Source organism: Ptiloglossa arizonensis, chromosome 4, assembly GCF_051014685.1.
Source record: "Ptiloglossa arizonensis isolate GNS036 chromosome 4, iyPtiAriz1_principal, whole genome shotgun sequence".
NCBI classification, from domain to species: domain Eukaryota; kingdom Metazoa; phylum Arthropoda; class Insecta; order Hymenoptera; family Colletidae; genus Ptiloglossa; species Ptiloglossa arizonensis.
This window is the reverse complement of record NC_135051.1, coordinates 1,494,305-1,638,483: the sequence shown is the minus strand read 5'-3', so window position 1 is coordinate 1,638,483 and position 144,179 is coordinate 1,494,305. Positions and strand designations below refer to the sequence as shown.

Sequence of the window (144,179 nt, the reverse complement as noted above, 5' to 3'; positions counted from 1 at the left end):
TCACTCGTGGACTCCATTGCACAAAGCGATCTTGTTATCGTGGCTCGTGATCGATCTGACGCCTTTCTTCTGGCACTCGAGGATCGAATAAATCGGCAATTTTAATTGCTCACCTCGAGTCACGGGACATTGATTTTTACAGACTGAATCAGAGAGCTACGAAGAATTTTCCGTTGAACACTGAAAAGTAATTTCTTTCACACGGACAGCAAAATGAAACTAAGGCAGAATCTGTTAGGAAAGAAGAAACGATCGAACATGTAAAAAATAAATTGTATACAACTTAAGAAACCAAGAATATATTAAAAAAAAAAATTATTTGGTACAAGGGGGGAATATTGTACGATACAAATCATTTTTCCATCCCCTTTTATTACAAATAATGTATTACAAATAATGTTCTCTCGACTATTGATTGTTCGTGAGATATTTCATCGCGTAGAGATAAAAGACACCCTGTGGAATGGAGGGATACCCTTCTTCCAGATAATACACGAAAGAAATTATTTATGTGTCAATACTCGTACAATAGTAAACGAATTAAACTTTTCGCATCGTTGCAGTTTCTTGACAAAGAATTTAGTCGACGACTCTTAAGAATTTATCAACTTCGAGAGGATGACTCCAGAACTTGGAATGTGTGGTTAGATTCCATTGAACACGAAGCTCTAGACACCGTTGCGCCTCTGAAGTAAACCATCGAGCGGTTTAATATCGCCATGTTCACCCTACGGTCCAGAGAATCATACAAAATTACACGTTTACGCGTAAACGATAAAATCGAAACGACCACGGAATCGCGTAAAGCCACATTCGCACTTGTGATAATATCCCTGTGACTAACGAAAAGACACTATATGTGATTTATGCCCAAATGATAAAATTTCCTGAAACTTTCGTGAAATTTAATTAATAGGATCTCGTTACACAATGAAACATCCTTGCAATCTGATCAATAGTGTTCGTAATAATATACTCGATTGGACCCAAAACGACCACGGAACCGCCTAAAGCCACATTCACACTTATAATAACGTCCCTGTGACTAACGAAGAGACACTATATGTGATCGATGCCCAAATGATAAAACTCCCCGAGACTTTCGTGGAATTTAATATCATCTTATTACGCAATAAAACTTCCTTGCAATTTGATTCCTTATTTGATCCCAATTGTTCGTAATAATATATTTCATTGGACCCATGATATTAGAACAAAGAGATCACGAACCGAGTGATGGATTCGCAATCGGTTGTAACTTGTGCGCGACTGAAAGAGATCCGTAGCTCGACACACGCGCTTTTAAACAATGCGTAAACATTTGATAAAATATACTTAAATGTACACGCTCCGCGAAACACAATTTCCGAAAAGCTACCGTACTCTCAAGCCCTGGTAAACTGGCACAATCGCCCAGCCACGTTCTCTGGTTCCGTTGCTCCCATAAACTATACTGTTGGGTATCGTCGTGTTACTTTGTGAAATATACATTCCGCGCACGTTGATGCATACGTTTTCCATATTAGCCCGCGCTGTAAATATGTACATAAAATCCGCGGTTTAAGTAATCGCATATTCCGCGCGAAACGTTTCTTCGTCCATTTTCGTGAACGTTGCTCCACCGTTTCTTAAAGCGGCTGAGGAGAAAAAAAGAAAAAAGAGAAAAACGAAAAAAAGAGAAGAAAAAAAAACAGAAAAACATTACCAATACGACGGAGCTTCTTAAGCCGATCGCCGGAAGAACGGTTTTATGGTTCGCAGGCTGACAGCTTTCGGGAACGGGTTCCCGTGGTCCCGTCGACGACTTCTTGGTCTCGAAAGAGGGAGACTGGGGGGGAGGTGGGTTGCTCGCTATGAAGTGCCAAGAGTTGCACTTACATCGTTCGACGTGGATGCATCTGCCTCCGTTCGCACGAGCCATCATTTTATCCGCTCAACTTAACGCAACGCCCGTTTACGCTCAAGTTACGAGCGTTCTCTCTCTCTCTCTCTCTCTCTCTCTCTCTCTCTCTCGCGCTCGTCTCGTTCTCGTCTATCTTAAGGGTACGTTTTATGAACTGTACTTTATGAATTTGTCGAAGAGCGCCTCGAGATGGTATCGTTAACGCGCCTCGGGCATCGGAGGAGAACCTGGAAGAAACCATGAGAGGGCACGAGGTACCGAGAAAGGATTTCTTATTTCCCTCCGCGAGAACACGACCAATACGAGTCGATCGATGTTCGATCGTCGACGAATGCTCGAAACGAGTCCACGAAACGAATCCTCGACGTTGATGATCCTTTAACGGAAAAAATTCCCTTCCACGTTCTCCACTAACAGAATCCTCGCAATTGCTCGATTTTATTTTTCACAAGGTACGATGAAACTTCCTTGCAATCTGATCAATAGTGTTCGTAATAATATACTTCGTTCGACCCAAAACGACCACGGAACCGCCTAAAGCCACATTCGCACTTGCGATAAGGTCCCTGCGAATAACGAAGAGACACTATACGCGATTTATGCCCAAATGATAAAATTTCCTGAAACTTTCGTGGAATTTAATTAATAGGACCTCGTTATACAATGAAACTTCCTTGCAATCTGGTTAATAGTGTTCGTAATAATATATTTCATTGGACCCGAAACGACCACGGAATCCATTTTCCAAATTTCTCTATCGACGATCCCAAGTGACTCCTTTCACTCTCCGGAGCCCTCCTTTCGCCGTCTGGTGGGCGAAAATGTGTACCAAAGGAATCCAATAAAATTCTCCAAAGATATCGCACGAAAGGCGGGCCCACGGGTCTCGTAGGAAATTTAATTGCCTCGAGGAACCGGGTGGAACACGGTGTTCCACGAGACGGGAATTTCGTTTCTGCCGTGTTTTTCCCCGGTTCGGTCGAAATCAAAGGTCTCCCCTCTCGCTCTCCCGGTGGATCGCGTGTCCTCGTTCGGTTAGTAACGTTAAATGTTTCGACAACGGGCGTGTTCGAGATAACGGCCGTGGTCCCACCGCGGCGAGAAGAGACGAGAGCGACCAGATGCGCGGTGAGAAGACTAAAACTCGATCGCGAGCGTGGCCCACGGTGAAAATAAGGCGGCAGATAAGGGCCACGTTTAAAAGAGTGTCGCGCGACACGACCGCTCGATTTATGTACCCGAAAATCTGCTACGTATTAACGGAAAGCGCGTGCCATCTGCCTTTTTCTTTTTTTTTTTTCTCTTTTTTTCTTCCTCGAGGAGAGAAAGATTTCTTCGGGAATCGTGCGTACTTTTATCGACCGCGCGAGTGTGTTATTCGATCTCGAGGAAGAAATTATTTTACGATCGTGAAACGTTTGCGAATCGATGAATTCGATCGTTTGCGAATCGAATTAAAAAACTAAGCGGTGATCGTTTTTCGACATCGTGACTCTGCAAGTAGTTCCTCTTCGAAAAGAGGATCGAGGAATACACGGAAAGATGAATGAATTTTTAAAATTGATGATCACTCGAGGCGATCGATACGTTGCACCGAATTCCATATCCGCGTGGAATTTTCCTTTTATTTCACGGAAGCTGAGTTCCGTGCCATCGCGTGGTACGCGGTGTTATTTTTCCATTATTCGCCATTATTAACCGCCATTACTCCACCATCGTCTCTCTCTTTGTCGCGTTCCTTCTACTTACCGGGCCGATGTTTTCTTTATTGGCTTTAATGTTATCTGCAAAACTCACCACCTGGCTCGCGATACAAATGGTGTATCGCTTTCACAGGGCACGCTACGAAGGGTCCCAAGGAACCCTTCTTGGAATAATATTTTCACAACACCGAGACGTTGTTTACAGTGTCAACGACGAACCAGAGGATTATTCGAGCCGGGTGGTAGCCTCGCGTTCGCGAATGTTGCTCCCAATGCGCCATTAGAGGTCTCGAGTCACTGCTTATGGTTATCGACGTGGCAAAAATTCGTAATCGCTTCGTTCGGTTTTGAAAAGTCCTTCAAACGAGCCCTTCCTCGATGAAAACTCGAGGAACATACAACAGTAACTGAACTCTACTCCGGACCTAAATGGATTACCCTAATTTTGTACCAGCCCCTTAGTTTACGAGTGAATCCCTTTTCTTCGTGTTGTAAAAATTACTCTTAACGCTTCACAAAAGAATTAACAACGGAAGCTTTCTCGTAAGAAAATAAAGCGCCATTGCGAACGTTACAACGTTAATCTTTATTTCAATAAAGATTCCCATATTTATCGAAAAAGTGCTTCTGATTTATTTCTCGAAAGTGTCACAATTTATGGAAACTTGGAAAACTTGGTTACGTTGTACAATGTTACAATTTAGGTAACATCGTCCTACAAACTCGGTCTCGGATGAAAAACCTTCACAAGAATGACAATCCTTGAAAAGAAATGATACCTACCCGGGACGTGAATGCTCAGCTTCCCCCTTCGAAGAACAATTCCAATCTGGTATTGAATTTCTCGCATAAGAGTGCAATGTTTCGTCTTTGTTTCTGTTTGTTGAACTTCACGAGTCCCGAAACGCTCGGAAAAACAGCCGTTTCCATGCCCGACTCGTTAAAACCGCGTTTCCAAATATACACAAGGTGGAGGTAAACTCGAGACGACGTCTCTATAGATCACTGCCTACCGAACCAGACCTCCTAATGAGCCGTTCGATCGGGCCCTGGTTAATTAAATTTCATCGTTTTCGGAATTTCCACGATCGTTCGTCACCCACTGCACCCGTAGGAAATCGTGGCTCCGTGGAAACGAGAGAACACGAGGGGAGGAAAGAAAAAAAGAAAAAAGAAAAAAGAAAAAATGAAAAGGAAAGAAAAGAACGGTAGGAAGAAGAAAATCGGCCGGAATAAGGAAAGAAGTTTCCGCGACGTTGGAAAAGGAGAGGGAGACTCGGGACGAGAGGAAGAGGGAGAGAAAAGATCAATTCCAGACAATATGTAGAACGATTTCTCTCCGCTCGTGGATATCCGTCGTCTGGAGGGGCGAGTAACGAGAATTCACATAGCAAACGGCACTGCTCCCACTGCTCGCCTACCCGCGTGTATTCTTTATTCCGACGATTTATCCCCTGTCATTTTCCCGAGGTACGCCGAGAGGGGACGAAGAAGGAAGTACGCGAGTCGGAGGGAAAAGGCAGGGCCATCTTCTCGCTCGAAAGAAGGTTTTATTGGGCTTTTTATGGAGCGAATAAACGGCCCCGTTACGCGGATTTGCATGGAACTTGCTCCGTGATTCACCGACGCTCGTTTCGCTTCCGTTTCACCCGTCCGGGTGCTGCGACTGCAAAGAGACAGTTGGAAGGATACAAGGAGAAAGGTGGGAGAAGGTGATAAGAAAGGAGTTCCGCCGCAAGTATTGGCCGCTCGAGGTCACTGAGCGGCTTCCCCCACCATACGGACTGAATTGCTCCGCTGCTGTGTCGCGTGATCACTTTAACACTCTTAACATGTTCTTCGCCACGTCACCCAGATCTGGGTATGCTTCCTCTTATTCAAATTAATAAGATTTTCAGTTGGATGTTTAAAAGAAATTTAATGGAACGAGCACTGAAATATATTAGGTCATCCCATAACTACTGTCGTCTCTTATCGTACTTTAAATGAACACTTGAATCGCATCTCGGCGATGTGTTTATAGAAACTTTTTTCTACGTAGCTTAAAGAGTGCTCTCTCGACAGTCTATCGGTTGCGTTCGATGCAGTTCGATCGACGTTTTCCACTTGAAAAAAAATTTTTAAACGAGCCTGTGCGAACTTCATTTGCGGCATTCTATGCTATATGAATTTAAAAAAGGTAGTACGACTACGGATACAGTTAAAATCATTTGCGAAGTATATGGTAAAGGTGTTTTGAATTTGAAAAAGTGTCAAAGATGGTTTTCCAAATTTCGAAAAGGTGATTTTGACCTTTCCGACGAACCGAGATCCTGTCGACCAACAGCGTTCAATCCTGAACCATTGAAAGCTTTGATCGAGTTAGAACCGCAATTAACTCCCGATCAAATTGTTGAGAGATTAGCAGCAGTAGCAGCAGCACTGTCCATAGACATTTAATTCAATTGGGAAATGTATCGAAACTAGGAAAATGGGTACCGCGTGAACTCACGGTCTCTAACCGTATCCAGCGCATGAACATTTGTGCTTCCCTGCGAGATCGACAAAATAATCGTCCGTTTCTCGATCAGATTATTACTGGTGACGTAAAGTGGGTCTTGGTGACGTAAACGTTTGCAAAGGCTATCACTTGGTCGATCATCTTTACAGTGGCCAAAACTAGGGCTTCGTCCCCGGAAAATTTTGTCGCGCGTGTGCTGGGATATTAGAAGAATTATTCATTTTGAGCTTTTCAAGCAAAATCAAGCAAAATCTCGTCTTCGAGCAGCGTTAGTGGAAAAAGGACCATCGTTACCGAATCGTAAAGGTGTTCTATTCCATCACGATAGCGCTGGGCCACACACAGCAAGGATAACGCTAAAAAAAATTAAAAATTGCAATTGGGAACTTCTACCACACCCACCATACTTTCCGAATCTTGTCCCAAGCGATTAACATCTATTCCGGTCGATGCAACATTTTTTAAGTGGAAAAAATTTCAACAACAGCGAGGATGTAAAATCACCACTAAATGAGTATTTGAATTCAAAATCCCAGAAGTTTTTCGAAAATGGAATAAGAAAGTTGACCGATAGATGGGAAAAGGTCATCGAAACTGATGGTCAATATATCGATGATTAAAAATAAATGTAAGTGTTAATTTTTTTCACCGAAAGTCACCGTCAAGAAACGACGTTAGTTATGGAATAACCTAATACATATAGGATATATAACAACATAAAAATACTAAAAATATAAACTTTTTACTCATTTATATTTCGGATAACATATTACATTATATTATGTCGCATGGCAAAATACTAAAAATATAAACCTTTTACTAATTTATATATTACATTACACCATGCTGCATGGTGTTCATCGAAACATTCTAAACACATTTAAGGTGATTTTGAACAATTGGAACAATAGGTTGTATTTTTTTTTACATTTTTCCTGGCTTCTTGGCGTTCAGAATTTTGCCTCTTCTTCTGGTAACATAGGACACACATCCTTCTTATAGACTTGCCCTGCTGATTCTTACGAATCTCTAAATTATGGGACACCTTTCTTCTTTTATTTCTATTATTGTCGAGCGTATCATTTTCCGAGGACAATCATTCGGCAACGAGAAGTTTCCGAAATTTTTTATATTTCTATTTGTTTATTTATTGGGTTGTTTGGAAAGACATTTCGTTTTCCAAAATGGAGAATATATAATTTGATAAAATGTTTATACACTCTAAAACAATCGTGCTCCATTTTCACCAAAAAAAACCAAATGACTTTCCGAACAACCCAATACAATATCTTTTTACGTAATGAGAACAAAGTAATGCGCGGAATAGCCACGGAAACGAGCCAACCACTGTGTCTAGAGCTTTCAAGTGTTTTGCATACGACACCGAGATGTTTCTAAACAATGTTAATCCTTCTTTACCGCTGCGTTGTAAAAATATAGCGTTGCACAAATCTCTGGAAAGCTATCACTTGTTAGTGTACTGCAATTTTGCGAGTGTAGCTACAATGTACTAATTGCTGAGATTTATGCAAAGTTTGCGATAATTTTCTGTCGCAAATAAGATTGAAACTTTTTAGGAAAGATCTTTTTTATTACCTTTACCCGATATAAATATAATTCATTTCTACAATATTTTATAAACAAATTCAAACATTACGAAATAATAGAGGATTTTTCAATTTCTGTTTACTCGAGAAATCAACCTTGAAAAAAATGACCACGTTTTCTTTAATTCCCTCTATAGTGTATTTTCAGATTGAAGTTAATAACAGCTGATAAGTGTTTCAAGTTAATAAGAGCATCTATCTGTGCCTCTATTCATTCACGCGGCACCCTCGGGCGATAAGAATGTATTATTATTATTCTTATTATTATTACTATATCAGTAACAACGTCAGTCGTCGCCGCCTACTTTTAGGTTATGTTGCTAACGACGCGATAACGGCGGTAAATATTGTCCCGAAGAACAAATCGTCTCATCGGAATACCAATTGGTCGTTATCACGGCCACCTTCGTTGCAATGTTTACTTCTCTTCACGTTTGTTCGCAACGAAGAATTTGTTATTACCGTCACGAGCCTCGTGTCGAGTAAAAATGACCCGAGAATGAGGAAGAGGGGAAGCGTGTAAGAAACGAAGGGGGGGAAAAAAGAAGATGGAAAGGAAGAAACAGGGGCCGCTATCGGGCCTAGGGTAGCTGATGTAATTATGATGAAACGTTGCGGAATGGCGTATTAGATTATCGCTCGTTCCGGTTCACGGCCAGCGGGCGGCGGTTCTTAATTAATTTGTTAACGGTTCGGACGACTCAAATTACCTAATTAACGTCGCCCACGTACGTAGCTCGCGACACGGGGGGAGTTCTGGCTTCGACCAATCGGACCCATCCGATATATAACCTCTCTTAAGATCGTTCTCGTCGCCGTTCAGGCGAATTTCGCAACGAAACAAAGTGTGTTCCTTTCGTATCGGTAATGTACAGATACCGTTAAAAAAAAAAAAAAAGAAAAAGAAACCCGTTAAAGATCATCGTCAACGAACACGTATTACGGTAATTGTAACTCGAGAACTGTGTACACTACTATGGGTATCGTTGTACTTTAAGGGCAACAATTTTATTACGTATAATACGGTTATACGTTACGAAACTGTGCAACGATATTTCCCAATATATTCGACACGGTGCATTTACAATTCGAAACCGCTCCGATGGAAACTATTAATTAGCGAAACCCGACCGAAAACCACGCCCACATCCAGGTTCGAGAGAGGGGGAGGAGGTAATTTTCAAGCCCCCCCCCCCGTTTTACCCTCCATCACGAAGGTGGAAAGAAAATCGAATCCGAAACAAGTCGAATCCGGACCTCGAATGGCGCGAAGAAGCGGAATTAATTAGCATTTGCTCGTAGTCGAAGGACCCGGAGTAATATTCGTCAATGGCACCACGGCCCCCGGGGGCCAAGACAGAGGAGTCGAGGGACTGTGTTAAAACGTATTCTAATGCGTGAATGCGTGCGTGCTAGGCCGCGTGAGCGTGTGCACGATGGTTTAACAAGGGTCTGACAGCCTCGTTGCCGTTGTTATTTATCGGTTATGTCGGCGCATCTCCCATCTCGACGAGAGAGACCTCTCTCCTTTCTCATCCTTCCCACTTCCTCCGTTCTCGTCTCGCTCGCGCGATCGAACGTCCCGTATCGTTCTCTCTCGCTCTACTCTTCGCACGTGTAGCACTTCTGCGGGCCGTGGTCGGACACCAGTAGCGTAAACAGGCCTCCGTAATCGAGGAAACGCGCAGCGAAAAATGGCGGGAAAATTCCTACAATATCCGACATTAAGCTCTCGGTGTCTCGTCGACGCGGAAAATAATCATTCATCGTATTCTCGCCGTTACGTGCTTTCGGACATTTCAACATTTACAGAATTTCCGAAAAATTTTACAAACGTTTCTCTCCGACACCGAACGGAAGGGGTGTGTAATAAACAAATTGGATCCGTCTAGGCGCATTCAGACTTTTCAAAATTTTTACAGGATTTCCGAAAGCTTCGAAAAATGTGTTCTTTTCTGACATCTGAGCGTGCGAAAGGGGTATCTAATAAACAAATTAGATCCGTCTTACTCTAGGTCCGTAAATTAAGGGAAAGTTCTTTCATTCGGAGGGACCGTGCACGAATTTTTCAAATTAGAATCGTCCTACCGTATCCCTTCTAACCACCCTCCCTCTCACTGTTTCTCAAAATTGTAACACGAATCTTCTCACGTGCAATATTCCATTGCAAGTAACGCGTCGCTGAAAGCAACGTTGAAGAGCACGATGGAAGTAATATTACGCACCGCGAGGTCCTATTCTTATCGAGGGAATCGCGAAGGCTACGCCATTGTGCACGACGTGGCTTATGGAGATGGCGATGCCGTACTTGCGCGTTCTCCCGTGGTTTATACCGCGGCGTTCAGGGCAGGGGAGGACAGAGAGGTGGAGGGTGGTGAACTGTTAGGCGCAAGCACGTGTTAAAAACATAACCACTTACTTCAATGGGCTTACGGTTTATTTATCGCGCGTTTCCACCCCCGCACAATTCGCCGGGGTAATACGGTCCGTGTTGCCACGACCGAATCGGCCTCGGGACCGCGATGGGGGAAACGAAACCCCGTGAAAACGTTCTCACCGTGCCCGTTGAGTGATTCCGACGCCGGTAGGCGTCCTAGACGATGACGGAGTTACGCGGTACGCGCCGCGTTCTCGTGAAGCAAAAATAATTAACATAAACGGTCTCGCGCGAACGGAACGCGTAGAGTGGCCGTTTTCGTCGCGGGGCGTTTAATCGCCGGCCATTAGCGTGTCGATATCTTAATGTCGCCGCGAAAAGGTCTGGGTTAAGTTTCCGTTCGAGATCGTTGCATTACGCATCGTCGATCTCTCGCTCTCGACTCGTAAAGTCGAGCAACGAAGAAAAGAACTTTGCATCGGAGAATCGTGGAGAAACGTGCTGGAAAGAACGCGGATACTATCGGAGAGGGACTTTTTGTCACTCGTTTCCTTCTTTTTCGTATCTTTCGCACCCTTATTTGGGCAGTGTTCAATGTCAAGCTCGGTAAAATAGGAAAATCGGATTCTTTCCAAATACTTCAGACTTCTCGTCCCAGAAACGAAGAACGATTTTACACAGTCGTTGCACAATGATCGATCTAAGCGACACTTTAGTTACCTAAAGAAGACACACGAGATTTATATTTCCTCTCTTTCACCAAGGTGACAAACCTTCTCTCTCCTTCTGGTCTATCTTCTCAGCGCTCTGAGTCAAAAGCATGTCATCTGGTAAAGCAAAAATTAATGCACCGAATGCATCTATTCTTCATTTTCTCCGCAACGAGGAATCTTTTCCGTGTTTCGGGGTAGGAAGCATCGAATCTGAACGAAAACGACTCGATTGGATACGTGTACTCGTTTCGTCCGCGGTAAGCAAGCTTGTTCGTCGTTGGGTGAACCTACAGAACCTATGGAGAAGCTGGAAACGATGGTGAAGGGCGTTACGACGATCAGGGAGCCGCGCAAACGAGTCGAGATATCTCGGTTGCTCGCCCTCGGAAATCAGAGTTAACATCAGTCGGACAGATTTATCAGAGCGGCGCTCTCGCGGGAGACGTCGCGGCGCTCGTTGACTGAGCACCCCCGTGGGACGGTGACCGCTCATACATGCGAATCGGGAAAATTTTCCCGCGCTGAAATCGCCAGGCCGCGCTTATAACAACAGCCATCAGCGGTGGAATAGAGGTGGACGGGGATCGGGACGACGCACTCGTTACGGTTTTAATCGTTTCATCAACTTGTTGTTATCGCGCCGAATGTGCGGCCATTTTGCGGACGATTGGACCGCGGAACGGGACGGCTTGTTTTGTCCCTGGCGAGTTTTCGCGGCGATTTGCGGCGGAATAGCCGCGGAAACGAGCCAACCGTTGTGTCTGGAGCTCTCGAACCTTTTCCAAACGACGACATCGTGATGTTTCTAAATAATCTTAAACCTTCTTTACCGCCGCGTTGTAAAAAATATAGGGTTCTACGAATCCCTGGGTAGCTATCACTCGTGATTGCACTACAATTTCGCGAGTGTAGCTACAATGTACTGATCGCTGAGATTTATATTTACGATGATTTTCGGTCGAAAATAAGATCGAAACTTTTTGAGAAAGATCTTTTTTATTACCTTCCCCCGATGTAAATATAATTCGTTTCTATTGGGTTTTTCGGGAAGTCATTTCGTTTTCCAAAATGGAGAATATATAATTTAGTAAAATGTTTATACAGTCTAAAACAATCGTGCTCCATTTTTACCAAAAAAAAAACGATTGACTTTCCGAATAACCCAATACAATATATTTTTAAGTAATGAGAACAAAGTATTGCTCGGAATAGCCACGGAAACGAGCCAACCACTGTGTCTAAAGCTTTCAAGCGTTTTGCATACGACGACACCGTCTCTAAATAATGTTAACCCTTCTTTACCGCCGCGTTGTAAAAATATAGCATTGCACAAATCCCTGGAAAGCTATCACTTGTGATTGTACTGCAAATTTTGCGAGTGTAGCTACAATGTACTAATTGCTGAGATTTATGCAAAGTTTGTGATAATTTTCTGTATTAAATAAGATCGAGAGAATGAGAAAGATCTTTTTTATTACCTTTCCTCGATATAAATATAATTCATTTCTACAATATCTTTTTACATTCATTTCTCAATATCTTTAATCAGAACAAAGTATTAGATCATCCCATAAGTAACATCGGTTTTTGATGGTAACTTTCGGTGAAACAAATTAATACTTACATTTATTTTCAATCATCGATATACTGACCATCAGTTTCGTTGACCTTTTCCTACCTATCGGTCATCTTTCTTATTCCATTTTCGAAAAACCTCTCGGATTTTGAATCGAAATACTCATTTAGTGCTGATTTTACATCCTCGCAATTGTTGAAATTTTTTCCACTTAAAAAATGTTGCATCGACCGGAATAGATGGTAATCGATTGGAGCAAGATCCGGAGAGTATGGTGGGTGTGGCAGAAGTTCCCAATTGAAATTTTTAATTTTTCCTACCGTTATCCTTGCTGTGTGTGGCCTAACGTTATCGTGGTGAAATAGAACACCTTTGAAATTCGCTAACGATGGTCGTTTTTCCACTAACGCTGCTCGCAGACGTTCAAGTCGTTGGCAGTAAATCTCAACCGTTACGATCTGATTTTGCTTGAAAAGCTCAAAATGAATAATTCCTCTAATATCCCAGTACACGCGCGACAAAACTTTCCGGGGACGAAGCAGCCCTGGTTGTGGCCACTGCAAAGATGATCGACCATATGATAGCCACTGCAAAGGTTTTCGTTTGGGATTGCGGTATTAGACTCACTTTTCGTCACCAATAATAATCTGATCGAGAAACGAACGATTATTTTATCGATCTCGCAGGGAAGTAGAAATGTTCATGCGCTGGATACGGTTAGAAACCGTCGGTTCACGCGGTACCCTTTTTCCCAGTTTCGATACTTTTCTCAATTGTATTAAATGTCTACGGACGATACTGCTGCTACCGCTTAATCTCTCAGCGATTTCATCGCTAGTTAATTGTGGTTCAAACTCGATCAAAGCTTTCAATGGCTCAGGATTGAACGCTGTTGGTCGACCGGATCTCGGTTCGTCGGAAAGGTCAAAATCACCTTTTCGAAATTTGGAAAACCATCTTTGAAACTTTTTCAAATTCAAAGCACGTTCACTGTACACTTTGCAAATGTTTTTAACCGTATCCGTAGTTGTACTACCTTTTTTAAATTCATATAGCATAGAATGCCGCAAATGAAGTTCGCACACGCCCGTTTAAAAATTTTTTTTTCAAGTAAAAAACGTCGATCAAACTGCATCGAACGCAACCGATGAACTCTCGAGAGAGCACTCTTTAAGCTACATAGAAAAAAGTTTCTGCAAACACATCGCCGAGATGCGATTCAAGTGTTCATTTAAAGTACGATAAGAGACGACATTAGTTATGGGATGACCTAATACAATAGGTTTGGAAACGAAACCTCTGTTGGCCCTTACTTCTTCACATGTTTCTTTTTCTCGTATCTTTGTACCTTTTACGACATTACAAATGTCCTCCGGACTTTGTGCAACGAAGGCGTTAAATAAATGGATAAAAATAAAAAATATAATATACGCGTACTCTGAAAAGAAAGTACGTACTATGGAAAGTTCCGTGTAACTCGTGCATTCGATGAAAATAATACATTATTATTATTATTATTATTATTATTATTAAGGAGATTCTCTAGTTTTCGTTGAACACGTTTATCGAGTAACTAAAAAGAAAGTAGGGAATTACGTATAATTGAAATCACAGTCCGTTAGATTCCCTGGAATCAACGACGAAATCGCGAATATTGTAACGGTGAATTGGGTAATTAGATAACTACTGGAAGCCTGGAGTTTGGTGTCGGTAATCGATTAGGAAAGGAGGCAATGCGCAGAAAGTTACCGATACCGAAGCAAATTGTAATTTCAGCCCAGAGTGCAATCACCCAGAAACCTAATTCGCTTCTCCACAATTTACGCGCGATTAAAATTCTTAATAAATGGTCACAGTAAGAAACATCATCGTAACGAGAACGCAGAAGAAGATTGAAATTACACTTAATTACATTGCCAGCTGTTTATCAGGAGCGCCGAGATTGAAAAAAAATCTTAATAACCAACAAGTAGAATAATAATAATAAGAATAATAATAGTAATAATAATAATATTAGTAGTAGTAGTAATAATAGTAATAATATTAATAATGGTAGTATTAATAATAATAACAACTCGGCTGATTATAGACCTCGGCGAGTCGTTAAAATTACCAAGCCTCGAATATTTGAATAACAGGAAAATCGTATAATTGTGAAAGTACGTAACATTCGTGGTGTGTTAAACGGTTGTTAGAATTATTCAGACCATAAACGCCTTAATGGTCGCTAAATGGAATGAACACAAAAGTGGATAATATTGGCCGTTAAAGTAGCGAATGTCTACGACCCGACAACTCGCTAACAGAAATTACAAAATATTTCATAACAAAACTGGCTTCTGAAGTCCCGCGGGCAATTGAATACTCGGCTAATAACGGAATTGCACAATACCGGCGATTCTCGAGGCCCATTAACATTCCTAGCCTTCGAACTCTTTATTCTCCAACACCGTAATAACGTCAAACAACCCCGGACGTGCTATTAAAATCCTTTAGACGTTTCTCCGCTTTCTAAGCAACAAAAAGAACTCTGATTAATCAACATCCGCGATAAAGTCTGGACACGTCGAAAGGAAAGCTCATTTTTCCACTCGATAATTTCAATGGGAGGGTTTTTTCATGGAAATATTGCCTTTACGAGACCACTCAAACTGGATCATACAACAGAAAACAAAGTGCGTCACTACTTTCGGATCTATAATTAGTCCGTAGTAGTCTAATTTATACTTTAATGCAGATATCTCGAACAGTACTTTGCTATAGAATAAAATTATCCAAGCTCTATCAAGCCCTAGTGATATACTGAACCACTCAAACTATATTATACAATGTAAAACCATATGTTTAGTACCATTACCACCAGTGTACACTCAATCCATACTTGATCCAGATCTCCTCAATTATTGCCACGCAACGTAGCAACGTTATCCACATCGTACGAAACCAAACACACCGCATCAAACTGAATCATATAACAGAAAACAGTGTATCATCACTTTCGGATCTATAATTAGTCCGTAGTAGCCTAATTTATACTTTAATGCAGATATCTCGAACAGTACTTCGCTATAGAATAAAATTATCCAAGCTCTATCCAGCCCTAGTGATATACTAAATCACTCAAACTACATCATACAACGTAAAACCATGTGTTCGGTACCATTACCACCAGTGTATACTTAATCCATACTTGATCCAGATCTCCTCAATTATTGCCACGCAACGTAGCAACGTTATCCACATCGTACGAAACCAAACACACCTCATCATACGATACAAAACATCGTACAAGCGAGTGACCACGATACCGAGCACGAGAACCGTATATCCACGACAAGATCGCCCAACATCCCCAAGGTCCTCGAGCCCCTATTAAAATTCCTCCGACACCGTAATAACGCTAAACAATTCCAAACCCGCTATTAAGATTTCCTACCAGGTTCCACCACTCTCCAAACAATAGCACGGAACCACGATTAATCAAAATCCTCCAGACACGAAGGATGGACACCACCATTGGGAAGGAAAATGTCCCCGAAGCGATAGGATCGGTATATTTTTCGTGGAAACGGGCCCCGGAGAGTAACAGGACCGACGTTCTCGGTCCCGGAGAACTCGCCTAATTTCGCCCTGTTATCCCCGCGGTGCATCTCCCCGTGTACCCTTCGTTACTCTCATCGTTTGCCCACACCCCACCCCCTCCCCGCTCCCTCTGGTCCGTGGAATCCCGGTTCGTGGAGGCACGAAAAGCTAACGGTGCTCGCGAAAAAGGACAAGGATTTACGGTGCCCTAGCTACCAGAATCTCGTGCGCACGCGCACCAACCGAGGCGAGGGAATCCGTGGGATCGCGTTCGGTGATCTAAACGCATAGATCGCGAACGTGCCCGGTCCGTGATCGTGAGTAACGATGATCGCGATCGGGGAAACACGGAACGGTACGCGTTTCGTTTTTCCCCTCGAGGCGGGTTCCAACCCCGAGGTTTCGTCCACGGGGGCACCATGGTACACCTGCAGATGCACGTGAAACCGTTATGGTCATCGGACAGAGATTCCGCCTAATAAAGACATAATTCTAGCCGATAGAATCTACACCGGGTTCGCGCGTACCCGGCATCTTTACGAGCGACTGCCTCCGCCTGCGTCTAATTCGAAAACGGATCGAATGTCGATGGAGTGGGGGGAGGGGGGGGGGGGCGAGAGGAGACCTCGGGGCCCGAGGTTTCACGATCTTTTCCCGGAAAAAGGTACGCTTTCCGGCGATTTACGGCCTCGTTAAGGTGTCCATGCCAGTTGTATATCGGCTACGTACCGGTTTAATCGAAATTGTTTATTAAATCCACACGTAGGTGAAGGATGTAACCACGAGGATCCGGTGCGCGCGAACCATGCCGATTTCCGTGTGTTACGTGTGGGTGGATGGGACACCCGAGGATACGTTGCTTGAAATAATTAGAGAATGACGTTGCACGTACGGTTGAACCTCCGTTATGGGAACACCCGTTACGTGAACGTATCATTCGATGAAGATTCGGGGAACGTTCTGTTACGGAGACACCCGTTGTGTAAACGTTCTATTGCACGAACACGAATACATTCTGTAAATGTTCTATTACATTATACCCTCTACTATATCTGTTTTATTTTATTATACGAACGAAGAAATGTTTAAGATACGTAGATACAATTTCTTTCATTTCTTTAAAAAGAAGACTCAAAGTATACTGTTTCTCTTTAATTTTATATTCCATTAAACGCGCAAGATTCGCGAATCGTAAGGGTTGTTTAACTTTTTTGAATATTCTGTTTTCAAAACGGTAGAAGACAGTCCCGAACACGATTCGATGAGAAACGAAAAACCGTGACGATCGAAAGAAAGGTAAGAAGAATCATCGAGTCTTTTCGGAGCGTTTATTCCTATTTGTAATTCCACGCGATGGATGTATCTCCAGGTTGAAAAAAAATTTAAAAAATCCGAGACTGGTTCGTTCGAGCAAGCTCGGTTGGAAAACCCGGACCAGGTTCGACGTTTCCACGGACCTATCGGGAATATACGGACGTTCTGGTTTCCCGCCGCGATACTTGACAAACGATGCCCCATAATGTCCCGAATAACAGGGCACCATTGACTCGCACCATTGTCGTACGGGACAGCGTCGAGCACCGGCCACCAGGAGGTCCCTACCCGGCCACTTACTTATTTTCCCCCATTGTTCTCACCCCCGTGGCTGCCCTTTTCCCTCGTTCCAACCAGTTTTCACGCTCGCAGTTTACGACGCTCCGTGAAACCGTGTCACGTTCAGTTTCCTTTTGTCGAACCGAGCCTATTAACCGGTCGGGAACTTTTCTTTCCAGCTGGTAACGAGACCATCGTTGGTTACGACTTCGTTGCACGAAATTCGCCAAAAATAACGAGAGAACGTTTCACTCGTCGAAAAACAAGCGAAACGAGACTTTAATTTTCGGTTTTATTCTTCCGGAACACGAGAAATAAAAAAGAAAGAGAAATATATGAGAATTCATATAACGAGATTCTTTAAGGGTCTCGATTCTTAAAACCAATCGATTTATCTCTTTACCGAAATATAGACGAAATTGGGTAAATAGTAAAGTAAGGGAAAGAAAAGTGCAAGGATGCGGTGCGAGCAAAGTACTGTTATACAACTTGAGAGAGTATTACTTAAAACTAACAAGTGGAAAGTAATTAAGGTTAAGTATCGAGAAACTGTCATCGAGAATTCATGGAGAATTCTAACTGATTTTCGTTGCTTGGGGAAAATTATCGACTCGAAAGATGGCAGTGAGGAAACGTAACTCTAAAATTCGCGACTAGCGCGATAAATCTAACCTCTTCATGAATTACTTGATTCGAACAGGTTGAGAAACCAGTCGATTCCACGATTTACTCTCATAACTTCGTCAAACTTACCGAAATACTAGAGTTCATCTCAAACCAATGACACTATTACTTGACGAACATTGTTCGATAAATAAGCGGAGAAGTAGCAAAGATTTAACGAAAAAAAGATACGCGAAATAGGTTAGGTCTGGGTTAGGTCTGATATAGGTTAGAAAATTTGAAATGTTATCTGGCACGTGTCGTGTCTCCTTGTTTCCGATCGCTCGCGAATAGAATCGAAACGAACGAACCAATCGAGATCGAGTGCGGAGAACTGGAAGTGGAGATCGCGCGACGATGAAAAATTAACGCGAGAAAGAAGAATGGAGAGCGTGTTTCTTGATATTCTCGATAATCGGTTGCTACGCCATTGTGTTCGGGGCAATCGAAACGCCATTAGTACCCGGTGGCATTAAACGAGCATGTTCTCGAAGCGGGTAGCCATCTTTCTCGGCGGCTTCCACGGAAATTAACTACTCGCGGTGGTTCGATTCGAAATTCATTAATTTTCCAGCGGGACGCGGGTGCACACACGCCGACCGGACCGATCACCCGCGGTGTCCGCTCGCTATTAATGCGCGGCTCGCCGCGTTTCGAAATCGAATTACACGTCGATGGAATTAGCTTCCGTCAACGAGCCGCGTCGTTGCTCTTTATTAAACACGCGCACCTGCCCGACCGTCCTCGCTGCGATCGCGATCCCTCGATCGCGTGATTCTCTCCAGCGACCAATATTCCAATAAAGGATCCCCGATCGAACCTTTGCAAACCGATCGGAAGAACTCGAAAAATCGCTACACTCTGCGAAGAAAATGTTTCGTTACGAGCGAAGCAAACTGCACGAGAACACTCGAAACGGAAAAATTATCGATAAGTTTGTGGTTAGAAATCAAAAGTGACTGGTCGAAGAGAACAGATTGAATCATTTAATCGAACCGTTGACTTCCACTCTTACCGAACGCGCTGTTTCGTTCTATGTATTCGAATCTGTAAAAATTGTCGCCTTTAGATACGTATGTTTGTTCATTGACTGGTATACTTTGTTTAAATTTTTTATAAATACCTTTACGCAAGTGTTGCAGTACCGAGATAGTGCATAGGTACGTACACGTGTGTAGATACGTACGTAAATGTATACAAAGATGGTGAGATGCTGTTGCGTAAACTTAACCTCAATGATCGACTCGTACGCGTGTAATATCATAGTTTACGTTCTTCCTGGAAAGAACATCCGTCGTGTAGTATATATGTATATTAATACTCAAACCCAATACACGATACTTACCACCACTTGACCGCCACCTATGCCGGTAAATTTCGTAACAAATCTCATTCCTCTTAAATCGCGTACCCGAAGACGGTCAACTCTTGATGTTACGTTGTCCGTGCCTTTCGTCCATTTTTTCTACGAAAAGCACCGACGATCATCGTGGACACTACGCGACACCCGCCCCCGCGCACACTCGTTGGAATTCCACCCCCGCCAGGTCGCAATAATATTATTCATAAACCGGTCTATTCCCGGGCTAATCGAAATCACGAGCGCCATTAAATCGCCGGGGGGCCGCGCCCCTTAATCGCCGCTTGACAACGTTACGGGCCCGATTTGTCATCCACGAAATTGAGTCGCATCTGCACCGGTCCCGGACACGTCCGGGCCGTTCTGCTTCCGAGCACAAAGCGGAACCGGAGTGTGCGCGCCACGAACTACCGTCGGTGTGACACACGCTCACCGAAGCGATGTCGCGATACACAGTGTCCACCAGGACAACATAATGGCAGCCAGAGCGAATATATACGGGCACGGACCATTAATATATGGCCACAGGGGCCATTGTTGCGAATTAGGTACCATTGAGCGACCTATTGTCGATGACGACAGGGGAGCTTGGGGCTACGCACCCCGCCAACTGCGTTTTGATGAACTCTGCCGGATGATTCTCAAACTCTCTTTGTCCCTGGTTCGTCGACGGCGATTAATTTTCTTCGACTCGATTCTTATCTCAATCCTTTCATCGAGATGAATTTAGACAAAACACGCCGCGAGATGGATAATAATTAATTAGAGACGGGATTAGAAAATGCACGTACTATAAGGTGTTTTGTTTGTTTGTTCGAATTTCCGTAAGGTTATGAAAGAACTCGCGGGAAAGAAATAATTTGTTACCTTGTAACACGTGAGTGTTATGAGTGCTGATTTCGTTCGGAACGATTATTTTTATTATCTTTAGTTTTCCGATCGTAATGGTATACGCATGTTTGTTATCGTACCATCTTAATTAAGAAAATCACGAATTCACGAATCAGCTGTTCTTCGATAAAACGTCAAAGCAAAATTTAAGGGTTGCGATGGTAAAGGTTGAGTTCTAACTGTAGCGAAATAGTTTTCGAAGGGAACTACTAGCGACACATATGGGTGCAATCATGAGTCATAAATACAAGCAACGCTTTTTCAGAGTAGAAATCTTGTTTACCAACAGTCAGTATGTTTGCAGAGTGATCTGAAAACTATAATCAATTGATTCACTAAAGTCGGTAAAAATAATGAACGTAGAAACTCGTCTCTATCCATCGTTTACAGTTCTATCAAAACAATCGGTTTTATAAAATATTGTAACAATAATTAAACAAAATTACAACTTTCCAAACAGCTTACTAAAATTATTCAAGATCCGTTTATTCTTAAACCTTAATCTACAGTATCTTGTACACTAAAAGAGTGAGTTTTCTTTAGCTTCAAAATGGCCACTCTTTACACATCATAGTGCTCTAGTTCTATATAATGTATGTTCAATGCAAAAGCTGAACTGCATAAAAGAAATACATAAAATTCTAACCTAACGTATTAGGTTAGAATATTATTAACAAAACAACCACATTTTAAATAAATGTATGTTATAAACGAAACATTAAAGTAATATGGAAAAACATACAGAACTTATTGTTTGTGTGCCAGGTAATAAAATGCAAACTTCAATGAAGCAATATTAAAATTAAAATAAATAATACAGTACATTTCTTTCAATAGGCCAAAGATTATGCATCTCTGATAAAGTTAACCTCCCCGGGCCTGGAACTTACGAACAACAAGGTTATATTTATTCGAAACTTGCAGGTGTAGTTAAATTAATACAACAAGAAAATGTAAAAACAAAGTTTATTTATCATAAATATGATATATCTTTTAATAATATAATTTAATTATTTCAGTACTCTTTTGTATTTTAGACTCGCACTATAGAAGTACATGGAATAACGGAACAAAGTATTGTCCCTGCACCTGGTGATATTGTAACGGCAATGGTGACACTTGTAAATCAAAGATTCTGTAAATGTAGTATAAAATGTGTTGGTGACATTGTGTTAACAAGACCTTACAGGGGAATTCTAAGAAAAGAAGATGTGCGGGCAATAGACAAAGATAACATCCAAATGTACAAGTGTTTTAGACCTGGCGATATTATTCTTGCCAGAGTTGTATCCTTCCTCTATTTACATCAAATAAATTGCCAATTATAGAAATGAAAATTTTATATAATTTCTTATACAGTTGCTAGCTACCAATGACAGAAGCACATATTTATCAACTAAGTACGGCAGAAAATGAATTAGGTGTCGTTATAGCACAAAGTGAAGAAGGTGAGACATTAAAAATAAAATATGTTTCTGTTATTAATAAGTATTATGTTACAGGTGTAGCTATGATACCTATAAGTTGGACGCAGATGCAATGTCCGAAAACATTACATAAAGAGTTCCGGAAAGTAGCAAAGGTAGTTCCAGAGCATATTGTAGAATAGTAATTTTCTATCGGTAATTTAGTTCTCCTTAAGAAATAAAATTAACAACGTAAGTTATATGTATTATAATAACTTGGTGGAAATTAGTACTGCAATATCTTAATCGCAAGCCTTTATCAATTTAAGGGGATATTCTTATCTGGAATATGATTATATCGGCTTTATTTGGAATTTAAAAACTGTTGGTAATATAACCGTTTTGGGTATGGATTATGGCACACATATTTACTAACATTTAAAATATAAAATTATTTTTCTAAACCAAAAATAATCAAAATTACACGAACTGCATTTGCCTGAAAAAAGTAGTGTAAACAAAAAATGTTTCGCTCGTGTATAAGATTTCGACCGTTCCTTCAATCTGAGACAAACAAACAAAATGACATCTTGTTTTGATAATTAAAGAAATGGCGACACTTTGAATTTTAAATATCATTTATTTTGTTCTATTTGTGTCTATAACACGTTAAAAAGGTATGAAAGTATAAACACTTTTTAAAAAGCGTGGTTTATGCCATAACGGTCTGGTTTATAACCTTCTGCCAAAGGTTCTGTGCAAATTTGAAATTAATCGGTGCAGTATAACTCGAGATATCGTTCGTCGCGGATAGAACCGAGCTAATTGACTGCGAGTGTAGATTAGTTAGTTAATGTGTAAGAATAAATTGAACATTATAACGCAGAAAATTTTCTAACGCGCATTAAGGTCTGAATATTTTTGTGAGACGTAAGAATATGAATGTAAATCTAATACATTTCAATAAATTTGTTACGTACAATATGAGAGCTTCTATTTTCCTGCTTTGCTTCCATTCCCTCTATATGATCCTAAATTATAAGTCAAAGGAACATGCGTAAATATTAACAACAATCGAATTTCGAAATAAAAATTCATTGAAATCGTCGAACTTAACATACTTTGCAATATCTTGATGTTTATTTATCATAATTATTAACAATCGTCATAGAACAATAGTTTAAATAATTATTAACAATACCCTAGTATAAATGATGGCTTAAAATATAATTTTGTTGAAACATTCTGTGTTTACGAAGTAATTTTTCAGTTAAATTGAACAAGTACAATCGAACTGGAAATTTTGTAACAGTATCAATGTATCACATTCTCCACTTCAGATCCGAAGCTTAGATATTTTAGATATCCCTTCCTCCGTCGGTTATTCAGAAAGCTAACCGAACTCATAATCTGTCCTACCGACCTCAAAAGGTATCAGTGATTTGTAGCACACTCTCTGTTCACAAATGTGTTCTAGACCCAACATATACATCAGATACTACAGTAAGTGCTTTTTCACGAAGCTCTGGCGTTCTCTTATCATTTTGTCGCCATACTTATCGTTTTCGATTCAGAAAGAAATCAAATTTGAACGATAAGAATTAAAACTACGTATGCTGATTATTACTTATTCGAAAATAAAGTAATAATGAATTTGGCGGGTATTTTAAAAATCCATATCAGACTTTGCACAAAACCTATGCACATACAAGTAGCGTAAATTGATAAAATGAATAAAACGTAGCCTACACTGCGTACCCAACAGTCGAGTTCATCTTACAATAAACTACACAAGAATGATAGCAGTCTCTTTGTTCATATTATTTTCTATGTAATTAATAATTGTACCGCGATGTTACTCGTAATGCGATGATTAATTACATAATAAATAATATCGATTGCCAAGGTCTCATCACATGGAGGTTGCTGCTTTTGAAGACCCGCCCTAACCACGTACCAACTTCCCAACATTCCTACAAAAATTTTATCCATTTACATTTGCTGAACATACAAATGAAAAACGAATGAAACATTATTTTTTTGTACGAGCAAAAGATTGTAGATTTTTATTAATCGTAGTTATTAATAATAATCATCGCATGATTGTTGAAGTCATTATTAACAATATCTTCGTGTACATAGTGATATAAAATACTAGGTTGTTCAATAAGTTTTGTCGTTCGATAAAACTGATCGAACAACCTATTATCACACTGCTGAAATATTCTTTGTTCATAAAGAAATTTTTTGATGAGATCTAATAGAAATTCTCAAGGACAACTCGTATCGATTATCGACTCACGTTTGCTTTACATTATGTATTATAAATGATTGATCTATCGATAGAAAATAATTGTGATCGAAAATTGAGAAACATATCAATGCCAATCTTTTACTTTGTTTTTCAATCATAATTAATTTCTGTAAACTAATCAATGATTTATGTTCCATAAATAAGATGTGTATTGTAAACATAATATTCAGAACATACGCAAATGTTAATAAAAGTCACGTAGAGGAACAATCACCTAAACCGTTCGCCTTCATAAATTTCACAATTTGATGTCGCATTCACCGCGGGATAGTTAATTTTAAGTTTAGACTAAGTTAGTTTAAGGCCACTATATACGAACGTCTATACTCTGCCAAGCAATTATACAATTTTTAGCTAATTCTTCTCGCTTCCCCGTTCCTCAACCCGATCACCACTGCTTTTTGTACAAGCAAGTAACCGGCCATATAACTGGTCCGAACGATCTGTGGCGGTGCTACCCACGCTGGCCACCAGAGGGAGACTGACCACCGACCGTTTCCCGCAAGTTCCTGTACCTGCTCCGATCGGTATATATACGATCTCTTATCGATCTTCCAATGTTCCGGCGTATAAGGCCAGGGCCTGCTAGGTTTGCCTTACTGATGAAGACTACTATAGCAGGCCCGAAAAATGCTCTCCCTTCTCCTTTTTTCTTTCCCACCTTCGACACTTACTTAAGATTGCCAAAGATCGATCGCCGTCTCTTCCGGTGCGTCCACTTCCAGAGGAAGGTGTTGCTGCAAACATAGAGACAAAAAAAGAGAGGTAACGCAACACACCTGCAACTGACGCGGGCTTGTAAAGACGTAAGCGACAAAGACAATAAAAGACCGCGTGCCGAGGGCATCAAAAACGATAAGCTTAGTTTATATACACAGTCGATCTATCTTTAGTGAAAAGCGAAACTAATTGCCAATACCACGTCTAATACTAATAACCCTGTAACTTATAATATACTTAGTATACTTAAATATACACCAACACACCGCACGAGTAACAACAACAATTATTTGGGGGCTCGTACGGGGATTTTGGACGCTCGTCTGTGATCAAACAACAATATTTCAACCTTGAAAGTATAATTTGGGTGGGAGCTACTTAGGGCAGGAATGGATATTAAGGAAATACGCTGCGTCAGTGGATCTCAGTTGACCCACAAGTCTTCAAGATATTGAGAGCGCACGCAGGTCCCTCAAAAACAGAAAAGTGGACAGATGGAGGCAGCTCGCCTCCCAAGGCCAGAACATTAGGTTCTTTGGTGACAAAACGGGGGGTAATGTCTGGCTATACAGGGATGGGGGGGGGGGTCCATATAGCTAGACGTGCTAAAATTACGAACAAATACGTTTGGCACTAGAGTAGCTCTTAACCTATTTGCATTGTGACGAATTCCCCGATATCTAATTTCTACGATTGGCTTCGTCACCTCGGACCACCCGTAACAGTGCATCCCGATCCCCAAGCTCGAATTCGACGAACGTCCTCCCGATAAGAGTTTGCCCGAAAACCAACCATGTGAAACTTTTCGGCCTGTACTATTCTTTCAGATAGCAACTGTATATAAACCCACCAAGCTCTCGAATAATGCAGGGTCTATATTCTGAAGTCAACCGGTCGCCACGTCGCTACGCTATCCGTTTCAAACCATTATTTCTCCCGTCCGAATAATTTTCAAGTAAAGTTCTTAGTTTGGATCAGGTGATTCGTCGCGACTCTCACCAATCCTCGCTAAATTTACTTTGACGAATCAGGATTCGAGTGCGACTCTAATCCTTCACTAAAAAGTGACAGTTTGAAATTTTTCCCATCACAATCGCCATGCCCCGGCGCATGACTGTATTATCTTCTACTATTTAAATAAACGTTCGATTTACTTTTTTCTTGTGTTCAACAATTCCATTATTCCACAATAAATATTAATTTACTTTGATTCATAAATCAGTAACTACAACTCGGTGTCTCGATCGATCCAAACGACATCGACGAGACAGAAACATAACAACTCTGCTCTAATTCGTTTCAATGTCGAGAAGAAAAATGGAAAACTTATTTCATAGCGAGACAAATAGTAGTGAAAAATAAAAAGCTGTTGCTAGGCTTACACAAATTCAGAGAGTAGCGATGAAGAAGAAATCACATTTCCTAGAAATAGAAATAGAAATATAATTCAATCGTCTGATTCTGATTCGGATTTTGATAAGTGCAGTGTTATCGAGTGTCATGAAAATACTATTGACGAAATGTTACAAAAATTGATCATCGAGGAAGAAAGAAGAGCTGACGATGAACACCGAGGAAACTATAATTAAATTTGTTGAATGGAGTGAATTTAGTGATCGCTAGAAGTCATTTTCTTTTTCCGAGACAGGCGGTCTCATTGGACAATTACTTGGCGAGATCAATCCCACCGATGTGTTTCATCTGTTCGTTGATGACGAAATTATAGACTTGCTTGTATCAGAAAGAAATAGATACGCCCAACAAAAATTAGATACATCTGAGTTAACACCATGACCACGGATGCATAAGTGGAAACCAACTAATCCCGAAGAAGTAAAAAAAAATTCTTGGGGCTGATTTTATATACGGGACTTGTAAAAGTAGAACCAATGGCTAATTATTGGTTGAAGAGCTCATTGTATAATACAATTTTCAATTACCGCGTACCATTATGTCACGAAGCAGATTCGAGTTACTACTGAGTAACTTTCATTTTGCAGATAATATGTCCATTACCTGTAACGATCGACTTATACCAAATAAAGCATACAAATATGGGATCAAATTATTCAAATTATGCTCGCGCGAGGGATATACACGGGCAATGAAAATTTACTCTAGTAGATCAGCTGATGGTATTAGAGAAACAGAATTAGCGCACAATGTATGTTTACAGCTCGCCGAGAAACAATTCTACCAAGGACGAACATTATATATTAATAATTTTTACAGGAGTTATGTATTAACGTTATCATGTCTAAACTACAAAACCCATGTAGTTGGAACACTTAGGAATAACAAAAAATTCCTCCCAAAAAAAAAAATGATTCGGGAAGAAGCATTAGGCGCGCATGCAAACAATGTTATGCAAATAAAAGACGTCGAACGGACCGATCAAAAGCTCGAGACAATTTAAAGAACAAGATATTGTCCAAATTGTCCTGACCAACCTCAACTTTGTATAGAATGCTTTCAAGTTTTACATTCTAAATAATTTTCCTAAAAAACCAATTTTCATATTATTTTTTTAACGATTCAATAGTTTTATTACATTCTGTGGAATATCTTTTCAAATACCAATGACGATCCTTTGTAAGCAGCCAAATAAGCGTCACCCGAATATGGGGTGATAAGCACTCCGATAAGACCGACACATAAACCAAATACCAGGATCACCGATAATCAAAAACCATGTATACAAGCCACCGTCCGTCGTATAAAGATTCATTCATTGTGCCACTTTACTCGAGTCTAAATCGCTGTGTCGTCACCCGTTGCGTACTCTTACCTGTAATTACGTTGGTATGTTCTCCACGGAGATATTCGGTAAATGGTAACTCTCTACGGAGACTTTCGTTAAAACGGTAACTCTTTACAGAGACGTTCGCTAAATAATAACTTTTAGTGATTATCTCCTATTTCTACGGAGTAGAAAATAAATCAAATGACTATTATCTTAATATTTGCTTTCGCGAATCGTGAGTTAAAGTGCACGGGTGAAACAACTTTAAACCTATAATATTTTTGTTCCGTGATCCGATACGGTCCCGTGACAAAGGCGTCGCGCATTTCCTCTGCAATCGGGCCCACTAAGAGGAAACGGGATCGAGCTATTAGGACCAACTCCACGGTTTGCGTCGCGTTCTTCCCAATTTTGCCTCGTTTTGCTCGACAATATAATTTCTAGACAGGACTGAACGAGGAGATCGAACGAACTTCCTTCCATCTTCTCGATTCAGTAACTTTGTTTGTATTGCGTATCAATGGTACTTCGATTCCATCTATCTTCCTCAGGGTCTCCACTCGCAGCAACCGCTCGTGGTGAGATTTGGTAATCGGTATTACTCACGACGAACGCTAATTCTTCGTCGCGGGTACTACCGAGCTATTAGGTAATCCCATAACTAATGTCGTCTCTTACCGTACTTTAAATGAACACTTGAATCGTATCTCGGCGATGTGTTTATAGAAACTTCTTTCTTTTTAGTTACTCGATAAACGTGTTCAACGAAGACTAGAGAATCTCCTTAATAATAATAATAATGTATTATTTTCATCGAATGCTCGAGTTACACGAAACTTTCCATAGTACGTACTTTCTTTCCAGAGTACGCGTATATTATATTTTTTATTTCTATTCATTTATTTATCGCCTTCGTTGCACCAAGTCCGGAGGACATTCGTAATATCGTGAAAGATACAAAGATACGAGAAAAAGAAACGCGCAAAGAAGTAAGGACCAACAGAGGTTTCGTTTCCAAACTTATTGTATTAGGTCATCCCATAACTAACGTTGTCTCTTACCGTACTTTAAATAAACACTTGAATCGCATCTCGGCGATGTGTTTGCAGAAACTTTTTTCCATGTAGCTTAAAGAGTGCTCTCTCGACAGTCCATCGGTTGCGTTCGATGCAGTTTGATCGACGTTTTTTACTTGAAAAAAAAATTTTTAAACGAGCGTGTACGAACTTCATTTGCGGCATTCTATGCTATATGAGTTTAAAAAAGGTAGTACAACTACGGATACGGTTAAAAACATTTGCAAAGTGTACGGTGAACGTGCTTTGAATTTGAAAAAAGTGTCAAAGATGGTTTTCCAAATTTTGAAAAGGTGATTTTGATCTTTCCGACGAACCGAGATCCGGTCGACCAACAGCGTTGAATCCTGAGGCATTGAAAGCTTTGATCGAGTTTGAACCACAATTAACTAGCGATGAAATCGCTGAGAGATTAAGTAGTAGCAGCAGTATCATCCATAGACATTTAATACAATTGGGAAAAGTATCGAAACTGGGAAAATGGGTACCGCGTGAACTGACGGTTTCTAATTTTATCCCAGTCTCGCTTAAGCAGTCGAACTGTTCAGACGTGTTTACAGCAAGCGATTTCCGTAGTGTGTTGTTGTGTTCCCACTGTGTCTAACAAGGAGCGCGAGTCCGCGAGTGAGTGTAATCTGTTAAATTTGCCGACAGGCAAGTTTAACAAGTTAAATGGCTCATGTTGGAATGAATGCAACAATGATCTTAAGGGTGCCAGATGTCGATGTCAGTTTTAAGAACTGTCTCCGTATTGGCGCGGAAGGGTCGTCCGCCACACGTCAATGGTTTGGCCGTTTTCCTTTTGGTTTTTCTTTTTAGTCGAGTTCCAAGTCCAGAGTCAGAAAGGCCACACGACACTGTCGTCGTTCACATCAAGACATATCACTGTATACGCATTTGTTCAAACTTTATATTCTTATATATACAATAACTATATTACTAGATACGCGAGATCCTTGCATATTATAATAAACTAGATATTATAATCTGAACTTTACAACAGCTCAATCAGATAAAATCCAACTCAAAATCATCAAAAATTGTGGCAAATGTACTGTATGCAGAAACGAATCAAACGACGCACATAACAATAAAGAGGACGACGACAATCACTTAAGTGAGGAGCGGGTAACCAACAATAGTAAAAGCAGCAAAAAAAGGAAAATAATACCATACAACGTATCTGAATATAACTTAGAAACACAACAAAACAAATGGTTAACAGACATACCCCTTCCCAACTCTTTTGAAGTGCTAACGCAAGACGAAATGGCAGAACCCATGGATATAAATGTACCAAAGACTGGTACACCTAAACCTCCTCCTATTCACATCGAAGCTCAAATTATTGAACCCCTACGAGAACTACTTAAACAAACAGCAGATGATAATTACACAAGAAAACAACTAAAAGATAACCACATCAAAGTTCAAGCAAATACTACCGGATTATATAGAAAGATTGTGGCAGCCCTGAAGGAAAAGAACGCGAACTTCTATATCTACCAGCTGAAGAAGGACAGAAGCTATAAAGCGGTATTGCGAGGTATACACCCAAAAACAAATATCAATGATATTATCGGTGAGCTGACAGACCTCGGACACCAGGTAAGACAGATCAACAATATTGTTAAATACGACCAAGCAACCGCTACCGCTATTTTTCATCGAATTAGAGCCCAACGATAAGAATAAAAAAATATGTAAAATTAACAAACTCCTTAATACCATCATAACATTTGAACCGCCGAAAACCAAAAGAGACATACCACAATGCATACGTTTGTTGTCAAGCTTACGGTCACTCTAAAAACTACTGCTTTAGAAATCCTGCATGTGTAAAATGTGCCGGGAAACATCTCACCTCAAACTGTCCAACATCTGGCAAAGTTAATGAAGTCAAATGCTACAATTGCAAGGGAAATCACCCCGATAGTTACAAGGGTTGCATAATCAGAAAACAACTACAACAAAAACTATACCCTACACTTAGAGCCAAAAAAATCCCAGACACTGTCACTCCACCAGCTCCACCAGCTCCACCAGCTAATAATACCATTAACAATACTCTAAGCCACTCTATCCCACGAACACTATCTTATGCTGACGTAACAAGAAACAAAACCCAAACTCTTACAGAACATGACAAAACAATATCAGAAACTTCTGAAATTAAAAAATTACTGCTACTAACTGCAAAAGACACTGAAACCATCTCTAACATGATACTCGAACAATCACAACTGTTAAAAGAACAATCAAAAGAAATCAACTTATTGATAGAACTACTTACGAAAGTGCTCGCAAATAAATTAAAATAACATTGGACAATAAATTAAAAATCGCCATTTGGAACGCGAACGGGCTACAGCGAAGAGTACCAGAATTAAAAACCTTTCTAAGCATCCATAAAATCGATATAATGCTTGTAGCGGAAACTCATCTAACAGATAAAAACTACGTGAAAATACCATTATACAATATATACGCGACTAATCATCCATCTGGTAGGGCTCGTGGTGGATCAGCCGTAATCATAAAAAATGACATCAAACACTTCCTTCAAAATACAATAGCACACATGTACATACAAGCTACTTCAGTAACAATCAACACAACGCACTATAAACTTACGTTGGCTGCAGTCTACTGCCCCCCAAAGCAGAAAATCTCTTCACAGCAATTCTCATACTTCTTTCAAAGTCTGGGAAATAAATTCATTGCTGGTGGTGATTACAACGCCGAACACGCTGTATGGGGTTCTAAAACAAACTCGCCCAGAGGTAAAACATTAGAACAAACCATACAAACATTATCCCTTGAAACACTAACATCCAATGAACCAACCTATTGGCCCGCTGATAATGACAAATCACCAGATTTACTAGATTTCGGAATAATCAATGGGTTAAATAAAGCACACTTCAAAGTACATTCCTGCTTCGATCTCAGTTCGGATCACTCACCAATTATAATTGATTATCTACATCAACCCGTACTCACTCAAGCTACGACAACATTATGCAACAATAGCACAAACTGGGCACACTTTAAAAACTACTTAGAAGACAACATAAACTGCAACATACCATTAAAAACCCCCGAACAAATAGAATTAGCTGTGATTAATTTTACTAATATTATTCAAGAGGCAGGGTGGACATCTACTGAACCAGCAAAATATAAACGTCAATTTAACTCTTATCCAGAATACATCATTCAAAAAATCAAGCTCAAACGTAAGCTAAAATACAAGTGGCAAAAACTAAAAACCCCTTTTAATAAATAAAAAAATGAACGCAATCACCAAAGAAGTGAAGCAGCTAATACTGCAGCATTGCAACGATGAGTTTCACTCATACATCCAAAATCTTTCCCCCAATGAAGATACGAACTATTCGTTATAAAAAGCCACCAAACGGTTCAAAAGACCCATCACACCGTTTCACGCAATTAAGAGACCTGACGGTAGTTGGGCAAAAGATGCCCTCGAGAAAGCCACAATTTTTGCCGAACACTTATCCAACACCTTGCAACCTAACGACAACCGAGTCAGCATATAGTAAGTACTACAGTCCCAAAAAATACGGACCACAGTTGTTGCGCCTTGGACGACGGGAGTTGTCGATGGTTGTAGATTCTCGTCGTCCGCGCTTCTCGACAGCTCGTTAGAGGTCTCGAGATGGTTGGTGATTAAAAATGCACTATTGTCGATGTGGTTCAACAATAATATATTTTGTACAATGATGGTGAAGAATGTTGTTCGAACTTGCTGGCACAGTTGTATTTCAAGTTTCGACTTGTGTAAGCGAAGTGTAAGAATGTTTCAAGTGTGACTTCTGGCAAATATGTAAGTCAGTGACTTCGTGTGTAAGTTGTAAGTGATAGACTAGTGGCAAACTTGTAAGTCTTGCAAGTGATGGTGACTCGTGGCAAACTTGTAAGAGTCTTGTCACTTGTGACAGTGTAATGGTGTAATGACGTAGTGACTGTAACGTGTAATGACGTAGTAATGGCATTTTTCGCGTCTCTACCCTCCGCTTTATACACTCGGCTCAGGATGTGATTGGTCGAGGAAAGTTGGAGGTGGACAGCGGAGTTGCAGGAGAGGGATCCCAGGAGTGGGATTGTTAGTTTAAAACGTGGGTTCTTGGAAGTCAAAGTTACTAAAAATCATAAAACGGCGAAAGTCGCCTTAATTACTTGCAGCTGCTTAGCAGCCTTCCAAGAACCCAGGCAGGGTAGTTAGTTGACGGGGGGTAGCACGTGCGCCGATGACATGCTCGGCACCCGTACTAATCCCGCCATAAAACGTAGGGCTCGACGGACTGCGCCGATTTTTGCGTGCCGCAACATACCGCCCCCCTTGAGCGGTTACGGTCAACAGATCCGGAGGTTTACAGGTGTAGAGGTTTGATTACTTCGTCTTATGATTATATACATTTCTTAGATTATCGGGCACGGAGCTTACACATTACATAATAATACATATGTACATATAACCTTAATCTAAGGGCAACGGAGATAGTTTCTTGACGCTGCGTTTGTATTCGTCGAGAGTATTTACGGTGATAAAGCGTGTAACGCTATCATCCTCAGGATGCAGAGCGACGATCCTGCCCAGGGCCCAGTAAAGCGGGGGGACGTTGTCTTCGTGCACGATGACCAGCGTGCCCTCCTTGACTTCCTGTGGTGCTTGGGTGTGCCGCGTTCTACGAACTGTCAGTTCGTGCGTGTAGTCCTTATGCCATCGTCAGCCTGTTGGCTGGAATTTCGGCTCCGCTCGACTCATGGACACTTGTGATCAAGTCCGATCCGAGATGGCCACGTATAAGGGCCGTGAGGTCGTTAGGGTCGGAGGGCAAGGGAAGGAGTGGACGGGAGTCTAGAACGGCTTTGACTTCGGCAAGATACGTTATCATGGCTGTAACTTGTTAATAACGTCCTGCCGTAAGCGCGAATTAAATGTCGTGTTAACGCCGTGACGGCCGCCCCCCATAATCCCCCGAAGTTAGCTGCGCGCTTGGAAGACTGTGGTCTTCAGCGTATCGCAGCCATTGAGGACCGCAACTATGAATTAACGGGGTTGAATTCGCGAGGTTCTACCCCCTGTGATAGGCAGTCGGCTGGGTTGTTTAGGGTTGGCACGTGGCGTCATTGTGCTTCGTGCACTGACTTTACGTCGCTTACTTGGTTCGCGACGAAAGCCTTCAACGCGTGCGGCGGAGTCCTCATCCAATGCAGGACGATCATTGCGTCGTTTCCGAATATCTTTCGCGCCGGCGGCGATTTGATTGACTTTATTGTGGCGTTGAAGAGTTTGATTAGCAGAACTGCCGCGCACGGTTCTGTTTTGACTGGCGCTTTCGCCGACTACGAGTCACCCTAATAACGTTTTCCTGAGCATGACGGTCTGATTTGCCCTACGCTCAAAAGGTTCCAGAAAAGTTGTGCCCCTAATAAACCGTCGATTTCCGACGGCTTGTGGAATTCCGGGTCGGCTAACGGTACATTCTTAGGCAGCTGCAACTTGCCACGATTAATTTGGACATCTGGAAGCGGCGCGGCAATTTCCTCGACCAATAAGAATGTCACGTCGGCGGCGAAGTTGGTGACGCGCGACTGGATGCGAGCCCTTGTGTAATGTCTAATCTGTGATTTCATCCGGTTCATTCCGGTTACCGGAATTTGCGTTTCGTCAAGTTGCAAATTTAAGTGTCTCGCGAACCGACGGGTGAGGAAGTGCGATTGCGCGCACGAGTCCAACATTATTCGGCACGGTCGTGATTCCCCGTTCTTATTAACGACGTTGATGATCGCGGTGGACAATATGGCGCGGTTCTCCGTGTTGCTGCTCAAGCAAGTAACGTTCACGCGACTGCTTGAGGGGCGTAAGTCCTCAGGCGCGTCCGTGTGCAACAACGTGTGATGCTTTTTGTTGCACACCCGACAGTTGCACACAGTGCACGCGTTTGCAACGTGTCCTCGCTTTAAGCAGTTCCGGCAGAGTCGCGCCTCCGCTACCACCTCCGCGCGTTGAGCTACGGTAGCCTCCTTGAAGTTGTCGCACGAGTATATAGAATGGGGTGCCCGGCACATGGGGCAGGAAATCTGTACTGTTGTATGGACTCGCGTTTTATGAATCTTAGGCTGCAGGGGTCGCGCGGGTCGCGGCGTGGGAAGACTAGGCGGAGCGCGGTTGCGAACATCTGCGCGGTGCGCGGCGAATGCGGTGTTCGACGGCTCCAAATCGTGACAGCGATCGCGAAGGAATTTGCACAATTCGTCCAAACTCGGGAACGTGTTTTCGCGAGTGTGCTCCCGCCACTTTAAGTTTGTCTCCTGGTCGAGTCGCGAAAGGCATAAAAAGATCAGGAGCGTATCAGCTGATGGCTGTTGAATTGTTTTTAAGGCGCGATAATGGGATTCTAGCGTCGTCAAGAACGGTCGCAGGTTGTTGTGCGTAACCTTGGCCATACTTGGCAGCTCGAACAGGGCGCGCACGTGGTTGTTCACGATTACCGCAGGCCTATTATAATGTTCCTCTAAGAGATTCCACGCCGGAGTGTAATTCGCGGCCGAAATTTCCAACGACTCGATCAGACTGGACGCTTCACCGCGCAAACACGATCGCAGATACATCAGCTTGCGGCAATCGCCCAAACGCACGCTGTCGTGAACCGCGGACCTGAATTGGTCGGCGAAACCTGGCCATTCCTCGTACCGTCCGCTGAATTGCGGCAGGTTGAGTTTAGGCAGATTTATATCGCCTTCAAGGACCTCTGCGCTGGTGGGTGTCGTATTCGCGAAGCGTTCGCGTTGCGGTTGTTGCGCGGTAACGGTTTCTACTGATTTTAGTAGCCTGCGCGCGAAGGCGAGGCACGAAAAATACGAATTCTTAATGTCGATTCGATCCCTACATGAGTCTCCCGTTTCGTCTGTTGAGTCGAGATCGGCTTGGGACTTTCCGAATGACGCGAATTCGTTTGTCAAATCGGCCAAGCGTATTTCAATTTCGTCTTCTTGGACGGTGGGGTCGCAGCCGTCAAGAAATTGTTTAAAGGCGGCTACCTCATTTTTGAAGGCAGTGCGTTGTGAGTTTAAAGCACGATTACGCGATTCTACGGACGGAGCCATAATAACGTATTTACGTCGAAAAAGAGGAAAACGGAGAAGGACGGAATGAACTTGATCGAAGTGCCTGAGTGTACGTTACCGTTCCGCCGTCTTCGAGGTTGGTTTCTGGACTTCTGCAACTTCTGGGTCGCTGCTTATCCAGTGAGCTGCTTGGTACCGCTGTCCGGCTGCTGTTGCGTCCGTTTAGCTCTTTGGTATCCTGTTGTCGCAGCTCAGCTCCTTCAGCTCAGCTCCTTCAGCTCAGCTCCTTGGTTTCGAAGTTACTGGACTCGTTGGCTGTCGGTGTGACGACGTCGAGTGACAGGAATGACGACTCTCGTCCGTTGTTCCGTGGTGTAGGTTGGATTCAGGATGGAATGTTTTTCCAACGCTGATATCCGGCTCGAAGGACCAAAATGTGGTGCCTTGGACGACGGGAGGTGTTGTTGGTTGTAGATTCTCGTCGTCCGCGCTTCTCGACAGCTCGTTAGAGGTCTCGAGATGGTTGGTGATTAAAAATGCACTATTGTCGATGTGGTTCAACAATAATATATTTTGTACAATGATGGTGAAGATTGTTGCTCTCACTTGTTGGCACAGTTGCAGTTCAAGTTTGAGTTGTGTAAGCGAAGTGTAAGAATGTTTCAAGTGTGACTTCTGGCAAATATGTAAGTCAGTGACTTCGTGTGTAAGTTGTAAGTGATAGACTAGTGGCAAACTTGTAAGTCTTGCAAGTGATGGTGACTCGTGGCAAACTTGTAAGAGTCTTGTCACTTGTAACAGTGTAATGGTGTAATGACGTAGTGACTGTAACGTGTAATGACGTAGTAATGGCATTTTTCGCGTCTCTACCCTCCGCTTTATACACTCGGCTCAGGATGTGATTGGTCGAGGAAAGTTGGAGGTGGACAGCGGAGTTGCAGGAGAGGGATCCCAGGAGTGGGATTGTTAGTTTAAAACGTGGGTTCTTGGAAGTCAAAGTTACTAAAAATCATAAAACGGCGAAAGTCGCCTTAATTATTTGCAGCTGCTTAGCAGCCTTCCAAGAACCCAGGCAGGGTAGTTAGTTGACGGGGGGGTAGCACGTGCGCCGATGACATGCTCGGCACCCGTACTAATCCCGCCATAAAACGTAGGGCTCGACGGACTGCGCCGATTTTTGCGTGCCGCAACAACAGTCAAGGAATTCCATGAACCACCCTTAAGGAAGTTAAAAATCTTATCGCTGACATCTCAGTTAAAAAAATTCTTGGCTACGACTTAATTAATGGAAAAATCATCAAAGAACTTCCACCTAAAGCTGTCAGAATGTTAACCATAATATTTAATGCCATATTAAGAACTCAATACTTCCCCATTAATTGGAAAATAGCACAGATTATCATGCTACATAAACCCAATAAAAATCTACACCTGCCATCCTCCTATAGACCTATCTCTCTGCTATCCATACTATCGAAAATACTCGAAAAAATAATATTAACGAGAATGAGAAAAATAAGTACAGAGCAAAACCTAATACCGTCACATCAATTCGGATTCAGAAACAAACACGCAACAATAGAACAGATACACAGACTTATAAATAAGATTACGAATGCTCTCGAACACAAGCTATACTGCACGGCTCTCTTTCTAGACATAGAAAAAGCATTTGTCAAAGTGTGGCACGAGGGTCTTCTACACAAAATTGAACAAAGATTCCCTAGGTCATACTATAAACTCATCGAATCCTACCTAAAGCAAAGGACCTTTTTCGTCAAATATCAAGAAGAGTATTCCGAAATTCACGACATAGAAGCAGGCGTACCACAGGGTAGTGTTTTGGGCCCTTTCTTGTATACACTATATATATTAGATATTCCAACCACCAGTGAAACCGATACATTTACATTCGCAGACGATACAGCTATATTATCCGCCCATAATGACCCAACGGCAGCATCCAATATTTTACAACAACGTATCTCAAAACTTGAAGAATGGCTGCACCGATGGAAAATAACAGTAAACACAGACAAGTGTAAACACATTACCTTCACCCTAACGAAAGGTACGGTTCCTGAAATAAAACTTAACAATACTCCTGTTCCTTAAACCAAATCAGTTTAATAACTGGGACTTCACTTGGACTCAAAATTAACCTGGAAACATCACATACGCTCTAAAACCGATCAAATTCGCATTAAAAGGAGAAACATGTACTGGCTCACGTGCAGAAAATCTAAACTAAGTCTGGACAATAAACTTTTAATATACAAAATAATTATAAAGCCCATTTGGACATACGGCATCGAGATGTGGGGCATTGCCGCCAAAAGCCATATTTCTAAGCTTGAGTCCATATGAACTACAGTTCATAATCCTTAGAACAATAACTAATGCCCCCTGGTATGTTCGAAATAACGAAATCCGGAAGGACCTCCAAGTGAAAACAGTTACCGACGAAATCAACAGTCGCTGCAAGAGTTACAAGAAAAGAATAGACAATCACCCCAACGAACTACCAAAAAAGCTATACGAAACCAGTCTACCCCGCAGACTGAATAGAAAACATCCTAAGGATTTACTATCCTAAAGGCACCTTACCTATACAGATGTTCTCCATAGGGATAATATCCACGTGTTAATCAACCTCACCCGACAACACAATTTACCGAATGTTCTTGCTGAACAAATTGTAAAGACACCTGGGAATTTATAAAAAAAAAAAAAAAATTGTATCCAGCGCATGAACATTTGTGCTTCCCTGCGAGATCGACAAAATAATCGTTCGTTTCTCGATCAGATTATTCCTGGAGACGAAAAGTGGGTCTTATGCCGCAATCCCAAACGAAACGTTTGCAAAGGCTATCACCTGGTCGATCATCTTTACAGTGGCCAAAACCAGGGCTTCGTCTACGGAAAGTTTTGTCGTGCGTGTGCTGGGATATTAGAGGAATTATTCATTTTAAGCTTTTCAAGCAAAATCAGACCGTAACGGCTGAGATTTACAGCCCACAACTTAAACGTCTTCGAGCAGCGTTAATGGAAAAACGACCTTCGTTAGCGAATTTCAAAGGTGTTCTATTTCACCACGATAACGCTGGGCCACACACAGCAAGGATAACGGTAGAAAAAATTAAAAATTTCATTTGGGAACTTCTGCCACACCCACCATACTTTCCGAATCTTGTCCCAAGCGATTACCATCTATTCCGGTCGATGCAACATTTTTTAAGTGGAAAAAATTTCAACAACAGCGAGGATGTAAAATCAGCACTAAATGAGTATTTGAATTCAAAATCCGAGAAGTTTTTCGAAAATGGAATAAGAAAGTTGACCGATAGATGTGAAAAAGTCGTCGAAACTGATGGTCAATATATCGATGATTGAAAATAAATGTAAGTATTAATTTTTTTCATCGAAAGTCACCGTCAAAAAACGACGTTACTTATGGGATGACCTAATAATGTTGTTTCGTTCTCTCCTCTTATCACTTGGATCTCTGGAGGAGAGATTCTTTTGAATGATTTATCCCCGTACGAGCCCCCAAATAACTATTGCTCTGATGTGGTATATTAAAGTATATTTAATAATATTATATATTACAATGATGGTAGTGTTAGATGTAGTGTCAGTGGTTAGTTTCGCTGGATACGTCTTTTAGTTGTCTCGTCTTATCGTCTTTTTAGTCATACCGTCCGCGACACACTCTTCGGACATACTCTCGTCGTCATACTTTGTCATACTATGTCATACTGTGTTCCTACGTTCTTCTCGCGCTCTATATAGTCATTCCCATTCATTCTCTTTCATTCCAATCCTCAGTCTCTCTCACTTCAGACATTCGGCCACGCTCAGCCATCCCAATCACCCGTCTTTTCTAAACACTCTTCACTTTCTCCGAACCACATGTATTTCCTTTCATCCCCATGCATTCTCACGCTCGGTCGTCGCACAAGACCCTTTGTAAAGGATACTCGTGCCTTCCAGGAAAGCTAGCGAGCCGATCGGCGCTAAATGTTTACTTCAACTCGAGTCCAACCGCGCACGTTATCTTGTTTAGGCCTACGCTCGAAGCAAGCCTAAGCGGACGCCGAAAATCCGATACTACAATAATTGGTTACGAATTTAGAACAGTTATTTAAGATATACGAACAAGTAGAATACTTTAAAAAACAATATTTTTGTAATGCGTATGAATATTGGAATATGATAATGAAACGAAAGAATGCGATTGTATCTCCGATGTGTTGATATACTTCAATAAATTCATTTCAAAGAACAACAGAAGCTTTCTTTTAACTCGATCCTATCTCACTGCTAAATCTCTCGCGCTTGTACTTACAATCGTGACGTTATAAACAAAAGTATCCCGCGAAAATTATCTCATTTGCACAGTTATGATATTCTACTGATACTAAGTTCGAAAATCGGTAAAATTATATTTGGAACTCCAGCCAAATTTCATTTCGCGAAATATCTCGGAAATGACGTCATTTCAAAGTATTATATCTGCGACAAATGAATACTTCCCCAAATTTCGTGTTTTTCTGATACCCAGTCTTAAAATCGAAAATTTTCTAAAATTTTTGCCCGATTTTTAGACTTTTCCATGCTCTGAGCAATATATGACTACCTCGACTTTTTACAGGCCAAAGGCCACCTTAGACACTGACCACTTATAGAATTTGACCGCCCCCTATTCAAGTGGCGATTTCGTTACTTGTTTGTCGACCACAATAAAATAAGCTCCGAAGTGAAAGAAGTAAAAGATTTAAGCTACAATTTCACTATTCTTCCAATAATCTTCGTTCAGTATTAACAAAGCTGTGGCTATCTGAATTTTAATTATAAGAAAAGGCGAGACTGAAAATGCCGGGGGTTTCGTAAAATGGCTATACCTTTGTCAAAAATCATCCGATTCTAATGCAGTTATGATTGTCCTAAAGGGAAATAATTACGCTTTTCCACGCATATAGCAATATATTAGTACCTCGACTTTTTATAGGCCAAACACCAGCTCGAAATCTGGCAAAATTTGGAATTTGACAGCTTCGTATTCAAGTGGGTTGTAATCAGTTTGGGCTATAATTTTTGTGTCTAGAAAAGGAATAAATAATAGTTTTGCTTATGCAGAGAAATAATGTTTTATTCGATAATCGAAGAATTAAAAAAAATTTTAAAAGAAAGCTATAAACGTTCAGAATTAAAGCTAAGTTTACCGTTAATTACATCATTAAAAATGATCGAAATTTGAATCCGTATCAGGACTTCGCCCAGGGGCCAAGCAAATAATGGAATATTTTCTTTGAATACAACAAATAAAATATTTTTAAAGTTTTATAAATATTAGCCGCAACAGGCTGAATGGAACATTGGCTAGCCTAAATATACTGGTGCATCCTAGAATTAAACTACATTTGTGGTTAATTCTATGAGAAAGACCACAGCTATTCGCTCATATTATTTTCTATGCAATTAATTATTACATCACGATGTTACTCGAAATGAGATGATTAATTACATAAAAAACAATATCGATTGCCCATGTCTCACCACGTAGAGGTTGCTGCTTTTGGAGACCCACCCTAACCTTACCCAACCACCCTCCATTTACACAGAATTTTACGATTCAGCAATGATCCTGTTTGGATCGTTGTTCGAAGAACCAACAAACATTAGAGTTTTCAGAAGAATCTGCCTCGAAAAGGCTAACTATTACACAAGTCGATGCGAAATAGAGCACAAGAACGAAACTAAAATGCACAATTGTCCATATGAAACCTACCTACGTAAATTCTAATTATTCCTACCTAAACGAACGATTGCACTTAGTGATATCCTCCCTACATAAAAGCTAATGTTAAATTATCAGAGGAGCCTACCAAACTAAACATCTAATTTCATTCACATCTTACCTAATAGAAATATCTAGAAAAATACAAGAAAACATTATATGTTTCCTTTTTGTTTTGATGAGATCCGTGCTACAAAGATTGCCCTGAAACAAAAACTAAAAAATATTAGTCACAATGTCATCAATTTCAGCACTTTTTTCTCTTGGTTATATTAAGTTCCATTTTGAACTTTTCACATTCCATTTGCGATTCTTTTACGTTTGTCATCTATTCTTTACAGCTTCTCTATAGTTTCAATACAAAATATGCACACACATATACCCTAAAACAAAAACTAATTTCATGGATTTGTAGATATAGAATATAATAAAAAATTAATAGCTGAAAATACAATTTGTAAGTAGGCAGAATCAAAAATTATGCACAGTCAATGTCATATTTTATTTTCATTCGATCAATTTCATTTTATATATTATTTAACGAGAATATATCGAATTAAAAATATTTTTAAAGTCATTGATATTGGAATAATCCTACATTACTGGATTTAATCTGAATTATTTTTGCATCCAGAAGTAAGCGATAACCACGCGATTATATAGATTCTACTTGAAAATTTATTATCAATAGAAACTACCGAATTCGAATATTTATAAAATAAATACACTACTTTGTTCCACCAATTTTTCTGTAAATCAACTGCGTTTGCAAATATGATATATTCCGTGACAAATCTAATAACGAATACCCTTTTGGGGATGGTACGTACGGTAGGTAGGTATTAAATAATTGACACAAAGCGAGTCAAAATCGAGTGAATAGTTCGGCGGACGGAAAGGATCTGCCTGCGTTCTTTATTATACGGGCGACCTCTGCTTACTGGTCCTTCGACCGTCAACCTGCTGTCCTCGAAGCCGATTCTCACGATCGTCTTCTTTCGGACAGCGGTAACTCATTTAGTCAAGTGCAGACCTCCGCCGGCAACGACAAGCTAGTTCGCCTGTTTATATTGCACGGCGCCAAGTCCTTCGCGCGACTGTCGTGCGTCAAATTACATTTTCGACGCACAGCTATACGTCGCCGAAACTATCCGGAGAGGTCCGCTACAGTACCCCCTTACCAGTGATAACGCAACCAAAAGAAGGAAAGAAAAAAAAAAATCTTATAACTGCTCTACAATACAAAAATCACTGGCGTACGCTTATACTAAATTCTACGCTAAAATTAAACGTATTACAAGTATGAAAGAACGAAAAATACGGATACTGTACAATTTGTAGAATACAATTAGTGACTAATAACATACATTAATAATAGAATATAATATTACTTATAGCTCAGAAGCCAACTTGTAACCGATTGGGAAATCGAACGCGTCTACCGGATCGCGTTTTACGGTGATCTTCCGTGGAATGTGAATCATTCTGACTTGTCTCTATAATTTGTTTGTCACTGCGTGAATTCTCTTTATCGTTTTGCTGAGCTATTTCGCTATCACCAACGGGTTGGTGGTTACCATCGTCGGCTAAAAGAAAGGCAGGTTTTACCCTGTCGAGGGAAACTCTAATTTCTTTATTATTAATTAATAAGGTAAAATTTTTGTCGCCACGTTTTATAACTTTAAATGGGCCGTCGTAAGGTGGTTGTAACGAACCCTTTACAGCGTCGTGCCGCAGAAATACATATAGCGATGTGGCAAGGTCTTTAAAAACGAAAGTTCTGCGAGTACCGTGTCGCGTACCGGGTGAGGACTTTAAACGCTTCATATGATTTCTCAACCGGTTCACAAAATCGGAAGTTCCGATGCTGCGGCTGTCGCCTTTAAGTCCTCTTTGAGGGCTGACCGAATCCCAAGTAATACAATGGGTAATATCTGTACCCAATCCTCGGTTTCGTGGCACTTTATTGCTGCTTTCAGCTGACGATGGAACCGTTCTACCATTCCGTTGGCCTGCGGATGATACGCCGTAGTCCTTATATGCGATGAACCGATTAATCGTAATAGCTCTTTAAACAAATGAGATTCGAATTGACGTCCCTGATCTGTAGTGATTTTTAACGGTACTCCGAAACGCGTTACTCATACGTTCACGAACGCTTTTGCTACCGTTCCCGCGTCGATTTCTCCAATCGGTATGACTTCTGGCCAACGCGTAAAACGGTCTACGCACGTTACGCAGTACCTGCAGCCTTGTGACGTAGGCAAAGGTCCTACGATATCTACATGCACGTGTTCGAATCTCCCAGAATTTTGAAAGTCTCTAATAGGGGTTGCCATGTGCTTGGTAACTTTTGCCCGCTGGCAAGGAACGCAATGCTGTGCCCATTTGCGGCAATCTTTGTTCACAGATGGCCACACAAAACGGCTGGTTACCAACAGTCCGTGCAGCGAGTCGAAAACCGCGCGCCGTAGTGACCCAGGTACAAAAGGCCTGATGGTTTCATTCGACACGTCACAAAATAAAGATGCTTCGAACCCAGGAAAATGGACCTTCTTCAAGTGAAGCGCACTCGAATTAGAAGCTAACATCCGTTTAAGCTCGTCATCTTTCTCTTGTAACTGTTCAATCGTTTTGTAATCTGAGAGCGAGGAAATAGATTCGACTCGTGATAATACATCCGCCACTGTATTTTCGATGCCTTTAATGTGCCTAATGTCCGTGGAAAATTGACCTATGTAATTTAAATGTCGAAATTGACGAGGAGAACATTTCTCGAGTTTCTGTTTGAATGCGAAAGTGAGCGGCTTATATGGTCGGTATAAATCACGAAGTCTCGTCCTTCCACGTAGTGTCTAAATTTTTTGATAGCCATATAAATCGCTAACAGCTCGCGATCATAAGCGCTATACTTACATTGGGCGGCAGAAAAGGCTTTCGTACAAAAGGACAATGGTTGCCAAACACCATCGACCAACTGTTGCAAAACGGCACCAATTGCGTAATCAGACGCATCGACCGTAACATTGATGCATGCACCTGAAATAGGGTGCGCAAGTGTTGTGGCATTTGCAAGGGCCTCCTTGATATTGACAAAAGCCTCCTCCGCCGCTTTAGTCCACGGCACAGGTATATTACCTTTCTTTGAACCTTTTAAAAGATCGTTAAGGGCTTTCGTTAAATTTGCGGCGCTGGGTACAAAACGACGATAAAAATTGACCATTCCTAAAAATTTTCTTAGAAGCTTAACAGTTACTGGTTTGGCGAAATTTCTAATAGCTTCCACGCGCTCTGCTAACGGTTTAACACCGTCTCGGCTAACCGTATAACCCAAAAATTCGATTTCGTTAACTCCGAAAGTACATTTCGCAGCGTTTACGACAATACCGTATTGGTTCAAACGATCAAAGAGTAGTTTAAGATGTTCCTTATGATGCTCAGTCTCGTTCTCCGACGCTATAAGGAAGTCATCGATGTACGCGTACACGAAATCTAACCCACGAATTACGCTGTCTACGAATCGTTGACACGTCTGCGCGGCATTTCGCAGCCCGAACGGCATGAAAACAAATTCAAATAACCCGAACGGGGTAGTTATAGCGGTTTTCTCGCAATCCTGTGGTGCAACGGGAATTTGATTGTACGCGCGTACAAGATCTACCTTTGAGAATACTTTTTTACCGGCTAATTTCTGCGCGAAATCCTCGATATGCGGAGGTGAATACCTGTCGGCTACGGTACGGTCGTTAAGGGCTCGGTAGTCGCCACATGGTCGCATGGATTTGCCATCCTTCTTATTTACCAGATGTAGCGGCGTCGCCCACGGGCTCTTGGAGGGTCGAATGATTCCTTGACGAAGCATCAACTCGAATTCGGCCTTGACTGCCCGATGTCTGTCCGGAGCAAGGCGTCTGGGTTTATGATGAACCGGTGGTCCGGGCGTGGTCAGGATATGGTGCACGACGTCGTGTTTTACCGTTTTCATGCGGAAAACAGGTGGCCTGATGAGGTCCGGGTATTCGGCGAGCAGCCAATGATACACCGAATCGTTGATTGTCTTTACCGACGCCACTTTGTCCGTAACCCGTCGTCCAACTACGAACAATTTGGTCGTCGCATCGAGCAACCGCTTATTTCTCGGGTCCACTAGTAAGTTGTAGTGTACCAAAAAGTCCATACCAATGATCGGCGCGTCCACATCCGCGACAATAAAGCGCCACGTAAACTCACGCCGTAACGACAAGTTCAAACTTATCACCGTTGTGCCGTAAGTCGCGATAGGTGTGCCATTCGCTGCGTAAAGTTCGAATTCGCTTTTATTTGGACGTCCTTTCATACATCCGCCCCCGTATCCACCAACAATTTCATTTTGGTGTATCTATCAGTGACGAAAATGCGGCCGGTTTTGGGACCGTCGGTATCGGCCGCGTTCACGTGCGACGGTCCTACTTGTTTTCCGACCTCTTATCTGCCCATTTGCACGGGGGGATACATTTTGCAGCCTTCTCAGCGAACCTGTCGTGATACCAGCACAATTCACGTTTAACACTAGCACCTTGCGAAGGGTTTCTGCTCGACGATCGTCTTCTAAACCGTTCGCGTCGAGGCGATCGCCATCGTTGACGCGTACTGTTCGTCACTGCATTTAACTGCAAACGCATCTGTTTCAGTTCCTCCCTTAACAGATCCACGTCCGAAGGATGAGAAACCGAAGCAATCCTTCCTCTTTCCACTGGTATTTCGTGTACCCGGTCCGCTATTTCGGCTAACTTTGTTCCATCCTTATCGGATGTCGCCGCCAGTACCAGTTGCGTCTTTACTGGGAGACGATTCTTCCAAATTTCCGTTAGGAAATCGTCGCTGACCGATGAGCCTGCCAACTCTCGCAGGTGTCGTCAAAACTGCGTCGGTGTCCGGTCGCCGATTTCCTCCGTCTCCAATAATTTTCGCACCCGCGTAGTGTCCCAGTCCGACAATCGCTTGATCAGCTCCCTTTTGATGGCTTCGTATGTATTGCCATCCGGAGGATTACAAACGATGTCCTCAACCTCCTCCGCGTATTTGCCATCCAATTGAGCCACCACGTACCCGAATTTCGTATCATCCTTGGTGATACGTGCGATGGTGAACTGGGCTTCCACCTGTGTAAACCACAACGCGACTTTTTGTGGTCAGAACGTGGGAATCTTCAACGGAGCTGTTACTGCCACATTCGCGGCACCTCGCGCTTCAGCGGAATCTTCGGCAGCCGCCCCTTTTGCTAACAGATCTTCCATAATGTGAAATCACGCCACTTGCACTTATCACAAAAAATAACACAACCTACGGTATCCCCTTCTACTACCGATCACGTCGGGGTCATCAGTTTGGGGATGGCACGGTAGGTAGGTATTAAATAATTGACGCAAAGCGAGTCAAAATCGAGTGAATAGTTCGGCGGACGGAAAGGATCTGCCTGCGTTCTTTATTATACGGGCGACCTCTGCTTACTGGTCCTTCGACCGTCAACCTGCTGTCCTCGAAGCCGATTCTCACGATCGCCTTCTTTCGGACAGCGGTAACTCATTTAGTCAAGTGCAGACCTCCGCCAGCAACGACAAGCTAGTTCGCCTGGTTATATTACACGGCGCCAAGTCCTCCGCGCGACTGTCGCGCGTCAAATTACGTTTTCGACGCACAGCTATACGTCGCCGAAACTATCCGGAGAGGTCCGCTACACCCTCTATTGTAGAAGCTACAATAGTATGTTAAATTTATCGTCATCGTCGTTTTACTGGCACCGTACCAAAATTATTATATAAATACGTCAAACGTGTAATAAATATATATAATTGGTAAAAATTACATCTCAGATACGATTGTACATTTGTGCACCTATAGTATGTGTGTTAAACAATGCGTAACGCTATCTTTAAGAATATTTAGGTAGTTGAATATTTAGGTAACAGTCTAGTGCAGTCATTTTAGACTGCGGAGAATCACGTTTCAACCGATTCGACTGTTTCGTGATTCCGATAGTGATTCCAGTGACGATCTTTGGGCGTTTCCTGAGTCGCAACGCTAATTGAAAAAAGACGCGATTCGTTTGCGTCGCAAAGTTACTTCAAAGCAACGCGATCAATCGATATCGCAACGCTGATTGAAAATACCAATAATCGTTCATCGAATAAATCAACCGCGTTCAATATTCGTCGTTCGCAACACTAAAAGCAATAATACTCATCGTACTATTACTTTTAAGTATGCATCGAACGCAACGTTATTCTACAAATGTAATCTGCATTCAGATCTCATAAAATCGAAAACAATCGCGATCGATACGTAACGCTAATTCAAACCGTGATCGTTTATTGTTCACAACAGTAATTCAAACCGTGATCGTTTATTGTTCACAACAGTAATTCAAACTGTGATCGTTTATTGTTCACAACACTAATTCAAACCGCGAATTTCCCAATACCACTGGTAATGGGGTGCCGCAGCACATGTGTGTACAGTTGGTACACACAACTGTACACGTGCCGGTCAACAAACAAACAAACTATTACATAACTATGTGCGAGTACAGTGACAAAACAGTAAAAGTACTGACCTTCCATCGTGAAATGGAAATTCGAAGATGGGGAGCCATTCGTTGCAGCCCGCTCTTGAGACAATTTCTCTTGGCCTCCTCGGTTTACAGCCTCTTCTTTCTTCGGGCGGCATTGCCCGATCTGAAAGCCTACGTTTCGCGAAAACCACGCGCAACACACGTGTGACCGTAGCCACGATTCTAAGAACCGTTGATCGTGCAATGCACGCGTAAAGAGGAATTTCGAGCGCAACGTTCGTTTCGACGCCCTAATTGACGCGACCGCGTCCACGAAAATTAACACTAGATTTTCTAAAGAAGGGCACAGCTTCTTAGAATTTTGTGACTTTTTGTACAACATATAAATGCGTTTATTAATCATTGTAGTTGCCTCCCCCCCTCTTTCATTTCATACCTGTATTGCACAAAAGCAGTCAAAATGACTGCTTGGGAAATTTTAAATAATCAAATGATTTTTATTATTGAATTAAGTAAATTTCTTATATGACCAGATCGGCTCCAAATTCGCATAATAGTTTATATATTTTTTTATTACCGTTACTTGTACGTGACTTGTTATTCGAATCTTTATTAGAAGAACTATACCCAGAGATAAGTTCAAGCAAATCCTACGATTTATTCGTTTTGACAAAAGAACCGAACGAAGTAGACGCCTCCGAACAAATAAATTTGCCTTGGTTTCGGAAATATGGGACAAGTTTATTGAAAATAGTCAAGCTTGCTATCAACCGGGGCAAAATATAACATTTGACGAGCAATTATTTCCAATAAAAGCCAGGTGCAAGTTTATACAGTATATGCCTAATAAACCCAACAAATTTTGCATCAAATTCTGGCTTGCATCAGATGTTAGTAGCAAGTACGTTTTGAATGGTTTTTCTTACTTGGGGAAAGACGAACAACGACCATCGTCAATGCTTCTCAGTGAACACGTTGTTCTGAAACTGGTCGAGCCATACACAAACTGTGAAAGGAATATCACGACCGATAACTTTTTCACTAGCATGTCACTCGCGACGAAATTATTGGCCAAAAAAACAACACTAGTTGGAACTATTAGAGGAAATAAAAGAGAACTACCCAAAGTAGCCAAACAAACGAAGGATAACATGCCTCGTTTTTTCACTCTCTTATATAAATCGGAAAATTCTGTCCTTACAATATATAAAAGCAAACCGAATAAAAGAGCAGCTGTTCTAAGTTCCAGACATAAATTTGTGAAAATTGATAGAAGTAATAAAAAAATGTTACCGGACTCTATACAATTTTAGAACAAAACAAAATTTGGAGTTGATATGACGGATCAAATGGCCAGAAAATATACCGTAAAATCTAGTTCTCGTAGATGGCCCCTCCAAATGTTTTTCAATATTTTAGATTTGGCTGCTATAAATGCTTGGATCCTTTACAAAGAAACGACAGAAATACAAATACAACGAAAACAGTTCTTATTTCAATTAGCAGAACAGCTTTCCACCGATTACAGAGCTGCAAGACAGAAAAAGTCATCAGAAAATGAAGACCCACAAACATCAAAAACAACATATTCAAAAAAAACGAAAAATTTGTCAAGTACGACTCTGCCACAATAACAAAACAAATAATATATGTAAAAAATGTCAAAAGTATGTTTGCGGAAGATGTACACATAAAAAGATTTCCACTTTCATTTGCTTAAAATGTACAAATAATACATAAATTATTTCTTTTTTTCAAATGAAGTAAATTTTTTTTATTGTTAATATTTACTAATAACTTGTTGCACGACTGTAAATAATATAAGAAATATTAAAAATTAATTTTAAACAAAATTCATTACATATTGTCATAATGCAGTCATTTTGACTACTTTGGGGGCAATATAGGTATATACTAACTTTCATTCTTTCTAGTGTTAAAGCAGAGAAATCCGAAAAATAAAAAGCAACGCTGGATGCAAACGGCATGTTTCGTTTGAACCAGCTTCGCTAGCAATTTTTCGAATTGAAGTACAGGTGCAGGTACGTCACGCGAAAATGCGCCTACACGAACACAGACTGCGACCAACCTGCCCTTGCCCTACCTACTTATGTCTAGCGACATACACACCAGAAGATAAGTTACCTACCTACCTGGTCCTATATTTAAAAGGGGCAAAACAATCTCTCAAACACAACCACTCCACGATTCTCACGCATAACGCTCGGGTGCAATGAGCCTAACCTAGGGATGCGTCAGCGGGACGCCTTCGACACCCTACAACAACAACATAATTAATTTTATTCATCATTATCTTCTTCAAAGTAACATAAGTTGAAATTATTTTAATACACTTTTTTGTTTATGATCTTTCATTGTCTCATTCTTTATATAAATTACTATCATTATTCATACTGTTATACCAAACCGTAATCATGCTACGATACCTACCGCATTGCGTTCTTAAGATTAATCTTTGTTTCCATGCGAGCCAATTCATAGAAGTCAGATAACGTAAGGCAGCCAAAACACTTTTTGGACCAGCCTACGTGACTCCCCGTGTGAACCTCATGCTGCAATCGAACTCTTTCTTTGTCACCGAACGATATAAAGACCCGTCGAAGACCCCGAGGATCACTCTTCTCTGAGTCATGTCTAAGTGCTAAGTACGTCCGTGAAATTTGTGTCAGTCGGTCTATTTCAATAAATCTTCAGTAAAGTGCCAAGGGATCGTTGAATTCTACATGAGTGTATGAGTGTTCCTTCAACCCTTCCCTCCTGCATAACAGTACGTACCAATTTTTTCTATACAATTGACAAAGGCTAGCGATTATTGCGTATACGTAGAAACGTATTAACGTTTCGGTAAAATGTGTACAATAAAATTGAATTGCATATACATTCATTCGAGAAGCTACTTGCGCAAATTTCATAGAACGCGCGTTATTGTCTTTATATATGCAAACGATTATATAGATACGTAATAATCTGGACAATAGTCACACGTATTTAATGGCAAATTGATATTTAATACAATCGATGTAATTTAATATATCGATTCCTTGATATAGTTTCAAACCGACGCATTTCCACAGTCTAACCACACGTACACACGTGTGGGTAATACGTGGTGGACGATACACTAGCGCTTTGTCAACCGTTTATGTATTTTGTCGTAAATCTTACCGACTATGTCATCCTGTCCATTGCTTTCGCTCGAGCAAGCAACACCTGGCCACTTGAACGGGTTCAGGCAACGAACACGGAAAAATCATGCTAAAAATCCTGAACTAGAAAAGGTGGTTAATGCATACGGTATTCTTTCGTTCTAATAAAATGACCCGACTTCTTATTTGTGAAAACTCAAGAGAAAATTAGAAAATTCTACTATGCAAAGAAATTTTCATAAGAGAATTATTCGTAAGAAAAAATTAATCAAGAAAATCAAAGATAAATTATTTAATTATTCAAAATATTGAATAACCCCTGATCGATTTTGTCGTCAAAGCAAATTTTTTAAAAGTTGGAAAATTGTGCACAAATCTGTTACTTTGACTCGGAAATCCACCATCGCACAATGCCTTCTTTTATATGAAACGCAACATCGTATTTCTAAAAAAGTATGGATAAACGTTAATACTCGAATCATATTTTAACGCGAGACTCGAACAATATAGAAACTAATCAAATATTCAATAATATCGTTTTTGCGTAATACTAATCGTTAGAGATGTGAAGTCGGAGAGTATCCGACTTCTTCGCTAAATGATCATATCGCGGTATGAAAAACGCGGTATACAAGAAGGCTCTATAACCTGAACTAAGAAATACATACAAGTAACATAAGAAATATCATTGCTCGCGAGTATATGGTAAATATACTCGCGGTCACTGTACACGCCAAAATCAACAAATATAAATACAACCGGTCACCCGTGTCGATTTCGACCTTTCGTCCTCGGACATGGTTGGGGACCGGAGGAATACAAAATTACATGCGACTCACCGATCGTAGAACACGAACGAGTAAGTACCTCGACAAAATCCTCAACGATGTTGGTCCGCCAAGTCCTCGTGGACGTCCCAGTCAAATGTCATCGTAGAAGATCCAAGGTGGAGCATGCACTGATTCTACTACCGCTAACGATTAATTTTAAATGTTACAAAAAAAAAAATAAACCAAATTAGCAACGCGACCGAGTATCAAAGCCAGCGAACAAAAGTGATTCTATTGTCGGGATTCAAAGAGCAATGAGAGCCACGATGCTCTGGAGAGAATTTACAATACACGAGAAACATTGAATCTAGATCGCGGGGCCATAAACTCTGAACGAGACTGTACTCGGAGCCACTTTGCAACGAAAAACCTTACAAATCTAAGCAATAAACACTGACTCTACTAGCCGCATTGCGCGCGGCTCCTAATGTGTCACAGCGTCCATCAGTAGTGCGACACCATCGCTACGATTGGTAATCTGTAACAAAAGAAACTATAAATTTAAAAAACATTCATGGAAATAAATATTCTTGTATTATAATTAAACAATAAGTGAACTCGAAATATTTTGCCCAAAATTACAATTTAATTCGTAGACACGGATTGATTTATATAGATCTGCACTGTATAATGAAGAGAAAAAGCACAAAAACGATTTAATTGTTTCACTTGCTTCGATTAAATTTATAATTAAAAGTCTATTAATATTAGACAACACACCGATAGAAAGTAACGAAAGAATTAGGAATGATTTGAGAGGATTACATGTTGGAAAACTAATGCTCACGTACTTCTACACTCGCACGTCTCTCAACACATCTCTCAACACGTGTTATTCTGTCAACTGCCACGACCTACTACTGGAAGTCACTGAATTCCGTTTAAAATTCGAATGAGAAAAGCAAGAAAACAATTTAATTGTTTTTCTAGGTTACAATATACAATTTATTCTTGTATATTAAATAACTAGTCTAAGTACACATTATACAACATAGAAAGAAATGATTGTTTATACGATACATCAAATTTTCATTTATTTCATTCTTGTAATGTAAACGATAAAGCTATTCTAAATTTGCAGTCAATTAGGTCGGTACCACTCTTGATGAAAAATTACTACCAGGTCCCATCACGTGGAGGTTGCTGCGAGAGGAGACCCGCCCTAACCACTCCCTATTCCTAAAAAAAAATGTATACGTCAACATTTTTCTAGCGTACGATGGAAAAATGCTCGTATTTGGATCGTTTTTCGAAGGACTAACAGAAAAGAGGGTTTTCAGAAGAATCTGCTGCCTGGAAGAAGCTATTTGAAATTGTAGCTGCTTGAAATTAAAGTCAATACATAATGACGATCAATTCAAGATGAAACGGCATGTTACACAAAATATTAATGGAAATATTACCATACCAGATGCGAAACTTACATACATAAATAGTAATTATAAAATATTAATTAGTCCTATCTGTACGAGCGTTAAAGTAACTTAATAATAATAATAATAATAATAATAATAATAATAATAATAATAATAATAATACTCTCCTTACATAATATAGATAACTAAACACTGCAGTGTTCTGCTCTCTTATAAACTACCTGCCTACTTGGCCCTGTACAAGAGTGTACCTAAATATAAACATTATTTATTTGCATCCTGTCTATAAAAAAATCTAGAAAAAAAAAAGGAAATATCAAATGTGTTTCCGTTTTTTTGTGATCGTTGATGCCGTAATACTTTTCTTGAAACACAAACTCAAAAATATTAAATTAATTTTATAAATGATAACTTTCCAAATACTTTTTATACCCTTTAGTTCTTCCATAGGATTTTTTATTTTCGATTACTGCATACCGATGGTTTCAATAGGATTGTGTAGATGGATTCTGCAATAAAAACTTGTTTAGACATAAATTTGATAAAGCTGTAAAGAAAATACATTAGTGAACATACAAAATTATTATGTATTGTTTGAGGAGGTATTTGCTACCAATCATAGTAAAATTGAAACCAGAAAAGTAAAAGTACAGAAATTCCCCCTCTTATATAAAAATGAAAAATACAGTATATGAATATAGCAAAGAAAGATACTATGAAAACGAATATCACACAAATGGATAATGTAAAAATTGTTTACATTTTCATTAAATTTATGCGTCCAGAGTGTAGCAAAAATATATGATTTATAAAAATTACACTCTGTATAATTAATATTTGGAAAACTGAAATTTATATTTCATCGAATATAACTACGTTTTAGCTGTATCACCAGTGACAAGCATTCGATTTGCAACATGAAGAAATTATAACAAAATAATTAGTCAATTGACAAAAACATCAGTTACGTGGCAGCTCCGGTGGATCTGAAACAAAATCGGCAGCCATTATTAGACAATGAAAACAAAACCCCGAGTGGAAAATCAAGAAAAGATATTCCCGAGAACAGCCACGGGTTCCGGGGGGAGGGGAGGGGGGCACTCCCTAATTTGCGACGTAACTTTAAATATTAAGTATGAAATACAAATCGCGAATAGAGTTCCATTGTCCGCAACACTAATTTATTACATACGAAATCAAAATATTCCCAGTAAAAATCGCGAATGGTGATTCATTATCCGCAACACTAATTTCAATTGCGATCAATTCGCAACATCAATTCGAACGGCAAATAACCAGCGCACAATTGGGTGAGGAGCACGAGTGATACATGTGTATACATAGGTACGTGCCTATGTATCGTGTCAATCAACAAACATACCATCTACATAACTACTGACAAGTACAATGACAAAACGGTAAAAGTAATGACCTTCCATCGTCGTAAAAAAATCCGAAGATGAAGAGCCGTTTCTTACAGCCTGTCTCTTGAGACAGTTTGTCTAGGTCTCTTCTTTCCTCGGGCGGCACTGACTAATCTGAAACTCCTAGATCCGACATTCGGTGCAGCACGCGTGCGACCGGGCGACCGGGCGACCGTGCAAACGATTCCAGGAATCGTTGGTCGTGCACGCACGCGTGAAGAATCTCGAGCGTAACGTTCGTTTCGACGCCTAATATTGTGACCGCATCCGCGAAAACTAAAGCGGAAAAATTCGAAGAACAGAACAGCAACGCCCGAAGCAAACGGCATGTTTTGTTTGGACCAGCTTCGCCATCAATTCTTCGAATTGTCCTACAGGTACATCATGCGCAAACGCGCTTACCCGAATTGAGAATGTGACGACTTGTCTTGGCCCTACCTAAATACTCTTAGCACACATACCAAAAATATGTTACCTACCTACCTAGCCATACATTTAAAAAATGGCAAATCACATTCTCTCAAACACAATCACTCCTCGAAATCTGTAAAAAAACAGAGAAGATAATAATTTATTTTTAGAATTCTGGAGATTTTAGTTTCAATATAAATTTGTTTCTGAGCGTACACAGAATAGAATACGAAAATACTTACATTAATCGCTTGTGAATCATCGCCCAATACTGCTCTTCAGTGATGTACTGACTTTCATACCGGTAATGAGTGATATTTATTTCGAAAAGAAAAATTTTGTTAAATATTAAAGTTTTCCAAAAGATAACAAATTAAATGAGCGCGACCGGAGATCGAAATCGGCGAACTCTAGTGACTTTACTCTCGCGAATCAAAAAGCAAAGAGAGCCGCGATGTTCTGGATAGAAATTACAATACGTAATAAACATGACTCTATTTCGCGTGTCCTTAAGATGTAAACGAAACTCTACACGGTGCCGTTGAGCACCGAAAAACTTAAACAAACAAGCTAAACGTATCAAACACTGACTCGACGACCGCATTGCGCTCGGCCATTATATTCTCTGGAAAGGGAAAGAGACAGAGAAACAACATTCGAAGTAAGCGGTGACCTGCCTGTTGCCATCCTATTCTTTTTCTGTCTCGAATGTTCGTCACTAGAATACCGCTTTTTCTGAGAACCCAGAATATACGTTCTTAGATAAATACATCCGTCTTATAGAACGTACAAGACGAACATCGTGAAATGTACAAAAATATTTCCAAGAAATGGGATTTTCAGTAACATAATAACGTATTATTCATGAATGTAATTATTATAAAAAATTGTTTAATTTTATACCATTATATTAGGGACTTGTTTATCGATCAGATTTCACAATACCTCCTGATTTCTATAAATATTTTGAAACTTGCACGGAAAAATATCTACAGATTCCGCGCCGAAGGTACGCGTTCCTTCCTTTCAAATTGAAATCAGCAACTGTAACAGTAATGAAACACATACTTAAAGCAAATGCATTGAAAGATATATGTATATATCTATTACAACCGAGTAACAATTAAAGACGGAATACGTTGCAAAGGAGCATTGAGACAATTGGTGTCGGTTGGAGATCGAAGAAAAAGTGATCGCGAAAATCTGATTCAACTTTTCTCGCGATACCAATTGTTTTTATAATCAAGAGTATATTAATGTTGAATAAAGATGCCAATAGAGTAGATCAGAAGCAATTAGAAGTAATTAGGTACCAATACACACCTTGTTAATGTCGAAATTAGTCCGAAGAGATTCAGATAAGTTCAGACAGATCTCGACAGGTTGACTTCCACGGAACAAATGATGATCCCGGCGCAAGCTTTCGCGCAGTTAGCCATTGAAGTAGGGGAAGGTAATAATAATGGCGGACAATTCCGTTCCCGCCAAAACGTAGGTAGATATATATCCATACATATGCGAGCGATTGGTTAAATGCGTAGAAGTATGTATTTCGATCATGACGTTGTCGATCAAAAGGATACCTTAGGTAGAACTCCCGGCTGTAAAAAAGAACCCAAACCATTTTCCTAACACACAATGGAAAAACACTCGTGTTTAGATCGTTTTTCGATGAATTAACAAAAGAGAGGGATTTCGGAAGAATCTGCCCGGAAGAAGCCAATTCAAAATGAAATCACTTCAAAGTGAATTCAATTCAAAATGAAAGTAAATCCAAGATTTACCACCGTATTTTACAAAAATGTAATTAAGGGAAAATTTAATAAGCGGTAATTGTTTCATCGAGTGTTCGTAAAAAAAAAACAGCTTGCCCTTAATATTTGCACACTGTCAATTACATTTCATGTTCGTGAAATACTTTCGGGAAACGTAAATAATTGTAATTATTAGAAAGTAATTGTTGAATTTAAAAATTTTACGTTAATGTCTTTCGTCGTTAAATTTGTAATCATCAAAGTTTTGACTAATCATTGCTTATTTAATCTTTGCACTGACCTACTACGATATCAAGTAACGACATTCAAATTGTAAATAGTAAAAATTGAATATCCTTATACGTGTTACCTACTTCGTTTATCTTCTTATTTCGAAGATTTTACGAATAATCCGTTAAAATCGTTCGATGTGGAGTGTCATGGCGCCACTGTTACGTCTTAGGCGCTACAGTTACAATTAGCGATCTACTACAGAAAAATTAATAAATGTAAAAATACTTATCGGAATTAATACAGTCGTATCATAATTATCCAATTAGTTAAGTCGAAGTATTTTTATCAAAATTGTAATTTATTCCAGAGGGACGAATCATATACGTATCAATTGATACGGTAAAAAATGGGAAACAAACGCGAAAAGGAAGGAAATTTCTTCATCGTATCGTTTAAATTTATTATCAACAGTATATTACTATTAGATAACAAACTGGTAGAAAGAAAACGAGAGTAATAATATGATTAAAAGCGATTATATAGATATCAACATCTAAGGTATACGCACCTCGATGCTCGCAGATTTATCGATACGTGTCACCTCTTTGACATTCGTGGGAGAAAAGAGGGCCTTACACAGTAAATCGTCGAGTCTCTAACTACGCAGTGGGTGGGGTAGATTCAACCACTCAATCAAATACATAGTTCACATTGATATTACCTTCGGCAGGTAGGATAACTTAATTTGAAACGTCAGAAAATGAAAACACAAAGATATCAAGCAATATTTAAATTTAACATTCACATATTACTAATTTACATTTCTAGTGACGTCTATTTTGTATGATGATAGGCACGAATTATTTACTGGAACAGACAGACGTTGCAAGCAATACTTTTCTACGTTACATAATTCAAAGACTTGCGCACCTCGTTACCATTTCTGTGTCGCTTGCAACGTTAGCGATTCGGCTGGAATGAATTACCAGCGCTACTAGTTGTAAGAATTGAAATCAAATATCATAAGTGAGGCAGTAAACCCCTTGAGATAAACGACATACCGACCTTGTAAAATATCAGTGATTCTTTAAGGATCTCTTAATTTAGGGACAGTGACTTTGCGAACTACATTCAACCGAACCACCAAAGTCGGTAGAAGTAGTAAGCATAAAAAATATATGGTTCGATGAAAATGAGCAGATAAAAAATACTGTTACAATAGGTTCCATTCATTTTCACAAATGAAACTTCGAAGATTTTACCAACATGATACTAAGAATATTTTCTAAATTACAGCTATCCTAACAGCTTAATAAAATTTTAATATAATTAAAAATTATCCTTATACAACAATATTTAAGTCTGGTAACTGTAAAGGCCACTCTAAAATTTAATTTTTTTAATTAAAGTATACTATAAATGAATTTTATCATACAAATGACAGTATTATCTTGCAGAAATTTTCAATTATCTCCTGCAATCAGTACTGCATAATTTTCTAACTATGCTTAAAAGAACTCCATATACATATTTTTGTCTCTCTATCTGACCAAATAAAAATTGTAGATCAATTTTACCATGATATCCTATTTCGGCTTATATTATGGCGCTACCTCCTCCTAATAATTATTTTCACATAACATGCAAAGAATGACTCTATCTATCAACATCGTCGGTATTAAACCTTTTCACATTGAACAGATATGTTTTTGAACGAATTCTAAACCCTTGCTCCTTACCACGAGTTGTCAAACGTGGCCGGTGTTTCAAATCTGTATTTTGTCGCAAAACACGACCTACACTTTGTAAGTTACTTGAAACACTACTTATTTCGGCGATTTATCTAACGGTTCCTACAAAATTAAACGCAGTGCATCTTAATCACTCTCTTGTTTCGATTTGTTGAAGCTTATAGGCGTCCTGTACTGTTTCATGTACCATATTTGTTTGGGTTTTTTAATAGGTTATGTATAACTTTTTTGCTCCGCTTTAATAATCGTACAATTTTTGAAATTATAGTTTTCAATTCTAGTTTTCTAATCGTAATAGAAAAATGCAATCAATTTCACTTTTATTTAAAGCATTTCCATGACCCATATTCAATTTTTATAAAATGTAACAGTATTTCTAACTCTATAAAGGCTTGGCGGAATCACTCCTGAATAGATGTAACGAAGAGAAATATCAGAAATGCAAAAACTATTCTAAGTTGATAGTTTAGATCAATTATCTTGGTATTTTACGAATAATCCTTCGTCATAGGTAATTTTAATTCTAAAAATTTTATTAAGCTCTTGGAATAGCTGTAACCTTAAAACTATTCTTTAAGTACCAGATTCAGATCTTTTATTATAACATTTTAGATTCTATACAAGTCTGTCTAATATAATACATTGTTCTAAATACATATCTTTAGACCCTAGTGCGATTTCGGGATAGATGAATAACTTGTTTATTTTGTATCATTTCTTTTACATATAAAACCACACAATGGAATTTAATTAAATTGAAAATAATTGTTTTAATAAGGTCATATTGCAGGACAACACATGTTGCACTCACTGATGGGCTGTTACTTAATTTAAAGCCAAAATTTGCTTTCAAGGCAAATCTATATATGTATTTATATGTAGAATGAAATTTTCTATTACCATAATGCATCTGATTAAGGTCTGTCTTTACTAACTATTGGATTAAGTCCATGTGATTGAGACTCATAGATTTTGTAGAAATTTGGTAGAACTTGGTACATGGGCACCTAAAAACTAAATGTTACTTGTAATAAATATTTGCACCAAAGATAGATAACTCTGCCCCTTATACAAAAGATTTTTTATTCGGCCATGATTGCAGTAATTGGAATAGATCTCCTACATTCCACTGCTACATAAATAATCATTATTTATATTTATATTATACTCAATGTACAACCTAATCAATGACTTGCAAATAAGTAAAAGAATTTTTATCTAGACACCTTTAAGTCATATCCCTGCCAGGTTTCTTTTTAGAATTTGATAACACTCAATATTTTGTTGCATTATATAACAATATTTAGTTCATCTACTCATATAGTTTATACATGCAGGAGCAGAGGGTTATGAGAATGTAAGTGTGAATACTTACAATGGAGACCTGTTCAGACAGTACAAAATTATTTGTGGCATTTTTATGTGAGAACTACAATTTTGCACACCCTTCTCTTTTAGCTTTTATAACTCCAATGTAAACTAAAGAGTGTTTATCGTTATTAAATTATGAGTCCTAGTTTTTCCCTGTTTGTTTTAGTTATTTTGACTTTTAGGTATGCTGAACCCACGTTTGTGTCAGGTTATAGGGTTGAGCCATATAAAAGCTTCTTTTGTTCAATCACAACACTTTATTGATGCTTTTTTAACATACTTGTGCAACAAAAACAGGCAAAGGTATTCATCAACACTAATTGCAAAGAATTTAGTTTAACATGGCACCTGTTGATAATTCACCAAGAGGAAATATGGGTGGATTTGCACTTGAACATTCGGTAAAAGTTGATGATACAATACCAGTACATGTTTATAAATCTACAAATACTGGAATTACGGTTTGCATAGCAGAAGTTGATGGACCTGTTGTTTGTGGCTATTTTGGTCTTGGTAATTTTAGTTGCTTTATATCTGTCAGTTTCTTGAAATATAAGATCCATTTCTGTATATTATTATTTAAAAGTGCAAGTATATATACTAATGTTGTATTTCACATATTAAAAATTTAGCTACTGAGGCATATGACGACGATGGAGTACTTCACATATTGGAACATCTTATCTTTTTGGGAAGTGAAGATTATCCATATAAAGGCGTTTTAGACTTATGGGCTAATAGGTGTTTAGCATCTGGCACTAATGCAGCAACATTCGTTGATTATACTTATTATGCTATGACAACTGCTGGTAGTGAAGGATTCTTATCCTTAATGCCTGTGTACCTTGAACACATTTTATATCCAACACTTACGGTACAGTAACTTAATAATTTATAAATTATAATGTGAGAGTTATAAATTTTCAATCTCCATATTTTATTTTTAAGATAGTCCAATTGATGAAATTATGATGTTAAATACTCTTATAGGATTCGGGTTATCTTACAGAAGTACATCATGTTACTGGTAAAGGTGAAGATGCAGGTGTGGTTTATTGTGAAATACAAGGTAAAGAAAATATTGGAGAATATTTGGTATATGTAGAATTATACAGAGCAATGTTCCCTGGACAATGTGGTTATAAATCCAATGTTGGAGGTAAGGCTCAGATAGACCTGAATCATATAGTTTCTTTCATAGTAAAGCATTACATGAAACATTGCTTTTCCCATAGGAGCATTAAAAAATCTTAGAAAAAGTACTAACAATACAAAAGTAAAGCAATATCATAAAGAATTTTATAGACCAGAAAATTTGACATTAGTTATTGCAGGCCAAATAAAACATGCTGATGTGTTTAAAGCATTACAACTTTTAGAACAAAAAATAATGTCAAAAGTATGTAAACAACTTTTTTTGCACTTTAATTCCTTATTGCTAGAATAAGATTAGAATTAAATTATAAATATTTTAGGAAAGTCGAGGTTTGTTCAAAAGACCTTGGCAAAAACCTGTACCACCTCTTATTGAAAGTGTAGATTTGGATGTGCATTATCCTTGCGATGTTGAAGATAATGGAGTAGTAAATGTTGCTTGGCGAGGACCACTCATTGTTAATGAATTATATGATTTCATTGGTTGCACTTTGCTTTTGAAATATCTTACAGATACATCAGTTAGTCCATTGCAAAAAGAATTTGTTGAAATTGATGATCCATATGCCAGTAATGTTGCTTATTTTTGTCCTGAATATTCAGTGTCTCTTCTGTATCTTGAATTTGAAAGTGTACCAACATCGAAAATTCAATTGATAAAACATCGATTATTAATGGTATTAAATGATGTACACAAAAAAGGCATTGATATGACACGAATGAGTACAGTTATTCATAGGCGCATGCTCAAAATATTGAGTAAATTGGAAAATAGACCTCACAAAACAATAGCAGACATGCTTTTTAGATATGTATTTTATAGCAATACCAAAGAGGATGTAAGTAATTTTCATGATATATTCGACATTTTTTATTTAAAAGTACTTACGATAACTAACGCCTACTTGCATTCGGAATTTTAGTTGGATCAGAGATCAAACCAAATAAGGGATCTCAAACAATTGGGAACCGAATCAGAAACTTATTGGCTGCACCTTTTAAAAAAATATTTCCTTGATTCTCCATTAGTAATAGTAAAAGGAACTCCCAGCTTACAAAAACGATACGAATTAACCGAGAAAGAATTAAAACGTGTAGTCAAACAAATAGAAGATTTAGGTGAAGAAGGTCTTCAGCAAAAAGAAAAAGAGTTGGAGGAAGCAATTACTAAGAACAATGTGCGTATAGTTTCAAAGTCCAGATATACGAATATTTCTATTTTTTCTTTCTAAAAGTGAACATTTTATGCATTTTAAGATTCCAGTACCTGATAAAGTGCTAAGTTCGGTACCTATTCCATCGACTGATCTTATCAGCTTCCACCATATTAAAAATTATACAACAGAAACTGAACAACATTTTGGATTTGATTTGCAAAAGCTGCCATTTTATACGTACCTAGATCATGTTAATACAAATTTTGTTTATGTATGTATATATGTATCGCTTAATCAAATTTGAAATACTACTTAATCATTCATCAATTTAACCATTTGATTATTTTCAGATGTTTGTTATTATGAATACATCATCTATTGAAAGAGAACATAGATCTTATATTCCATTATTACTGGAAGTCATTATGGAGTGTCCAATAAAACGAAATGGACAACTCATTCCATATGAAGAAGTAGTAGCCGAATTAGAAGCAGATACTGTGTCAGCTGATACTAGGCTTGGAACTGATGAAAGATTTTCATGTGGATCATGTGGTTACAGTACCCTTTTGATGCTTTATGTAATATATAAATATATATACAAAATTTTACTATTACAACTGTAACATGTTAATAAACTATTATTTTTGTTGCTTAGCTTGAAATAGAAAAATATGAGAAAGGTGTACAATGGATTAAAGAACTTTTGTATGAAACTGAGCTAACACTTGATAGATTAAAAATAATAGCTGCAAAAATGATAAATGATATTGCTCAAGTTAAGAGAAAAGGAAATAAAATTGTAAATGATCTAATGAAAGGATTAATGTATAAGAAAGGTAAGCAATCACACTTTAGGGTCATGTAATATTTCCGTAAAAAATTATTATTATAACATAATCTTGAATTTTTAGACAGCAATCAGTTTACATCTGGTGTGCTGCAACAACAAAAGTTTCTTACTAATCTCGTAGATCGGTTAAATGATGAAAAAGAGCAAAAGAAAGTTTTATCAGAAATTGAAGCTGTTAGAAAAGCTTTAACAATGCCAAAACATATAACACTCTACATGGCAACTAATGTGGACAAATTAATTGCTCAAGTACAAAATGTACATAGACCATGGGACACTCTCTTTTCTGAATTCGACATATCAAATAAGACTAAGTAATTATTACTTTTAAAATTTAAATATATATCTATATTGATACATAAATTCTGACACATAATTTAATTATATAGGCTTGAAGTTATCCGTGACTCAGCATTCATAAATCTTCCAGCTGAAATCCCAATTCAAGGCTTTGTTACAGGATTAGGATGTATAGAATCCTCATATTTATCTCAAAACTGTCGGTGTATAAATGATTACCAAAATCCAGATTTGGCACCTTTGCTTGTTTGTTTACAATATTTGACTCAATTAGAAGTAAGTAAGAAGTTAATTATGTTTGTTTAATATATTATTTAAAAATGATATCTTTATAGGGTCCTATGTGGAGACTTATTAGAGGCCAAGGTCTTTCTTATGGGTATGATATGTACCCAAATCTAAATGAAGGTTTGCTATATTTAGTATTTTATAGATCAACAAATATTCTAGCTGCATATAAAGAAGCAAAGTCAATTGTAGTAAGTATACATTTGTATACTTTAGTGATGAAACATATTTTTAAGAAAAATGTTTATATTTTCAATTGTATTTTTTTTTGTTTACATCATTATAGAATATTTTTATTTCTGATAACAAATGGGAGGAATTACTTTTCGAATCAGCAAAATCGTCTTTAATATTTGAAATTATTAAAACGGAACAGAGTGTAGGTGACATGGTACGACGATCATTGAAATCGTATCTTGAGAACGTCTCACATAATTACATTCAGCGAATGATAAATTGTATATCTACAGTGACAATTGGGGATATGGGTTCCATAGCATCTAAATATTTGACAGCGTTATTTGATCCAAAACAATGTAAAACAACTATTGTTTGTCATCCATCTAAAGTATTAGAAGTAGCAAATGAATTTAAGTTGTAAGTATATAATTTTCCTAGACGTACATTTGATATATATATATATATATATATATATATATATATATATATATTTTTATATTTATATGTATTTGTATGTATATATTGCTTACAGAATGAATCATGATCTTAAACAATACAACTCCCTTGAAGAATGCGACATAAACAATTGGTAATTTTCAAGGATTCAATTAGATTATTAACCAAAAATTATATTATTTTTATTCGAGTCGTTTTAAACAAAGATGTAATTACGCTTATTGAATATTTAAAAACGGCTTGTTAATTCACATTTGTGAGTACAGGTTAGTGCAAGATTCTAATATGTATTTCAATGAAACTATGAGTACCATTACAATATTCAGTGAAGCAATTAAATAGTATTGCAGATTCAATATATTAATACATTTTGCTACTTTTTGTACAAGACTCTAATACTCAAATTACATATTACAAATACCTGAAACAAAAATCAATTTATATTAATTTATAAAATTTGAATCTTCCAATATTAAATTTAATTTAATTGTTTATGAGTAATGTACATGTCAAAAGAACACCATACAACAATTATTTGTATTTACATTAATACAGAAGTTGATAAAGAAATATTTTCTATTTCTAATGTTGAAACTCCTTATTGTTTAATTGATAAATAAACTCCACTATAAATTTGTAAACCAAACATTGTAATACTTAATGTATCCAATGGTTTTACATCAGGTAATTCTTGTCCACAATGATATGGTTTAAACTTTGTCAAAGGTAATGTAACAGATGAAAATGTATTTTTTGACATTAACACCTACAATAACATTTTTATTACTCATTGTATGTACTCTATAACCACTCTTTAAGCAAACAAGAAAATGTATATTTATAAATATATAATAAATATGACGAAAACACATTATTGAGCAAAAATTAATATGCTCCAAATCAAACAGGTAGAGGTCATGAGAATAACTAGGACTTGAAAGATTTTATAAACTTGTTAGGGTATCTGGACTTTTCAAAATATACTTAATATGAAATTGTTAAAATGTTTCGCTTTCCATCTTTGAAAATGAATGAAAATTAAGACAGAGCAACATCTGATTCATGAGACATTTATCTTCTGAACCATTAAATGCAATAGTTGTGAATATGCATTGCCACTTTAAGTAGCAATGGGGTCTAGGAGATGTATTCCAATTACTGCAATCATGGCCGAATAAAAAATCTTTTGTATAAGGGGCAGAGTTATCTATCTTGGGTGGAAATATTTATTACAAGTAACATTTAGTTTTTAGGAGCCCATGTACCAAGTTCTACCAAATTTCTACAAAATCTATGAGTCTCAATCACATGGACTTAATCCAATAGTTAGTAAAGACAGACCTTAATCAGATGCATTATGGTAATAGAAAATTTCATTCTACATATAAATACATATATAGATTTGCCTTGAAAGCAAATTTTGGCTTTAAATTAGGTAACAGCCCATCAGTGAGTGCAACATGTGTTGTCCTGCAATATGACCTTATTAAAACAATTATTTTCAATTTAATTAAACTCCATTGTGTGGTTTTATATGTAAAAGAAATGATACAAAATAAACAAGTTATTCATCTATCCCGAAATCGCACTAGGGTCTAAAAATATGTATTTAGAACAATGTATTATATTAGATAGACCTGTATAGAATCTAAAATGTTATAATAAAAAATCTGAATCTGGTACTTAACGAATAGTTTTAAGGTTACAGCTATTCCAAGAGCTTAATAAAATTTTTAGAATTAATATTACCTATGACGAAGGATTATTCGTAAAATACCAAGATAATTGATCTAAACTATCAACTTAGAATAGTTTTTGCATTTCTGATATTTCTCTTCGTTACATCTATTCAGGAGTGATTCCGCCAAGCCTTTATAGAGTTAGAAATACTGTTACATTTTATAAAAATTGAATATGGGTCATGGAAATGCTTTAAATAAAAGTGAAATTGATTGCATTTTTCTATTACGATTAGAAAACTAGAATTGAAAACTATAATTTCAAAAATTGTACGATTATTAAAGCGGAGCAAAAAAGTTATACATAACCTATTAAAAAACCCAAACAAATATGGTACATGAAACAGTACAGGACGCCTATAAGCTTCAACAAATCGAAACAAGAGAGTGATTAAGATGCACTGCGTTTAATTTTGTAGGAACCGTTAGATAAATCGCCGAAATAAGTAGTGTTTCAAGTAACTTACAAAGTGTAGGTCGTGTTTTGCAAAAACATACCCGTTCAATGTGAAAAGGTTTAATTCCGACGATGTTGATAGATAGAGTCATTCTTTGCATGTTATCCGAAAATAATTATTAGGAGGAGGTAGCGCCATAATATAAGCCGAAATAGGATATCATAGTAAAATTGATCTCCAATTTTTATTTGGTCAGATAGAGAGACAAAAATATGTATATAGAGTTCTTTATGAAATTACAATTTGGATAAAGATACTTCCACTTAACTAAATGGATAATTATGATACGACTGTATTTATTTCGATAAGTATTTTTAAATTTATTAATCTTTCTGTAGTCCATCGCTAATTGTAACTGTAGCGCCTAAGACGTAACAGTGGCGCCATGACACTCCACATCGAACGATTTTAACGGATTATTCGTAAAATCTTCGAAATAAGAAGATAAACGAAGTAGGTAACACGTATAAGGATATTCAATTTTTACTATTTACAATTTGAATGTCGTTACTTGATATCGTAGTAGGTCAGTGCAAAGATTAAATAAGCAATGATTAGTCAAAACTTTGATGATTACAAATTTAACGACGAAAGACATTAACGTAAAATTTTTAAATTCAACAATTACTTTCTAATAATTACAATTATTTACGTTTCCCGAAAGTATTTCACGAACATGAAATGTAATTGACAGTGTGCAAATATTAAGGGAAAGCTGTTTTTTTTTTACAAACACTCGATGAAACAATTACCGCTTATTAAATTTTCCCTTAATTACATTTTTGTAAAATACGGTGGTAAATTTTAGATTTACTTTCATTTTGAATTGAATTCACTTTGAAGTGATTTCATTTTGAATTGGCTTCTTCCGGGCAGATTCTTCCGAAATCCCTCTCTTTTGTTAATTCATCGAAAAACGATCTAAACACGAGTGTTTTTCCATCGTATGTTAGGAAAATGGTTTGGGTTCGTTTTTACAGCCGGGAGTTCTACCTAAGGTATCCTTTTGATCGACGACGTAATGATCGAAATACATGGTTTTACGCATTTAACCAATCGCTCGCATATGTATGGTTATATATATCTACCTACGTTTTGGCGGGAACGGAATCGTCCGCCATTATTATTACTTCCCCTACTTCAATGGCTAACTGCGCGAAAGCTTGCGCCGGGATCATCATTTGTTCCGTGGAAGTCAACCTGTCGAGATCTGTCTGAACTTATCTGAATCTCTTCGGACTAATTTCGACATTAACAAGGTGTGTATTGGTACCTAATTACTTCTAATTGCTTCTGATCTACTCTATTGGCATCTTTATTCAACATTAATATACTCTTGATTATAAAAACAATTGGTATCGCGAGAAAAGTTGAATCAGATTTTCGCGATCACTTTTTCTTCGATCTCCAACCGACACCAATTGTCTCAATGCTCCTTTGCAACGTATTCCGTCTTTAATTGTTACTCGGTTGTAATAGATATATACATATATCTTTCAATGCATTTGCTTTAAGTATGTGTTTCATTACTGTTACAGTTGCTGATTTCAATTTGAAAGGAAGGAACGCGTACCTTCGGCGCGGAATCTGTAGATATTTTTCCGTGCAAGTTTCAAAATATTTATAGAAATCAGGAGGTATTGTGAAATCTGATCGATAAACAAGTCCCTAATATAATGGTATAAAATTAAACAATTTTTTATAATAATTACATTCATGAATAATACGTTATTATGTTACTGAAAATCCCATTTCTTGGAAATATTTTTGTACATTTCACGATGTTCGTCTTGTACGTTCTATAAGACGGATGTATTTATCTAAGAACGTATATTCTGGGTTCTCAGAAAAAGCGGTATTCTAGTGACGAACATTCGAGACAGAAAAAGAATAGGATGGCAACAGGCAGGTCACCGCTTACTTCGAATGTTGTTTCTCTGTCTCTTTCCCTTTCCAGAGAATATAATGGCCGAGCGCAATGCGGTCGTCGAGTCAGTGTTTGATACGTTTAGCTTGTTTGTTTAAGTTTTTCGGTGCTCAACGGCACCGTGTAGAGTTTCGTTTACATCTTAAGGACACGCGAAATAAATTTTTCTTTTCGAAATAAATATCACTCATTACCGGTATGAAAGTCAGTACATCACTGAAGAGCAGTATTGGGCGATGATTCACAAGCGATTAATGTAAGTATTTTCGTATTCTATTCTGTGTACGCTCAGAAACAAATTTATATTGAAACTAAAATCTCCAGAATTCTAAAAATAAATTATTATCTTCTCTGTTTTTTTTACAGATTTCGAGGAGTGATTGTGTTTGAGAGAATGTGGTTTGCCATTTTTTAAATGTATGGCTAGGTAGGTAGGTAACATATTTTTGGTATGTGTGCTAAGAGTATTTAGGTAGGGCCAAGACAAGTCGTCACATTCTCAATTCGGGTAAGCGCATTTGCGCATGATGTACCTGTAGGACAATTCGAAGAATTGATGGCGAAACTGGTCCAAACAAAACATGCCGTTTGCTTCGGGCGTTGCTGTTCTGTTCTTCGAATTTTTCCGCTTTAGTTTTCGCGGATGCGGTCACAATATTAGGCGTCGAAACGAACGTTACGCTCGAGATTCTTCACGCGTGCGTGCACGACCAACGATTCCTGGAATCGTTTGCACGGTCGCACGGTCGCAGGCGTGCTGCACCGAATGTCGGATCTAGGAGTTTCAGATTAGTCAGTGCCGCCCGAGGAAAGAAGAGACCTAGACAAACTGTCTCAAGAGACAGGCTGTAAGAAACGGCTCTTCATCTTCGGATTTTTTTACGACGATGGAAGGTCATTACTTTTACCGTTTTGTCATTGTACTTGTCAGTAGTTATGTAGATGGTATGTTTGTTGATTGGCACGATACATAGGCACGTACCTATGTATACACATGTATCACTCGTGCTCCTCACCCAATTGTGCGCTGGTTATTTGCCGTTCGAATTGATGTTGCGAATTGATCGCAATTGAAATTAGTGTTGCGGATAATGAATCACCATTCGCGATTTTTACTGGGAATATTTTGATTTCGTATGTTATAAATTAGTGTTGCGGACAATGGAACCCTATTCGCGATTTGTATTTCATACTTAATATTTAAAGTTACGTCGCAAATTAGGGAGTGCCCCTCCCCCCGGAACCCGTGGCTGTTCTCGGGAATATCTTTTCTTGATTTTCCACTCGGGGTTTTGTTTTCATTGTCTAATAATGGCTGCCGATTTTGTTTCAGATCCACCGGAGCTGCCACGAAACTGATGTTTTTGTCAATTGACTAATTATTTTGTTATAATTTCTTCATGTTGCAAATCGAATGCTTGTCACTGGCGATACAGCTAAAACGTAGTTATATTCGATGAAATATAAATTTCAGATTTCCAAATATTAATTATACAGAGTGTAATTTTTATAAATCATATATTTTTGCTACACTCTGGACGCATAAATTTAATGAAAATGTAAACAATTTTTACATTATCCATTTGTGTGATATTCGTTTTCATAGTATCTTTCTTTGCTATATTCATATATTGTATTTTTCATTTTTATATAAGAGGGGGAATTTCTGTACTTTTACTTTTCTGGTTTCAATTTTACTATGATTGGTAGCAAATACCTCCTCAAACAATACATAATAATTTTGTATGTTCACTAATGTATTTTCTTTACAGCTTTATCAAATTTATGCCTAAACAAGTTTTTATTGCAGAATCCATCTACACAATTCTATTGAAACCATCGGTATGCAGTAATCGAAAATAAAAAATCCTATGGAAGAACTAAAAGGTATAAAAAGTATTTGGAAAGTTATCATTTATAAAATTAATTTAATATTTTTGAGTTTGTGTTTCAAGAAAAGTATTACGGCATCAACGATCACAAAAAAACGGAAACACATTTGATATTTCCTTTTTTTTCTCTAGATTTTTTTATAGACAGGATGCAAATAAATAATGTTTATATTTAGGTACACTCTTGTACAGGGCCAAGTAGGCAGGTAGTTTATAAGAGAGCAGAACACTGCAGTGTTTAGTTATCTATATTATGTAAGGAGAGTATTATTATTATTATTATTATTAAGTTACTTTGACGCTCGTACAGATAGGACTAATTAATATTTTACAATTATTGTTTATGTAAGTAAGTTTCGTATCTGGTATTGTAATGTTTCCATTAAAATTTTGTGTAACATGCCGTTTCATCTTGAATTGATCATCATTTTGTATTGACTTTAATTTCAAGTAGCCACAATTTAAAATGGTTTCTTCCGGGCAGCAGATTCTTCTGAAAACCCTTTTTTATTAGTCCTTCGAAAAACGATCCAAACACGTGTTTTTCCATAGTATGTTAGAAAAGTGGTTTGTATTTGTTTGTGGTATTTTTGTTTTTACAGCCGGAAATTCTACCTAAGGCACATATGCAAGTGAAGCAAGTGAAACAATTAAATCGTTTTTGTGCTTTTTCTCTTCATTATACAGTGCAGATCTATATAAATCAATCCGTGTCTACGAATTAAATTGTAATTTTGGGCAAAATATTTCGAGTTCACTTATTGTTTAATTATAATACAAGAATATTTATTTCCATGAATGTTTTTTAAATTTATAGTTTCTTTTGTTACAGATTACCAATCGTAGCGATAGTGCCGCACTACTGATGGACGCTGTGACACATTAGGAGCCGCGCGCAATGCGGCTAGTAGAGTCAGTGTTTATTGCTTAGATTTGTAATGTTTTTCGTTGCAAAGTGGCTCCGAGTACAGTCTCGTTCAGAGTTTATGGCCCCGCGATCTAGATTCAATGTTTCTCGTGTATTGTAAATTCTCTCCAGAGCATCGTGGCTCTCATTGCTCTTTGAATCCCGACAATAGAATCACTTTTGTTCGCTGGCTTTGATACTCGGTCGCGTTGCTAATTTAGTTTATTTTTTTTTTTGTAACATTTAAAATTAATCGTTAGCGGTAGTAGAATCAGTGCATGCTCCACCTTGGATCTTCTACGATGACATTTGACTGGGACGTCCACGAGGACTTGGCGGACCAACATCGTTGAGGATTTTGTCGAGGTACTTACTCGTTCGTGTTCTACGATCGGTGAGTCGCATGTAATTTTGTATTCCTCCGGTCCCCAACCATGTCCGAGGACGAAAGGTCGAAATCGAGACGGGTGACCGGTTGTATTTATATTTGTTGATTTTGGCGTGTACAGTGACCGCGAGTATATTTACCATATACTCGCGAGCAATGATATTTCTTATGTTACTTGTATGTATTTCTTAGTTCAGGTTATAGAGCCTTCTTGTATACCGCGTTTTTCATACCGCGATATGATCATTTAGCGAAGAAGTCGGATACTCTCCGACTTCACATCTCTAACGATTAGTATTACGCAAAAACGATATTATTGAATATTTGATTAGTTTCTATATTGTTCGAGTCTCGCGTTAAAATATGATTCGAGTATTAACGTTTATCCATACTTTTTTAGAAATACGATGTTGCGTTTCATATAAAAGAAGGCATTGTGCGATGGTGGATTTCCGAGTCAAAGTAACAGATTTGTGCACAATTTTCCAACTTTTAAAAAATTTGCTTTGACGACAAAATCGATCAGGGGTTATTCAATATTTTGAATAATTAAATAATTTATCTTTGATTTTCTTGATTAATTTTTTCTTACGAATAATTCTCTTATGAAAATTTCTTTGCATAGTAGAATTTTCTAATTTTCTCTTGAGTTTTCACAAATAAGAAGTCGGGTCATTTTATTAGAACGAAAGAATACCGTATGCATTAACCACCTTTTCTAGTTCAGGATTTTTAGCATGATTTTTCCGTGTTCGTTGCCTGAACCCGTTCAAGTGGCCAGGTGTTGCTTGCTCGAGCGAAAGCAATGGACAGGATGACATAGTCGGTAAGATTTACGACAAAATACATAAACGGTTGACAAAGCGCTAGTGTATCGTCCACCACGTATTACCCACACGTGTGTACGTGTGGTTAGACTGTGGAAATGCGTCGGTTTGAAACTATATCAAGGAATCGATATATTAAATTACATCGATTGTATTAAATATCAATTTGCCATTAAATACGTGTGACTATTGTCCAGATTATTACGTATCTATATAATCGTTTGCATATATAAAGACAATAACGCGCGTTCTATGAAATTTGCGCAAGTAGCTTCTCGAATGAATGTATATGCAATTCAATTTTATTGTACACATTTTACCGAAACGTTAATACGTTTCTACGTATACGCAATAATCGCTAGCCTTTGTCAATTGTATAGAAAAAATTGGTACGTACTGTTATGCAGGAGGGAAGGGTTGAAGGAACACTCATACACTCATGTAGAATTCAACGATCCCTTGGCACTTTACTGAAGATTTATTGAAATAGACCGACTGACACAAATTTCACGGACGTACTTAGCACTTAGACATGACTCAGAGAAGAGTGATCCTCGGGGTCTTCGACGGGTCTTTATATCGTTCGGTGACAAAGAAAGAGTTCGATTGCAGCATGAGGTTCACACGGGGAGTCACGTAGGCTGGTCCAAAAAGTGTTTTGGCTGCCTTACGTTATCTGACTTCTATGAATTGGCTCGCATGGAAACAAAGATTAATCTTAAGAACGCAATGCGGTAGGTATCGTAGCATGATTACGGTTTGGTATAACAGTATGAATAATGATAGTAATTTATATAAAGAATGAGACAATGAAAGATCATAAACAAAAAAGTGTATTAAAATAATTTCAACTTATGTTACTTTGAAGAAGATAATGATGAACAAAATTAATTACCGTGATACTAGTTTCGAGTGATACAGGCAAGTATCTACTTATGTTGAAAAAGCAATAAAGTGTAGTTATAAAGATTAATTTCACGTCACGTAGCACCAGCTCTGTTAAATGATACGCAAAAGGGATATGATAATGCAGAAAGTAAACGTACTTCATTTATTATATACAGTTAGCGAAAAAAGTATTCATACACCAGTAGGAGCTCTACATTTAATGCCGTTAACTTTTTCTACAGAACATTAATTTAACAACGAAATATGGTACAATATAGGAAATTAACACAGTTTTTAAACGATGTATATCTTATTAAAATTGAAGCATCTTAATACATATTATATAATAAAATTCTTAATGAGTACGGAAACCGCTGGGAAAAAAGTATTCATACAGTAGATACTTTCTTGAATTACTAATCAAAATAACAAATTAATAAATGAATTAATATTTCGTTGGATATCCTTCACTGTCTATTGTGGCTTGCAATCGCTTGGGCATTGATGCAACTAAATTATTTGTTATATTTTTATCAATTTTTGCCCATTCCTCTTTTAACGCACTCTTTAGCTCGTTTTTGTTCAAAATTGTATGTTTTCGAACACGACGTTTCAGTTCTTCCCATATATGTTCTATAGCATTTATATCTGGAGACTGTGGAGGTGTTTCCAAGACATGTGGTGTATTGTATAACAACCATTCTCTAACTAAATGAGACTTGTGTTTGGGATCATTGTCTTGCTGGAAATAATAACAATCCGATATCCCTAATTTTTCTGCACTTTGTTTCAAATTCAATTTCAAAATATTCAGGTATTCATATTTATCCATAATTCCTTCAATGAAATACAAATTACCCAAACCATTCGCGCCCATGCACCCCCATATCATGATGCTCCCTCCACCGTGCTTTAGTGTAGGCTTCATATTTTTTTGGGTTTAAAGCTTTTTCTTTTTCTCTCCACACTAAACATTTTCCATCTGTTCCAAAAATATTAACTTTACTCTCGTCGGAGAAAATAACAGATTTCCAAAACTCTAACGGCTTATTTATGTATTTTTTTGCAAATTCAAACCTTTTTTTTCTATTTATTTCATTAACACTAAACCTACCATGCGCGGTCAAATGACCGCTTTTGAAATTTCATTTAGAATTTCTCGTATACAACGTTATTGTATGACCATGTAGCTTATTGACTTTTCCTATAATATTATATACATACAACCCATTTTTTAATATTCACAACTTTTTTTAATATTTACTTTCTAAAAAAAATTTATATCATGTCTAGCCTACCACGAACGGTCATTTGACCGCTTGAAAAATTCATGTTATTTACAACTATATTCTTCGTAACAAACGCGCGATTGGAACAAATGCATATCGTTCCTTGGACGACAATACGATTTTGTGATCCTACACGAAATTTCGCAGTGTATAATAGAAATTATTACGTGGTATAAGTGATAGTTTCGACAAAGTCGACAGATCCAACAATATTTTGTGGTATTATTTATAATTGTTTTTTTATTTCTGGTCTCAATGTTTTTACTCCGTTTGATTTATATTTTTATATTTTAGTTTTTACTTTATCATTTGTATATTCACTCCCAAAAATATCAAGACATTCGAGGAATATCGATTTATTAGATAAAATAAATAATATCGACGAGGATTGTTCGGAAGATGACCAAGAAGTTTCCGATATTGATAATGATACAGCAGAAAATAATTGTGGCTTATCTGATAGCGATACGGACGAAGAGAATATTTTGAATATACGAAAAGGACAAAAAAGAAAGAGATTTATAGTTAGTTCCGAAAGTGAAAATGAGGAAGAGATTGAAACTGCTATGGACGGAACTGTTTGGCAAAAAATAAAGGAAGGGTCTAATCGCGGAAGAGCACCGATTTATAATATTTTCAAGGAAATATCAGGACCGACAGGATACGCTAAACGAAATATTACAAAGGGCAAAGTTGAGTCAGCATTTTCCTTGATTATTGATCATAACATGATTGAACATGTAAGAAAATATACGGAATTAGAGGCATTTCGCGTGTTGAAAACGAAATGGAATTTATCTATTGCAAAATTATATGCATTTATTGGACTTCTATATGCACACGGCGCATATGAGGCTAAAAATATGGATGTATCAGTTTTATGGAACACGAAATGGGGTCTGTCATTTTTCTCGACAACTATGAGCCGAAATGACTTCGCAGAAATCATGAGATTTATTCGATTTGACAACAAAAATCAACGAAGCCAACGCTTACAAAACGATAAGTTCGCTTTGATCTCTGAAGTTTGGTACAAATTTATCGAAAACAGTCAAAACTGTTATAAACCAGGAGCATTTCTTGCTATAGATGAACAATTATTTCCTACAAAAGCACGTTGTAGATTTACTCAATACATGCCCAACAAACCGGACAAATTTGGCATAAAATTCTGGTTAGCTTCCGATGTATGTATAAAAAATAGTTTTCTATACATTCCAAGAAACAAGGATGGAGTTTTGGAAACAGTGAAACTACATTTCTTTTTATATTATACTTATCGCGTTAGTAAAGTACAAAACATCGGATTACGTATTATGGAAAAAATAACGTACGTTTTTGATGTACATATTATAAAATACAGGTGGTATAAATTTATTGTGCAGTGACTCCACGTTGCCTTAATAACGTAAAATATGCTACTGCAGTACTCAACACCTGAAAGAAAACAAGTATATATTACAATACCAATTTTCACCGGAAAAATTATATGCTATTACAGTGGAATGTCGATTAAACGAAATCATCATTATAAGAAAGCCTACCTTTATGTGTACAAGTTCTCTTTCAGCAACAAATTATGAAAATATACAAGCTCACTGTTAGCAACAAATTATGCGAAGAACGAAAGAGGAAGAGGATGCGTTTTACGGCTGATGTTTCTGGCTACAGAAAATAAACTTCTGCCAATGTTAGTCGTGCATATGCAGGAATTTCCACTTTCAAGTGACACAATCAGAACTGCACAGTTTAATTGAAATAAGCATAGGTAGCAAATTTGATTTGCAACTAAAACTTGGTTACATGTTAACCACCTGGCGAGAATATCTTGGGTAGACGTATTATTGATAGTTTGATCGAGAACTTTTTTTAATGAAAGTAAGTCCAAACATTACTTGACTCTGACTTTCTATCGTTATGCATTACTTGATATTTCTGTAAACATTCAACCAGGAATACTCAGACGAATGTCATATTTGGATTTATTTCCAACTGGGTAGAGAGAGAGTGTTGGGACTTGGCGGCTCCCTTTGTACGAACAAAGACAGAGGACAATCGGCAGTCATCAAAGCAACGCGGGGACACATCAAGGAGCACTCATCGGGCGGCTAGGCCTTTGGAAGGTAACGCCGCGAGGAGCGGTTAGTTTCAAGAGGATCGACATGGGTTACAAACAGGAAACGATTTCCAGAATGCTCTAAACAATACGTTGAGACGACCGGCACGGCGGTCAAGAACTAAGGAGATAGTCTTCCCAGAATTCGAGCGGACAACGGCTGACGCAACGCAGCTGCAGTCCACGTGGACTAGCCGATGGGATTTGCACGCGGCACCAAGCACGCGTTTTTCCTCCAGGATGTGGCCAGAAGAATTCGACAGTCTTTCACAATCGACCGGAAGGAACAGGTCGAACAATTGACGCACGGGCGAACTCCCGATTCAAATAACGCTGCGATCTTAGCGTCGACGCCGACGGGCGTGTCGACTAAGTATAACGCGGGCGAGCTCCCGACTCTACGATCACGATCAGATCAAATATTCAACCATCGCTTTCTTATATGCGTATCTATTGTAATAATTATAAATATTATATTGTTTTAAACTACAACTTTGTAACTTCAACTCATTGTCTCGACCGACCATTACAAAAGTTGGCGCGAGGCAAAAACAGAGAGAGACCTCTCCCCCAAATTTCCAGTGCACTAATAATAGTCTTACGATGACTGGACCGCGGACGAAACACTGGAGCAATTGACCATCAGGCAAGAACAATCACCGACCCGTCGACCGAAGACTGTACATTCTTTAGGAATGGAGGTTGGGGACGCGATCTCAAGCTTAAAGCGAGGGAAATGGCCCTGGTCCGGACCGTTTAAAGGTCGAAGTCATAAGACGCGCGTATGGTTCAATCCATACCGGGCTGTTTCGCCTCTACAACGCATGTCTACTACCTTGATCAAAAAGTTCTAGGACTGTCCCCCGTGTGTCGCTGTCAATCACCCGATTGTTTCTTTTTTTTTTTTTGTTAGGTTACCATATCTGTCATTAACACTTCCTTCCAATTTCAGCATCATAGCTTGATATTTGTAAAAGTTACGTTGTACTGAGCACATCTCCTTTGTTCGTGTCTTCGATTTTGAAAATGGCATCATTTGAGCATCAACGAGTTTGCATTAAATTTTGTGTAAAAAACGGATTTAACGGTCCGCAGACCTTGGATATGTTGGAGAAGTGTTTCGGCAACGATACTCTTTCGAGATCAAATGTTTTTCGATGGCACGAACGCTTCAGAAGTGGTCGTGAGTCGGTCGAGGATGACAAACGCAGTGGCAGGCCGACAACGTCGAAAACCGATGAAAACATCGATAAAATTCAAGAAATGTTGTCCGAAAACCGCAAATTGACCATCATAGAGCTGGCAGAGGACTTGAACATTGCTTATGGATCCGTTCAAGACGTTTTGGTTAGTGATTTGGGCCTCAGACGTGTCGCTGCAAAACTGGTGCCGAAAGACCTCAATTTCATGCAAAAAAAGGACCGCGTTGAAATCGCGAAAGACATGATTTCCAAGGCCGAATCCGACCTAACATTTATTAAACGTATCATCACTGGAGATGAGACGTGGATTTATGAGTATGACACACAATCCAGACATCAAGCGAGTGAATGGCGTGCACCGGAAGAGCCGAGACCGAAAAAACCACGTCGTTTTCAGTCAAGAAAGAAGGCGATGCTCACGGTTTTCATGGATTACAATGGTGTTGTGCATCAAGAATTCTTGCCAGAAAAACAGACAGTCAACAAAGAATATTATTTGGGCGTTTTGAGACGTTTGCGCGAAGCAATTCGTCAAAAAAGGCCAGATTTGTGGGCAAACAACTCGTGGATTTTGCACCACGATAACGCACCGGCGCACAATGCGATCCTTATCCGCGAGTTTTTGACGAAAAACAACACGAACACTATCCAGCAGCCTTCAAATTCACCAGATCTGGCTCCCTGCGACTTTTTTCTGTTCAACCGAATTAAAAAACCGCTTCGCGGAACGCGTTACAGTACCCGAGAGGAGGTCATGACAAAATCGAAGACGGCTCTGATGGACATACCGAAAATTGAGTACCAGCGGTGTTTCGAGGATTGGATCAAGCGCTGGCGCAAGTGCATTGCAGTCAATGGGGACTACTTTGAAGGGGACCATATCGATTTGGACGAATAAATTTGTATTTTTGATTTTATGAATAAAGTCCTAAAACTTTTTGATCAAGGTAGTATGCCAAGGAGTATTCCTCGTCAGATGGAAAGTCGGTTCTATCAGAACCATACTCAAAGGGCCTTATCAACCACTGACGTAGATGAAATCGTATAGGCTCATTTGCCTACTCTCCATCTTGGGTAAAGCATTGGAGAAGCTGATTCTGCTAAGAATGAGAAATGTGTTTCTGAACTCAGACTATTGCTCGGATCGGCAATACGGATTCAGGCATGGACGATCCACGGAAGCCGTGTTGGTGAAGTTCAGGAACCGAGAAGGAAAGTATGTACTGGGACTCTCCTTCCCGTCCGTGCGAAGCTAAAGGACTTTGCCCTGATTCCGGACGAGAACTGTGTCTGTGGCGAGGCCGAGACGCCCCCACACGTCCTGTTCTACTGTACGAGGCACCGAGACGCACGAGAACTCCTACGACAGGCAGCCGAAGGCAACGACCTTTCATGGCCGGCAACAGAGGCTAACCTTGTCATCAAACACCTATACCAGGAGTTCCGGAAATACACGCGCGCGGTGCTGGGCAACAACACCATCAAGGGTGAATAATTCGAACGCACGACGCGACGCTACAGGGACGAACTTCTCCCCTGCGTTGCAAAACTCGAACAACATCGAACGCAAAATGCAACGATATAGGGTTGATTATCTCCCCTTCGAAGCTCAATGGGACATGATTCGAACGCGCAAGGTGACAAAACCCAAGCGCCGCCTGCGCCCCAGAGAACCAAGAATACGGCCCCGCCACAAAAGAAGGATGAACCGGGTGAAGCCACCCGTAAAAATCCAAAAGAGCCACGGGCCGTAAAGCCCATCGTAAATCTCATTTTACATCGCTCTATATCGAGAATTATACATTATAAAAACAAATATATGTGGAACAACGAGAATAAATAGAAAAGGTATGCCTCCGGAATTAAAATCACACCAATTACAAAAGGGAGAGGTCGTATTTTGTACAGAAGAAATATCGGCGATAAAGTGAAAGGATAAGAAAGATGTCGTTATACTAACTACTATGCACGATTTAGATTTTGCTGAAACAAGGAAACGGAACCGATGTACGGAACAAAAGAGTTTAAAACCAACCGCAGTAATTGATTACAATCAATACATGGTTGATGTTGGCGACCAAATGTTAAGTAAATTTCACACTATGCGAAGGTGCAAAAAAGCCTATAAAAAAATATTTTTTTTATTTTATTGACACGATGCTGCTGAACAGTTACGTAATCTTTAAAAATCATAAGCAAGATCGAGCGTTTCATGTGTATGAACAGCTATTAGCCGAAGAAATTGTTGATAAATACTTAGCCAACATAAATGTAAATAAGACATCTGTCAATGATTTCATTACGCGATTTATTGGCAGATATTTTCCTGTACGAATACCTGCAACTCTAGCAAAGAGAAATACAACATCGACACGATGCGTTACATGCTTGAGTAAGTCAATTCGAGACAGTCTTTAATGTCGCAGCATTATTTATTGACCACTTTTTAAAGAATTCCACGAAAATTAATCCACTTTAAATTAAATAAATTTCTTCTATGTATAAAAAATATTTGTTCTTCTTTGTTAAAGGAAAAAAAAAAAAAAAAAGTAAAATGCGATATTTGCTATATAATATTGTGTATTAATCGTTTTGAACAGTATGTTGTTAATAAACTCCATAAATAATTTTGATGTTCGTTACTGCACATACAATCAACCGCTCGCGGTGATACGGGTCAGTTGTCAGTTGAACGTAACTGTCAGCTTAAGCAGACCGATGATGCTGTGTCGGGACAAATTCCAAACTGTCACTTTTTAGTGAAGGATTCGAGTCGCATTCGAATCCTGATTCGTCAAAGTAAATTTAGTGAGGATTGGTGAGAGTCGCGACGAATCACCTAATCCAAACAAATAACTTTACTTGAAAATTATTCGGACGGGAGAAATAATGGGTTGAAACGGACAGCGTAACGACGTGACGACCGGTTGACTAGCTTGGTGGGTTTATATACAGTTGCTATCTGAAGCAGGTTCTTGGTGGAAAATGGGTTGAATTGTTTCTATAATAACAAAGAAACAACATTCAATGTTATTATTCACACCGTTATTTTTTCTGATCACTTTTCTCACATGTCTCTATACTTTACACTTTGTCTTATCTTCTCTCACTCCCGCCACATGTCTCCTCATTCACTTGTCTTCCTACCAATCGAGATCTCACTTATCGACGCTAACTTCACTGTAACTAAGGGTGCTTTTCTTACATGTACATAAAAAAATCTTATATAGTCATTTATGTATGCATACGATTATTCAGGTACCATTCAAGTTTTTTGATACTACTGAATCATTGCACTTCCTTAATAATTTTGTTGGCTACCTGTTTCCGATTTACGTTACATAAATTCGTATTTCCAAATTATTATCAAAAGCTCTGTATTAATTTTTGTTTACCGTATCGTTGACCTGAATAGTTGTAAATCACCTGCTGATGAAAATGAAAATTTACGAATATTACATCTTCAGTACGAATAGTAATTTTTTATAGGACTCCAGTTGCTGACTTACGCCACACTCTTCCCCGTTTTAGGTATGAGCGTGGTATGATCCAGCTTCCATTGCGACGGGTAGATTCGGCTCAGCAACAGGAAATTGCACAATTTGGCGAATGTTAGCAGCGCCCCGGCCCTTCGCAAGTGGATCTTTTTTATTCGATCCACTCCTGCGACTGTATCTTTCTTTATTTTCTTTAGCTTTTCGGCCAGTTCATCCACAGCGATGGTTTGTCCATATGTGACCCATTTTAATTTTGTAATTCCTAGCTTCCTTTGTTGGAAGCTTTGTTTGGGGTCCGTGCACCCTCCAGAGACCTGAGTACAGTGTACCCACTGCCTCCTTTTCTGGAAGATCCACCTCCTTCTTTTGGATGGTCTTCCCCATAATTGTTAGATCCAGGAGCTTTTTGGGGCATTTCTCATAAAGCTCCTGGTATCTGGCATATTCAAATTTTCTCATCTTATTAACCCCATTGTTATTTTTCTGTGGTTGACGATTTTCGTGGCTTGTCTCAGACCATAAATACTTTTATTTAGTTTACAGACATAATTTTCCTTTCCTGGCTCTGCGTATCGTTCTGGTTGCCCCATATATATGTCTTCCGATAGCCTTCCGTTGAGAAACGCTGTCTTCCCATCGATATGCTTGACTGACATCTGTTTTTGACCTGTCACAGCTAGAAAAAATCTAAAGGTCACTTGCCGTACGACAGGTTCAAATACCTCGTCGTAGTCTGTCCCATATTTTTGGGAAAACCTACGCGCAATAAGTCTTGCATTGCTTCTTTCAATAGTCCCAACACTCTTTCGTTTCAATTTAAACACCCACTTACACGTAACTATGTTTTTATCTTCCGGCTCAGGCACTATATCCCATGTGTCATTTTCGCTCAGAGAAATACAGTAAAACCTGTTTTTGTGCGGTGGATAGGGTTCGCATAAAAGAAATCGTAAAAAAAATATTTGGAAATTTCATAAATACATATATACGTATAATAAACAACTTTGTACGATATACTACCTAAAATTTTTTTTATGTGGCGGACAGCGACCGCATAAAGAAAGTCACACTTAGAAAACACATCAATTATTTACGAAATAGATGAGAGAATGCTTTCAATTAAATTAAATAATTAAATTAGACCTGGAAAAATTGTAAAAACATTTAATTCTTCATTGTACATATACATGGAGAAGTTTTCAAATTGTACATTAAATAGTTCGCTGCTACTCGTCGTAATCCAAAACGCGCATCTTCTTGTGACGAATTGGTCCAAAATCGCTTTCGTCGCTTGAAGATAGGATTTCAATTGATTTGTTTTTTGGTACCATACAGTCAGTGATCAGTTTTTGTGACGACGGTCGATTGGTCAATTACTTGTAAACGATCTCAGCTCTTTTTGGAATTTCAAGCTTCTTTCCACATTAGTATCTATTTTAAGAAAATGCGTTTCCAATTTTGTAGAAATCTCTGGATCTCCCTGCATATATTTTATCTGCTGTAACAGATTCCGGTTCTTCTTATCTATTTTCATAATCTATCAAATTATTGATAATGTCACTATCATTGACAGTTTGGTCCTAAATCATTTCGTCCAGATTATTTTCGCCGAAAGTATCAACTATCCAATACCTGTAAAGGCCATCTTTAACATTTAGATTTTACACTATATTTTCTGGCCATTTGATCGGTTACATCTACACCGAATTTTGTGCTATTATAAAATCTAATTGTCTAATCTCATGATTTCTGCGAAGTCATTTCGGCTCATAGTTGTCGAGAAAAATGACGGACTCCATTTCGTTCCATAAAATAGACACATCCATATTTTTAGCCTCATATGCGCCGCGTGCATATAGAAGTCCAATAAATGCAAATAATTTTGCAATAGATAAATTCCATTTCGTTTTCAACACGCAAAATGTCTCTAATTCCGTATATTTTCTTATATGTTCAATCATGTTAGGATCAATAATCAAGGAAAATGCTGACTCAATTCTGCCCTTTATAATATTTCGTTTAGCGTATCCTGTCGGTCCTGATATTTCCTTGAAAATATTATAAATCGGTGCTCTTCCGCGATTAGACCCTTCTTTTATTTTTTGCCAAACGGTTCCGTCCATAGCAGTTTTAATCTCTTTCTCATTTTTCACTTTCGGAACTAACTATAAATCTCTTTCTTTTTTGTCCTCTTCGTATATTCAAAATATTCTCTTCGTCCGTATCGCTGTCAAATAAGTCACAATTATTTTCTGCTGTATTATTATCAATATCGGAAACTTCTTGATCATCTTCCGAACAGTTTTCGTCGATATTATTTATTTTACCTAATAAATTGATATTCCTCGAATGTCTTGACATTTTTGGGGGTGAATATACAAACGATAAAGTAAAAACTAAAATACAAAAATATAAATCAAATGGGGCAAAAACATTGAGACCAGAAAGAAAAAACAATTGTAAATAATACCACAAAATATTGTTGGATCTGTTAACATTGTCGAAATTATCACTTATACCATGTAATAATTTCTATTATACACTGTGAAATTTCGATGCTCTTTGTTAGAATCGCAAGACCGTATTGTCGTACAAGGAACGATATGCATTTGTTCCAATTGCGCGTTTGTCTACACTGTAGATCCACAATTATATCGTAGACTCGTAAAACAATTTCAGGAGTGCATTTTTCGAAGAATATAGTCGTAAATAACATGAATTTTGTTGTGAAAAAAAGTTGTGAATATTAAAAAATAGGTTGTATGTATATTATAGGAAAAGTCAATAAGCTACATGGTCATACAGTAACATTGTATACAAGAAATTCTAAATGAAATATTCAAAAGTGGTCATTTGACCGCGCATAGTAGGTTTAGTGTTAAAGTGTTTCAGGTGTCGCTCGACAACCTCATAAGGGCCGTCGTACGCCGGTTGCAAGTCCGCTGTGCCTCACGAACACACGCGTCGTTGTGCCGAGGTCCTTGAAAACAAACGGTTTTTTGTTCCTGTGGCGCGTTACAGTCGTCCATGAATGACGAGATCGAGCTCGCTCGGTTATGACCTCTTCTGATAGGTATTTTCCTTTCCTCGGTTTCCATTGCCGATGGAATAATCTGGCGAATTACATTGCCTCCTTTTCTGGAAGATCCACCTCTTTCTCTTGGATGGTCTTCCCCATAATTGCCAGATCCAGGAGCTTTTTGGGGCATTTCTCATAAAGATCCTGGTATCTGGCATATTCAAATTTTCTCCTCTTATTAGCCCCATTGTTATATATCTTTGGTTGACGATTTCTTCCTCAGCCCTTGTTAGGACTGTTGCTCACTTGAACGTTTTCCTTTAGTCGCTCCTTGAAGTTTCCCAGTAAGGCGTTCACTGCGGTCTCGTCAACCTCTTCTTGACCAGCCAACTCCCCTATTTCTTTTTCAATATTTTTGAAATGATTTAAGTCATTCAACTGGCTTGCCATAATAGCTCCCCTTAGAACCTCCTTCCAGTTTTTGAAGTTGGAAAGAGGCTGGGGCTCAATTCTTCCGCGGTCGACTAATATGAGCTGCTGTCAGAGGACTCCTCCAAGGGGCCCTTATCAATCGCTTCCCCCTTCTTGTGCACGGGCAAGAGCCTTCTTTTATCGCTAACTTGTTTCAGTGTCTTTCCAGGGAGAAAAGGTTCGCGTATACCTTTCGTTCAGTCGGACGAGGAGATCCGTTTCCTCTTTTGACCAGGCCGAGGCTCTCTTGCCTGGTCTATTTTCTCCCTGGTTTGCACCGACAGCCTTTCTCTTGTCCTTTCTCACTTCCGGGTGCCTATGCAACTCGTGCGTAGACAAGCCCCGCTTAGTGGCAAGTCGCTCTCCACAGGCCTCGCATGTCACCCCTTCACCCTCATTACTTAGGACTAATCCCTTGCATTTTTGCAGGTGACATCTACATGCATGTAGTTTAGGAAATTCCTCGTGACATGTGGCGCACCTCCATTTGATTCTTGCTGTTGGGTGTTGTTCCTCTGTGTGTTCCTTGAAATGCGATGTCTGCAGGAACTAGCTGCCACGGCCAGACAAGCTGTATATATAGCAATCAATCTGCTCGCCCAAAGGGCGGTTCACACATTGAGAGATCTCATTGTCCAATGTAATGCCAAGGTCATCATTGGCACTCCGATCTATAGCGGACATGGCCGCCACAGAAGCTCCAGGGAGCCGGGAGCTCCTATTTCCGAGGCTCCTTCTTTACTACCCATTTTTAAAAGAAAAAAAAAAGTCCCAGCGGCATTGTACTTTGTATCGTTTGGTTTCAATATTCTCCAGCCTAGTTTGTGGTGTTGTGTATATTTCTTTAAGTCCTATGCTCGCTTGTGGTGCCTCGACTAATCGACAAGACAAATCCCCACGCATAGGGCTGAGTCTCAACAGAACGCAGCGTGGTAACTGCTCTACCGAGTACAACACCCCGTCAGGTACCTAACCCTTTGCGGACCGAACACTCTTTACCGTTTCGTTCCAGCAGGACTGAGCTGGATTCGCAAGTGCGTACCATGTGAATTAGTGGGTATATAAAATAAAATTATAAAATTTTTAAGCACGAACGCAGGGAGAGATTTATATAAACATTTTTTTTATTGTTTACAGTTTATAATTAACCATCGTATGATAACGTTTAAAACATTCTCCAACATGCAATCCCGGTTGTCTGTCGCATGTTTCGCATATATAAGAAGTTTCTTTCCTGCCACCTGGAACTTTTCGATTGGAACAAACTGCACAATCCTTATGTTTACGCTGGGGATGTAGTGTAATGATATGCAATTTCCCATTCAGTTGTTGTTCATTGTCGGTAGATGACGGTACTCCACGTTTTACTGTCATTCGGAAGTTCCCCACAAGATCAAGCAAAAGGTTCTCTCTAAATTGTTTGTGGGAAATGTTTTTATTGGTGTTCGGAGATGCTTTGTACAAAACATAAGCATTAATTATTGACACTTCGAAACCCCAGAAAAACAGTTTCCTCCACCATTTTAGTGTTTTGCGGAGGAAGCAGTAGGTTGCTGTATACTGGTCAGCTAAATCGACGCCGCCCATGTTTTTATTATACTGTACTATGGTACTGGGCTTCACAACTGGCTGATTTCTATTATTCCCAGCTCTTCTATTTCTAATAATTTGGGATCCTGAAGTACCATATGTTGATAACATGGACACGACACGCTTATCGCGCCATTCAAGCAGTAATGTTTCTTCTTTCCGATACGCAATTGTTTCTCCGATTCTTAGTTTCGGTGATTTCATAAAAAAGTGTGTTCCTTTTCTATTAATCATTACCGTTCCCGTTAAATGGCATTTCAAATTAAGCAATTTTTGGCCAAGTATGACACTAGTGTACAACTTGTCGGTAAACATGTGGTATCCTGTAGCTCCGGGTAGTGACTGCTGTAGATTATTGTACAGGTGTAAAACAATCCGGGTTGTAACGGGCAAATCTGGGTAAATTAGTGCATCGGTGGTCTGTTTCCCAAAATATGGCAAAAATGTGAATACATATCCAGACAATGAGTCAGCCAATACGTACAGACGAAGTCCCCATTTGTTTGGTTTTTTGGGATTGTACGTTTTGAACGATATTCGTCCTTTGAATCCAACAATAGATTCATCCACAGAGATATTCTGTGCTGGTACGTAATGCTGTCTGAATTCTTTGTCCAAATAATTAAGCAAACGGGCAACTTTATCCACAGACATTCTTTCGTTATTGCCCGTTTGCGGCGTGGATTCCAAATGCAGTACCCAGAATATTTGTAGACATCGCTGGCGTTTGAAAATACTACTATAAAATGGAATGTATCCATGAAATTTTCGGTTCCAATAGTCTTTTATATCATGCAGAGGCATCAAACCCATGTTTATAATTACACCAAGAAAGGCTTTTAATTCAATGGCTGTAACATCATACCAATTATGCCACAATGAATGTACAGGGATCTCACGGCCGCTAATTATTTTTTCAGCATATAAATTTGTTTCTTAATCAGCTCATCTGTAAAAAACAATGAGAAAAACTGCAAAGGTGTAGTGCAATCATTCGAAACTTGTGGCCCTAGTACTTTTCTATAGTAGATTCCGAGTCTCGACGTCGAACTTGGAATACCCATGATCGACAGCTAGAGCGCCGTGTCCTTCGTTTGGCGAGATTCCGACGACGGATACAAAGACGCCCATACGGCAAAATGGGGCCCGTGCGATGACCGGCCACGATGGATTGGTCACCTAGTAGTGTCACATTGTTTTGAGCTTTTCGACCTATATGAGACTCCTAGAAATATCATTGCCGCCTTTGACTAGATAGGATACGGCCTTAGAAGTGTTCAGGCATAATCTAACGGATGGTAGCTTCGCACCACCGGCCGCTCGACCGAGTGCGTGAACCAAATGTCCGAACCTGTGGTTCCTCTAGTACTGAGCAGGATTACTATTGCAACGACTAGTCATCAGTATGGTAAAACTAGCTTGTCTCACGACGGTCTAAACCCAGCTCACGTTCCCTGTCGGCGGGTGAACAATCCGACACATGGTGAATTCTGCTTCGCAATGATAGAATGAGCTGTGGTAACTTTTCTGACACCTCTGGTTGAAAACTCTTCAAGCCAAAAGGATCGATAGGCCGTGCTTTCGCAGTCTCTATGCATATTGAACATCGAGATCAAGCCAGCTTTTGCCCTTTTGCTTTGCGCGAGGTTTCCGTTCTTGATGAGCTGGCCTTAGAACACCTGTGTTATTCTTTGACAGATGTACCGCCCCAGTCAAATTCCCCGCCTGGCAGTGTCCTCGAATCGGATCACGCGGGAGTATTGTTGGCGATCGGCCACGAATGCCTCACACCACTCTTACACGCTTGCCTCTAGAACACCATGACAACCGGGTCGAAGAAGCGCACGTCGTGCACGCGCTCCACCTAACCGATTACATCAGATGTGTTGAAGGTTGGTTCTTCGCCCACAGTTTCGCTCTTTTTTTGTAGGTCTCTTTTAATATAGGCTACAATAGTATTGTGCCTTTCAATTCTGGCTGAGTGTGTTCTGTGGCATCTTTGGAGAATATGGCTCGTTGTGTCCATTTGATTGTATCTAGCTCGACAATTTCGATCGGTAATTCGTCCTCTTGTCGTCCTTCATCGACTGGGCATTGCGTTTATTTTAAGCTTCGTCATGTTGACGAAGTCCCTTCCACTCAGGAAGCGGTTACCATCTGTGATCCATTGGGGCTGTTGTGGCATTTTCCTAGACTCTTTAAAAGCCTTGCCATCGTTGGATGAATGTAGTATTCTGGCCCATCTACGTTCTAACTTAGTGGTACTGTCCAGGTCTTCTCGTCCTTCTAATAGCCTTCGCTTGGCTTTGTTGATATCCTGGGAAAGGTATGAGGCTGGCTCGTTGTTTTGGTCTTTATTAAGTTTTTGTAGCTTTTCCCTTCTTCTTAAAGGCATTAACCATCTCATTGAAGGTAAGGATAGGCCACCGTCTTTAACGTTGGCATGAAAATAGGCATATGGTACATCCTTGGGGAGCCCCAGCCATTTCCTAACAGCTCCCCGCACCATTGTGTCGATTCTTTTAAGTTTGCTGAGGATGGTATTTCCCAGGGTTAGTAGGTGGTATAGACCTGGTAGTACCATTATCCTCAGAGCAAATAATCGTTGTTGGGGTTTTAACCACTTGCGGTGCAAAGAAATTCTCGGTTGCGCGTGCCAGAACAATCGAGCGGGAATCACTTCGCGGCGCGTTCAGCGGGTGGGTTCCGGAAGAGAATATAAAGAGGCAGAAGGATAAAATTATATCTGTATCAATACTAAATTTATTTATTAATAATCTTGCAGGGTGTGATACTTTTCAAAACAACTTGGAATGTGTAACGCTACAAGACATGTTTTACACTCCCATGTAGTTTCACTCCGTTTTTTATGTTTAGCGCATATTACGCACCTCCGTTGTGGATTTTTTTTGGCGTTTGTAGGTGGTATATTTCTTGGGAAATGTCCCCATTACTTCGCTTGTAAGCGACTCGGAGCATTTCCAGCAGACATCCTTCCACGTCTTTGGTAATCAGGAAGACATACTGTTTCTAAAATCTGTTCGGCTACATCGATTCACTTAACACTGCTCAGCACACCGCTCACATCTGTCAGCCCATTTTAACCCTTTCGCTACGGCAGTGTCTTCCGTAGGAGCTTCACCGCTGTACGGGCCCGCGTGCCGCCGAAGTAGCGCCACTGAACGGACCACTGCGCCGGAAAGTATGCATGTTGTACTTAGGTAAACTGGTGTTCGGACGCATATCTTTCTGTGCAGACTTGTCATTCTCCGGATCGTACGATTCTTTAAGTGTTACACAACAACATATTTTAAGGTTTTCCAATTATTATATCAATAAAAATATATTTAAGAATTCAAAATTACACTTTACAATATCAAATTAAAATTTTCAATAATTTAATTCAGTGTGATAAATCTTGAAACAAGGGTCAACACACAATCCCACATTACAATGTTTACATTCATACGCAGTTTCGCGTCTTCTGTCGTTCGCATGGCAAACAACACACCTTCTCCTTGGTTTTTTCTCTACCGATTTATAAGCCGACGGAAAATGTCGTTCTATTAATCTCAGTGGATGATTATTCGACGCTCGATGTTGATGATTTCTACTATGATGGTACTTCCCTGGTATTTCCCTAATTAATTGAATTTGAAATTTTGCCATAGATATTGATCGTCTCATCTTATGCTTGTACAGACAATAAGCGTTCCAGACGCAAATGTCTATCAAATGAAAGAAGAATTTCCGGTACCACTTCAAAGATTTCCGGCTCGAGTTCACAATGCTTATGACCATATCAGCTTTATCCACAGCACCCATTGAATTATTATAATCTAACACGCATACAGGTTTCTGGATAACTCTTTCTCCTCCGTGCCTGATTACCGTCTTAAATTCTGCTGTATGCATTGTAGAAAGCATGTACACCTCTCTCTTATCCATCCACTTTAAAACTAATAAATTATCGGATGATCTAAATGCAGCCTCTCCCCTTTTCAATCGTTTGTCAATTTTGGGCATTCCCTTTCTCCTTTTCATTACAGTCCCGCATGCATTTGTGCCATTATTATGTAAAAACTTAAATAAAGCGGGACTCGCATACCAATTATCTACATAAAGGGTATGGCCCTTTCCCAGATGCGGATTCATAAGGGTTTCCACTATTGCTCCAGATTTTCCGATGTCTCGATTTTCAGTATCCACCATGGTAGATGATCCGGCATACACAATTAAATCTTGCACGAATCCTATCTCACAATCCGCCAGAATAAACGATTTTATACCAAATCTGTTTCTCTTTGATGGTATGTATTGCTTAAAAGAAAGCCGTCCTTTATACAGAAGCAGACTTTCGTCAATGCATAGCCGTTGATAAGGCTGAAATGATTCATTAAATGCTTTCCGCAATATTTCAACGACGTTTCGTATTTTGTATAAACGATCATTAGTTTGGTCAACATCATCGGTGAAATGTAGCATTTGTAGTAATTTAAAATAACGGTCTCTCGTCATTATTTCTCCAAAAATATCGCTACACAGAAGTTTATCTTTACTCCAGTATTCTGCTAATGATAACTTCTTGTTGCGGGTCATCAATAATCTCACAGCAAAGAAACAATATAATTCGGCTAATACTGTTCCATCTGACATATTTACGTTATTATTATTCTTTCGAGACCAATATTGATTAGATTCCCTTACAATTAACTCTACGAGCTCTTCAGAAACAAAAAGTTGAAAATAATCTAAGATTTTCTCAGATCTATTAATATTTCTTTTAATTCCTGAATTCGCTACCGTAAAATTATGTATTTTGGGGACGAATGTGTTCGACGTCCATACTTCACAATTACTGTCATGGGCTTCCATCTCTTCTGCTTCTGATTCGGAAGTACTACATATAGCTCTTCTATTTCTGTGTGGTATTACATTAATTTCATTTTCATTATCTGAGTCACTGTTTGAATCAATTAAGCCATTACAGGATCTAATTCTTTTCGACCGTCTTTGTGCCATTCTAATAAGGGAGGTACAAAAGATCTTATAAAATAAACTAAACAAAGCCCCAAGTAAAATTTTCAAATAAATGTTGCATACCTTGGAAACTTAGCTAACAGCTGCTATCCAATTTCTTTTAATGATTCAAGGAACTTGTATTGTACTTTTGTACAATATAAACAGTTTATTCTCGAATAGAATAAAGAAAAAACTTGTTTCGACGTACAGATATATATATTTTCAAATATATATATTTCGGTTTCAAAATATACCTATACTTGGATTACTTCAGGACGGTTGAATATTAGCCACTGACAGCTTGAACGAGACTGGAACGTGATTCTTGCCCGATTGCTCCAACAAAATTACATGCTAATATTTCACTTGTTTTAAACAAATACGAATCAACCAGAGAATGAGACCAATGCCATCGATGTGCAGTATGCCTAAAGATAAAAACATCGCGGCGCTCATGGTCAAGTGGTATCAAACTGACGTCGTCTATAGGCGACACTCGTACACACAAGTCGTCGCACGGATGTCGTCTATAGGCGACACTCGTACACACAGGTCGTCGCGCGGATGTCGCCTATGGGCGACGCTCGTAGAGAAAGGGTTAACTCATTTTTACACCAAACGCCTGTAGGTTCCTCAAATCCTCGTACAGTTCACACTCAGTTAGTATGTGCATCTAGTCTTCGCACGTCGCACCACATTCACACCTGCCACTCTCTATCAACTCACGCTTGTACAGAAAGCCATTCATACTACCATGTCCGGTTAGGAGGTAGCACATGTATAACCCTGACTCGAATTTAATACTCATACACGCAAACTTCACATTTTGCTCACTCTTGAGCTCTATTAAATGCGGCTTGAAACACATTCGCTCACTCATACACACGTCTAGGTACTTGAGTTGCTTCACGTACCTCACTCTCATTTCTTCTGCAAACACGCATGGTGCATGGCAATCTCTGTTACCCGAGAGGGAACCCTTCAGCAACTTACACACCGTCTTCCTATCACTTACTTCCAGTCCAACACTTCTGCCCCAACTTATCACACACGTTATACATTTTGCACTCTTTGCTTCTATAATACTTCTACTTGCTCCCACGACTAGTATTAACAAGTCATCCGCATACTCTACGATCTTACATTCATATCTTTCTAATTCAGATAAAAGTTCATCCATCATGAGATTCCATACTACGAGGCCGCAAACCGACCCCTATGGGCATCCCCTCTCAACCCTTCTCCACATTGTCTCATTCTTTCCTACAATACACGCATTCCTATCCTTGAAATAGCTCAACCATAACCCAAGCTCTTCGCATTCAAACTGACGTAGACGTTCCGCTATTCGTTCCCAGGACAGGTTGTCGAAAGCTCCTTTGAAGTCGACAAAAACACCCAATACATACTCTCAGAGTCACTTACACATCTGCGCACTTTATACCATGCATCCTCAGTTGATTTACCTTTACGAAAACCAAACTGACATTCCCTCAGTCGTCCACTCGTTTTTTGCTCCAACCTCTCTACCATCACTCGTTCTAGTATTTTTCCCAGAGTCGGAAGGAGACTTGTCGGCCTCTACGACCGTGGATCGGACCGCACTTTGTGGGGGGATTTAAGGTGGACAAGAACATCGGTCTTTTTTCATTCATTCGGGAAGTATTGCTCTTTCATGCACTCGTCGAAAGTTTCTCTCATCCATTCCGGTATCACACGCCATACATTCTTTATCATTTCAGCCGTCAAACCATCCATTCCAGGTGCCTTGCCCGATTTATTCGCACGCACGGCACGATCTAGCTCATCCCATGCAATTTGTTTGACCGCATTTGCCCTTATTACATCATGATGTATCGTTCGCTCAGTATCGCCATTTACTGCATCAGGGGGGGTTCTTTTAGTAATACACTTGCACTCTCTTTCCACGTTCGCGTCAAACTTTCTCCATCTTTCAGCCCACACAGATCATCATACCTCCGTTTTCTTATGCATACTTTGTATACCTCTCCCCACGGATCAGCATTTCCTTTCACTCTAACGAGCTATGTCCAATTTCTTTCTTTCATGTCTTTAATCATCCACTTATATTCATTCACGCATCTTTTCAGGGTTATTTTCTGATCTACACACGTACTCTGAGTACTCCTCGCCCTTTGGTATTGCCTTCTTGCCCTTCGTACCCGTTTCCTCGCCTTCTCCAATTCTTGCGTCCACCACTTTACACTTTTTTCGTGCTTGGAGCATTGAACCCTCTTCATGGTTATATCGTTCGCCTTAGCGACCCAGTCAGTGATTGCACTCGCCTTCTCATCTATACTCAGCCTCGCAAAATGTTCCATTCCTACTTCCTCCGCCTCTATGCGCACTACTCTCATGTACTCGTCCCAAACGACATTTCTGGCAGACTATCTCGTTCTCACAGGCGGAGACTTACTCGTACTCGTTATTCCATAATTCATGTATATCAATATTATATTACGATCACTCACACCCCGTTTCTTCTTCACTTCCCATTTGTACTCACACCTACCCTGGGGTTACATCTATATCACTCTGTACATTCGCACCACTAAAGGTGTACCATTCGCTTGGCTCATTTGCACAGTCATACCACTTTGTACTATGAAGTTCTCTAATACTTCGCCACTCTTCTCGCTCTCATACCCTCTCATTTGGAATTTACTGTGCCATAGCGCACTTATCGCGTTGGCATCCATTCTAACGATCACCGGCACTCTTTTTGCATACCGTATTATAGTCTCCAGATACGGCAAGTACGGTTCAATGTCTGTCCCATACTGACAGTACACGGACACCACATACATTTCACCAAATATACCTTCTATCCATACACACACACCATACTCGTTTGTATGTTCACTCGCCAACAATGATTGCACATTCGCATCGTTCACTACAATCGCTGTCTTGATCATTCCATCACACTTGTATACACTCATATGAGTTGGCAACCCTCTAACATCCTCGTACGCGACATAGGGCTCCTGGAGAAACGCTATGCTTACATTTTCTTCACCCAGAACCATGCCTAAATCACACATAACAACATTTGCTCTCTGGAAATTCAGCTGTCTCATACGCAGACAGCCTTCAGTCATAGCATATTCGTTCCCTCATTCTTTCGATGATTCGCACATGTTGCGGGCACTCATTCGATATTACTGAGTGTCCGTCATTCATACCTCTTTCCCTACAATTCTTGCACGTCTCTTTCGTTGCTCTGCAGTCTTTCACCTCGTGTCCACGTTCTCCACATTTTTTACACACCCTTACCTTGCTCTTACTGTCACGCATCATATGACCAAAGCCCAAACAACCAAAGCACCTCAATACACATTTAAACTCACGCACTTTAAACGCGTGCCATTTTATATAGACTCTTCCGGCACGTGTCAGCATCCCTTTCGCTATCGCACTCATTTCCATAATTATGTTCCCTTCGTTCGCTCCTTCCTTACTGGATCTATTTATTACTCTCACTCTTTTCTTAAATTCGCCCCGTGTCATACACTCTTTCAAATTTTTCTCATACATTTCTTCCAAGATGGTCTCAATCTTCAGCTCATTCGGCACGTCGTACATAATGACCTTGGGCCTAATTATGCCCGGCAGATTGGCTTTAAGGCCTAGCTTGTCAAGCTTCACGCATTCATTTATGGCGTTCCTCTCTTGCTCACTTACTGTCTCAACCGCCACTCCACTGTTCTTAATCTTACGCACTGCTTTCACTCTCACATTCATAAACTCGCTCATTTCTTCTATCACTTTCTCTCTTATTTCCTCGCTCGTTATGTTCTGATTCTCATTTTTTGGTTTTACTATCACCGCATACGTTTTCAAATTCGTATGCTCATTTATATTCACGCGTACACTTTCTCCCACCTTCATTCTTTCATCCACACTGTTCTTCTTAATGGTACTTTAGTTAGTTTGACCAGTGCCGTTTTCAAATGGTCATCTTCGTGACCTATAGAGCGCCCTTCAGGTGTAAAAGGAACGCCTAAGTATTTCCACTCATCAGCTCGTTTTATTGATCGCATTGCTTGTCCGTCACAGTAGAACTTTTGTCTGCCATCAACCACCGTTTTCTTCTCGAGTGGCACGTTCTTGATGGCAACGGTGAAGGACTTGGAAGCATTAATCTTTAGTCCACACCGTGCCAGGTAGTTGGAAGCCAGGTCCAATATTAGTTGCAACCCATGAGATGTAGATGTAATAAACACAATGTCGTTCGCAAAAGCGAACGCGTTGAAGCGTTCTTAAGAGACTGGCTCTTAAGAGCGTATCTATCACCAGGTTAAAAATTATTGGTGATAGTGGGTCACCTTGTTTTACCCCACATGTGGGGTGTATTGACACAGACTCCCAGCCATCGCACACTAGTTTCGTTATACTTCTTGCATATACATCCATCACATATTCGACCATTGGGGTCGGAACCCCTTTGATGGTCAGAGTGTCTTTGATGGTGTTATGTGACAAGGAATCGAAAGCCTTAGCTATGTCGATAGATGCTATGAAGAGGCTTTTAAAGTTTTGGCGATGGTATCTTAGGACCATATCTAGGTCAAATATGTTTTCTGAGCATCCGTCCATTGGGACGAACGCTTTCTGTCTTTTGTCTAAGTCCACAAGTCGCATTAGGCGCCTAGCCAGCAATTTGTGGTAGGTCCTTATTATTATAGAGGACACCGTAATCGGTCTGTAGTCTCCAGGCTCAGAGGCGCCATCCTTTTTGGGCATCAGGGTGGTCATTGATTCCAGCAGGTGTTTTGGGAGCTTGCCACATAGCAAGAATAGGTTGAATATTCTTGCTAAGATCTGGGTAGGCATGGCCTTCAGCTGGAGGGCCGAGAATCCATCTGGACCTGGAGAGGAAGTCATTTCTGGGTAGGCTTCATAGACTTCATGTGATTCGATAAGTGCCCAAAGTGCGTTGATTTCTTGTGCCTTGGTGTTTGCACCTGGTGACTGGTCACCCCCACCAGTCATGACCGCTTGCCAAAACGGTACCATTTCGTCCATAGCCGGTGTTAATTTGGACGTTTTATCTTTTAGGATTTTACGGAGGCAGTTGCATGGGTTCTTTTTCCATGCCCGTTGTGTTAGCGCATATTCTTTCCGTTTTGCGCGTCTCCGTGTTAGCACTTTATCTGGTTCGGCCGCCAGGTTTGGTTTCCCTCGTTTAGGTGGTAAAGGGAATACTTTCAGCAGATAAATCTCGAGCTCTTCAGAGATTCTATTTTTGTCCCAGCTCAAGATATTTTTATATATTCGATCTAGGTGGTCTGCGTGGAACTCTGCGCCCCTCAGAGGTTCCATTTTGGCAAACAGGTCGCTTAGTTCAGCTGCAAGGGTATTCCCGTCTAGGAGGTGTTCGATTGGTTCGATCTGTTGGTTTTGTAGATCATTGGTGCCACTATTTTGGTTGTTTCGACATTCTTGTATGAATTGCTACACCATGTCCTTGTGTTGCTGGTAGCGCCTTCACCCTTTGATTGCTTCAAGGGTGCGGTTAGGAAAATAAGATGATAAAGCCTGGTTTAAGAATTTCTCGCCATTTATTGAGAGGTGCGCTTCCTGCCGTGCCAGAAGTGCTGCCTCTTCTGCATTCTAAGGTGTCTTTTTGTTGACAATGGCTTGTGCGTGCTGCTCATCATGCCAGTTCTTATGAGCTTTCTGTTCATGTACTCCTCTCCCTCTAGGGGTTGCGAATGTTCGATTGCAGCTTTCCATTCTGCACTGGTAGGTTTCAGCAGAGTCAGATACAGTTTTGCTGGTTATAGAAGTTGGGCCGGACGAGCCTGAGGGCTCGCCAGCACTAATATAATTGTTTTCATCCGAGGCTTTTTTAGTGTGATTTGGGCCGAGATAAAGACGATCGAAGGGGGTGGCAGCACCAGACCGTAGGGCGCAGAGGCAGTTTTTAGTTTCCCCCTGGGGGAGGTACTGATGGCGGGAACCACTAAGAGGTAACTGCTTGCTAAACTATGACTCGTAGGACTGATCTCGGATACTAGGAAGGTTGCCCAACCCGACACCTCAAGCGACCGCCTACAGGGCCTCTTTTTTTTTGGGGGGGGGGGGGGGGGAGAAACGCTTTACGCACTGACCCTGACCATAACCATCAGGAGTGTGGGACTCTCCCGTTCACAGGGCATACCCACTAAAACTCCACCCCGTAGTGTGTCTAAGATGGTAGGCAGCACCACTTAATGCCGATCCGGCTTCTATCCAATTCCTTGTCTTGGTGTTTCCCTCCTCATGGCAGTTGTCTTGCCGAACCTCCAATATGCGTTCAGTCCTCAAATAAGGACTCGGGATGAAAGGACCTTGAGGTCTTTCTTCCTGAGGATCTCTAGTCGTATTAGATCTTCGGCCGACTTTTGGCTCCATACTCTGCGGTATGAGATCGTGACGGACGTGTACTTGACTTCACTCGTGCGATATTTTTCAGCCACCACTTCGTGCACGAACTCCCTGTAATAGCTCTTCTTAGCCTCATGGGCTCTGGTTAGGTCGCTTTGTTCACCTACGACTTGGGCATCGACTACCAGCACGGTACCATTACGCCTCGCTACTAGGTCAGGCTTCCTGAGACCGCTAGGTGTGTTAATGTGGGGTTCGTCTTCCACATCTATGTACTTCCTAGAAAGAGCTCTCTTCACATAGGCGGCAACAGCATTATGCCTTGCAACCCGTGCTCTGTGCGTTCTCGGACATACTTGCATTATGTGATTCAAAGTCTCCTTCTGGTTGCAGCTTGCTCTGCATAATCGGTCTCCTTGCCTACCCCTGTTGCACCTCGACCTAGTAGGCAAGGCATTGATGCGCAATTTCATCGAATTGACGAAATCCTTACCAGAGAGGAACCAAGTTCCCTCTAATACTCATTGATTTTGATTGGGAACCTTGCGAGACTCACAGAGAGCCTTTCCGTCCACTGAAGAGTGGAGTAAGGCCGCCCATCGCTTGTCTATACTACCTCTGTGGTCGAGTTCACCATGCCCTTCTTTCAGCCTTCGCCTTAGGGCCTTCTCGATCTCTTGGGCTATGAAAAACAGAGGCTCCGAGCTTCCCTTCCGCAGGGCCTCTAGCCTTTCTTTCCTTTTAAGTGGCATAAGCCACCGCATTGAGGGGATCGATAGTCCGTCATCCTTGGCGTTGGCGTGAAAATACGCGTTGACCACGTCGTGGGGCAAGGCAAGCCACTTCCTGACTGCGCCCCGCACTAAGGCATCTGCTCTCTTGAGACGACTCAAATTCGTCGACCCGAGTGTCATCACATGGTAGAGGCTGGGGAGAACCATGACTCTTAGTGCAAACATCCTCTGCTGCGGCTTCAGAGGAGCTTTAGATAGCTTGCTAAGGGTTTCCTGAAGCTACTTTTCAGGTTTACATGTTACGCGCCCTTTCGGCGTAAATGGGACGCCCAAGTACATCCACTCGTCCTCCCTTCTCATTGCTGGAAGCGGAGCCTCCGCACACTTGAATCTGATCTTACTGTCCACTACTGACCTCTTAATATGTGGTACATTTCTTATGGCCACAGTGTAGGATTTCCCGGTGTTAATCGCAAGCCCACACCGTGCCAAGTAATCGGCTGTAAGGTCCAGCGCTTAATGTAGCCCTCGAGGTGTTGAGGCTACCAACACGAGGTCGTTCGCAAACGCTAACGCGTTATAGTGCTCTCCCGAAATGTCCACTCCAATTTCTTTAGGAATACTCCTAAGGAGTCTGTCCATCACCATATTAAACAGAATTGGTGATAGCGGGTCGCCTTGTTTGACTCCGCATGCGGGGTGGATTTTTGGTGAGACCCAGCCATCGCAGGTTAGGTGTGTAACGCTGTTGGTGTACACGTGCTTAATATACGACACCATTGGGCCAGGGACACCTCTGGACACCAATGTGTCTAATATATCCTGGTGCGTGACTGACAAGGGAACACCGCGAACCGTCACTCCCGGATTTGAATGAAACTTTGTAGGTTTATAGAGTGATCCAAGACAAGAATAACGGTATGCTTCATTCGTGCCCAATCGCCCTTTAAGGGTGTGAAAACAACCCTCGAAGTCAAATCGGCGTTTCCACTTTTTCGCGTATATCTTTTAAAATACATGAAATACAAAAAAATGTTTTAGGTAAAAGTTTAATGGTACAATGAGCGCTATAAATTTACATTAAGAAAATTTTAAAACAAGTTTTTTTTCTTAAAAAGAAAATTTTTTTTTACGTTATTTTAAAGAATTTCTACATTTTGATAATAACTAAAAATATTACTTGTTTTATTCTGAATTCAACCATGTATACTAATTTTACTATACACCATCGACTTATGCAGATACACGACGAAACGTACACCGTGCGCGCGATTCCGCGCTAAAAACACACAGTAAATTACATATTCAGATTTCTTGTTTTCGTCGCACTTCCTAATACATGACGATATTGAGTATGATAACATAATAATAGCATAATATAAGATATTACATCAAGATTGATGACATGTTACATACTATATCACATATATCCATACATAAACATTTGTTTCATACTAATTTAATATTTTATCCTATTTTGAATAGGTTTATACATGTATCTCATTCAACATAGTTTTCACATAGGTGATGTGCATCAAAGAAATGTTCTATACATAGATACTTTTTGCAACAAGCACATCTTATAATAGCAGGCTTATCACACATATTACAACGAGGCAGGTTATATACTTCAGGAAATTTGAAACAGAAATCTACTGGATTTTCAAATTGCTGGTCTGGCCTTTGTTCAAGGTATCCACTTTTATACCAAGAGTATTTAAATAATTCCCGGAATCTCGGAGAAGACAACTGGTTGTGTGTGAGAGATTGCAGTTTGATAATATTATTTCGCAGATGTAAATTTATATCAAGATCATATAGTAACACCCGATCTGAAAAAGTTCTCACAAAATTTTTCCATACCCGAAAACCGTAAACATCCAGCGGTTGTATCAAACCTGTTGTTCCTTTCGGTATGGTTAACGTAATAAGTTCTTTGTCAGCCGGAATACTTTGCTGAAAAGTCGAAGGACAATGGCCGCTCCACGAATCAAGTAACAGAACACTTTGAAGTCCAGTCTTTGGTAAAAAGACTTCTTTAAGCCAAATGTTGAAATGGTGCGATGTCAACTTCCCAGATTTTGAAGCAGTAACATACACATTAGCCGGTCTAAATAAGCTTTCTTCTACCCTGGGTCCAAATTCCCCACTAGTTTCTTTTAACACCATAAATAGGGGTGACAGTAAATGACCGCTCGCGGAAATGGTAGGGAGAATCGTATAACTATGTGTAGTTGAGGATACTGACTGCACGGATGCTTCTATGGTCTTTCTACCACGGTACGATAACGTACGACCAGAATGAATTTCCAAATTAAATCCACTCTCATCAGCGTTGTAAACGTTATTTGGATTGTACATAGCAATGTATGGTTTTACCCGGTTTACGAAGTCGGTGGATGTCAATTGTAATTGTTGCTTGTCCCGTTGTGTGGAACGACTGATGAATTTTGTAACCTTTCTTGAAACGATGTTGTGCGCTTTTTTGAAATTCATGATCCAGGTATGGCCAGCTTTAAATGTAGGAAGGTCGACGTCCTCCTTTGCTTCTAGCGTCCATTGCTTTATATCCATGTCATGCACAAAGGAGCCCTGATTCATAGCAGCCTGAAATTTGTCCAGTACATACTTCACTATTGATAATATCTTCTCTCTGCGTGTACCACCTCTCGCCAATGTTTCTTCCCATTGATACAGTTGTTTAACTGATTTAACTTTTCTAAATTTATGTTGTACACTGTCGAGAGTCCTGCGCGTTTTTTCACCGCTTCTCCAAAATTCAACAGCTCGAGATTTATAATTGAGGTCTACGTTACCACTTTCACCCGAGACACACCTCTCATCAAATTCATTGCTACTAACGTTTTCCTCGATATTACCCTCTTCAACAAACTCATATTCTTGAGGCCGCGCTAGATCTTCGTATTCCAGGGTCGTAACATAGTCGGTTGTAAATGAAACTTCGTTCATACTATCAAGTATCATAGTATGTATAATTTCTGATAGTTCGATTTCCCTATGATTAACAGGAGACGGTGGTTTACTGGATATATGTAGAGCCGTTACCAGTAAATTAATTACGTTTGCCGGATTTATGTACACCATTTTATCGATAACTAATGCTACATGCAGTTGAAAGAGTACCAGTGATACTGACAATGAATTCCAGTGACGAAGACTAGGTATTTAGAAGGAAACAGGAAGATAAGAAAAAGAATATCTTAACAATTAATACAAAGAACTGTCGGATGACATGCGTTTTCCGTGAATCACACTATCTCGTATTTACAGAGCATAAGATATGAGATTAATAACATCACAAACAGCCATGCAAAATTACCAATAATTGATTACACGGTTGAAAACGCAGGACCATCGGGGGAACGCGATAGCATTCTTGAAACTCAATTTTTTTTTTTATATCTCATTAATATAAAATATATAGATTAAATATATCTCATACAAAACAAGTACAGTTATGAAATTTAATACATTTTAATATCTTTGAATATGTTATTGTATTTGTTATCGTCATATATTAGGAAATGCAACGAAAACAAGATATCTGAATATGTAATTTACTGTGTGTTTTTAGCGCGGAATCGCGCGCACGGTGTACGTTTCGTCGTGTATCTGCATAAGTCGATGGTGTATAGTAAAATTAGTATACATGGTTGAATTCAGAATAAAACAAGTAATATTTTTAGTTATTATCAAAATGTAGAAATTCTTTAAAATAACGTAAAAAAAAATTTTCTTTTTAAGAAAAAAAACTTGTTTTAAAATTTTCTTAATGTAAATTTATAGCGCTCATTGTACCATTAAACTTTTACCTAAAACATTTTTTTGTATTTCATGTATTTTAAAAGATATACGCGAAAAAGTGGAAACGCCGATTTGACTTCGAGGGTTGTTTTCACACCCTTAAAGGGCGATTGAGCACGAATGAAGCATACCGTTATTCTTGTCTTGGATCACTCTATAAACCTACAAAGTTTCATTCAAATCCGGGAGTGACGGTTCGCGGTGTTCCCTTGTGAGTCGAACGCTTTCCTTATGTCTACCGATGCCAGGTATAGTGGCTTGAATACCTGTCGATGATATCTGAGTAGTATGTCGAACAGGAATGTATTCTCGGCGCATCCATCCACAGGAACGAAAGCCTTTTGGCGTTTGTCAAGGTCCACCGAGTGCAGCAGTCGAGTGGACAGTACCTTATGGAATGTCCTTACTATGACTGATGACACCGTTATTGGCCTGAAGTCGCCGGGCTGCTCGGCCTCGTCTTTTTTTGGAATCAGCGTTGTTCTCGATTCTAAAAACCATTCCGGGATCCTACCACAGATCATGAAGATGTTGAAGATCCCTACTACTATGCCAAGTGGCACTGCTCTAAACTGTCTAGCAGTTACCAAATCTGGGCCAGGAGAGGTGGTCAATTCCGGGAATGCCTTCTTGACTTCTTCAGGCTCAATAGGGCGCCATATGGTGTCCAGGGTACTACTTATTATGCCCGGCGTTTTGGCACTTGTGTCCGTCATGACATTGGACCAGAGTTGGTCATGGTCTCTTTGTTTGGTGTCTTAGCGGAGCTCTTACCTTTAAGAATTGCCCGAAGGCAATTGCACGGGTTCTTCCGCCAAGCGCGTTGTGTGCGGCCATATTCGGTCCTCCGTTCCTGTCACTTGGTCAAAACCCTATGTACGCCGTTATTTGCCCGCCTTAGGTCCTTCGGCGGAGGTGGAAAAATACTTTGTAAGTAGGAGAGCAACTACACAAAGATCTGCTCCTTTGTCCACCGTCCGACATTTCCACAAAGATTTTATCGGTATTGGCAACCAGATTATTGTTTGAAAAATGCAAAAACCTTGTAATTTGTAGATATATCTTCAAAGGCATTGATTTTCTAAGCTTCTTGTCTACGCGTATTCCTAGGTAGGTGAGTTCGTCAACGAACTTGATCCTTTGCCCATTGATGTTTATTCTCGGCATTCTTTCTTTGTCCAGACTGCCTTTTATCAGCATGGCCTGGGTTTTTTGCGTCGCAACAGTGAGTTCATGTGCTCTGCACCATTTATTCAGAGTCGAGCAAGCTTCCTCGCCCCTTGCCTCCAGTCCGTTTCTGCTGTTTCCGTTAATTACTATAGCCAGGTCGTCTGCGTACGCTACTGTGAAGGTGTCTGCCCTCTCTAGCTCCTGCAAGTCGTGCAGGAGTACATCCATGCAGTAGTTCCAGGCATATGGTCCGATGATCGAGCCCTGCGGGCAGCCTCTTTTCATGGTCTTTGTTGTCTCCCTGTATACCGAGCGTAGTGTCACCCTCCTATCCGTGAAGTAGGATTTGGCTACATTCATGAGCGTTGTCGAGCAGTTGGCCTTAACCACTTGCGGTGCAAAGAAATTCTCGGTTGCGCGTGCCAGAACAATCGAGCGGGAATCACTTCGCGGCGCGTTCAGCGGGTGGGTTCCAGAAGAGAATATAAAGAGGTAGAAGGATAAAATTATATCTGTATCAATACTAAATTTATTTATTAATAATCTTGCAGGGTGTGATACTTTTCAAAACAACTTGGAATGTGTAACGCTACAAGACATGTTTTACACTCCCATGTAGTTTCACTCCGTTTTTATGTTTAGCGCATACTACGCACCTCCGTTGTGGGTTTTTTTGGCGTTTGTAGGTGGTATATTTCTTGGGAAATGTCCCCATTGCTTCGCTTGTAAGCGACTCGGAGCATTTCCAGCAGACATCCTTCCACGTCTTTGGTAATCAGGAAGACATACTGTTTCTAAAATCTGTTCGGCTACATCGATTCGAAACTTCGAAAAAGAATACTTTTTACATTTTGGTATTTCCATTTTTTTGCAATATAAAATATATGAATTGAGCAGTGCCATATCTGCTATGTAAAAAAATATTTTTTTATAAGTTTTAACGTATTAACCCTTTGCACTCGAAGTTTTTTTTGAGTCATATTACCAGCAACTCGAAGCCATTTGAGTGAAAAGATCATATTCACATGTAAGTTCATGATATACGCATTGAAAGAAAAGTCATCGTTGTATGTTATTATTTTTTTAATTGTTTATGGATACAAATGTTAGGATATATAAAAAAAATTATAAAATTATTACATTTTGTAATCTTCCAAAGTGTGATACCTCTCGAAGCAATTGCCAATATGTAATCTTGGCTTCTCTAGACAGGTATCATAAAAATAATGGGTCTGCCGTCTTTCGCCTGGAATTTTTCTATTCGAACACACTACACAATCTTTCTTGGTTCCAGAACGTATAATATGTAGGTGGTTGTTGAGTCTGGCCTCCGTATTTGGTGTGTAACTGTATTCTCGAGATGTGCTGTTTTGTCGGAAATTCCCAATCAATTGGTCCACCAACAATTTTACAAACTTCAAGTGTGTCATTGGTTTTTCATTATTTATTTTTTTAACAGAAGTGTACAATATATATGCATTTACTGTACACATTTCCATCCCCCAAAAAAATAGTTTTCTCCACCATTTCAGGGATTTTCTCAGAAAACAATATGTTGCAGCATATTGGTCGGCCCGATCTACTCCACGCATATTTTTTGTGTAATCGATAACAATTTTAGGTTTTTGTATTCTGACCAATTCACCACCACGTACTCTTCTATCAACCGATGTCAAACCCGCTTCATTACGAGTACTTAACAAAGTGACAATCCTTTTGTCCTTCCATGCGAGAACTAGGGTTTTGCCTTTTCTGTAAGCCACTGTTTTCCTGTCTCTTACAAATTGCGGTTTTTTTATTGTCGTTGGTAAATATTTCCTATTTGTTTTGATTGTGCCGGTGAGGAAACAATTCATTTTTAGCAGTTCTTCAGCAAGGGGTATGCTTGTATAATACCTGTCGGTATACATACGATAACCTTTAGCATTAGGAACATTGTCCAATAGTTTTCTGTACAGGTCTAAAGGAATTCTGGAACTGACAGGCAGATCAGGTCTTATGAGATTTTCAGAAGTAATACTGCCGTAATAAGGCAAAACCGAATAAACATAACCGGTAGTTGAGTCGGCCAGAACGTAAATTCTAATTCCCCATTTAGTGGGTTTAGCTGGATTATATGTCATAAAACATATTTTCCCCTTAAATTTTATAACGGATTCATCAACGCAAATCGACTGATACGGTATAAAATGTTCGGAAAATTTTGAGTTGATGTATTGTAAAAAGTTATTAGCTTTTTGAATGCGAGTCCTTAAGCACGTATTTCTGCCTACTGGTGCATTTTTGTGTAAATGAAGCATCCAAAATATTTGCTGGAATCTATCTCGGGTAAATACGTCTGAAAAGAATGGAATTTTACTGGTGAACTTGGTACACCAATATTCCTGGAGATTTGCAACCGGCATGGTTCCCATATTCAAGATCACTCCGATGAAGGCCAGAAATTCTTTCCGATTAACATCACTCCATGTATTCCATATTGATCTCCTTGACAATTGCCTTCCACGCAGTCTTGAATTTGCGTAATCATTTGTCTCTTTTATTATGGAATCAATCAATGTATCCGTAAAATATAATTGAAAAAAATCTAACGGTTCTTTTATATCGTTGGAAATTTGTGGTCCGGCAATTCGAGGTGAAATATCGAAATCCATAGGAGATGGAATATTATCCACTTCCGAAACATCCATCCATTCGTCATTTCCAGTTGAATCTGTTGTGTCTTCTACATTTCCTTCTGTATCACTTTCAAATCCCTCAATATCACTTTCAATTCTCGGTATGTGTCGTCGTACTGCAGGAAATATATCACTATCATTAGAATCGGATTCATGGCTTAGTTCAATATTGTCTGCTTCATCACGGCCAAGAGCGTCTATGTTATTTCTGTAATGTTCACCATGAACTTCAAATTCTAATTCGTCGCTACTACTTTCAATATCACTATAATTTTCACAAATTTTTCTTTTATTTGCCATATCGGGGATATAAATATGAATTCAAAATATAAAAACAACAGATAAACTAGAATCTGATATACACTCTACTGCTGAATAACACGACTTAACTCACTTGCATCCAAGTGCGGAATGCGGAATGTTGCTCAAACCGCGATTGTGTGCTGTTATCGAGAGCATAACAATCTGCGAGCCGCGACCGTCATTTGTCACCAACAGCGAAATATCCTATAACTAATTTTTACGATTTGTTTTTGTTCTCATGTTAAAAACTGAAAATTATTTCCATTGTCTCCGTAGCGGAGCCCTCGAGTTTGAAGACAAATTTTAAATGGCTCCGCTCCGGAGCCCTCGAGTGCAAAGGGTTAATTTAAAAGATGATAAATAACTATCTTGCAGATCCACTCCACTCATACCCTCATTGTATTCCAAAATGATGTTAGGCTTTGTTGTAAGGTTATTATTATTTTTCCACCTCTTTTTTTCCACTTCGACCATCTCAATTTTTGTATGTTTCGTGGACATTACATATATGTCTTTTTTGTCTTTCCATTTTGTAATCAAAATTCCATTACAGGAGCGCGATATCACGTCAGAACGTTTTAGTTTTGCAGCTGCGAGTTCTTTAGGCATATTCTTCCTATTGCATCTCACTGTTCCCATGGCATTAATTTTTCTAGACTGTAACTTTTGAAATAAGCTTGGCGAAGAATATCAATTGTCCAAAAATAGAGTATGCCCGTAACCAGTTAGTACTGTGGACATAAGCATTGTGACGCTTTCAGAGACACCTACATTCGCATTTCTGTCTAAATCTTGACCAGTGTAGATTTTGAATTTAATGCAATAATCCGACTTGGATTCACATAACTTATAAAATTTCACTCCAAAACGTGCTCTTTTGGGCGGATTATACTGTCTGTACGAGATCCGACCCGTGTACTTCATTAGCGACTCATCTAACGAAATGTATTCCGCGGGAGTGCAAATATTTTGAAATTTCTCATTAAAATAATCGATTACACTCCGCACTTTACATAAACGATCGTCATTATCGTTTACAACTTCGTTATCAGTAAAGTGCAAAAAGCGTGAAATTTGTGCAAATTTCCAATAGGGCATTGTTTTTCGAAATATTGGCGTCTCGATTACGCTTCTTTTAGACCAATATGACTGCACAGTAGATTTTTTGACTTAGGACATCAAAATGCACAAAGCAAAATACGCATGTACTTCATCTATATTGGTGTCCCACCAAATGTCTTCAAATTTTCCTAATTTGCGGTTTTCATTTTGGAGTGTTTGACTGGCGTAACGATTAGTTTCTGTCACAATAATTTTCCAAAAGTCTTCTGCTAATACTTCTCTTGTCATTTGCAAAGCTGTGACATTTTGCCCAACAAGAATATGTATTCTAGATATTCTTGAATATTCCCATACTTGCGTTATATTTTCCGCGTCTTTCCAAATCCATTCCTGGGATGAAACATTCCTTTCTCTATTCTCATTCTGAACATCTTTCTCGTCGTCAGATATAATTCTACGCCGATTCCGACGTGGAAAAACAATTTGTTCTAAATCACTGTCAGATTCTACATTGTCTTGTCTTCTCTGTTTATTTACAGAAATAACATCACTGGCTTCGCTATCACTTTCCATTTTACAGTCTGGGGTCAATACTAATAACTTTATACGATGAAGAGCAAGCAGAAACTGTGCCTCGGTAAAGAATTTTATTGAACAGTGGACGTGCCACGCACGTCATTTATCTTTCTGTAATAATAGCCCAACGACGTGCGTAACACGTCGCTGGCGTTCCGGTAACAAAAGCATGTTGACGTGCGTGGCACGTCTTTCCACCGCAAGTGGTTAATCAGTCTTCTTAGGATGGGCGTCCATCCTAGATTGTCGAAGGCTCCCGCAATATTCACGAAGATGGTGGCGGTATATTTGTAACGGCTTCCTTTTGCTTGGCTTAGGAGGGAGTCTAAGGCGTCGTCTGTCGAGAGCCCCTTTCTAAATCCGAATTGAGTATACGCGCCCAACTTGCTATTCTCGTATTGCCTGTTTATTCTGTTAATAATTATCCTCTCGTAGAGTTTTCCTAGTACCGAGAGTAGTGCGATGGGGCGATACGAGCTAACCTCCGTCGGGTCCTTCCTTGGGGTTTTCAGGATGGCCCGTATTTTGGCCACCCTCCACAGCTTTGGGAAAGTACCACCCCGCAGGCAGTTGTTTAGTACCGCCAGATATATTTCGGGGTCGATGCGCCAGACCTCTTTGACTATTTCTGGGTGTATACCGTCCATTCCTGGGGCCTTTCCGCTTGGTTTCCTTGATAGCCTCCTTTATTTCCATAATGGAGATAGGCTTTTCGGTATTTGAATTCTGGTACTGATGGATCTCCGTATCTAGTGAACTACCTTCTGTTGTATCCCCGGGAAGGTCCGGTACCACCTTGTCCAGTAGCTTTCTCATGGTTTCTTCGAGGCTTCCAGCCGCATTGGCACCCTTTCCCACCGCATGGAAGAGGTTCGTGCTTTGGATTTTATTCCTCATGATGTTATATACTATTCCCCATGGGTCATTGCCTCTCATTTTCTCTACAAAGCATTCCCAGCTTTTCTTTTTGCTCCGCCTGATCTCCGCGTTATATTCGTTTTTTGCTCTTCTGTAGCTGTTTATGTCCTCTTCTAACCTGCGAGCCGCGTTATTTCTCATATCCCAGTTCACTTGCTTTCTAGCTGCCGCGACCTTCCTCCTAAGTTGTCCTAGGGTGTTGGACTACTAAGGGACCATCCTTGTGACGTTCCTTCTTCTGGGGATGGCCCCACGGCAGGCCTCGACGATGTTCATCGTGAGGAGGCCTGCCGCGGTGTCCGGTTCCTCGGTGGATAGCCGTAACTTTAGACCCGCGTCGAATCGGGCCCTAATGTTCCGACCGAAGTTTTCCCAGTCAGCCATTTTGACGTTGAAGTTGGCATCAGTTGGCTGCGTTCTCCTGGGAGCCCGGTCTTGGTGACATACTCTGAAGGTGATGGCATTGTGGTCGCTGTAGGTTAGGTCGCCTGCGACCCTCCAGTCTTCAATCAGCCCGTCTGCTCTACGCGTTGCAAGAGTTACATCGATATTCGAGCTTCCCTGCGACGTTTCGAAGGTAGGAGGATTGTTCGGCAGGTTCTGTATGACCAGGTCGTTCGTTAGGATGAAGTCTTCCACCTGCTCACCTCTTTCGTCTGTAAGTCTCGAGTGCCAGGTGACTGAATTTGAGTTTATATCGGCGACAATTATTATGGGCTTGTCTCTTCCCAGTTTCTGGATTAAGTTGTCCAGCAGGTTTGTGTAGGGGGTTACGTCGTGTGAGTATTGGAAGTACGCGGACACTAGGTACAGCTCACAGGATCCGGAGATGATCTGGGCAGCAATGACATGCTCCGAGCCCTCAATCTCTATTTGAAGTACGTCTAGGTCTCGGTTTTTAATGATTATGGCCACTTTCGGATTTAGGGTGCAGGGCTGGACTACTCTCTCGCCAATGGAGCAGTATCCTTTGACCTTATCCTTGTGAGAGTAGGGTTCTTGTAGTAGCATAATGTCTATGTTTTTGCTCTCAGAGAGTTGCCTTATGTCAGCGGCCACCGCTGTTGATCGCTGTGCGTTCAGTTGTAAGACCTTTAGGTCCATTGCACTTTATTATTATAAACCTCGAGATGCTTAAGATACTCGGGGCATTTGTTTTTCTTTCGTAGAGTGTGCCGTATCTTTTCGTCGGGCCTTCTTATAGCACACACAGACTGGCTTCTCTTTGGCATCGGGGCAGTCTTTTTTAAGATGTCCCTCTTTGCCGCAGTGTTCACATAGTTGGGCGTGGGGGCAGTCCTTGGCGATGTGCCCATACATGTAGCATTTGAAGCACCTCGTGATATTGCAGTGCTACTTCAGCCTATGGGACTCGAACCCTAGGTATACGCGTCTTTTCCCCATAAGCTCTCGGAAGATTATGCCCGGGGTTTCCACAATCCAATTTGCCTTGTCCGGGTCTTTCGTCTTGAAACTGGCTCTTGGTCTGATCTCGAGCTCTGATTTTCTTTTCCCAAGTTCAGAGCATAGGTTTTTAGACCACAACTGCTCTGTTATTTCTTCCTTGGTGACCTTCTTATCAACGTCGAAGATCATGATCGAAGGATTCATCTTCTTGGGCCGTTCAATGTGGAGGCCTACCTTTCCTAGCTCGGCTTTGGAGAGTATGTCCTCGTTGACTAAGCTCTCCACTTCGACCACCAGACCCTTGTGTCGCATTTTCCTCGTGTTGCGAATTTTGATCTCCCTTGAGTGTTTGGATATTTTCCCAAAGAAGGTCGTTCTTAGCTCGTCATTTGTTCTGTTGTCATCCTCCTTGTCGGGTTTGATAAGAAGGACTAGTGACGGCGGTAGTGCAGGATTTTCGTTCGATTTTTCTACATCCCGTTTTGGGGTTCCCTTTCTGGCAGGTGTTTTCGCCGCGTCTGCAAAAGTAAAGTTGGGCTTCGCAGGCGCCGGGGGTTTTAATCCTTTTTCTTTCTCTTTTTCTTCAAGCCGGCCTTTCAGCCTTGCTCATTGCAGGTTTACCGCGTTGAAGCTTGCCTCCAAGAGCGACCATTTGGCCATGATAAATTTGATGGCAGTCTTGCTTATCTTGTTTGCGTCGTTGAACATAAACGACTCTACTTCTTTCCTTAGGGAGCTAACTGTGCCTAGCTCCAATTCCTCGGGTTGGAGATCGTCTGCGTTCTTATCCCTAGATCGCTTACAACTCCTGGTCGTGCTCTTGGTTCTCGAGATGGAATTTGCTCTCGGTTTAAGCAACATGCTTAGGGGCAGGTCCTCGAGGTTCTCCAGATTTAGGTCTGTTTCCATCTCGGCTGCTGTTTCCGTCTCGGCACATGTTTTATTTGTCTTCGCCTTCTGCTCCTCTATCTTATTTTTGGTTTGGTTGTTGTTATCCATATAGATCCCACGAGTCAGGACGAAATATTCAGTCGCTCCCAGGGTGACGCCCTTTCCCGGAAGAAGGCACTTTTCCGACGGAGATTGCCTGGTCCTCCGAAGATGGCTCCACTAGTGGCTAGGTCACCCCCTTGGCGCGGATCCTTGGCCGTGGGATTTGGGTTACTTATTATAGAGGTTTTCTCCCTCGCCGCCCGGGCGGCTAAGCCGAGGCCCCCGTTTCTATAAAACATGACCACAGGCTTATGGTGTGATCCTCGGGAGGTTCTCACTCTCCCGTTCCTGTCTTCCTCCTCCTTTTCGTTTTCTCCTTCTTCCTTCTTCGTCTTTCCGGGTTATGCATGGTAGTTCCAGCACATTTGAGGTCACCCGATATCCCTCGATATCCCACGGGTTCACGGGTTCCCTTGTTGTGTCTCGGTGTCCCTCGGTGTCCCTCGGTTTCCTTCGGTGTCCCACGACGTCTTTCCATTTCGTTCCATTTCCTTTAATTTCTTTTCCTTTCCTTTTATTCCAATTCATTTCATTTCATTTCGCTTCATTTTGTCCTTTCATAATCCTCTTCGCCACCGAAGTGGCAACCTAGCAAATCTACAACCTAGGCGTCCGTCCGTCTTCCGACCAAGGCCTCAGATAGGACGTTGCGCCTCACCAGCGGGATCAGCGGGATCAGCCGGTGCCTGAAGTGCGCTCCGGAGCGCACCGGTACAGGATGCTACAGGGGAGTGTTGGTCGTCTTTGCCCAGCTACGAGTGATCAGCTGGCAACGTGGGTTTCACGCCACTCGGACTCTGCCACCAATCAGAGTCCTAACGGTCCTTGCCAGTCCGCCCGCCTGGACGTCGTAACGTCAGGACGGGTGCACACCTCTTCTTCCCAGAGCGCTATCCATCGAGCGAGCCCGTTCCACTCGATGGACGCCCTGGGTATAGACCCGGAGGCCTAGGGTGCTGGTCGCAAGTATTTTTACTAACGACCCAAGCTGGTAGTTCCCGGTTTATAGCTGCAGGGGCTAACAATATGTTAGCCCCTCACTGATTACCCCGCTTTTGACAAATCGCCGGCCCCTGTAGCCTATTATGTTGGATCCTCTTAGTAAGGGGGTGGACAAGTCACCGACCTTCAGCCTTAGGCCCCCACGCTACGACAAAGCGAGATCCAAAGTGTAGGGGGGTACGCTTAAGGGCCACACTTCTCTCGTTGATCTTCACCACAGGAGGCCTTTCTCTATCAAGAGAACCTTTTTTCAAGAGGACCATTTCGGTTTTGGTCGCTGACAGCTCCAGTTTCTGGGAGGCGCACCAGCCAGAAATGACGTCCGCGACTTTTTGGCCTTTGCGCTCCAACTCACGTCTCGTGTTTCCACAAACTATCATGAGAAGGTCGTCGGCGTAGGCTATGGGCTCGCACGTGAGCTCGGTGTTCGAAAAGAGCTGCAGAACTTCGTCGAAGACTAGGTTCCAACAGCTCGGACCGAGAATCGAACCCTGTGGACAGCCTTTGGTGACTTTCTTGCACATTGTAGCGCTTTGGACGTCGGGAGGTGTTGATGTTGGAGCTTCTCGTCGTCCGCACTTCTCGACAGCTCGTTAAAGGTATCGAGATCGTTGTAGATTTATAAATGAACTATTGTCGAAGTGGTTTTAACAATAATATATTTAATACAGTGTTGGCATAGATTGTGATTGTAACTTGTTGGCACAATTGTAAGTTACAAGCGTTTAGTTGAAGTGTTTGACTTGTTGGCGAAATTGTAATTCAAGTGTGACTTGTGGCAAAGTCATAGTTCAATTGTTTTTTCCGCGTCTCAACCCTCCGTTTTATGCACTCGGCTCAGGATGTGATTGGTCGAGGAAATTTGGAGGTGGACAGCAGAGTTGCAGGAGAGGGATCCCAGGAGTGGGATTGTTAGTTTAAACCGTGGGTTCTTGGAAGTCAAGATTACTAAAAATCATAAAACGGCGAAAGTCGCCTTAATTACCTGCAGCTGCTTAGCAGCCTTCCAAGAACCCAGGTAGGGTAGTTAGTTGACGGTGGATAGCACGTGCGCCGATGACATGCTCGGCACCCGTACTAATCCCGCCATAAAACGGTAGGGCTCGATGGACTGCGCCGATTTTTGCGTGCCGCATCATACCGCCCCCGTTGAGCGGTTACGGTCAACAAATCCGGAGGTGTACAGGTGTAGGGGTGTGATTCTTGTGTCTTATGATTAAACATGTTTTTTTGAGACTATTTGACGCGGAGCTTAGACATTACATAAGGATACATATATACGTATAAACTTAGTCTAAGGGCACCGGAGATAGCCTCTTAACGCTGCGTTTGTACTCGCCGTTGATAGTCGTTACGGTAACTACGCGTGTAATGTTATCATCCCCAGGGTGCAGAGCGACGATCCTGCCCAGGGCCCAGTAAAGCGGGGGGACGTTGTCTTCGTGTACGATGACCAGCTTGCCCTCCTTGACTTCCTGTGGTGCTTGGGTGTGCCACTTTCTGCGAACTGTCAATTCGTGCAAGTAGTCCTTATGCCATCGTGCCCAGAAGTGCTCCCGCATTTGCTGGACATGTTGCCACAAAGTCAGCCTGGTGGCTGGAACTTAAGCTACACTCGACTCACGGACACTTGTAATCAAGTCACCGATCAAGAAGTGGCCAGGTGTAAGGGCCGTGAGGTCGTTAGGGTCTGAGGACAAGGGAATGAGTGAACGGGAGTTTAGAATGGCTTCGACTTCGGCAAGATAAGTTATCATGGCTTCGTATGTTAATAACGTCCTACCGTAAACGCGAATTAAGTGTCGTTTTACTGCCTTGACGGCCGCCTCCCATAATCTCCCGAAGTTGGGTGCGCGCGGAGGAATGAAGTACCAAACAACGTTGTGGCTTAGCGCATAGTGCTGCGTGCAGCGGTCCGCGATAGAGGTCTTGAAGGATTCGTGTACGTCGCGCAATTCCCGATTTGCGCCCACGAAGTTCTTCGCATTGTCGGAGTAGATGTCGGACGATCTACCTCGTCTTGCGAAAAATCGTTTGAGCGCCGCGAGAAACGCGCTGGTCGTGAGGTCGCCGACCAATTCGAGGTGTACCGCCTTTGTGGCGAAACAAACGAAGACCGCGACGTAGGCCTTTATTGTCTTGGTATTTCGTAGCCGTTTTTCCTTAATGAGGAACGGCCAGCAATAATCTATTCCCGTTTTCAAAAACGGACGACTTGGAGTGACACGATCCTTGGGTAGGTTTCCCATTTGGTAATCGAAAGCCTTCAGATGCGCCCGGTGACATGACACGCACGTACGAAGATAAGTTTTGACTGTCCGCGTGCCATTAATTGGCCAGTACATTTGACGAACCGCGTTCAGCGTGCCTGTGACTCCCGTATGATTATGGCGCGGATGTTTTTGCCTAATAATCAGGGTCGTTAGGTGATGCTTGACCGGCAGTATCACAGGGTGTCTTTTATCGTGTGCGGTGATCGCGTGTGTAATGCGACCCCCCACGCGTAGGATGCCGTCATCGTCAATGAAGGGATTCAACGTACGCAACTTGCCGTTGTAGCTGCGCGCCTTGGAAAGCAGACTGATGTCTTTAGCGAATTCTGACGACTGCACGAACCTTAAGATTCGTTGGCGGGCGACACGTACTTCGTCTACGCTTAAGGGGTCTGAACAAGTTTGTTTGTTCTTTAGGTTGCGGCAGAATCTGAGACAGTGGGCAACAGCGCTCTCTAGTCGCTCAAGTGACGAAAACTTGTCAATAAACACGAAGTGGGCGCGAGTGGCGTGGTAAGCGATACCACGGCTCGTCGCTCCGGTACCTCGGCAGGTAGAAGCGCGCTGCATGGCCATCCGTCCTCGGACTGCCGCAGCCATTGAGGACCGCACAACCATGAGTTATTGGGGTTGAATTCGCGTGGTTCTACCCCCCGTGATAGGCAGTCGGCCGGGTTGTCTAGGGTGGGCACGTGGCGCCATTGTGCTTCGTGCACTGACTGTATGTCGCTTACTCGGTTCGCGACGAAAACCTTCAACGCATGCGGCGGAGTCCTTATCCAGTGCAGGACGATCATTGAGTCGGTCCAGAGTATCTTTCGCGCCGGCGGCGATTTGAGTGACTTTATCGTGGCGTTGAAAAGTTTGACTAACAGAACTGCCGCGCATAGTTCTAAACGCGGCAACGACTGGACCTTAAGCGGCGCGACTCGGCTTTTCGAGCAGATCAACTGCGAGGAATAATGCCCGGAGATGTCCTTGGACCTCATGTATAAACAGGCCCCGTACGCCCGTTCACTGGCGTCGCAAAACCCGTGCAGTTCCAGTTCGATTTGTTGGCTGCAGATGATTCTGCGGTATATGGATACGGTTGCAATAATGTTCAACTGAGATTCGAATCGTCTCCATTCAGTGTGTAACGTCTCCGGAAGAGTTTCGTCCCAGCTGATCTTTAATTTCCACAACTCTTGCATTATGAGTTTTGCCCTAACGATGATGGGGCCCAGCAAGCCCAACGGGTCGAAAAGCTGGGCCACGCGGGATAGTATACCGCGCTTGGTTACATGCTGAAGCGGTTCGTGATCCCTCACCGTGTAACCGAAGGTATCGAGCACCCGATCCCATCTCAACCCCAGGGTTTTTGTGAATTTGTCCGGCGCTATAGTCATGAACTGACCTTCGCTACTGGACGCGACTGATTGCGTAAGGCTCGGGTCGTTCGAAGCCCACTGCCTCAATTCGAAGCCGCCCTGACTCGTCAGCTGGATGAGCTGGTCGCGAATCAGCGCGGCTTCCGCTAGCGTATCCGCTCCTGTCAGAAGATCGTCGACGTAAAATTCGGATTTTAGCAAGTTAGCCGCGGCGGGGAACTGGGCGCCTGCATCGTCCGTCAATTGGTGCAGGGGCCTGATCGCTAGGTAAGCGGCTGATGCGGTGCCATATGTTACGGTATTTAACCCTTTGCACTCGAAGTTTTTTTTGAGTCATATTACCAGCAACTCGAAGCCATTTGAGTGAAAAGATCATATTCACATGTAAGTTCATGATATACGCATTGAAAGAAAAGTCATCGTTGTATGTTATTATTTTTTTAATTGTTTATGGATACAAATGTTAGGATATATAAAAAAAATTATAAAATTATTACATTTTGTAATCTTCCAAAGTGTGATACCTCTCGAAGCAATTGCCAATATGTAATCTTGGCTTCTCTAGACAGGTATCACAAAAATAATGGGTCTGCCGTCTTTCGCCTGGAATTTTTCTATTCGAACACACTACACAATCTTTCTTGGTTCCAGAACGTATAATATGTAGGTGGTTGTTGAGTCTGGCCTCCGTATTTGGTGTGTAACTGTATTCTCGAGATGTGCTGTTTTGTCGGAAATTCCCAATCAATTGGTCCACCAACAATTTTACAAACTTCAAGTGTGTCATTGGTTTTTCATTATTTATTTTTTTAACAGAAGTGTACAATATATATGCATTTACTGTACACATTTCCATCCCCCAAAAAAATAGTTTTCTCCACCATTTCAGGGATTTTCTCAGAAAACAATATGTTGCAGCATATTGGTCGGCCCGATCTACTCCACGCATATTTTTTGTGTAATCGATAACAATTTTAGGTTTTTGTATTCTGACCAATTCACCACCACGTACTCTTCTATCAACCGATGTCAAACCCGCTTCATTACGAGTACTTAACAAAGTGACAATCCTTTTGTCCTTCCATGCGAGAACTAGGGTTTTGCCTTTTCTGTAAGCCACTGTTTTCCTGTCTCTTACAAATTGCGGTTTTTTTATTGTCGTTGGTAAATATTTCCTATTTGTTTTGATTGTGCCGGTGAGGAAACAATTCATTTTTAGCAGTTCTTCAGCAAGGGGTATGCTTGTATAATACCTGTCGGTATACATACGATAACCTTTAGCATTAGGAACATTGTCCAATAGTTTTCTGTACAGGTCTAAAGGAATTCTGGAACTGACAGGCAGATCAGGTCTTATGAGATTTTCAGAAGTAATACTGCCGTAATAAGGCAAAACCGAATAAACATAACCGGTAGTTGAGTCGGCCAGAACGTAAATTCTAATTCCCCATTTAGTGGGTTTAGCTGGATTATATTTCATAAAACATATTTTCCCCTTAAATTTTATAACGGATTCATCAACGCAAATCGACTGATACGGTATAAAATGTTCGGAAAATTTTGAGTTGATGTATTGTAAAAAGTTATTAGCTTTTTGAATGCGAGTCCTTAAGCACGTATTTCTGCCTACTGGTGCATTTTTGTGTAAATGAAGCATCCAAAATATTTGCTGGAATCTATCTCGGGTAAATACGTCTGAAAAGAATGGAATTTTACTGGTGAACTTGGTACACCAATATTCCTGGAGATTTGCAACCGGCATGGTTCCCATATTCAAGATCACTCCGATGAAGGCCAGAAATTCTTTCCGATTAACATCACTCCATGTATTCCATATTGATCTCCTTGACAATTGCCTTCCACGCAGTCTTGAATTTGCGTAATCATTTGTCTCTTTTATTATGGAATCAATCAATGTATCCGTAAAATATAATTGAAAAAAATCTAACGGTTCTTTTATATCGTTGGAAATTTGTGGTCCGGCAATTCGAGGTGAAATATCGAAATCCATAGGAGATGGAATATTATCCACTTCCGAAACATCCATCCATTCGTCATTTCCAGTTGAATCTGTTGTGTCTTCTACATTTCCTTCTGTATCACTTTCAAATCCCTCAATATCACTTTCAATTCTCGGTATGTGTCGTCGTACTGCAGGAAATATATCACTATCATTAGAATCGGATTCATGGCTTAGTTCAATATTGTCTGCTTCATCACGGCCAAGAGCGTCTATGTTATTTCTGTAATGTTCACCATGAACTTCAAATTCTAATTCGTCGCTACTACTTTCAATATCACTATAATTTTCACAAATTTTTCTTTTATTTGCCATATCGGGGATATAAATATGAATTCAAAATATAAAAACAACAGATAAACTAGAATCTGATATACACTCTACTGCTGAATAACACGACTTAACTCACTTGCATCCAAGTGCGGAATGCGGAATGTTGCTCAAACCGCGATTGTGTGCTGTTATCGAGAGCATAACAATCTGCGAGCCGCGACCGTCATTTGTCACCAACAGCGAAATATCCTATAACTAATTTTTACGATTTGTTTTTGTTCTCATGTTAAAAACTGAAAATTATTTCCATTGTCTCCGTAGCGGAGCCCTCGAGTTTGAAGACAAATTTTAAATGGCTCCGCTCCGGAGCCCTCGAGTGCAAAGGGTTAACGCGTAAGTGGATATCGGATGGTTCGGACTTTCGCGCCAGAGCACCTTCTGATAGCGGCGATCTTCTGGCGCCACCTTAACCTGTCGATACATCTTCGCTATGTCGGCGGTCAACGCATATCGATGCGTTCTAAATTTGGTGAGTGTGGAGAAAAGATCCCCCTGGATGGTGGGGCCGACCATCAAAATGTCGTTTAGCGATATGTTCGTAGACGATTTCGCGGACGCGTCGAACACGACTCGAATCCTGGTGGTCAAGCTGCTATCCTTCTGCACCGAGTGGTGCGGAAGATAATAACCGTCGGTCTTGGAGCACATCTCGAGTTTAGTCATGTGTCCCAAGGATTCGTATTCGCGCATGAAAGATACGTAATGTTCGCGGATAACTGGGCTGCGCTGCAGTGACCTCTCCAAGGACAGGAGTCGTTTCACAGCTCTATCGTAAGACTCACCCAATCGCTTGGGCTCGGCTTTAAATAGCAATTTGACAACGTATCGCCCGGATGATGGTTCGCGCCGCGTATGCTTCAGGTAATGACTCGCGCAAGCCTGCTCCTCTTCGGATAGTATTCGCGCCTGCGGGGTTTCCTCCAGCTGCCAGAATTTGGCCAATTGCTGGTCCAATGCGCTTAACGTCAAATTGCATATTGTCGTTCTTGCTCTGTTTTGACTGGCATTTTCGCCGACTACGAGCCACCCTAACAAAGTTTTCCTAAGCATGACGGTGGGCTGAGCTAACCTGATTTGCCCTACGCTCAGAAGGTGCCAGAACAGTTGTGCCCCTAATAAACCGTCGATTTCCGATGGCTTGTGGAATTCAGGGTCGGCTAGCGGTATATTCTTTGGCAGCTCTAACTTGCTGACTTAAAGTCATGTCAACTTTGTCGACGGCACCCATGTTGTAATTGTAATCAATAACGCAGGTTGGTTTTTTTAAAGGTAATCCCGTGCGATAATCTACTCGTCGACTTTCAGTTATTTCAGCACTGTAGACTGTCGACAGCATCCACACCTCTTTTTTATCTAACCATCGCATTGCCAATAAATTATTTGTAGATTGATATTCGCTTTCTCCAGGCCTGATTTTTTTTTTCATCTGCGGTATTCCAACTCTGTTCCTTCTTACTGTGCCGTATGCATTAGTTTTATGTTGATGAAGTAATGAATACAAATGTGGACTTGTGTAAAAGTTGTCAGTAAAGTTGTAAGTATGAGCTTTTTCAAGATATGGTCGCAGAAGGGTTGTAACAACATTTCCAGATTTTCGAAGCACTAAATTCTTTGTTTTGATATCAGTATCTTTACCAGTGTATATGATAAAATCTAGAATATATCCGGTCTTACAATCACATAAAACAAATGATTTTACTCCAATTCGACTCCTTTTAGAAGGGATATACTGTTTGAAGTAACATCTTCCATTGTATAGTAACAGACTTTCGTCAATACAGAGATTCTGAAAAGGATAAAAGGATCCAACGAAATTTGACTTCAGAATGTTCATTACAGGCCGTCATTTTATTAACGGGTCATTAGGGTCTTGTGCATTCATATCATTAAAATGAATGTTATTAAATATTTTTAAATATCTGTCTCTTGTGATGATTTTAGAAAGACTGTTCAAAGATAATATTTTATCAGTTGACCAATGCTGTTTCACAGTAAGGATTCTCTTTTGCGCCATAAACATGGTCACAAAAAGAAATCTATACATTTCGGATAATGAAATATCTTTCCAAATTTTTGGAGACCATGAATTGTAGTTAGATTGCTTCTTTTCGATAGCATATTTTCCATAAATATTTGTCTTTTCCATTACGTGTAAAATTAATTCTTTTGAAAAGGGTCACATATATGCGTTTCTCGGCTCTATCAACTGTTTTCGTCAAACGCATACAGTAAAACCTGTTTTTATGCGGCGGACAGGGACCGCATAAAAAAAGTCGCACTTAGAAAATACATCAATTATTTACGAAATGGATGAGAGAATGTTTTCAACTAAATTAAATAATTAAATTAGACCTAGATAAATTGTAAAAACATTTAATTCTTCAATGTACATATACATGGAGAAGTTTTCAAATTGTACATTAAATAGTTTGCTACTCGTCGTAATCCAAAACACGCATCTTCTTGTGACGAATTGGTCCAAAATCGTTTTCGTCGCTTGAAGATAGGATTTCAATTGATTTGTTTTTTGGTACTATAAAGTCAGTGATCAGTTTTTGTGACGACGGTCGATTGGTCAATTGCTTGTAAACGTCACGATAGCGAGACATGCACGATCTCAGCTCTTTTTGGAATTTCAAGCTTCTTTCCGCATTAGTATCTATTTTAAGAAAATGCGTTTCCAATTTTTTGGAAATCTGGATCCCTGCATATATTTTATCTGCTGTAATAGATTCCGGTTCTTCTTGACAATTTTCACAATCTATCAAATTATTGATAATGTCACTATCATTGAGAGTTTGGTCCTCAATCAATTCGTCCAGATCATTTTCGCCGAAAGTATCAAAGCCTTCTCCGCTAATGTTATGTGCGAGCGCAGTAATTTCAGATAATAACGTAGACGCGTTTTCGGTTACATTTCGATTAATTACACATTCAGGCCAGATCGCTTTCCAGCATGAATTTAATGTGTGTTGTTTTATTTGACCAATTGCTGCAGTAATATGATTTATGCAGTCTAAAATTGAAAATTTTTTCCAAACTTCAGTCAGGCTTAATTCACCGTTCTCTAGTTTTTTCAGAATGTAGCTAAAAGTTAATTTGATATAATGTTTCTTAAAATTTGCGATTATGCCCTGATTCAGTGGTTGAATAAGGCTGGTCGTATTTGGTGGTAGAAACACTATTCGTACATTAGGATGTTCTATACAGGGATGACCGGGTGCATTATCAACAATTAGCAGCACTTTAAACGGAAGACCCATCTCTTCCATGTATTTTTCAACTTCTGGTACAAAAGAATCGTTGAACCATGTTACAAATACAGCTGATGTGACCCATGCTTTTTTATTGGCCATGAAATGTACTGGATATTCAGCTAAATTTATGCCTTTTAGCGCACGTGGGTGCAAAGCTTTATTTATAATAAGTGGTTTTAATATTTTTGCACCAGAGGCATTACTGCAAAGAAGAAGTGTAATTCGATCCTTTGCCGCTTTAAAACCACTTGCAGTTTTCTCAGATTTCGCAACGAATGTTCGGCTGGGCATCTTTTTCCAGAATAACCCAGTCTCATCTGCATTAAATACTTGATCTGGGCAATATCCACCATCATCAATGATTTTTGCTAATATTTTACGATAATTCGTAGCAGCTGTTTCATCGACAGACGCTGCCTCGCCTTGTATCTTCACATTGTGAAGTGCGTATCGTTGTAAAAATCCAGTAAACCAGCCATTGTTTGCAGAAAATTTCACGTTTCGTAAACAAGATGACGAACTTGGTTCTAAATCCTTCAGCTGGTTGAAATATTTTCTAGCTTTTTCTTGAATTAATTCTTTGTGAACGGGAACTCGTTTTTTAGTTAAATCTTTAATTCACAATACGAGAGCCTTTTCCGTCTTCTCTATTACAATATTTCTCGAATATGATGCTCTTTTACTACTGTCGTTCGTTGCATTATTAAGAGATTCATATATTTTATTCGCACGTTTATGTATAGATCTGATCGTGGATTCACCTAATTTAAATTCGTTAGCAACAGCTGTGGATCCTTCACCATCTGCTAGTCTATTTAATATTAGAATTTTTGTTTCTAATGGAATTGTCTGTCTTTTTACTTTCTTTTGGCAATAATTATTCATTTTAAAGCAGTACTTATGTCTAAAAATAAAATAAAAATCATAAAAACTACATATAGATAGAAACAAAAGTAACTAATTTGTTTACCTTTAATCTCACTATAAAATGGATCCTTAATCACGTGAATCGTAGATAAAACTCTGAATACGAAGCGTATTACTGTTCGCGCGTCGAGTAACAATATGTACGTAGCTGACTCTGCCTTCTTAGGAGATTGTTTAAACCAAATGAACAACGCGTCACGAAGTCCAAATACATCGTCGTCAAGGAGACCACGTAATAAGAGTTCGTCCACAACATGTATATGGACATTGATAGGAAATATTAAACTGGTGCTAACACCACTGAGATTTATATACCGCATAAAAATAAATCGCACGAAAAAAGTCGCACAAAACTAAAATCGCACAAAACTAAAATCGCACAAAACAAATCGCAGAAAAACAAAATCACATAAAAAAGGACCGCACAAAAACAGGTCTTACTGTATATGAGTTCTTTGGCCAATTTGATGATTTGCGTAAAACGCATATATGCGGCACTCGTCCGCAAAGGGTTAAATTGTCTATTCTGAAGAAATCGCAAGTTGCGAGCAATTGAAAGAAAAGATTATTGTAGCCTTTCATACTTTAAAACAATCGAATACGTTAGAAAGTGTTCATAGAAATTCAATTAGAAGAGCAGAAGTATGTGTTCGACAGAATGGGCAACATTTTCAGCAATTTTTGTAATAATAAACTTTATGATTACTTCATATTATTTCATTATGTATTCCTAATTTTCCGTTACGGCAAAAACAAACTTAAACTGCGATAATATCCATCGAAACAACGATCTACAGTGAGACTCGTTATAACGAGACGTGATAAAGTTCACGCGTACCGAGCGAAAATTCAAAGTCGATTTTCTCGAAAACAAAGCCTCAAACGAAAAATTTTTATTCTATATTTTTGACTTCTTTTTTCGCGTAGAATCACCCCCTTTCCGCTTGTACCACCAGTTACCAACCACCCTGTATATTGCTTTCATTGCTTTCTTTCCTAATCCCCATTCTTTTCGGAGCACTCTCCTCAGGTAACCTATTGTATTCGTTATTTTTCTCTTGAGCTCTATTAACCCTTTGCGCTCGAGGCCGTTTTCGTGCGGACCAACCAGCAATTCGAGACGTTTCATAGCGAGACGTTTCATTTGGTGACTTTACTACCTCTAATATAAAATGATTACACACGCAAAGTAACATACAAAACTTGTATATTTTAATATTTAATGTATTTTTACATCTTTATGAGGATAATTTGTTTAACATTAGTCTTTGTAATTTTGTTTTGTATGATATTTCAAGAAACAATTGCCGAGATGTATGCCCGGCTTATCGGGACAAGTATCGCAATAATATGTCGTTTGATGTCTCTTACCATGTTTAGTTCTTTGAGAGCAGACTTTACAGTCCTTCCTAACTCCTGTCAGAATGTTGTGTAGCTTTCCATTTAGGCGGTCGTTTTCAGAGCTGGAAGTTGAGCTTGAGGATCGAGCACGTATCTGATGAAAATCTCCACTCAATTGTTCAACTAAGGTTTTGACATACCTCAAGTGACTAAGCGGCTGTTCTCCTTTCTGCTGTTTAGTCATTTTATAAAGTAAATATGAATTTATTGAGTATATTTCAATCCCCCAAAAAAACAATTTACGCCACCATTTCAATGATTTTCGCAAAAAACAGTACGTTGCGGCTAATTGATCTGCACGATCGGCACCACCCATATGTTTTATATAATTTATTACAACATTAGGCTTCTTAACGGTATTTTCAACACCACCTCGTAACATTCTTTTCACAGAAGTCATTCCTGCATTGTTCCAGTTCGTCAAGCACGTGACAACCCTCTTGTCTTTCCACGATAGAACTAATGTATTTCCCTTGCGGAATGCTACTGTCGATTTCCTGTCGAATTTTGGTTTTTTGATTTGGTTGGGCAAATGCTTCCTATTTGTTAGTATTGTTCCTGACAAGTGGTATTTCAGTTTCAATAACTCTTCAGCCAGGATAACGCTGGTATAGTACCGATCGGTGAACATGTGGTGTCCTTGACTACCAGGCACTTTCTCCAGGAGCATTGTATAAAGGTGCAGCGGTATTCTTGTAGATATCGGAAGGTCAGGCCTTATCAATTTCTCCGTGGTAGACAATTCTCCGACTTCCATAATACGGCAGAATACCACAAATATAACCAGTATTTGAGTCTGCCATTGTGTAGACCCTAATACCCCATTTCGTTGGTTTCTTCGGGTTATACGTGATAAAGGAAACCCGACCTTTGAATTTGATAGTGGACTCATCCACACAAATTTCTGCTGCCGGTGTAAAATACTTCAAAAGCTTGGAATTTATATATTCAAGAAAGCAGCTTACTAGCTGCAAATGGGTTCTTGGACCTGTTGTTGGGATTGTTTTTAGATGCAGCATCAAAAAAATCTGGCTGAATCTATCTCTGGTAAATTTGCTTGAATAAAAAGGTATGTAACTGACATCATTCCGTGACCAGTACTCTTGCAAATTCGCGAGCGGCATTGTCCCCATATTTATTATAATAAATAAATGCCCACATTTCTTCGGTAGTCACGTTGTTCCAAGTTCGCCACATCGAGTACAGTGATAGTGTTTTATTTTCTAACTTTTTTCTTGTGTAATTATTCGTTTCTGTAACTACTTCATTTACGAGTTCATCAGTAAAAAATAATTTAAAAAAATCTAACGGTTCTTTCGTGTCTGCGAATATGTGCGGTCCTGCAGGATTTTTGCCAGCTATAAACGGTATTCTCTGGGGTATTTCTTCGGATTCTGCACAGCTAATCCATTCCGAACTGTCGGATTGTTGGTCTTCTCCAACATCACTGTCACTATCACCTTCACTGTCTATTATTCTAATTTTTTGCCTTTTTACACCTCTTACTTCGTCATTATCACTGCTCGCGTTCTTTCTATCTCCAAGCTCTCTGTGTATGGCTGTAATTTCCTCATTTAGCAACTCTAAATCAAACTCATCTTCACTAGAGCTTATTTCATTATTGCGTTCCATGGTAATGGGGATCAAAAACTTCAACTTTTCTAGTTCTATTGCCACGGCTGTCAAGTTCGAACTGAGACCGAAGGTAGAGTGCGGTTCGTGGTTGCGTACTAATTTTAGATAAGAGAGTCTTATCTCCATTTGAAGGGATATCATTTTACGCTTCAGAAGATTATCAAAAGCGAGCATCGAAACACGTGTCGAAGAAACAAAACGTGAACAATTACCGCCGTGTGTCGAATTACCGCAACGATCGAAGTGGTGACCGACAGTCACCTCTCGAGTTGTGGCATCAAACCGAGTGGTGAGCGAGACTCACCACTGAACTGCAAAGGGTTAAATGCGGCTTGAAATGCATTCGCTCACTCATCACACGCCTAGGTACTTGAGTTGCTTCACGTACCTCACTCTCATTTCTTCTGCAAGCACGCATGGTGCATGGTAATCTCTGTTACCCGAGAGGGAACCCTTCAGCAATTTACACACCGTCTTCCTATCACTTACTTCCAGTCCAACACTTCTGCCCCAACTTATCACACACGTTATACATTTTGCACTCTTTGCTTCTATAATACTTCTACTTGCTCCCACGACTAGTATTAACAAGTCATCCGCATACCCTACGATCTTACATTCATATCTTTCTAATTCAGATAAAAGTTCATCCATCATGAGATTCCATACTACGAGGCCGCAAACCGACCCCTATGGACACCCCCTCTCAACCCTTCTCCACATTGTCTCATTCTTTCCTACAATACACGCATTCCTATCCTTGAAATAGCTCAACCATAACCCAAGCTCTTCGCATTCAAACTGACGTAGACGTTCCGCTATTCGTTCCCAGGACAGGTTGTCGAAAGCTCCTTTGAAGTCGACAAAAACACCCAATACATACTCTCAGAGTCACTTACACATCTGCGCACTTTATACCATGCATCCTCAGTTGATTTACCTTTACGAAAACCAAACTGACATTCCCTCAGTCGTCCACTCGTTTTTTGCTCCAACCTCTCTACCATCACTCGTTCTAGTATTTTTCCCAGAGTCGGAAGGAGACTTGTCGGCCTCTACGACCGTGGATCGGACCGCACTTTGTGGGGGGATTTAAGGTGGACAAGAACATCGGTCTTTTTTCATTCATTCGGGAAGTATTGCTCTTTCATGCACTCGTCGAAAGTTTCTCTCATCCATTCCGGTATCACACGCCATACATTCTTTATCATTTCAGCCGTCAAACCATCCATTCCAGGTGCCTTGCCCGATTTATTCGCACGCACGGCACGATCTAGCTCATCCCATGCAATTTGTTTGACCGCATTTGCCCTTATTACATCATGATGTATCGTTCGCTCAGTATCGCCATTTACTGCATCAGGGGGGGTTCTTTTAGTAATACACTTGCACTCTCTTTCCACGTTCGCGTCAAACTTTCTCCATCTTTCAGCCCACACAGATCATCATACCTCCGTTTTCTTATGCATACTTTGTATACCTCTCCCCACGGATCAGCATTTCCTTTCACTCTAACGAGCTATGTCCAATTTCTTTCTTTCATGTCTTTAATCATCCACTTATATTCATTCACGCATCTTTTCAGGGTTATTTTCTGATCTACACACGTACTCTGAGTACTCCTCGCCCTTTGGTATTGCCTTCTTGCCCTTCGTACCCGTTTCCTCGCCTTCTCCAATTCTTGCGTCCACCACTTTACACTTTTTTCGTGCTTGGAGCATTGAACCCTCTTCATGGTTATATCGTTCGCCTTAGCGACCCAGTCAGTGATTGCACTCGCCTTCTCATCTATACTCAGCCTCGCAAAATTTTCCATTCCTACTTCCTCCGCCTCTATGCGCACTACTCTCATGTACTCGTCCCAAACGACATTTCTGGCAGACCATCTCGTTCTCACAGGCGGAGACTTACTCGTACTCGTTATTCCATAATTCATGTATATCAATATTATATTACGATCACTCACACCCCGTTTCTTCTTCACTTCCCATTTGTACTCACACCTACCCTGGGGTTACATCTATATCACTCTGTACATTCGCACCACTAAAGGTGTACCATTCGCTTGGCTCATTTGCACAGTCATACCACTTTGTACTATGAAGTTCTCTAATACTTCGCCACTCTTCTCGCTCTCATACCCTCTCATTTGGAATTTACTGTGCCATAGCGCACTTATCGCGTTGGCATCCATTCTAACGATCACCGGCACTCTTTTTGCATACCGTATTATAGTCTCCAGATACGGCAAGTACGGTTCAATGTCTGTCCCATACTGACAGTACACGGACACCACATACATTTCACCAAATATACCTTCTATCCATACACACACACCATACTCGTTTGTATGTTCACTCGCCAACAATGATTGCACATTCGCATCGTTCACTACAATCGCTGTCTTGATCATTCCATCACACTTGTATACACTCATATGAGTTGGCAACCCTCTAACATCCTCGTACGCGACATAGGGCTCCTGGAGAAACGCTATGCTTACATTTTCTTCACCCAGAACCATGCCTAAATCACACATAACAACATTTGCTCTCTGGAAATTCAGCTGTCTCATACGCAGACAGCCTTCAGTCATAGCATATTCGTTCCCTCATTCTTTCGATGATTCGCACATGTTGCGGGCACTCATTCGATATTACTGAGTGTCCGTCATTCATACCTCTTTCCCTACAATTCTTGCACGTCTCTTTCGTTGCTCTGCAGTCTTTCACCTCGTGTCCACGTTCTCCACATTTTTTACACACCCTTACCTTGCTCTTACTGTCACGCATCATATGACCAAAGCCCAAACAACCAAAGCACCTCAATACACATTTAAACTCACGCACTTTAAACGCGTGCCATTTTATATAGACTCTTCCGGCACGTGTCAGCATCCCTTTCGCTATCGCACTCATTTCCATAATTATGTTCCCTTCGTTCGCTCCTTCCTTACTGGATCTATTTATTACTCTCACTCTTTTCTTAAATTCGCCCCGTGTCATACACTCTTTCAAATTTTTCTCATACATTTCTTCCAAGATGGTCTCAATCTTCAGCTCATTCGGCACGTCGTACATAATGACCTTGGGCCTAATTATGCCCGGCAGATTGGCTTTAAGGCCTAGCTTGTCAAGCTTCACGCATTCATTTATGGCGTTCCTCTCTTGCTCACTTACTGTCTCAACCGCCACTCCACTGTTCTTAATCTTACGCACTGCTTTCACTCTCACATTCATAAACTCGCTCATTTCTTCTATCACTTTCTCTCTTATTTCCTCGCTCGTTATGTTCTGATTCTCATTTTTTGGTTTTACTATCACCGCATACGTTTTCAAATTCGTATGCTCATTTATATTCACGCGTACACTTTCTCCCACCTTCATTCTTTCATCCACACTGTTCTTCTTAACTACACCGCATAGCTAACAGGCACACACACATTTCCATACTTCTGCACATTTTCTTGCTCTTGTCGCTCGGCCATTTTTTCCACCGTCCCGGTAATGGTCTTGGACAGCTTCTTTATCTGGCTCCCAAGATCTTCGATCTTCTCCAGCCTCCTCTTTAGCTCCTCGTTCTCCTTCTGTAGATCGCTGATGAGTCTCTAGCACACTTTCACCCTTTTTTTTTTTTAAATGTATTTCAAGTCTCCAGTGGTGGCACTTCCATTTAGATTTCTGCAGAAAAATATTGTTTCTTCTGCTGGCGATGAGAATGCACTTCCTTCATCATGTCGTGTCACTTTTTCTTTTTCAGGACTAATAGTCCTTATTTTTCACCTTCTTCTACTCACTACTTTTATACAGTCCGAGTTGGAAGCGCTCGTTACATCATCTTTTCTTTTCCGCGAGCTTGCCATGGTAATGATATCGTCGTCCATCTCGTGGTTACTTATTACTACTCGGCAGCCAATCAGATGTAGATCTGCGCCGCGCACGCCACCAAGTAGTGCAGGGATTGGTTGCCCGCGTCGATCAATTAGGGCGCCGCTATGCCCCTGCCGCCGGCCAATGGGGCGCTGGAATCATCTGTCCGCGCTGACCAATAGGAGCCACCGTCAGCCAATGAGGCGCGACCGGCCTTTCACACCGACCAACCGGTGTACCGCTATGCCATTAACGCCAGCCAATGAGACGCGGTGGTACCACCCACGCTATGCCACATACACTTTTACTGACAATTTTCTACGTTATGCTGTATTTTTCACTATATACAGGTTTCGCAATCCGATCCACTTCTACCACACTACTCGAAACACACACACACGTCAATTTTCTCGCACTTTGTACACGAAAATACTACAGCTTGCCTGAGAGCGATGCACAATGCGTCCGCATAGTTCGGCCATACACCAGTGAAGTCCAAGTACAGTGAGTCACAGCCAAAATCGTACATCACATATACGAATACGTTTCGTCTCGTGAAAAAGTTCAGGAAAGATATGGGGGGAAAAATATCATGAATCTATATTGTAAATGTATCTATATCTATTATGTAGTAGTATCAAAAGGAACAAAGTTGTCTAAATATAAAAAAAACAAAAAACAAAGTTACTATGATTCAGTCTGGAAAACGTCTCACAGCTAAAATTGTACATTTGTAGAAAAGTGACTAACAATTTGTTTAAATTAAAGATTAATATTTTGTTGGGTGCCCACGACTACATTCTACCGCACGCAATCTATTTAGCATAGATTTTTACCAATTTTTCAGTAAAACTGGGTTCAATTTTTCTCCATTCCTCCATTAATACCCTTTTTAAATTATTTTTATTTTTAATAGTATGTTTCCGGATTCTAATCTCTAATTCATTCCAGACGTGCTCTATCATGTTCAAATCAGGTGATTGTGAAGGTGCGTTTAGTACTTTAGGGCAATTATACAGTACCCACATTTTGGCTACATGCGATGTGTGTTTGGGATCATTGTCGCTATAAAACATAAACGAATTCAAAATCCCTAATTTTTCGGCACTGTCCCTCAAATTGTTTTTCAAAATATTGATGTAATCATATTTATTCATGTTACCTTCGATAAATGCTAAGTTACCCACTCCGGCAGCGGACATGCAGCCCCAGACCATTACTGATTGCCCTCCATGTTTCACGGTACTGTTTAAATTTTGTATTTCAAACTCCTCATTTGGTCGACGTCACATCGTAATTTTTCCATCTGAATGAAATATGTTAAATTTACTTTCGTCCGTAAATATAGTTTCTTTCCAAAAATCAAAATCTTTGTATATATATTCTCTTGCGAAATCTAGTCTCTTTCTTCTATTCTTCTCGTTTATAAGAGGCTTATTTCGAGCTGTACGACCGTGAAAATTATGTTTTCTGAGTATTCTTCTTATTGTTTCTGGATTCACACTTTTCCCTAAATATGTTTCTACTTCATTAGTAAGTTCAGGTGCACCGATCTTCGGATTCTCTTTAATTTTTCGTACTATCCATCTTTCGTCGTACGCGTTGAACTTTTTGTTTGGAGCTTTTCTTGACGCATTACTTATTCTATTTTCGTTTTGGTATCGTTTTACAATACACTGAACAGTACTGGCACTTCTACCAATAATCTTCGCAATTTCACGATAGCTTTTTCCACTTTGAAAATTTCTTATAACTATTTGTCGCTCTTCTATCGTTGTCTGCTTCATTATTACTATCTTTCTCTTTTTTTTCAACTACGAACCTTACGACGCTAAACGACAACTGCGAATACACCAAACAATGTAATCTTTCATTTGTTCCATAATTTTCATTTGTTTTCAGGGATTCCCCTTGGGGAATATTACAAAATATATTAAATTTACTTTCATCTGAAAATAATACGTTATTCCAGAATGTGGGATCCTTTTTTATAAATTCTTTTGCAAATTCTTTTCTCATCTTCCGATTCTTCTTGGATATGTATGGTTTCCTTCTTGCGACACACGCAGAATATCCCGCATCTTTTAACACTCTCAGTATAGTTTTCGAACTTACTTCTTTTTGATTTTCTTCATTTAACTTTGCTCTAAGTTGCGATGAGTTTAATTTACAATTTATTTTCACTTCCTTTACAATTTTCCGTTTTTTCTCTAACTGTTAACTTTGAGGGACGTCCACTTCGATTCCTACTTTTGAAATCTGATTGATTCTCAAATCGTTTTACGACACTTCTAATAGTGAATCGACTTCTATTAACACTTTTTGCTATTTCACTATAAGATTTTCGCATTTTGTGCAAATTTAATATTATTTTTCTCTCTTCACTTGTAGTTTCTTTCCCTCTTCTTGACATTGTTGCTTGTTATATTTCCTATGTTGCTAATCGACTGAACTTAAGGATGACTGTTAGAAAAAATGACTATCAGGGAATCCCCTACCTATACCATCAAGTGACAATCGGATTTTTTTCCGAGAGATACAACTACACTAAATTTTGTATAATGTGCCAATACTTTTGTCCACGCTTAAAACGCTCAATAAATATGTTTTTGTTATTATTTCGCATATCACTTTATTTATATTACTGTTTCTGTTAAATAATAATCTAGAATAATAAATAAATAAATGTATTAAAAAATTTCTCCTTTTTATCAATTTGTTTCATAGTTATAAGCACTTGTATCAGAACAATGATGCTGTGCCAATACTTTCGTCCAGCACTGTATACTGTACGATTTTAGCTGTGAGACGTTTTCCAGACTGAATCATACTAACTTTGTTTTTTTTTATATTTAGTCAACTTTGTTCCTTTTGATACTACTACATAATAAATATACAGTGGCTCAAAGTAAAACTCGGACACTTGCATATTTTTGTTTTATGAAGGGATAATTAATGTATAGCACGAATTAAATGAACGATTGAGTAATTTTTATTAAGCTGCAGTTACAGACATACAAACTCGTGAAAAATGAAAACAAAATTACGATGTATTAATCAAATAAGAAACAAAGTATCACACCGAACGGAAGTTCATCTCAAACTAAAACTCGGACAATAGAGAATTTTTATGTATATGTATGTCTTACATTATTTTTAATACTTAGTTGGCAGTCCTTTGTTTGTTTTGACAGCTTTCAATCGATTCGGAATTGATCGCACTAATTTTTCACAATATGAAAGGTGAATCTTTGCCCATTCCTCTTGCAGTGCCTTCTCCAAGTCTTTCGCATTAGAGATGGTGTGGTTTTTTAGTTTTTCTTCCAAATATGCCCATAAATGCTCGATTACGTTTAAGTCTGGTGACTGAGGAGGTGTTTCAATAACGTGCGGACAATGATAAAGCAACCATAAACGAACATTATGAGCCCGATGTTTTGGGTCATTATCTTGGTAAAAACTGAAACACTCGGCAATACCCAATTTTTGGACACTATCCATTAAATTTTCTTTTAGAATCTCCAAATACTTTTTGTGGTCCATTATTCCGTTAATGATATGAAAGTTTCCTGGTCCAGCAGCTGACATGGATCCCCAAACCATAATGGAACCACCCCCATGTTTAACAGTCGGTCGCAAGTTTTCTTCTCGGAGTTCTTCATTTGGCTTTCTCCAAACATATGTTTGCCCATCAGAGCGAAAAATATTGAATTTACTCTCGTCCGTGAATAATACAGTTTTCCAAAATGAAAAATCTTTATCTTTGTAAAGTTTTACGAACTGTAATCTTTTCGAACGATTCCTCTTGCTTACAAAGGGTTTCCTTCGGGCGACTCTGCCACTGAAATTATTTTTCCTTAATATAATTCTTACTGTTTCTGGATTTGCTTTTTTCCCAAGATATCTCTTTGCTTCTATAGCTAATTTTGGAGCACTCAATTTTGGATTTTTTTTTACTTGTCTTACCATCCAACGTTCTTCGGATTCTGTGAATATCTTTCGTTTGCTTGGTTTGGACTGGTTTTCCACACTATTTCTCGTTCTGAATCGTTTTATTACGTCGTGAACTGTAGAGTGGCTTCGTTTCACTATTTTTGCAATATTTCGGACTGATAAACCGTCTTTGAAATGGTTTATAATGAGCTCTCGAAGTTGGAACGACGTTTGTCCAGATTGTCTACCCATGTTCAGATTTGAAAACGAAAATTCACAAGAGTAAACGAATTTCTACGATTTGCAGTACAACTAACACTGGCATTAATGGAACTCTATGGCAAACTAACTGTTACTTCATTTGTTTTCGTTCGTTTTTTTTCATATACAACTGTATAATTACAACATTGTCACTTGTCCGAGTTTTAGTTTGAGATGAACTTCTGTTCGATTTGATACTTTGTTTCTTATTTGATTAATACATTGTAATTTTGTTTTCGTTTTTCATGGATTTGTATGTCTGTAACTATAGCTTAATAAAAGTTACTCAATCGTTCATTTAATTCATGCTCTACATTAATTATCCCTTCATAAAACAAAAATACGCAAGTGTCCGAGTTTTACTTTGAGCCACTGTAGATACATTTACAATATAGATTCATGATATTTTTTCCCCCATATCTTTCCAGAACTTTTTCACGAGATGAAACGTATTCGTATATGTGATGTACGATTTTGGCTGTGACTCACTGTAGATAGGAACGGAAGGAATCTCGTAATCACACTACGTGATCGTAGTTAATAAACTGATACGTCGTTTCAATTGACGATCGGAGGGCGATAAGTGAAGCCGTCAAGATATCTTTATTTCCGAGTCCCAGGGTTCTCAAATTTTTCCCCGTTTCTTTGGGTATTGCACCCCTGCACCCAACCACTATTGGGATTACCTGTGTTTGCAAAGCGTTAGTTTTTATTCGTATATATTCAGCCGTTTCTCGATATTTCTTTCGTTTTTCCCGGTATGCGTTTCGGAGATTGTCACGGTCTTCATAGCGTGTAGTGACGTCCATCACGTAAATTTGTCATGGTATTTTATGACCAAATCCGGCTAACGCAGTTCCCCCAGAACGTTAATTGCCGGCTCCTTATACACAGCACAATGCCTGGGCACGTTGTTGAGTTTGAGTTTGTATATCTCATTATGTCGCTTAATGCGCTTTGGTATGGGTACATTGGCCCAAAATATGACCCAAAGTCTCGGTCTGAGAGCCACATCGTCGACATTTATAATCCATGTCTTTTTTGGCTCTTCTAAGTGCTATTCTTGTGCCGAACGTATTTGTTCGCAGTTTTAATGCGTCCAGATATCTAGACGGCCTCAATAACTTGGGGTTGTAAAGCCAGGCTTTGCGGTTTTGTCGCCAAAGCATTTCTTGATGCCCTGGTCTTGAGAGACGAGCTGCCTTCATTTGTCTGTATCCCTCTTCTTGAGGGACCTGCGCGCGCCCTCGATAGCTTGAAGACTTGTGGGCCAACTGAGGCTCACCGACGCAGCGTATTTCCTTATAATTCCTTCCTGCCCTAGATATGCACACCTAACCACCTCATCCTCGGCCTCCCTCATTTTAATCGCGTTTCTTAATTTTGCCAATTTCACTATATTTGCGATTCTCTGGACCCCCAGACCACCATGACTCTTGTCGGAGTAAATAACTCCATCAGTCGTTGACTGATCGAGGTGCAGAATTTTCTTTATTATCTGTTTTACCTCATGGTCTATCTGGTCCAAGAGGCCCAAGGGAGGCGGATTTGCCACCAATTTATGTACATACCTGGGCAGTAGGTACGTTTTAATAAGGTTGACTTTTTGGTCCGGTTTTAGTTTCATTCGCGCTACGCATTTGGTCGCATCTGAAATTTCTTTGAGATCGACGCGACGCAGGCCCCTCCAGGGATCCAACGTGGCTCCCAAGTATCTGATTGTGGTTTCAGGGTCTACGTATGGTACAGCCTCCAGACCCAGTTTTAATTCTGGGTTTTTAACCCTTTTAGTACCGGCGAAAAGAACGTACCTAAGCGAAGAATACCGGGCCGAATCGGCGAATTTGCAGAGGTTTGCGAAAATGCTCATAAAAACGAAAGTAGAAGTGATATTTACATAATATAAAAAGCAGCATATTCGGAAATAAAGGGAGAATAAAACGATACGAATTGTGTTTCATTATTTGTTGAAAATCATAAGAATAACATAAACATAAGACATAACAAAAATCGTATAAAAGTGATTTCTCTTTTTCAAATGGTAATTGCACATAAAAAAAGTCATCATTTGGTCATAGCTCTATATACATCATTTAGTATAATGTATAGACATTGCATTTTGCAATCATTTGCAATACAATAGCAGAAGTCGGATAACAAAACGGAAGGATAACGCTATGATGCACGGCAAGCGTCAGACAGATCTACTACACAAGTGGATCGTGCAGCTGGTAATACGTCACTAAAAAAAATATAAGTGTTATTATAGATATTTATAGTTAGTTTTCTGGCCACTAAAAATATGTAATATTTCCTTACTTTTACTTACACAAGCAATTTATTAGCATTGATGCTTACTAATGTATATACCATGCAACCCTTTATTGCAATTATTACAAATTGTGCGCGATCTTCGCACAGGCCCACCATCCACCCTACTGCAAACTACGCAAACTTTTTCCCTTCTTCCAGGAAGTTTGTGGATACCTGGGACTGTTGAATCCCTCGATGTGTGACCCAATGAACTTTCTGGATTCATATTTTTTTCCGCCATCCATTCTGTTGAGATCGACTGAATGATACTGGTTATAAATTCGAGTCGAGTCATAACCTTTCCTTCTCTGTTGTGTTGGTATAATATGTATGCATTCAAGACCATGCGAGCAAAAATGGAAAATACCACTTTCTTCCAATATTTCACTGTTCTCCTCTCATCCAAATATGAGTAGATCATCATATCTGAGACATCAATGCCTCCCATATATTTATTGTAGTCGTGGATGAATGCTGGTTTTTGAACTTCCCTTTCTTGATTCTGTCTTCGAATTACAGTCGTTTTATTTGCGGCTGTTCCATGCGTTGATAACAGTAGTACATTTGTTTTTTGTGACTTCTTTTCTCTGTACGCTAATAGAAGTATTTCCCGATTTCTTTGGTACTTATATTCGCCCACTTCCAATTTTGATTTGAGCTGCGATGGAATATGTTTTCTATTACTGCGTATTGTTCCGGATAAAAATGTATTTTTCTCAAACAGAGATCTTGCTAAGGCAATGCTGGTAAAAAAATTGTCGACAGTTATGTGGTATCCTTTCATAAAGTAGTTACTCATACTGAATAATTTATCTATTACTACTTGAGCGAGGCCTTTTTCTTTTATTTCTCTCTTGTCCCGTTGGTCCTTGGCTCCCCGATAGCAAAAGAATGACAGACAATAATGGGAGATCCCATCGGTTAGCATCCAAAATTTTATGCCCCATTTGTGGTGCTTCTTATTTGGCAAATACTGGGTGAGTGCTGATCTGCTTTTTGTTCCTACTAATGATTCGTCCACGCTCAAGTGCTGATGTGGTGAATAATGAAATTTGAATTTTCTATTTGCATGAGCAACGACAGGTTCAAATTTTGCTGTTGGGTCGTATTCACTGTTATCTCGTGCTGGAAATGTGCTATTGTCCACGGTATGAAAAAATTTACAAAGCAACTGGAATCTATTCCGGCTAAACATTTGGCCAAACCATGGGATGTGTCGATGATTTTGTGACTAGTAACTAAAAATTGTTGGCCTACGGGTTATTCCCATTTCGAGTAAAACGGCTATAAATGCTCTCAACTCTTTGATTGTTGTTTTCTTCCAGGTCAGTGTTGTGGATGTATTTGCTGCTCCAGCATTCTCGAAAAACTGTTGTGCATACCGATTTGTTTCAATTCTCATGTCCAGAAATTCTAGTGTAAAAAATAAATTGAAATACTCTATTGGTTTCGATATGTTCGATGGCATATGTTTAGGGCCAGTCATTTCCAAAAATAGTGGACGCGGGTTATATTGGATATCGTTTTCCACATTTACTTCCCTGAAATTCGTCAGAGATTCGTCACTATCACTCTCGTTATCTTCATCTTGCGATTCTTCTTCGCCAGACTCACTGTCGCCATATATTCTGCGATCACACCGACGGCTTGGCGCAAATAATTGCTCATCCTCATCACTGTCACCATGTTCTTCAGTTATATCCAACTTGTCAATAATTCGCACTAATTCTGCGTCATCCATGTTCGTAACAGGGTATAATTTTTTCAAAAAGGTATCGACAAAACTGACAAAATTTTCTACTGCTAATTGTGTCTCTATGAAAACGTTGACGGTTTTTGAATACTGACTGCACGTTAGAAGGATCAAGAAAGACTGAAAAAGATTTTAGGCTTGCCGAGTCGATGCACGCATGCCACTTGAATACTCCGATAACTATCATAAACATCGTAAAGATTGCGATTACCGTCTTCGTAACAGAGCCCAGCAGGTCACCCCAGCCGGCAGCGGCGTACGCCGTTATCGGTACAAAGAGGCCATCGTACATTGTTCGCATGGCTCCATATCCGAGGCCCCACTTTGCTCGGGTAAGCCGCGTTAGCGCGTAAAACGTTCGCGCGGTCTTAGCGCTCAGGTAATCGACATGGGATCTTATTCCCAGATTGGCGTCAAAGTGAACCCCTAGGTACAGGATGGTACGCTTAACACTTTGCCGACCGCACGCGCCACAGGCAACTGTTCGGTTTCCACCGCGCTTGGGAAAGCCAAACAGCGCTGTCCACCGCGCATTTTTCGGAAGTAGCGCGGACTGAATTTCACTATTTGAACTCAAAAAAGTTCGGAAACTAGTCATGTGGACAATTATGTTTCACTGCAATAATCTCGTTAAACTATTTCACGTATTATTTATACAAAACATAAAGTTAAAAGTTTATAACAATTATTTTTTAATCGTTTTTCAAAAAGTATAGGCAACAAAATCAGGAAATTAAGGACATTAAAGATGACTAAGGATAAATAAGGTGACTCAAACATAGAATAGAAAAACAGTAATATATTCTAATATTGTTTTTTTGTGTGATATCGTTCAAAACATTGTAGTTTATGTAATGGCACATTACAGAATTCGCAAATATATCGGGTATAGCCTGATTTTTTATTTGCAGAGCATACTCTGCATCTCCGGTGAGGATATTGTTTTTTCCCATTTGTTATAATCGGTACTAGTCTGTGTTTTTTAAAATCTTGTGATAGACGTCTTGGTGGGTCATGTCTCGGTGCTCGTCTTGTTGGTTCAACTACGTTTGATGGTCCTGCCTGTTCGATGTCAATATTTTCAGCTCCCTCCTCCTTTGCTTCCACCAATGCAATTGCCATTTCCAGTACAAATTTTTTATAGCTCGTCCTCTTATGACTTATTGCTTTGTGGACTAGAAAGGAGTTAAAAAGTGCAGCGTTAAAAAAATAAAGTACTGCCTTTTTTGTCCACTTGGTGGTTTTCCGGAGAATATTATAATATGACATATGTTGATCTGCCCGATCAACTCCTTTCATATATTTATTATATTCCACAACAGATTTCGGTTTTTTTATCATCCCTGACCAACGTGGAACGTTGACCATTTTTGCCGAATGGATTGTCGAAATGGTTCTAACGATTCGCTTCTTTGTGGCCTTTTTTTTTTTTTTTTCTTATACGTGGGGGAAATCTTCGAAAGACCCCCCCGCCGCCTGGGGAGGGGCGGGGGGAGTGTGGGATTCCCCGCGCCCGGAAGGAAACCCAACGGGTGCGGGACCTGCCCACTAAAACCCACCACGGTGGCCATCCTCGCACTATGCAGGGAGAGCACCTGGAACCGAAAACATCATATCATCAGGTGCTCCCCCGTGCAGGGCTCTCGCGCCCGTGTCCTCCCGTTCCAGGGAAGGGAGGGGGTACTTCACCCTCTCTTCCCTGCTTTCTCCTCGGCGCTCTGGCGCCCGACGTCGGAGCAGGGCCACACTGCTCCGTCATCCCACTCCCGGGGGCCGCCCGAGGGCGGCCGTGAGTCCCACACTCACGACCGCCCACGGCCCCCATAGCCGCGCCGGAGGCACGGTTCTAGGACCGTGCCGTCGGCGCGGCTGCACCCCGGTTCGTACGCTCCCGAGGGCGGCTCTGGCCTCTCCGCCCCCGAGAGCGTCGCCGTCCCTTATTTCTCCCCCCTTAGGCGACGGGCGGTGGCACGAGACTCAAGGGCTACGTACCCCCGCCCGCCGCTCTCAGGGTGGCCTCCCCGGCCCTTCCGGAGGCCTACCCGCCCCCGGCCTCGGACGAGGCCTCGCTCGCGGTCTCCCCCTCTCGCGAATACGGCTCGCGGCCTCCTTCTGCGAGATTACCTCCTCGCAGAAGGAGGCCACGGCCCGCCACTTCGTCTCGCTGCCGAGCATGGCCCGTACCACGCCCGGCAGCGAGAGATCCGCCCCAATCACGGCCGTGAGGACACGGCGCCCCACCCCCCAGGCTGGACACACCTCGAGGGTGTGTTGCGCCGTGTCCTCGTCCGCTGGACAGTGCCAGCAGCGCGCCGCCTCTTCCACACCGACTCGGCACAGGTACTGTCCGAAGCATCCGTGCCCGGACAGCACCTGCACCAACCGGTAGGTGAGTGAGCCGAAGCGCCTATCCAGCCACTCAAACAGGACCGGCCGGATAGCCCCGACAGTCCTCTGGCCGAACAACGGCTCGGCCAGCCGCTGCTGCCAAAGCCGCAGCATAGACTCCCGGGCCTGGCGCTTGAGGGCCTCCACCTCGCATCCCGCCAGGACCACCCCATCCTCGCGGGCGCGCATGAGGCCCTCGTAGAAAGCCGCATGCATGCCCGCGATCAAGTCCGCCGGGGGTAGCCCTGCGAGGACGCTCGCCGCCTCATACGAAACGGTCCGGTACCCCCGGGCGATCCGAAGTGCAAGCCGCCTTTGAACCCGGCGCAGCAATACCTTGCTGCGCCGGGAGGCGGCCAGGTCGCCCGCCCAAACGGGGGCCCCGTATAGGGCCACCGAGTGGACCATTCCCGCGTAGAGGCGGCGAACCCGGTCACTCGGGCCCCGCAGGTTGGGGAGGATACGGCCCAAAGCGCCAGCTATCCTCTCCAACCGCGGGGCCAGGGCCCGGAAATGGCCCTCGAAGCGCCAGTGGCTGTCGAGGTGAAGTCCCAGATATTTCATCTGAGACCTCACCTCGACGTCTGTCTCACCCACCCGGATCAGGGGGGAGGCGGCTCTCCCCGGGGTCTATACATCCCGAGTACCTCGGTTTTGTGGAGAGCCACCTCCAAACCGATCCCCCTGATCCGGGAGACGACGCGCCGGGCACCGTCCTCGGCGGCCCGAACAGCCCCCCCCCCCCCCAGTCCCCCCCGACGGCCAACAACAAGGTGTCGTCCGCGTAACACGTCAGGCTGACGCCGTCGGGGAGGTCTTCGGCCCGCAGGACGGTGTCGTACCCGAGGCTCCACAGCAGGGGTCCTAACACCGACCCCTGCGGAACCCCGGAGTACACCGCTCTCCTCTCCGTCCCGCACCGGCCCGGATACTCGATCCACCTGTCGCGGAGGTAGTCCTCGACGACTGCCCTAAGGTATATAGTATCAGTGTGTTTGATGTCCGTTCGCGAGCGAAGGGACGCGCTGTACCTCGGACTTTAAGTCTATACCAGCGTTCACTACTCTTGCCTGGTGGTCGGGCATCCACCTCCTTGTCGCACCGTCACGTAGTTCGGAGGGTGACGGCGGCGAACCATCACTGCCACCTCGAGTCCAACCCAATCCGGGGTACACCCGCCGAAGCGGGTGGGGCTTGGCTCCCGGCCCGAGGAGTCTTGGCCGAAGCACAAGACTGTACTGCGTTCAATCTCTCATTCTCTCATATCTGCCGGCCGTAGTCGGTCCGGGCTATTATTTTTTCCAGCGCGACCTGATAGGACGCGCAGGATTTATCTTTAGACCGATGGTCGTTTCTCTTGCCCCTTGCCTTGCAGTTTGAACAGACCGGGGTCTCGTTCAAACTGTTGCAGGAGCTTATCGTGTGCCCACCTCTAGCACAATGTCCGCAGACTTTCTCCTTCACTTTACAGTGTTTGGCCATGTGGCCAAACTTCTGGCAATTAAAGCACCGAGCCACCGCAATGTAGTCCTGCACACGGCAAGACGACCATCCGATGTATACTCGGCCTCTCTCTTTGAGCCGCAGGCGAACCTGCGGGCTGCACTCAATGACCCAGTTGGTCGTTTTTGCGTTATTCGCCTTGGGCCCGGTTGCAAACCGGACTTTCAAGGCGGATGACACTTCCCCCTGTGTCATTTCACTGAGGTTTTGTTTCCAAATACTGGATACAACCTCCTCCTTTGTAACCTTTCGAGGAACGTCATACACTATAAGTGTAGGCTTCCTCTTCGTTTGGACGGAAACTGAAAGTCCTACTCCTCTCAGTTCCGCCGAGTTAGTGAAGACCTTTAGGTCTTCCTCGCGTTCGGTCTCGACGACTATGCCACCTGAGTGGATGCGTCGAACCGCTGTAACGCGGATTTTGGCCTTGGTGGGCTTGACGACTGACAGAACAGTGCGTTTAGTGATGTCACTGTTCTGTTTTGTTCCCTTCGGCGGGAATATGCGCACCGCATTTCGGGGTGGCACCACCGCGTCTGGGGAAACTCTCTTGGTGTCGACCTTTACCGCATCGGCGTAGGTCGACACTTGCTTCCTCGTTGCAGATTTCGCATCCTTCAGCGTCGTCTGCGCCACGCTCTTTACGGCCGCCTTGAGGGACTCCTTGGAGTCCTGGCGCACCGCGGCGAGCTGCCCTTCGAGGAAGCTGCTGCGAATGAGCAGTTCCTGGACAAGCTCGTAGAGCGCGGATGTTTGGCCGATCACACGGCTGCCGGCTTCCTTTGTTACCTTCGACTCCGGTCGAAGGCAGAAGCTCCGGACATCCGTGATCACAGCCGAGGCTTCGTCTCGTATGAGATCGAGCGGCCGTATTTTGGGCCCAGATACCGCCTCCGCCGGTATCTTGCCCCGTTTCTCGGAGGCCGGTTTGCCTGGTATGGCTGCGCCGGCCTTCTTCTTCCTGGAGACCGTTGTCCAGTCTCCAGGCTTTACACCCGGGCCCGGTGGGATCTTCCCGTGGGCCTCTGACATTTTGTGAGCGCTGGGCTTTACGGCCCGTGGCTCTTTTGGATTTTTACGGGTGGGAACACCCGGTCCATCCTGCTTTTGCGGCGCGGCCGCGTTTTTGATCTTCTTCTTGGGCAGCGGCGGCGCGGGGGCTTTATCACCCGCAGGCTTCGCCGTGCCTTTTGCAACCTTGCTAGGGGAGGCGTGTTGTTGTCCCTCCCCAGCTTCCACCTTCTTCTTCGTCTTTGGGGACGACGTGCCGGGAGCACCCGCACCGTCGACCTCCTTCTTTATTATTACCGGATCGCTCTTGAGAGCCTCAAGAACGACCACGGGTTGATCCGATTTTTGTGTGTATTTAGTTTCCATTTTTATGTTACGTCTTTTCATCCCGCTGCATGTCCCAGCCTCCTCGGACCCTCAAATGGAACCTGGCTCCGCCAGGTTAGGACATTACCCAGGATATAGTCCGCGTTCCAAGGCCGACCGGGTCTCCCCAGACTCCAAGGTCCCCTTCCTCGCCCAATATAGAACCCACTCGCCGAGACGTATGGTCGTTCCAAGCCGATTGACTAGGCAAAGAGCTGCTTTTCTCGCCTAGCCGCCCGTCTAGTCGACGCAGTGGCCAAAGGTACGTGTTGGGTGCACACTCTCCCGCAGGACAGGGCCCCCTCAGATCCCAGGACCCACCTTTCCGACGACACGGGTCGCCCCGCACGGCAAACACGGGGGGGACAAACCTCAGCAGTTGCCCCCTCTG

General features: G+C 40.6%; 7 protein-coding genes, 1 long non-coding RNA gene and 1 pseudogene across 15 annotated transcripts; 2 read left to right on the top strand and 7 right to left on the bottom strand.

The window, feature by feature from the left end:
* Nucleotides 1-12,366: 12,366 nt before the first annotated feature.
* LOC143145646 (histone-lysine N-methyltransferase SETMAR-like) lies at nt 12,367-13,430 on the bottom strand. Its single transcript, XM_076309214.1, has 4 exons — nt 13,376-13,430; nt 13,123-13,313; nt 12,482-12,966; nt 12,367-12,400 (listed from the first exon to the last, which is right to left on the bottom strand). Exons 1-4 carry the CDS (start codon nt 13,428-13,430, stop codon nt 12,367-12,369), a joined length of 765 nt encoding a protein of 254 aa, XP_076165329.1.
* A 7,487-nt stretch (nt 13,431-20,917) lies between these two features.
* Nucleotides 20,918-22,858, top strand: Csl4 (exosome component 1 Csl4). 2 transcript variants are annotated; one of them, XM_076309024.1, is made up of 6 exons: nt 20,918-21,233; nt 21,306-21,421; nt 21,506-21,754; nt 21,835-21,916; nt 21,971-22,126; nt 22,204-22,858. In XM_076309024.1, exons 1-5 carry the CDS (start codon nt 21,197-21,199, stop codon nt 22,075-22,077), a joined length of 591 nt encoding a protein of 196 aa, XP_076165139.1. In that variant the 5' UTR covers nt 20,918-21,196; the 3' UTR covers nt 22,078-22,126; nt 22,204-22,858. The 2 variants fall into 2 exon arrangements, with proteins under 2 accessions (XP_076165139.1, XP_076165138.1); XM_076309023.1 differs by having other exon boundaries at nt 20,919-21,233; nt 21,971-22,858.
* An 11,254-nt stretch (nt 22,859-34,112) lies between these two features.
* LOC143145636 (uncharacterized) lies at nt 34,113-35,864 on the bottom strand. The gene has a single exon (XM_076309191.1). It carries the CDS (start codon nt 35,862-35,864, stop codon nt 34,113-34,115), a length of 1,752 nt encoding a protein of 583 aa, XP_076165306.1.
* A 10,093-nt stretch (nt 35,865-45,957) lies between these two features.
* Nucleotides 45,958-46,901, bottom strand: LOC143145620 (uncharacterized). Its single transcript, XM_076309162.1, has 4 exons — nt 46,830-46,901; nt 46,578-46,766; nt 46,075-46,505; nt 45,958-46,003 (listed from the first exon to the last, which is right to left on the bottom strand). The coding sequence occupies exons 1-4, from the start codon at nt 46,899-46,901 to the stop codon at nt 45,958-45,960; spliced, it is 738 nt and encodes a 245-aa protein (XP_076165277.1).
* Nucleotides 46,902-56,712: 9,811 nt separating this feature from the next.
* Nucleotides 56,713-58,207, bottom strand: LOC143145964 (uncharacterized). The gene is made up of 3 exons (XR_012991817.1): nt 57,940-58,207; nt 57,512-57,626; nt 56,713-56,984 (listed from the first exon to the last, which is right to left on the bottom strand). It is a non-coding gene; the product is annotated as an uncharacterized LOC143145964 (long non-coding RNA).
* A 917-nt stretch (nt 58,208-59,124) lies between these two features.
* LOC143145963 (uncharacterized protein C05D11.1) lies at nt 59,125-65,474 on the top strand. Of its 7 annotated transcripts, XR_012991816.1 has the most exons (16): nt 59,202-59,633; nt 60,676-61,006; nt 61,126-61,367; nt 61,484-61,652; nt 61,729-61,892; nt 61,969-62,487; nt 62,572-62,826; nt 62,906-63,076; nt 63,156-63,386; nt 63,464-63,644; nt 63,720-63,972; nt 64,048-64,234; nt 64,294-64,437; nt 64,533-64,843; nt 64,959-65,148; nt 65,438-65,474. XR_012991816.1 is itself a non-coding variant. In XM_076309843.1 (15 exons), exons 2-15 carry the CDS (start codon nt 60,835-60,837, stop codon nt 65,017-65,019), a joined length of 3,060 nt encoding a protein of 1,019 aa, XP_076165958.1. In that variant the 5' UTR covers nt 59,125-59,176; nt 60,676-60,834; the 3' UTR covers nt 65,020-65,347. The 7 variants fall into 7 exon arrangements, 6 of the variants coding, with proteins under 6 accessions (XP_076165958.1, XP_076165960.1, XP_076165962.1 ...); XM_076309843.1 differs by lacking the exons at nt 59,202-59,633; nt 65,438-65,474 and adding an exon at nt 59,125-59,176 and having other exon boundaries at nt 64,959-65,347; XM_076309845.1 differs by lacking the exons at nt 59,202-59,633; nt 65,438-65,474 and adding an exon at nt 59,136-59,176 and having other exon boundaries at nt 60,822-61,006; nt 64,959-65,347.
* Nucleotides 65,475-83,738: 18,264 nt separating this feature from the next.
* LOC143145593 (uncharacterized) lies at nt 83,739-84,373 on the bottom strand (annotated as a pseudogene).
* A 15,714-nt stretch (nt 84,374-100,087) lies between these two features.
* Nucleotides 100,088-102,405, bottom strand: LOC143145892 (uncharacterized). The gene has a single exon (XM_076309681.1). It carries the CDS (start codon nt 102,344-102,346, stop codon nt 100,742-100,744), a length of 1,605 nt encoding a protein of 534 aa, XP_076165796.1. The 5' UTR covers nt 102,347-102,405; the 3' UTR covers nt 100,088-100,741.
* Nucleotides 102,406-114,202: 11,797 nt separating this feature from the next.
* On the bottom strand, nt 114,203-117,212 carry LOC143145582 (uncharacterized). The gene is made up of 6 exons (XM_076309097.1): nt 117,161-117,212; nt 115,927-117,093; nt 114,821-115,840; nt 114,480-114,772; nt 114,337-114,411; nt 114,203-114,286 (listed from the first exon to the last, which is right to left on the bottom strand). Exons 1-6 carry the CDS (start codon nt 117,210-117,212, stop codon nt 114,203-114,205), a joined length of 2,691 nt encoding a protein of 896 aa, XP_076165212.1.
* Nucleotides 117,213-144,179: the final 26,967 nt, after the last annotated feature.

Excerpts from the sequence above, each read along its gene's own strand:
- Csl4 (XM_076309024.1), top strand. The coding sequence starts at position 21,197 with ATGGAAAAACATACAGAACTTATTGTTTGTGTGCCAG. Across the intron at positions 21,755-21,834 it reads ATATTATTCTTGCCAGAGTT|CTACCAATGACAGAAGCACA; the intron begins GTATCCTTCCTC and ends TACAGTTGCTAG. Across the intron at positions 21,917-21,970 it reads TATAGCACAAAGTGAAGAAG|GTGTAGCTATGATACCTATA; the intron begins GTGAGACATTAA and ends ATTATGTTACAG.
- LOC143145582 (XM_076309097.1), bottom strand. The coding sequence starts at position 117,212 with ATGAACTTACATGTGAATATGATCTTTTCACTCAAATGGCTTCGAGTT. Across the intron at positions 114,773-114,820 it reads ACCTGGCCACTTCTTGATCG|CCACCAGGCTGACTTTGTGG; the intron begins GTGACTTGATTA and ends CTTAAGTTCCAG. Across the intron at positions 114,412-114,479 it reads GCGTTAAGAGGCTATCTCCG|TCTCAAAAAAACATGTTTAA; the intron begins GTGCCCTTAGAC and ends CGCGTCAAATAG.
- LOC143145620 (XM_076309162.1), bottom strand. The coding sequence starts at position 46,901 with ATGGAAGATCTGTTAGCAAAAGGGGCGGCTGCCGAAGATTCCGCTGAA. Across the intron at positions 46,767-46,829 it reads GAGGTGCCGCGAATGTGGCA|GTGGAAGCCCAGTTCACCAT; the intron begins GTAACAGCTCCG and ends TGGTTTACACAG. Across the intron at positions 46,004-46,074 it reads GATAAGAGGTCGGAAAACAA|ATACACCAAAATGAAATTGT; the intron begins GTAGGACCGTCG and ends CGTCACTGATAG.
- LOC143145963 (XM_076309843.1), top strand. The coding sequence starts at position 60,835 with ATGGCACCTGTTGATAATTCACCAAGAGGAAATATGGGTGGATTTGCA. Across the intron at positions 63,387-63,463 it reads GTACCCTTTTGATGCTTTAT|CTTGAAATAGAAAAATATGA; the intron begins GTAATATATAAA and ends TTTGTTGCTTAG. Across the intron at positions 63,645-63,719 it reads AGGATTAATGTATAAGAAAG|ACAGCAATCAGTTTACATCT; the intron begins GTAAGCAATCAC and ends TTGAATTTTTAG.
- LOC143145636 (XM_076309191.1), bottom strand. The coding sequence starts at position 35,864 with ATGGCTCCGTCCGTAGAATCGCGTAATCGTGCTTTAAACTCACAACGC.
- LOC143145646 (XM_076309214.1), bottom strand. The coding sequence starts at position 13,430 with ATGAATTTAAAAAAGGTAGTACAACTACGGATACGGTTAAAAACATTT. Across the intron at positions 12,967-13,122 it reads TATCGAAACTGGGAAAAAGG|TGGCTATCATATGGTCGATC; the intron begins GTACCGCGTGAA and ends AAACCTTTGCAG. Across the intron at positions 12,401-12,481 it reads ATAAGAAAGATGACCGATAG|TTACCATCAAAAACCGATGT; the intron begins GTAGGAAAAGGT and ends TTTCACCGAAAG.
- LOC143145892 (XM_076309681.1), bottom strand. The coding sequence starts at position 102,346 with ATGGTGTACATAAATCCGGCAAACGTAATTAATTTACTGGTAACGGCT.